Source organism: Lycorma delicatula, chromosome 13, assembly GCF_047948215.1.
Source record: "Lycorma delicatula isolate Av1 chromosome 13, ASM4794821v1, whole genome shotgun sequence".
Taxonomy (NCBI): domain Eukaryota; kingdom Metazoa; phylum Arthropoda; class Insecta; order Hemiptera; family Fulgoridae; genus Lycorma; species Lycorma delicatula.
The window spans coordinates 4741102-4866121 of record NC_134467.1 but is presented as its reverse complement, the minus strand read 5'-3'; the positions used below and the strand labels follow the sequence as shown (position 1 = coordinate 4866121).

Genomic DNA, 125020 nt, shown 5'->3' with positions numbered 1-125020 from the left:
CTGGTGAAAGAAGAGTGGATTAAAGAAAAGTGTTCAGAAGTGGAAAGAGAAATGAACATTGGTAAAATAGACGGAGCATACAGGAAAGTTAAGGAAAATTTTGGGGTACATAAATTAAAATCTAATAATGTGTTAAACAAAGATGGTACACCAATATATAATACGAAAGGTAAAGTCGATAGATGGGTGGAATATATTGAAGAGTTATACGGAGGAAATGAATTAGAAAATGGTGTTATAGAGGAAGAAGAGGAAGTTGAGGAGGATGAAATGGGAGAAACAATACTGAGATCTGAATTTAAGAGAGCATTAAAAGATTTAAATGGCAGAAAGGCTCCTGGAATAGACGGAATACCTGTAGAATTACTGCGCAGTGCAGGTGAGGAAGCGATTGATAGATTATACAAACTGGTGTGTAATATTTATGAAAATGGGGAATTTCCATCAGACTTCAAAAAAAGTGTTATAGTTATGATACCAAAGAAAGCAGGGGCAGATAAATGTGAAGAATACAGAACAATTAGTTTAACTAGTCATGCATCAAAAATCTTAACTAGAATTTTATACAGAAGAATTGAGAGGAGAGTGGAAGAAGTGTTAGAAGAAGACCAATTTGGTTTCAGGAAAAGTATAACAAGGGACAAAGGAAAGCAATTTTAGGCCTCAGATTAATAGTAGAAGGAAGATTAAAGAAAAACAAACCAACATACTTGGCGTTTATAGACCTAGTAAAGGCTTTCGATAACGTAGACTGGAATAAAATGTTCAGCATTTTAAAAAAATTAGGGTTCAAATACAGAGATAGAAGAACAATTGCTAACATGTACAGGAACCAAACAGCAACAATAACAATTGAAGAACATAAGAAAGAAGCCCTAATAAGAAAGGGAGTCCGACAAGGATGTTCCCTATCTCCGTTATTTTTTAATCTTTACATGGAACTAGCAGTTAATGATGTTAAAGAACAATTTAGATTCGGAGTAACAGTACAAGGTGAAAAGATAAAGATGCTACGATTTGCTGATGATATAGTAATTCTAGCCGAGAGTAAAAAGGATTTAGAAGAAACAATGAACGGCATAGATGAAGTCCTACGCAAGAACTATCGCATGAAAATAAACAAGAACAAAACAAAAGTAATGAAATGTAGTAGAAATAACAAAGATGGACCGCTGAATGTGAAAATAGGAGGAGAAAAGATTATGGAGGTAGAAGAATTTTGTTATTTGGGAAGTAAAATTACTAATGATGGACGAAGCAGGAGCGATATAAAATGCCAAATAGCTAAACGAGCCTTCAGTAAGAAATATAATTTGTTTACATCAAAAATTAATTTTAATGTCAGGAAAAGATTTTTGAAAGTGTATGTTTGGAGTGTCGCTTTATATGGAAGTGAAACTTGGACAATCGGAGTATCTGAGAAGAAAAGATTAGAAGCTTTTGAAATGTGGTGCTATAGGAGAATGTTAAAAATCAGATGGGTGGATAAAGTGACAAATGAAGAGGTATTGCGGCAAATAGATGAAGAAAGAAGCATTTGGAAAAATATAGTTAAAAGAAGAGACAGACTTATAGGCCACATACTAAGGCATCCTGGAATAGTCGCTTTAATATTGGAAGGACAGGTAGAAGGGAAAAATTGTGTAGGCAGGCCACGTTTGGAGTATGTAAAACAAATTGTTGGGGATGTAGGATGTAGAGGGTATACTGAAATGAAACGACTAGCATTAGATAGGGAATCTTGGAGAGCTGCATCAAACCAGTCAAATGACTGAAGACAAAAAAAAAAAAAAAACTACTGTTCATTGTCATTTCAAATTATTTTCCCAGTTGTACAACAACCTCCATGTAATGAACTGTAGTTCTTTTTCAGACATGATCAATATAAGTAGATCAAATATATTATATCTTTATGTATAATTCACCCAAAAAAGTGTTTTTGTCTTTTTTAAGGAATTTTCCATTAGTTTTCTTCAGTATAAAAACATTTTTTTTGCATTAAAAACTAATCCATTAATATTAAAAATCCCAGTCTGACCTTTCTTCCAATCCTCATCTCTTCTGTTTCATTTTCTTACTTTAATTACTACTATTTCAACTTCACTGAACATACCTCAACTACAAATCTCTTGAACACTGGTCAGTTATGGGTGCAATGGACAGATTATGTAATATATAGCTAATTAGTGTCTATTGCACTCTAGCATGCAACATGTACTTACCACCATTGTTCTCATCTACATTATTGTATTAGATAGATAAAGGCTGCATAATATGGATGTAGAACAATTTGGAGCTGCGAGTAGGAAGGACAGAAGCAGTAAAAGGGAGGTGGACGTAACAGTTTATATGTGATACAAGAAAATAGGTTGGGCCAAGCATTGAATAGTAAATCATAGATAAAGAAGTATTCTTACATAAGTTTTGTTGGATCACAGTCGCTTAAGTATTAATTTTCATAAGTTTGTGCTTGCTTTGTTTCAGAATGTGTAGTCTCCAGAGATTGATAAGAATCTAGAATATGAGGTTTTGGGGGGATTATGATGAAATTTTATTGTAATATTATTACTAAAACTTTATTATTTCAACTTTTAATAATATTAAAATTAAAAAAAAAGTTTTGAAAAATTCAAAATTATCTTTATTTTTAAACTCTGGTAGGCTGTTCCACCCTCAATATTTCCACCAAAGTATTTTTTTTATGTTGCTTACACTCTACTATGCCTAGGAAGACATTAAAAAAAAAATTGGTTAAAAATATGCACTAAATAAAAAGATTTTTTTTTTATTTTGGTGAAGTAGAAATTTTGGGACAAACAAAATTAAAAAAAAAAGATGTTAAGATAAGCATGTACACATGTCTATTACAGCTTATTACAAAATGAGGTTATGTTTGCAAAATTTTGAAAAAATTGGTTCCTAAAAAACCTCTGGAGATACTGACCCCAAAATTTGACCTACAAACCGCTTTATATACATAAGTCTCTGAACAAAAGTTCATCAAAAACAGTTTAGCCAGTCAAAGGTTATTAAGGTTCAAACACACATACATACCTATGTAAAATCATTACCTTCTTTTTTTGTTTTTTGGGTTTCCTGGGTTATGAAATATTAGGAAATGAAAAACCCACACCCCATTTTTTGACTGCATCATCAGTCAGTAAAAAATTCCATAATTATATTTTTTGAGTTATATTGTTCAAGTGTTGTGGTTATTGGGTTTATGTTTTCTAAATTTGTAGTTTTTATTTATTTATTTTTTGCTTGTTATATTTTGGAATTTTTCACCGACTGATGATGCAGGATCCTGTAAAAGTCAACTTTTGGTATTACTTTTTTAGGTCGTGTTACTGTGTTGGGTGGGGTTTTTTTTTGTTATTTTAGGTTATTTAGCACAGTGATCAGTATGTTGAATTTTTTGAGTTTTCACAAGATATATACATCTATATATATATATATATAAAATACTACTAATATTTGACCAATATGGTTTCAGGAAAAGTATAGGGACAAGGGACGCAATTTTAGGCCTCAGATTAATAGTAGAAGGAAGATTAAAGAAAAACAAACCAACATACTTGGTGTTTATAGACCTAGAAAAGGCTTTCGATAACGTAGACTGGAATAAAATGTTCAGCATTTTAAAAAAATTAGGGTTTAAATACAGAGATAGAAGAACAATTGCTAACATGTACAGGAACCAAACAGCAACAATAACAATTGAAGAACATAAGAAAGAAGCCCTAATAAGAAAGGGAGTCCGACAAGGATGTTCCCTATCTCCGTTACTTTTTAATCTTTACATGGAACTAGCAGTTAATGATGTTAAAGAACAATTTAGATTCGGAGTAACAGTACAAGGTGAAAAGATAAAGATGCTACGATTTGCTGATGATATAGTAATTCTAGCCGAGAGTAAAAAGGATTTAGAAGAAACAATGAACGGCATAGATGAAGTCCTACGCAAGAACTATCGCATGAAAATAAACAAGAACAAAACAAAAGTAATGAAATGTAGTAGAAATAACAAAGATGGACCGCTGAATGTGAAAATAGGAGGAGAAAAGATTATGGAGGTAGAAGAATTTTGTTATTTGGGAAGTAAAATTACTAAAGATGGACGAAGCAGGAGCGATATAAAATGCCAAATAGCTAAACGAGCCTTCAGTAAGAAATATAATTTGTTTACATCAAAAATTAATTTTAATGACAGGAAAAGATTTTTGAAAGTGTATGTTTGGAGTGTCGCTTTATATGGAAGTGAAACTTGGACAATCGGAGTATCTGAGAAGAAAAGATTAGAAGCTTTTGAAATGTGGTGCTATAGGAGAATGTTAAAAATCAGATGGGTGGATAAAGTGACAAATGAAGAGGTATTGCGGCAAATAGATGAAGAAAGAAGCATTTGGAAAAATATAGTTAAAAGAAGAGACAGACTTATAGGCCATATACTAAGGCATCCTGGAATAGTCGCTTTAATATTGGAAGGACAGGTAGAAGGAAAAAATTGTGTAGGCAGGCCACGTTTGGAGTATGCAAAACAAATTGTTGGGGATGTAGGATGTAGAGGGTATACTGAAATGAAACGACTAGCACTAGATAGGGAATCTTGGAGAGCTGCATCAAACCAGTCAAATGACTGAAGACAAAAAAAAAAAAAACTAATATTTCCTTTTGTTTGATATTTAAACAAGCTTTTATTGTAGTATTTATCTGGAAATGAAGAACAACGGTCAAAGTTTTATTTTCAAATAAGTTAGTAGATAAGTATATGCATTATCATTATTGCGTCTAATTACCAATTATTCTATATTTCTTGGAAACAAGATCTAATTTATCATTATCTACCTTTTGCAAATGTTGGCATGAATTAATTTTATACTCCAAAATAACTGTATGAGAATTATTATGATCACTATCTTACAGAACACATATATTGTATGCAGCAAAAAATTAGAATCGAATATCAGTTGAAAACATCATTAACTTTACTTCAGCTTACTTCATACATAAGAAAGTAATAAATAAAACAGGCGGCACAATGAATCTTGATGCTTGATACCACAGCAGCAACAACCATAATTCAAAACGGTCTACTATTCTTTTAGCACAATCTTTGCTTCATTGCCTAATAGCAAATGGCGATTTGTAAGATTTATTGTAGTATTAGTATTGGATCACAGAATACAATTTTGAAATTCTTATCACCTCAATGTATAACTAATATTTTGAACATTATTACATTTCTAAATTTAATTTGATTTAATTATATATATATATATATATATATATATATAGATGAAGAAAGAAGCATTTGGAAAAATATAGTTAAAAGAAGAGACAGACTTATAGGCCACATATTAAGGCATCCTGGAATAGTCGCTTTAATATTGTAAGGACAGGTAGAAGGAAAAAATTGTGTAGGCAGGCCACATTTGGAATACCGAAATGAAACGACTAGCACTAGATAAGGAATCTTGGAGAGCTGCATCAAACCAGTCAAATGTATGAAGACAAAAAAAAAAATCAGATACAGAATGTTTGTTATTAATAAGGTGGTCAGCAACAAAAACCATGGCTCCTGTCATTGTGTATACCGAAAAATATAATAATCTGATGAAACAGTATGTACGCGTATTAGAAAATAATTTCAAAGAAATAAATGACCCCACTAAGAAATGTCTAAAAATAAGTAAAAGTTTGATAAAAAAATATTGTAATATTTTTAATTATAAAAATAACTGAAAATATTATTCTAAATTATACCCATTTGAATCAAGTTCACCAAAATTAACAGGACTCCCAAAAATACATAAACCTGGTATACCTATGTGACATAGATTTCACAACTGCTCCATCAAACAGAGTGATTCAGGAGGATAGGGCAATACTTTGACAACGCATTCTAAAGCCTTAAAATAAGAAAAAAGTTCATATAAATGTAGGTCCCAAAACGCTTCTTTAGCGAGTTATATAGAGTGAAAGATTTCGCCCGAGTTTCAGTTTACCGGGTAAATTAAAGCTTTCTGAAATTCTGGGAACGTCAATTAAGGGGCAAATTCAATTGTTCCTTATGGTTTTTGAGCTGGGAAATCGAAAAAAATAGTTCTCAGAACTGTATCTCTCATAGTTTCCAAGATATCCTATGTAAAACGCCAAAAATAGGGTAAAAAACACATTATTTTACGTTTGACGTACAATAACGTTGTTAAATTGGCAATAAATCGTACATTTTTTTAACTTAAATTGTAGAGAATTTAATTATAAGAACATTGATATAAATAAGGTCAATAGAAAACAAATAAAATTTGAAACATGTCGACTCGTATTAACAACAAAACCGACGAAAACTTAGAAGAAAATGTTAAAAAAAGAAAACAGGTGTGTCTAGTAGGTACAATAATTTTAGACCTACGGAAAACAATTATTTATATATTTTTGGGAGTGACTTTCCTGGAAGGGATCACGGCCCAGGCTTTCGCCAATGACTGTTTCCTGTGAGTTCGTGGTAATTCACGAATGCAACTAGAAGACCGAGCGCAGGCGGTTTTGTCGATCGCAGAGGGCTGGATGGATATTCAAAATTTAAGGATTTCTGTGCCCAAGACGAAGTTTATGCTTCTCAAGGGTGCAAAAAATTATCGTACAGTCGTAACCCCAGTATTAAGTATAAAGGCTGTGTAATCAGTCGAGTTCGAGTTCATAAGTACCTAGGTGTTTTGTTTGATGAGAAATTGCTGTTTAGCAACCACATTAGGCAAATAGCTGCGGACGCCGTCTCTATGATGCACAAGCTTAGGAGGATTGCTCGAAAGGATTACGGACTGTCGGACCGTCATTTGTACATGGTGTACCGAGGTGTCTTCGAAAGTATCATCTCTTTCTTACGCGGTGTCCGTTTGGGCGCACAGGTTGGATAGGAATCGAGCACTTATTAAAGATTTAAGGAGTGCCCAGCGCAGAGCCTTAATTGCATGCACTGGTATTTTAATGGTATGCACTGGTAAACAAACTCCTACGAGACTACTACTGTATTGGGAAAGGCTCTCCCAATCGATTTAGTGGTGAAAGTTGAGGCGACTATGTGGAAATTGCGAAGAGGCAGGGAGGCCGAGGTATTTGGGATGCGGTTTCGAGCCGGGCCTGTATCGGAGCGGAACGGTGATCCCAATGCACCGGTTCTAAATTTCAAACAGTTGCCCATCTCCCGCCTTCGGAGGAAGCTTTACAGCCTCGCGATGGAAGCATGGCACGCCACGACTAAGTGAAGGTCCTTGTAGATTTATACAGGATCTGGGGAGATGGTATGTCTCTCCTTCGTTTGTAACGACAACGGGAGCCCGAGTGCTCTCCAACCATGTAAATTTAAACTAATGTTTGTTTCGGTTCCAGTTGGCAGCTGATGAGCTATGTGTCTACGAGGAGGTCTAATCGAACGAACACACGATGTTCGATTGCACAACTGTTGGTGGGGGGGGGGGCAGGACTCAGGCCCCCCTGTAATTTAGAGGTCAAGGGGAAAATTGGCCACTCACAAGCGGCGAGAGCCGCATTGTCGGACCGTGCGGGAGTTCCTTGATGCGGTTGCTTTGTTCAACCGACATCAGTAGTTTACCTAAGGGAAAAGACTCCTACCGCGCTGCTGTAGGAAGCTAATCGACGGATATGGCTTACTATCAGCCAGATTAAGGCTCCAAGCACTTTAATGGTGGAGAGGTACTTGCTGGCATTCAGCGGCCTAGGTGTAGCAGCGAATTGCTGTCTTTGACAAGATAAATTAATTATTGATAGTCATATGTATTTTAGTAGTTGACGGGGTGCGCCTACACATTTTAGTGATATATGACAAGTGGGCGGTGGGACACGAAAGCGAGTGGTGTATAGTACCACGCTTATTCCGCTCACGCTTTTAGGTTAGCTCTAGGAGCTAGTTAGGACACTGGTCGCTAAACTGTTTCGTGGCTCAGTAGCCGTTTGTGGCACAGACATTCGGTCTTATGCTTTAGGGCGACCGAATAGGGTGGTGGCGAGAGAAATGCCAAGCAAACCAATTATCCAATGATTTTCTCTTATCTCTGCTATCCCATTCACAAAAAGCAAGGAATCTTTGTGTATCCTCCTTGCTGACCTGGGAGCATCGTTATTATTTTGAGATCGCCACACGTAATCGACTTATAATTGTCGTACTTCATTTTATTGAGAACGAATTCAAAATTATCGTAACCCTCTTTTAAATGAACAGAATGTCCGGCGAGTATCGACAGATACGTATTCCCATTGTGAAGTACAACTTTGAAGCTTCTTTTGGACGAATCAATGAACAGTCTCCAAACGGTACTTTCGTACGGAATGTTAAATCGAGTGAAAAGTCTGCGTGCATCAGTGCAGAAGACTAATTCTCCTTCTTCCAAAAAATATGTGAGAAAATCCTTTTCACTGTACCTGATCCATGAAAATGAGGTGCCAGCTGGTAGCAGGTTCTTCACTTTTGGCCTTGAACCAAGCAATTCTGAATTTTCTTTGGTCAGATGTAATTCTCGAACCAAATCGTTTAGTTCAGACTGTGAAAAAAGCTCTGGTGCACAGTTATCTTCATTTAATCACTTGTAGAACCATCCAGTTTTTGTTGAAATTGGCACTAATGTGTCTGGACCATGAGGAACCAGACGTAAAGCATTTGACATATTTGGGGAGACGATTCTTTTTTTATGCTTCAAATTGAAACCTTGAACAAAAGTAACAATAATCGGTATGATTTCATGGCTCTCCCACATCATTCGAATTCCAAATCTGAATGCTTCTTGTTCCCTTTGACCACCATCTAAGTCCTTCAAGACATGTGTAGCAAACTTATTGAAATGCCCAAGTTTTGTCTTTATCTGCTATTTACACTCCGAAATATGTGAGGTACACTTGGTCGAACGAAACTTGTTACTTTTCTTTTTTGCCGTTCCACTATTAACTCACCACAAATGTAACAAAAAGAATCTGAAGAATTTTTGCACCCTCTTGAAACCATTTTGAAAATGTAAAGTTTGCTTTTTGGCCTGAAAATATATTTTACACTGACAAAAATACGTTTGATCATGGAGAACGGTAAAAACTCAATTTACGCACGCTGGTGGTCAAAACAGCAATGATAGCTAGACCGCGCCTGAGTGGTGCGGAAAACATACTACATCTTGTAAAATCTTGTCACATCCTGTCAGCCAAGCTCTTTCACCATCTTGTTATCTTCAATCCATTACTTATGACGAGTTGTAATTTTTTTGAGATTTACTTTTCAGATACTGGAAATTCTAACAGAAGCACACAAAACATCAATATTATACATCTAACTACCCAAAATTTTGATTTGATAGTTTTTTTTTAAGTTTTTCCAGGCAAAATATGCTTTCACATCATCACCTGAACACAATATATTTTTGTAATAAAAAAGATAAATTACAGTATATATCTAAATTAAAATAATAAAATTACCATCTGCTTTACGGCAAAAAGCTGAAACGTACAAGATATTCAAATACTTGAATATAAACGGATGGCCCTAAGAAATCGTAAAACATAAGATAGCAACATTTCATTATCCCCAAGAAATAGTTCACTTGATAGCCCCTAGGTTAAACTTGCAATGCAATGCTGCACAACAGATGCAATCTACAAGGATGTGGCGATGCACTGTTAGTTGGCAGTTGCACAAAGGGCTGCATCATTAGATATCCATGAAAGAGGCTAGCGTGTCCTATTCCTAAATGGAAAATAATAACCTCATCTTGACAGTTATTTCTGCAGAAGGAGCTCCACGGTGTGTTTAATTGGATGAAGTTTATTGTTAACAGCAGCATCCCATTCACTTTGCAATTCATCGTGAAACAGACAGGATTGTTAGAAGCAACACGATTGGTAAAAGTAGACTGAAAACAAAACTCTTTTGCTGCACTATCTGCATGCTCATTACCTGAAATTCCTATATGGCTGGGGATCCAGTAGAAGCTCACTGTTGTATTACGTCTAGACATTTGCAAAATAACACAATCAATCTCACAAATAGGGTGTCTGGAGTATACGTCACTAATATTATCTGAGCAAACAAGTATATGTCGAAATGTTGGGCTAATTATACTAAAGGCCTTATTAATAGCAAACAGCTCTGCGACGAAAATACTGGAAATTCTGTGGAAGCCAAACACGTATGTTCTGTTGCTTACCAAAACCGACAGAATTAAAGTTTTTAGAGCCATCCGTATAAACTGTAACATCAGGATTCATGTTATTTAAAATATAAAATTTATTCGCAAAAAAACCAGACTTATATTCTTTTTATTATACTGACAAAGATCAAAGCAGTAATTAACAAGAGAAAGCCACCAAGAGGGGTAATAATATCAACCAACAGTAAGCACTGCAGGCAATTGTATATTTAGAGCTGAGCTACGACTCCTAGTTGAGCAGATCTAGGCTGTTCCTGTATTGATTAACATGCTGGTTGGCAAATACCGCATCAAAGGTCAGATCAATCAGTTGCACTTTAGTCCGAACCGTATAGAAGAATATCATTTGCTTCCGCCTATTCCAAAGAGATGGCTTGCTACTGTCCACCAGCAGACCTACCACAGGGCTATGATCTGATTGCGAGAGCATTCTGTACCAGAATAATTTGAGATATTTTTATACAATTATGAACCAAAATCAAGTGGAAACAGACTGTATTTCTAGTAAAAAAGGTAATTCAAAATGCTCTTTCTGCAGAGAAAGGGATGCTGATACTGTTATTTATGACCTGAGAAGTTCAACTCTTTGCCGTGATTTGCAAAGTCAACATATACCGCATGCATATGTCTTAACAGTATTATTTATTTGAAGTTGCTGAAAAATGGTTTAAATTCAGTTATTTGCCTAAAATGTAAATAAAGAATGGTTTCTCTTCAACAGAATAATGTTCACTAATATTACCACCAAACTGACGCAAGACAAACTCATTGAATTAGATGAATAATTTTTTTACCACAAAATCCTGATTTGGCGCCATTAAACTACCACCTATTTTATCTCTGTTAAAACTGATTTATGCGGAAGAAAATTTGAAGATAATGACGTGAAAATAACTAAGCGTAGATGTAGTTCTGAATAAACTTAAAGAATATACGGTACAATAAAGCCCATAAGGAGATAGAGTACTTACGTATTAACGCTACAGCTTTATTTAAAAACAAAGTAGTCAATCGGATTTCGGTGGAAAATGAACAGTCTCTTTATTAATTTTAATAAATGGTTGTTTATATTTATTTATTTTATAAATATAATTTAACCTACGCTCGCTAACCGTGACTAATTAACACCGTAATTTTTTGAGTATTTATTTAATAAATTCAGTAATTATTGCAAATTTATTATTTAAATAATCAAAACACTCCTGTTAATTAGTCAAGGTTAGCGAGCGAAGCGAGCGTAGGTTAAGTTTGGTTAAATTATATTTATAAAATAAATAAAGAGACTGTTTTGAATCTATGTTAAATTCTATATTGGCCCATTTTCCACTGAAATCCGATTGACTACTTTGTTTTTAAATAAAGCTGTAGCTGCAGTGGCGTTAATATGCAAGTACCGGAGATAGTATAAATACATAATGAAAATGGAAGACTATTCTGAACATCGGACATTGATCATATACACAGGAGGCATAGATACTAAAACTTTTCTGTATTTTATTATGTTTTTTAACCGGTAAATTGGAAGACAATTTTAGATGAGCACTCGTTTTATGAAAATCAAAGCAGTTATACAAATTACAGGAAAAAACAAACGAACAAACAATTTCATAAAAAATATAGTATATTTCAAACAATTCTTTTTTCAAAACAGATTTTTTTAATTAATTCATAATATTAAAAAAAAAATCAATTCACTTTTTTTTAATATATTTTGTATAATATAAATACATATAAAACGATAATCACTTTACAATATGGTATTTTTTTTTTTTTTAATTTTTGTCTTAATATAATATAGTACAATATACACAAATATAATCGTTAATTGATAATAGTTAAATCAATATTAGAATTATTTAATTAATAAAATTACAGTTTTATATTATTATATAAAAATGATTAATTAACTACACATTTCTTGTTTCCTTATTAAAATTAATTAATATTATTAAAGAGGCACCACAGTTATCATTTTGCAAGTTACTGATAAAAAAATAAAACTTATCAATTATCATTTGTTTATTTTTTTATTATTATCATTATTTATCAATAATAATAAAATTGATTTTTTTTTTACAATGAACAATCTTTAGTATAATTATAATATAGAGCAATATAAGAAGGTGTCTGATGAATAAATCACATAAGTGATGGTGGATGTTACTACGGTAACCGATATAACAATCATATTCTTCATTGAAAATTTTCATATAATAAAAACTTTTTACATTTATTTTTTCTTCGTGTTTTTTTAATAAACACAAATTACTATTATTAAAGTATAACCTTTTTTTATACGAACAATTATACATCAGCTTGGTTTATTTATGAACTTCTTTCTGTGAAGAACTTTTACTCCTTCATTTATTTATGTTTTAACAAGAAGCAAGCTTTTTGATTATTAAAAGATTAAAAAAGAACGCAAAAGACAATAGGAAATGAGGAAACAGAAAGGGTTTGATTATGTAAATAAAAATTTAATATATTATTAAAAAAAAATCTTTGTTGTACTTTGATATAAAATAATATTTTAATCGTTTTCTACTTCTCCCTTCTACCACATTATAATACACAAATCATGGTACATTAATAAAACTGGATAATTTGTTACCATAGCAACAGCTACATCCCACCAATACAATTCATTCATTTTTATGAAATCAATCAATCCAAATCATTTTTTTGCAATATATTACAATTATAACAATATTATTACTAAAAATATTAAAAATAAACATTATTCTAAAAAGCCCATATAAATAATGAACAATTTTATTTACATCATATTTAAAAAAAAAGAAAAACTTACATATAAATCTAACGGGTAATTACAATATATATAGATTATTTATACAATTTCTTTTTTTTATACATATTTACAATATTATAAAATACTAATTATTAAAAACCAAATAATTAATGTACTTAAATACATAAACCGTAAAATAAATATATACAATCATGATTTTATTACTATTATTATATTTTTCTTTTAGACTGGTAATGTTCAGTATTTTTATTTTTTAGCTGATGATTTATACAAATAATAATTTACATCTTTTAATATCTTTTCCTTTTAATTTGATACTAGACTAGGATGAGATACAGTCAGTTTTTGGATAATATTTCCAGTAATATACACATATAACAAAGATGAATATCCATAATAATTAAACGGCTTCTTAAATTAATCGATACCAAAAAGGGAAGAATAGACACAAATGAAAAATACTGGATAAACCAATTAAATTCAATTTCTTCACAAATCTCTATATATATTTTTTTTATTCCGTATTGTACTTACAAGTTTTCACATCATAAAATGGAACACGCCTTTTATGAATTAAATACATTACGGTTTTGACTCCAAATCACTGTAATCGACCATTTGCTATAGTCACTTTCAACTTATGTAACCGTTCCTTTCACTTACATCATAATAAGGTAATCGATCGATTCTTAATTTTTATATAGATACAATGAAAACTGAATCCATATAACTTACAAGCAGTAGTCTGTGGGGTAGCGAATTTCTATGCAAGTGTAAGAATTCCGTCTATGAACTAGTGAATATTGTGGAAATTTACTGCGTTCATAAATTTTAATTTCTAAAGTAACAACATTTTTAGTCGCACCGTCTCGTTAAGATAGATTCTTGTAATAGGAAAGCCTTCTAATATAACTGCCATCTTCATAAATTTCAACAAATTCCTGCATTAAATCAAAGAATCCAAACAAACTGCTTTATTTACTTGTTTTATGACAATCTAACAACTGCAAATTAAAGTTTTACCATTTGAGCGCTTATACTTAATATCATTTGGCGTCAAAATAATGTTTTTATAAATTTTTTCCTCTTTTAATTTTCGTCAATCCTACTTTATCCTTAAGAAACCATGTTTCTTTCAGTATTAATGTGGTAGATTTTATAACTTTCTGATGGTTAAAATACCTTAATATTTAAAAAAAACACATCGAATAGGATTTTTATATTTTTTTCACCAGAAGCATTAACATTTAGCTTGTAACAGATTTCAATATCTTTAAATGAATACAAGAAAATTTCCACGTAAAAAAGAAGCGATCAAAAAAATGAGACGCATGTATTGTTTCTTAAATGAATACCATTTTATCTGTTATTTCTTACAAAATTCATCCACATCTTTAATATCGGCTCATCATAACTGAATAAAATGAAATAAATAATTTAATTATTTACAAGAATATTTATCCTACACTATTTTATTTTTCCTCAAAGATTTACGATTAAAAACTAAATTCTGAAAAAAGATTAAAGCAGGATTTAAGAAATTATATTTTTAACATTATTACATGTTTTACACAAAGTTCTGTTTATATACCGTAACAATGTGCAATGTCTTTATCATACAAAAGTCCTTCAATAATAGATTCTTTTAAACATATCTGTTTAAATCTGATAATATTCAACCTGCAAAATAAAAAAATAAATTTTTTAACATCAGTTTTTCTTTAATAAAATTAACTGAAATTGTAAACAGAAATTAATCTCTGATCGTGTGTTTTTCTCTAACTTAAGAAAAAAGTGACTATAAAAATAAATTTATGATTTTAAATTATTACAATATTTTTTCAGAGGGTTGGTATAACAACTGATTTTACCAAATTTTTTAACTGTAATAAGAAAATTACAGATTTAATTACAAAAAAAAAAAAAAAAAAAAAAAAAAAAAAACTGGTAAACATTAATATGATATAAAATTTTTAAAGATAATAAAAATAAAAAACATCCTTTTGTTTATTAAAATAATGGATTAGGTTTATGATATTAAAAATTGTGTTACCTTCTAATCATGACTCAATTTTACATTTTTGATTTGTCATATAATTTTATAATAAATTTAAAAACAAATAAACCTATCCATAATCAATTTTTTTTAACAAATTAATGATATATACAGTGAACTGCTCTGCTTACTGTTGTTCGTTTAACTGGCCAATGTTTTTAATCTGCTTTACATAATTTGATAAGTATTGCTTGTCTACAAATGGAACTACTGAAATATCACTTTTCATATTAAAAAATATTGTTAGTTTGATTTCCTTAATTTGATATTAAATTTATTTACATTAAAACTGTTAAAATGTTTATAAAAATTTTAATTATATTTTATAAATCTGTTATTTATCTTACAATTAATTTTTATAATTAAAATCAAAATGAACGATATAAACTTTAAACATATCATTCTGTTACCAGAACAAAAAATTAAAGCAAATAGATGTACATAAATAAAGATGGACAAGTTCAAATTTATATTATAAATTATGCACGAGTAAATAATGTATTATTACATATAAGTTTTTTTGGGCAGCTCTACACCAGTTCATAAAGTTTTCTCTCAACAGACAATGTTCCATAATAAGAAAAAACAAAACTAGTTTCAATAACATGTATTTAAAACAATTAGTAATTCACACAAGTAAAGTGATTAATTATATATATTAATACACTGCTTCTATTCTTAAACCATCTCCTTTGAGGTGACAAACATCTTTTATAACCAATACAGGTTAAATTACCTTAGATGCTATTTTTGGTTAGCATTTCACACCAATTAATTTTAAGTTTCTAATTTTTGTCATATAATCAGTGCATGTACCCCGCTATTATTTTACCGAATGTATTTGTCTTGTTTCTTTTCTAAAACTTTAAAAAAGTTTTATGAATTATCTAACAGATATATCTAAACTTTTTTTTTATTCATTACATCATTGTCAACTTTACTAACAGGCATGCCACAGTAAAAACTTTTATTGATTTTAAACTAATTTATCACATTTAATACTTTGTTTTCAAAATAATTAGACAAATCCAGTTCAAAGTGAGCCATAAATTAGAGTCCATTGTGTATATATATATATATATATATATATAAACCTGGATTATTTTAAATGATAAGGAGAAATCCATTAACTTTCCCTACGTTTAAAATAAGTTTTTAATACAGCTAATTAAAAAAAAGAACTTTGCATGATACTTTGAGCATAAAATTATTATCTCTGAAGGTAAACTTTTATATATTTTTTTTTAATACAGATCGATTTAATCAATAAAACATTATAATCATATTCACAAAATTATAAAAAAATATCAAAACATTATTTTAACATGAGAAAATTCAATTTAAAATAAAAAAAATGTAAATTAATAATAAATAAACAATGTGAAATTAGAATTACTTTATAAATGATATTTTATCATTACAATCTGTACAATTTATTTCTCAATAAAGCTAAAATAATAAAAATAGTACTACTAATAATAAATTGTATATATTATAATCAACAAGATAAATAATTAAAAGAATGATTTTTTATATATTATCTATGAGCAAATTATTATAACTTAAAAAAAGTTATTTAACTAAACTACTTTTCATCTAAATCATAATTAATATATATATAAAAGGCTTAATTTCTTTGAAAGAATAATAACCCTTTTATATATATATATATAAATATTCTCATACATTATACAATAAACAATAATGAATATCATAAAAATTAAGTCATTTAATTTGTACTAATTTACAAAATTTATTATAATTATCAATTAAAAAAAAAATATATATCTAATTATAATCTAACTGACTTAAAAAAAATAATGGTAAAATAATTATTAAAATATATTTGTTTCTAATAATATTATAATAATAATAATAATAATAATAATAATAATAAGACAAATAATATTTTGTTTATTTGAATAAATGTTACACCCTGTATAATTAACCCTTTCCCACATTTAGTGTAGTTAAATATAGCTAAAAAAAAAAGTATGTGAAAAATAATTTCAATTAACTAATAAGAATTTTAAAATAATTGCCAAATTAAAAACAAATAATTACTAATGGATAACTGGTTAAGTTTTAATTTGGCATCGATTTCAAAAAGTTGAATTTTTTATTGCAATTTTTAAATTTGTTACACTAATAATTTTATTTTTTTAATGATACGACGTATAAAAAATTACAGTATATATTAAAAAATCTTGCAAGAAATGCAATAATATTAAAATTCCAGATAAAGGAACTTGACATGAAAAATAACTCTACTAAATCCATTATCATTCATGAAATGAGACCAGTAAACGATTTCACATCACATCTCATTAATTTGCAAGTATGTAAAACATTATTAAAGCCTGCATGATAAAACAGTCCTACTTCAAAAGTAGGCCGGATCTATTCGTTGGTGATTTCAAACGTTAAGGGGATACCTAATGGCAGAAAGAACTCTTTCTAAACATATCAACAATTGATGAACTTAAAATGCTGAAATCACAAAAGTGTTTAATTTAGATGATATAACCTTTAAAATAAAATAAAATTTCAAATATTGTTTTTTAATTTACATTTAGATCATCTAAACACTATATAACAACATTATTGTGATATTTTTTTATATTTAGAAGGTTATAATGAATAAATAGATCACAAACAACAGTGTATGAAACCAAAGAGGCAACGGTGAGTTTTACTCATACAAGGTGGACTATTTCAATAGTTTGTTAATGTTATAATTAACTTTTCTAAATTCATACAAATGTTAGAATTAAAATTGGGTAAAGGTTTTTTTAATATGAAAATCTTTAAATATATTTTTATAATCATAAAAAATCTGATAAATTATTTTTAAAGATAAAAAACGTAAATTACAGATTCAAATGATTTTACAACAGAACAAAATGGGAAAGGATTAAAAAATGCAAAACATATTCGGAATTTCTAACATATTAAAAAAAAGATCACAAAAATTTAGTTAAAATAGATAAACAAGATATTGTTTAATTTTATAAAAATAAATAATAATCAAATAATTTAATGTTTAACAAAATTTATGTAAAATAGAAATTCTACTAATTTATCTGATTAATAAAAGGGATTTTTTTTTAGTTATAATTTTAAAATATACTATAGCCACAATATTTATAATGGAGCATTTATGAAATTACAACCACATCACATTTTAAACAAAACTATTAATGATTAAGACAAATCATTTACTGAAATATTAGTGCTTAAATTAAATAAATACACATTAGACTAGTTCAGTTTAATAATTTTAACCACTGACGGAACTGAAGAAAAGTTTAAGTGGTTTACTGCATGGAAGTGATAAATCACAATACTCAGCATTTATATAATATAAACAAGAATTTTCTTAACTTCCTTCACTCTTAATCCAACTCGCTTATGAGATTGGGTAATCTGAGTGGAATACAGGTTCGGGGAACTTTGATTTATACTGTGTGTGAGAGGGGTTTTATTTTTTAAATTTAATCCTATTTAAGAAACAGAAACATTATAGGATACTAACTTTTCATCTCTGGTAATAGGAAGAGTAGCTGAATCAACAGAGACTCAAAAAGGCCTTACCTCGAAAAAATTCACTACAGCAAATAAATTATTAGAATGGGTTCAGAAAAGTATGTAGAATAAAACTGTGCCCTAATGGACATAAGAAAATAACTATTTAATTTGTTAATTAACAAATTACAGAAAAATTTTTATTTTTGACCGATCGCGATTTATTTTTAATTGCATGTAAAAATAAAAAGCACCAATGGATAGCTGAGGAAATTTCACATAAAAAATCTCTTGTAAAATTTTTTCTACAAGCAAACCTAAGGGCGCTAGTGAAGTTTACAATAAGCACCAAAATCGTGCTCTAGTATAGTAGCTTTGAAACCGGGTACCTTCTCGTATATGAGGTTAGTTCAAAAAACGATCAAACTTTTAAAATTGCATGCGAATATTGTACAGTTTGAGTTTCCGCACCGTGTTACACCTAACAGCATTCTTTGGAAACAAAACGAGGCTTACAGCATTGTTGTAGTTTGATCAGTAAGCGAATTAGAGCCAGTTAGGTAAACACGCACATATCATCCATATCATTACATATCATCCTCATTCATCCTCTGAAGAATTATCTGAACGGTAGTTACCGGAGGCTAAACAGGAAAAGAGAGAGAGAGAGGTAAACACGCACAGTCAGCGCCTTGCTAAGTAGTGAGAAAGTTAAGATGAAGGACTTAGTGGGGCGATGTTATAATATTAAATTTTGCTTTAACATCTGTAAATCTTTTCTGAGACCTGGGCATACCTTCAGTAAGCCCATAAAGGAGAACTGTAAGAGCCATACACAATGTTACATGTGGTTTACACGTTTCAAATCGGGCAGATCGATTGATGAAGATCCAAGATCGGGACGACCATCGATGTCAACAAATGATGAAAACGTTGATGCTGTTTAATCTGTGATTCATGGAAATCGTCATTTAACTGTGCAGGAAATTGCAGAAGTTGGGAGATCAGCATCGGGTCATGTCACAAAAGTTTAACTGAAAAACTTGGCATGCATCGCGTTTAAGCAAAACTGGTACCACAGCCGCTCACAGGGGAGCAAAAAGAAAACTGTGTGAACATTAGCCAAGAATTGCCTCATCATGCTAACAGTGACAAAAACTTTATGAAAACCATCATCGCAGGTGATGAAAATTGGGTTTACAGATATGATGTTGAAACGAAGGCACAATAGTCACAATGGGTTGGTCAACATTTGCCACGACTGAAGAAAGCATGCATGAGTTTTGACTAATCATTATTGTTTTCTTTGACTGTCATGGAGTTGTTCATTAAGATTTCGTGTCACAAGGTCAGACAGTTAACAAGGAGTTCTCTGTGGATTTTTAAGGCATTTATAGGAAGATGTGCAACGGAAGAGGCCTGAACTGTGGAAAACAAGACCTGAAAGTTGTACCATAACAATGAGCCAAGTCACTCATCTCTGGTCGTTGGCCAATAAAGGAATAGCCATCCTTCCCCATTCTCTTCTGTACTCTCCAGCACACTTTTTCCTATTGCTCAAACTAAAAATCACCTTGAAAGGATGTCGTCTTCAAATTATAGAAGAAATGATGGGAACACTGCATAGAAAGCAAGGGGGAGTACTTTGAAGGAGACAAATATTTGTAAAATTGAAAGTATTATAATAAAGATTTTATGATGAAAGTTCAATCTTTTTTGAACAAACCTCATATAGTAAAACTAAACGGATAAATTAATAATTTATACTGGTGGTATTTATTTTTTCATAAGATTAAAAATAAAAAAAATATTGACAGAAATCTAGATATTTTTTCAAAAAACCACATTTTCCCCACAAACAAAAAAAAAATGCGCAAAATCAATCAAATCTAAGGTTAAATATTGATAAATGATGTACTTTTACATAAATCTACAAAGTTGCCTAAAAGTATCTGTTTTCATTAATTTTTTATAATTTGTTTATAGTAATTTTCGTGTGTTTACGAAGCATACTTAACATTTAGTGCCTAAAACTCTTTGAAAGATTCAAGTTTTAAAAACCATCTAAAAGTTTTTTTACCTTAAAATAACAATTAATTTTTAAATTTCAATAAACAATTAAATAAGATATATAGATTGATATCCCTTATGGAATGCGTAGGTAGTAAGCTTACTACCTACGCATTCCATAAGGGATATCAATCTATATATTATAACAGAATGCTACACTGACTTTTAAAATTTTTGCAATTTGTTTATCGTTAAAGGGTTTTAACAACAGCTTGCAAATTTTCACAGTAGATCCAGATTAATGGGTGGTCAGAAATTAAAAATTTGACTAATTTATAGCTTTGGGTCTCATGAGTTCTTATCTTTTTGAATTTTTTAATTATCTCTCAGGAACAGAGTTATGAAAGTTTATTTATTGCGTGCCCTCAGCTATGTATGCATGTATGATAGCTAAGTGCAATTTTGGTTGCTTATAGTAAAATTTGCGACTGCCCTTAGTTTTGCTCAAAGAAAAAAGTCCCAAACGGCTTTTTCATGTGAAATTTTCTCAGTCATCTACTGGTGCTTTCTATTTTTACAAGAGATTAAAAATAAAGCCGCTAGTGGCGAAAAACAAAAGTTTTTCTTCCTTAATCTGTTAATAACAAATTAAGTTAATCGCTCATGTTGGCTAGGGCACATGTTTATTCTACATATTTTTCTGAACCCATTCCAATAATATTTTCAAGGTTAGAATCTCTATTGACTCGGCCAGAGTTAAGTTCATCATCTAGAATATGAACTATCAACACTAGAGGTGTGTAGTTTGTAAATAAGGCAGAAGAAAAACTACAGAGATAAGGGTGCTTTGTGCTACTTACTTGAGAACCTGTAAATAACTAAAGTAAAAAAAGAAACAAATCAAATGGGAGAAATTGAAAAAATCAGGGAGTCATGCAGACTAAGATTTATGGAATGCTAGAGGATTAAAGAGAGTAGATAGAAGAGTCAGATGATAGATTGTAGGAACATCAAAAATAGATAGTTGTACGCGAGATTCAGAATAGAAATTTTAGGCAACAGACTGAACAAACCTGCAGGTATTAAATAAGAAAATATAATTTTCCAAAGTAAGAAAAGTTAGGTTAAATGTATCAGATGTATAAATATATATATATATATATATATATATATATAATATATATATATATATATATATATATATATATATATAATATATATATATATTTTTTTTAAAGGAACAATACTGCTGGTTGAACTGTATAGAAAATTATTTTAATAACTGAACTGGTCAGGTAAAATTATCATATTAAGGCATTTACAATATAAAAAAAGCATAATCATAAAAAAAGTCTACCTGTGCAGGGATGGACAGGTGTATTAAAAGGAATTCAAATCTAAACAGAACAATGAATAATTCACTGGATTGAAGGGTGAATTTTAAAAAAAAGGAAGGAAAAAATTAACACGTGTACATAATCAATAACTTGAAATTCTTTTTTTACAAATCCACGTTACAATCAGGAGTTAATTAAAAAGGAAGATATTTATCAAGAATTATAGGGATAGCGGCCATTATTTTACATCAAAGAACTTGATGCAATCAACTACAGACTAGTACACTAGATAGATTGTAATGCTTACTATATGTAAACGATTAAGATCATTGACCGTTTGCCGAACAAATAAATCAATCATATATACTTTTTAAAGAGAAAAATCTAACCGGTACCTGATAATTAGATTTGGTACCTCAGCAATAATTACATAATGATTGTTACATTAAATAACACGATATAGATATTTTTCATTTTAAAATAGAACTTCTAGGAGTAATACAACAAACAACTTAAGTCAAATGATTATCTGCAGGAAAATAAAAAATATAAAAAAGGGCATAATACCATTGTTATATATTTAATTTAACCTACTCACTGCCACAAATGTGTTTGTCCATAACAAAAACGTCTCCAAAATATGACGGTCACAAAGATAAATATCAATTAAATGTAATTCAGAATTCATGAAATGATAGTAGTAACATTCATTTTTTTCATATAACATAACCAATTTTTAAAATCTCTCAGTTTAAAATATTATGAACAATAATATCTCTATTCCGTTTAAAACATTAAACAGAATAAATAAAGAGTTAAAATAGTATCTTTTAAATAAAATATCTTGTTTCTTTTATTTGTTACAAAAAAAACCAGGATTTTAAAAATTAAATCTAAAAATATTTTAATCCATTAACTACACTAATAAATATTATTTTAAACAAGTGATTTTTTAAGGTTTATAGGATCACAATACCACCAAAATTATTAAATTATAGTATGTTTGTTATTTTTTTTTGCAATAATGAATAAATTTAACTAATACAATTTGGCTGAATTAATTTAGTTTTAAAAATTTTGGTTGCACTTTAATCTGTATAAACGGTAATATGTATATATATATATAAATGTAGTATACATTACTAATAGTTAATGACAATAATTTAAATGTAAATGTAATATAAAAACATTAAGAGCAAATGGTAAATAACCGTAATTTTATATATATATATATATATACACATCCAATTAAACAAAACAATTAATTATTATAAAATAAAAATAGAAACTATTAAACACTATACAAAATTAATGAGCGTCTTTAAATTTAACTGATAACATTTTCTATTAAAGGGAAAAAATTAAAATTATGTTTTCTTTTGCAACATATAACATTCATCAATAATTAACATCTATTTATAAAAAAAGCATTTTTTTAATCTTCATAATAGTAAATTTTACAACTAGATAACATAACATGTATGTTATACAAATTATACATTTTTATTTTTTATATCAGATGTTCTTGTTTATATATATATATATATAATTGGTAACTGGTATAATATAAACTAAAAATATATATAAATATTAACATTTTTATTATTTTTTATCTTTTTTTGAAGGAGAAGGGTAGTTTCATCAATTCAAAATCAAGATAAGCTAAAATCTGATCATAAGAACATTTCAAATCTAATACAGATTTATTGATTACATTAAAAAAAAAATTTTTTTCTTAGTTGACAAATCCATCAAAATGAAAAAAAGTAATACCGTAGAAGACATCCACCTAAACGGTAAGTGTAATCATTTAATTAAGACAGACTGTTCTTTAACAGGACCTTCCAAAGCTAATTTTATACATCCTTCTTCAACAGAATTACTGATGGTCTGTTTTATTAATGCAATAAATAGTTAACTGTAAACTTTTTGACGAATTCCTTTAAAAATTCATCGTTTCGTAAAATCAAGTTTTATTTATTTTAAAAATTACCTCGGTTTTTATAAATTTATGGCACATTTTTATTACTTTCAGGCTAGTCTGAACACACTTTTTTCAATATATGTCTACTTTTATGAGTGTAATTAATTGTATTTTGAAAACATTAATGTTATATAAACTGACTTAAATATCTAGACAGAGATTTATTTACCGGACAAAAGTAAAAATGTATGAGCTCAAAATAATAGTAAACATGCTGAAAAACAACAGTAATCTTACTGGGGAAATAAAAAATAAAATTATACTTTTGCACAAGAGGTACTGGTCCTTTGACATTCTACCTATTATAAATTATAATTAATATAGTTTATACGCTTAAATATACATTTATTATTATATAAAAACTTAAAATAATCACCTTTAAAACGATAGGTAATATTAATAATTAATATTTAAAAATAAAAAACAAAGTTAATTAAAATGATTTTCTAAAAAAATTAATAAATAGTCCTCGGTATAAAATCTGTCTATAAAGAAAATCATTAGTAATAACAAATTACACCATCAGTAACTTCAAGGAAAAAGAAGTTGTAAAATTAAATTCTAAAACACTGTAACGAAAAAGAATTTTCATGTCTTTTGAAAACAAGTCATTTGTAATTTGCAATAATTTAAAGCGTTATCACATTTCATTATACCATTTAATGACTTAATTGTAATCGACACTGATAATAATTTTATAAATATATTTCTAGGTTTTATTTTATTTCTGACAAAACAGCTGACTAAAATATTTCTGTGAAAAACATTATTCAGTTATCTAATTACCATCACCAGAACCAGGAAATACGAACTACAATAAACATATTAACAAAATATTTTTGAATTAATGCAACTATTATAATATTGTTTTGAATTATCATTAGATAACTTATTACACGATATATACGCAAGCCTACTACAGCTTACATACACCGGCATCTTGTTTAAATTATTAAAAATCAGACATATAACCCGTATTATAAATACTAATAATTAAAAAAAACTGTTTGCATAGCGTAATATTCACTTCAATAAATTTAATATACCACAAAAGAATAATAATTTAATTAATAAAGTTATAAATAATCGTACAAAATATTTCTACTAATTAAATGTATAAGATAAAGAAGAGTAACATTTGAAAGTAGTACGAATTGATATTTCTTTTAATAGTATTTGGGAACATTCAACATATAAAAAAAAAAAATTCTTTTAATTTTCCCAACATAACTGAACGTAAATAAGAACATCTGTAATAAAATAATTAAGCGATATAAAAAAAGTAATAACAATATGTTAATTAACTTTTACTTTATAATAAAAAAAAAAGATTAAATAAAATATTCTTTAATATTATTTTTTTTTATATGTACATACAATTATATACGTAAGTCATTATCAAGGCATCCATAGTATTAAAACCAAAAATAAATAAATAAAAAATAAAACATTTTTCAGCTAACATTTTACAATGAATCAATTAATTAATAATTATATAACAATATACACATTAAACATAAGAATAATCATAAATTATGGTATATAAATTTAACCTTATTAACTGGTATACTTTATAACAACAACACAATAATAACTAAAAAAAAAAATAAATAAATAAAAATAATAATAAACGGTAAAATAAACTATGTCAAAGTGCATATTATATTATAACACTTGACAATGTTCTTATTTTTTTTTATATTTTATTAATTATTTTTTAATGTAATATGTATTATATATACATACTACATAATACAATAATAATAATATTTAAACATAACAATAATTAATAATAAAAAATAAAAATAATAATATTTACTAAATCAACTATTACTCGGTTTTTTGTTGGCAATAAAGTTCTTTTAATGTTTTAAGTTCATCTATAAGGGCTTTATTTTGGTTTTCTAACACAGCAACTCTATTTTCTAAACACTTAATATATTCTTTTTTCTTTCTCCTACATTCTCTCGCTGCTTCCCTGTAAAAAAAAAACCTGATAGAACAAAAATTATAATAACTACGAAAAAATAAAACAGATTTAGCTAAAAAAAATCACACAGAATTCTCATCAATGTTGATAAAATTTTATAATCGTATTTCCTTTTCATTTATTTTTTTTTTGTTTTTGTAATAATATCCCAAAAATTTCAGAATTTTTTAGTCTTTTCAAATCACCTGTAAATATCAAGATCGTTTGGAGAGTTCTTGATCTGACTCGAAGATGACACAAGTATGACAACAAATGACTATGATATTTGTCAAGTATGATCCTTTAGATGGGCATTACAAAGTTTACAATGTGTGCGTTCAGTGGCTTGTTTTTGACTATAGAGTAAATTAAGCGAGTTTTGATATTTTCTGTAAAATGTTTATAAAAAAATATTTTTTTTTAAAAAGATTTAATCCTGACAAATAAACAAAAACAGTTAGTTTCTAATTTAAAGGATCTTCCCCTTAATTTTTTATGGTAAAACGGAGGCTACTGGATTTAGACTTACTTTTGCAATCATTCAATATGATGAATGCTCAGGACATTTCAAAACCACTACATCTGACAAAATCATCAAAAGAAATTCTACAATATTGTATAAAATGATTACCGACTGAAAATATGTGACTTAATGACATCACTAACATCTCAATTGACTGTGTCCACTAGATTTTACACATTTTGGGTATGAAAAAGCTTTTCATCTGACGGGTTCACCTTTACCAAACCAAACAACAGAAGTGTTTTTAAGTAATTCAACACAATATTTCAGATTACTAGAACGGGTTTTATAACTTCCACTGCCATTTTTAATAAATTATTTAAACTTTTTTTAAGTTTTCTCACAAATTTATTTAAAATAAAATTAAAATGTTTTTCTTTTACTGAAACGCTACTAAAATCAATGAATTTTTAAATAATACTATTTAAAAGAAAAATCCTGAATTGTTTGTATCCTATTTAATGTATACATACGAGGTGCGACAATAAAGTAATGAGACTGATGTGAAAAAAAATGTTGCTTACCGTTTTAGTCATGTTTAGTGTTGTCTCCTTCAAAGTAGTTCTCCTCTGATTGCACACACTTATTCCAGCGCTTCTGCCATTGATGGTAACATTTCTGGAACTCATCTTCTGCAATATACTCCAAGACCCTTGTCACAGCTTTCTGGACATCTTGTGTTGTTTGAAAATGGTGTCCCTTGACCGCCATTTTGACTCTTGGAAATAGAAAAAAGTCGCACGGAGCGATATCTGGTGAATAAGGTGGCTGCAGTAGTACTGAAATTTGTTTTGAGGTTAAAAATTGCCGGACTGACAGAGCAGTATGGGATGGCGCAATATTGTGTTGCAGAATCCAATTACCAGCAATGTTGGCACAGACACGAAGAACTCGTTTACGAAGTCCTTCTAAAATTTCTTTGTAGAAATATTGGTTAACTGTTTGTTCAGGAGGCACCCACTCTTTAAGAACAATTCCCTTGGAATCGAAGAAGCACACAAGCGTGCATTTCACTTTTGACTTTGACATGCAAGCTTTTTTTGGTCTGGGTGATCCCTTTGAGCACTGTCGCGAACTTTGGTGTTTTGTCTCTGGATCATATTGAAAAACCAACCTTCATCACCAGTAATAACATGCTCAACAAATCTGGATTGATTTCCGTTTGCTCTAACAGATGCCACATTTTTCCGTGTTTCTCGTTGTTGTTGTGCGAGATTTTTGGGGACCATTTTTGCACAAATCTTTCTCGTACCAAGATCTTCAGTTAATATTAGATGAACCATTTCTCGATCGATGTTGAGTTCTTCTGCAATCATTTTCACGGATAATCTTCGATCAGATCGTACGATTTCACGCACCCTGGTAAAGTTGACATCTGTCCGTGAGGTTGACGGTCGTCCACTCACTGCAAGTCTTCATCTTCAACATTCGTTCTGCCTTCACTAAAAATTTTATGCCACTGAAAAACTTGAGCTCTTGACATAACCTCCTCTCCAAAAGCCTTCTGAAGCTTACTGTAAGTTGTTGTCGCGTTTTAACCTGATTTAACGCAAAAAGAAATGGCATATCGTTGCGCAATATTTTGCGGTTTCATTTCTTGCCACATCTTGCAAAGAAAAATCAGTCTCATTACTTTATTTTCGCACCGCGTAGCTCAAAATATTTTCATTAATGCTTTCTGAATTGTGAACTATTCTTTGGCTATACTTTTACATTTTTATTAACTTCATGCATTTATTTTAACATTATTTCATGTGTTCATATTTTAAATAACACTAAACACAAAATGTATATCTAACATGTTACAAAACTTTCTCACTATAATTTGGGTGCTGATTTCAAATTTGCTATTGAAATTGTGTTATCACGTAAAGGTTTTATGTAAATCGTAAATTAGTAAAAAAATTTTATAATAAACTCCTTTTGATCAACTACTGGTAACAATTAAGAACAGTTTCTGTATTTTTACTTTAAAGAATATGCATGCACATTTAATAAAGAAAAAATAAATAAATATATAAACTGTACTGTGAAAAACAGACGCGTATAAACATGTCTGAATGATGATATCATATACACATGTTGTAGCCTAACTACAGAGCTTAAATCTTGTTCAGTCAAGCTTTACTAGTCTATACTGTGTGTTATATTTTACAGAGTTATTAATGTTTTGCTATATTTTCATCGATTCTTTACAACACAAAAGTGATTTTTCTTGTTTTTATTTGCTAAAACATGGCTTCTGCAAAAGTTCGTGGATATCCAGTCAATTTTTGTTAAGTCTGTGGTAAATTTACACCTAAATCTCAAAGAAAACCTATTTCTAAATAGTGCACTCGGGGATCAAGATAAAATCTGGGCGCCTCATGTTATTTGCACATCATGCTTGGTAACTAATTGAACGGCTGAAGGGAGAATAACAAGCTATTCCATTCCATTTGCTGCACCGATGGTTTGGCATGTGCCTAAAGACCGCTTGACCGACTGCTACTTTTGTATGACAATGTTTGGATTTCCATTCAAAAATAGAAAGTTCATAAAATATGCAAATATATCCTCAGCTCTAAAGCCTCTACTGCATGGAAAGGAGTTACCTGTACCTGTACCGCCATCTAATCCTATATTGCAAGAAGAATAATCTAAAAATGAAGCCGATGATGTTGAGAATGCTGAAGAATTTTTCCCTGTAACTGATGAGAAATCTCATTTAATTCAACAAAACTTAATGATTTAGTTCACCATTTAAAGTTATCAAAGCAGCAAGCTGAACTTCTGGGATCTAGACTGCAACAGTCAAATCTTTTAGCCCAAAAAACAAAAGTTACGACATGAAATAAAACTCTTTCTACTTATTTTACTCTGAAAAATTCATTGTGCATTTTTACTGATGTCGGTAACCTGATGAAAGAGCTTGGAATTCAGCATATTCCTGAAGAATGGCGACTTTTTACTGACTCTTCTGAAGTTAGTAGTAGTAGTGTCATATGTGACAAGTTAGCCATGATCTGAAAGTTGTTGCATGATATATATTGTGTTTTCTTTATCTTTAAGATAGTTGTGATGCAAAAAGTCATTACCATGTAAAGAAATGGCCATTGCGGCAGAAAATTGAGAGTGGCAAAATCATACTGCCACCACTTCACATAAAACTTGGACTCATGAAAAATTTTGTAAAGGCACTAGACAAACATGGACCATGATTTAACCAATTAAAAATAAAAGCTCAAGGAGGGTATATTTGTCAGTCTGCATATCACGAAACTGCTTAAGGATTCAACTTTTGATGATAAACCTGAAAATGTGAACTAACTGTACAGAAGTCCTTTAAAGATGTTGTTAGTAGTTTTTTAGGTAATAGAAAAGATGAAAACTATATATATATATATTTTTTTTTAATAAACTGTTAAAAACTACAGTTATTTAGGATGTAAGATGTCAGTAAAAATTCATTCCCTACACTCCCACCTAGACTTTTTCCCAGAAATTTGGACCCTGTCAACAATGAGCAAGGAGAATGTTTCCATCATGATATTCTGACCATACAGCATTCGTACAAAGGGAGATGAGATCCTGGAATGAAGGGTGACTATTGTTGATTTTTGTTTAGAGAAATTGATCAAACATCACACAAACAAAAAATTTTGTGAACATATTTAAAAAATTAAAAGCAAGACTTAATTCCAATGATTTAAACTTTTAAAAACTGTTATTTTAAAGACTTTTCAATGATTTACACTTTTAGAAAATGTTATTTTAAAATTGTATTAATATATTTCAATTTATCTGTATTTGAAAACTTAGGTGATTTAACAAAATTTTAAATGAATATAATTTATTTTTTTTTAAATATTGATTTCACAGTGATTATGCATTTATGGGTAAATAAATCATATGGAACTAAATAAATGTGACATATTACACAAATTCTGGTAACAGTTTTGAATTCAGCACCTCAAAATTAGTTAAAATTACCATGTTTCATTGCAGATACACAATTTTTTTTTTTTTGTTGACCGTGATAATTAATATGGACTTGAATCGCATCTTCTTTTTACCATATAATTGTGTATTGACAGATGCTGCTTTGATTAGATTACGATTTACTACGGTTTCACTAGATCCATCAAGGCAAATGCTGGGCATTTCCTTTTTTTATCAGTGGACTAGCACTTCTGGATACAACATATACATTGTATTACAATCTACCAATCAAAATTAAAGATGTATTTATTTTATTTATATAATTTTTCAATACTGCCACTTGAGATGCATAAAAAAAGTCAAAGAGTAGTTTGTACTGGTTCTTATATATTTATAACACATAAAAAAAACGTATTAAAAAAGTGAACAATAAATACCTGTTCTTGAGCAATCGTAATTCTCTCTTTCTTGCTTGGTCTTCAGCAATTATTGGACCACCACTTAATGTATTACTACCTTGTGTGACGACTACAAAAATTAAAACATTTAATTATTTATTATACTATGGATGTAAAACAAAATTATAAACAAACCTCAAGTTGATAAGTGAATTGAAAAATTAACTTCACAATGAAGTTTTAATATCTTTTTATATCTTACTGCAGCTCATTTGTAGTGAAGATCACTTCCAGTAGAAGTATTAATAATAAATCTAAATCCTCAATTCATTAATCATCTCATTCTGATACATTAAAACAAAAAAGTTAAACATTCTAGTTGCAACCTTAGTTAGACAACTTGAATCCTTTTTCTGGTTCTTAATTTACATTGTTACTCCCAGCACTAGTTTCTATACAATACACATTCTAATTACCATTTCAGAATACTCATTTAATAGGTTTTTTAAAAAAAAACCTTTAACATATCTATGAAAATTACTGAAAAAAATAACCTTTGTGGTTGCATTATCTTTCAAGGTTGATTATTTACTTTCAATAAGAGTTCATTTAACCATTTTATGCAGTAAAATGGTTTCTGGTTTATATATATAAACTATTAAATAAACCACCTAGTAAAGAATATAGCTCAAACGATATCTTACCTTAATTTTTCATGAAAGTACTTTCATGGAATCCCAATGGAATTATTTCAATCATGACTGAGGATGCAGGACCCTGCTTCCTCAAAAGTACTTTCATGAAAAATTAAGTTAAGATATGTCTCATCTCAATATTCTGTACTAGATGGTTGACTTAATAGAATTTAAATATAATTTTACATTAGAGAAATAGTACGATCCTTTAATAATAATGTTTGGATTAAAAATTTAACATAGAAGAGAAATAAAGGGAGAACAGCATCAAACCAGTTAAATGATTGATGACTCAAAAAATCCCTTAATTCTTGTAGATTTTTTCCACATTAATCTTGTGAATAATACTGAAGAAAAAAGGGTTTAATATGGCAAAAATTAATGTGTTTTTTCTACCCTGTAGTTTGTTAAGATTTAATTCTTAACAAAAAAAAATTATTCTTTCATGATGATAAATATAATACAAATTCAATAATAAAAAAATAATGAATACTAAAAATCAATGTTACCTATTTCACTCGGTACAAAAAACTGTCCATCCTGCCCCTGCGTATATTGTACTATCGTTCCACCAGCCGTTGTAGCATTTGTCATCGTTAATGTATGTAAACCAGCTACCCCTTCACCTTGACTTAATTGTAGCGTACCGGCTGGTATCACTAAAAAAGAAATTATTGCTTAAAAATATAACATGAGAAAAACATGTTCATTAAGGCAATACATATTATATGAAACAATTAACACTTTCTATTAGATGATAACTGTACAATAGATGACTGAAATGTAATGTGCAGTTGGTTTTAAGTCATAAATGAAACAGATATAGTTGCTAAAAAACAAACTGCATTTATTTTTAAATATAGTTATTTAAAATTACATATTTCTCCTAGTGGTGAACTGGTTTTCTTGTGCATCAATGAAAAATATTGGTGATCTTTCCTTGATCTATAATCTCACTACATACTTCAGTTAATCATCTGCGGTGAAATGAATACCCTTTTTTAATTGAGAAAAAAGTCGAAATTACAGGGCATCTGTGATTTAGAGAGTATAGAAAGTAAGGAATAGGTTCAAATTTCAACTTCACAAAACCCTTCGCAGTGTGAATGTGTTATATGTGAGAATTATAGCAAGCAGATTTATCGGCTCTGATAATTGTCAAACACAAGATACACATTTTCTACTGTGTTTCAAAGGCCTAAGTTTTGAATAGCTTCAACCACATCATCGGTTACAGAAAATGGTTGACCACAGCAAGGTTCATCCTCAATAATTGCTTTAACAGCTTTTGATGGACAAACTTTTATATCCTACTTATCCTTACATAACGTCAATCAACAGTTTCATCACTATGGCTTTCAGACAGTAATGAATGCCATTTAGCCACTATTACAAATTTAATTATTGACCGGTGTGAACCACTGTTGTTTTAGATGCATTGATATAGCAGGCGCACAAGACTCCATAATAATGATGACTGATAGAAAATGAGATAGCGCGGGTCAATGAGGTTTAGAATGTTAGGAGCATGAAACTACAAGATGGCAGCACCTTCTGCTTTGTTGTGAAATTCTTTTCTCCTGCTACATTCCAGTGGTAATACATTTCAACCACTCCTCACAAAAAACTATCTCAAATATAACAAAAATAACTCAAATGCCATAAATAAGGAAGAATAATCACTCCACAACCAGGCTCAATAGGCAAAAGTAAAGGAGTTTATAAGTTCCCTATTGTCTTTGTCACATAGTCAAGTTTAACACTAACATTTAGTTTATGTTGAATAACAATACATTATACAAAAATCAAAATCTTCTTAGCATGTGTGTGTGTGTGTGTATATATATATATTTTTTGGACAGTACTATAATATTGGCTATCCAAGATACTTTGTACATTCTATCCTATTTTTTATTTATTTTAATTTTTTACCAATTTTGACTTCATACTTTTATAGATGTAGTTTTTAATTTCTATAATTTATGTATTTTTAAAAAAAGCTTTAATTTGTGATTTTTAGATTTTAATTCTTGAATTTCAATTTTAATTTATAAAAAAATGTTCATATTAAACAATTTTTTTATATATTATTTAACTGTATTTGAGTGCAATATGTAGTTTGATATAAACATTTAAAAAGTAAATTAAAACTAAAGTTGTGGGTTGCCACGAAAGCGCTTATAAGACATGAAAAAATTTGGTAAGTGTCATCATATTTAATTTATAATTTATGTACTTAACTTATCTGGATCAAGTTGGATATATACAGATGATTCCAAATTGTACAGCTATCTCTCAGTAGATGATTCTATAGCCAGAAATAAGAAAAAAGTTCATATAAACATAGGTCAGAAAACGATTTGTTAGCAAGTTTTGGCTTGAAAAACATTTAGCTCTGCACTCTGCCTCCTCTGTGAAATTAAACTGTATTTAAATTCCTGGGGTACAAATTCGAGGGATAAATCTGGTACTTCCAAAATCTGGTTTTTCTTTCATAAATCTGGTTTTTGATTTAAGAGATTGAATATAAGTTAGGTTTTACGAAAAATATGGTAAAACATGAAAATGTTTTGTTGGAAAGTATACTTTTTTAAGGTTTGGAATAAAATAACTTTGTTAATCTAGCAATAAACAAAAAAAAAGGTCTCTAGTTAACTTTGTAGAAAATTTAACCTTGAGAAAACTTATGTGTTTAAAATTAAACACAAATTTGAAAAGTTCAACTTTAATTAGAAACAAAACACAGAGACTAGATCAGAAAAGCGATACGATTTTATACAGAACAATTTATAAAAATTTTAATTTCAAGTTTAAAAATTATAAAAATAAATTTGAGACAGCCTTCTAAAACATTTTTATTTTTTCACAGATTGGCAATAACAGCTCATCACGTATTAATTTAGCGTCTAGTATTTTGAATATTCATTTCAGCAGTATTTGTGCTGTTATTGTTCAATTAGTCATTCAAAGTGGGGGATACCACAAATCTGTTTTCATTTGGAGATTTGACGGACATGTTGTTAATTTATAATAGGTAAATAAATATGGATTGGCTGCTGTGAGTGAATATTGTATAAAATGATTGGATCGAAGAGTACCAAATCATAAAACATTTGAGGCTTCGAAGAGGTGAGTTCGAGAAATAGGTATGCTTAAACCACAATGGATCGATACTGGTCGTGAATGTTTTGTGAGAAATGCCAACAGGTGAAGAAGCAATACTGAATGCGATACAATTACCTTCCACCTCAAGCACCAGAAGGTTATTGCATCGCTTTCATGTTTCGCAATTAAGTGTGTGGCAAACATTACCGGAGCAAAAATTATACTCATTCCGTTCACACATATACAAGAGTTATTACCACCTGATTATGTTAAACAGATGAAATTCTGTTGATGGTTAATTAGAAACATCATCCCGATTTCCTAAATAATATTATAATTACTGATGAATTTTTTTTACAAGAAATTGCATTGTAAATTATCGAAACATTTACATTTGGGCAGAAGAGAATCCCCATGAGATTGCTACTAGTCACTTCCAATGCACTTTTTTGTTTAATGTGTGGTGTGATCTTTGTGATAATCTCATAGGCCCCTTTTTTTTACTGCCAAGACTCAATGGAGAGTGGTACTGGCATTTTTTTTACAAACACCATTTTGTTACGAATTAAATTCTCTACTAGTTTTGTTTAAAACTTTGAGTTACTTTATGTCAGACAGGATTTTTATCCAATTTTTCAAAAACTACTGCAGATACGATTCTGGGACATATTTTATTCAATTTTTCGGGTCAAAAACCATCAGAAAACACTAATTCTGCCCCTAATTAACATTCTAAAAATTTCAGTACGACCTCATTTCACTGAGATAGCTGAAATTTGAAAGAAATCTTTCACTAGTCGTAACTTGCAAACGAAGCATTTTAGGACATATATTTATTTGAACTTTTTCCATTATTTTCACAAGTAGAATAGGTTATCAAAGTCCTGGGAGAACTTCAAGATACACCCTGAATTTCTTCTTCAAGTAATATACAATATTAATGTACACATAAATCTTTATCTACGTTTTGTTTTCAATAAGACTTGCATTTAATATTTGTCAAGATTTGTTCTTCTTCTTTCTCATTTCCACTGCATTTATTTTGTTGGGCATTTAATAAAAATGTATTATCAGTTAAAAGATTAACGTTACAAAAAATAACAGCAAGAGAGCTTTGTGTTGGCACACAAACATTAATTTTTTTATGGCCTGCAGAATAAAAAGTATTTATTATCTTTTACTGTTTTTTACAATTGTAATAAATCAGCAACAGATTTATCGGCAAACAATTTATAATTATAAGGAATATTATCTTTGATTACTTATTTTTTATACTATTTTTTAATGGGTAAATCTCAATTTATATCGTATAAAACATGCAAAATGTAACAAAGCGTTTCATGCAAACACATACCTCTCACATGCTCACATGCAAACACATCTCTCAGCATGCAACAAAAACAAGATTAATCATAATACAATTTTTTTATTTATTCAAACTTTATTAGCTTTTTTATACAAGGAAATGATAATAAAAGCTTTAAAATTAAACAATACAATGTTGATAATCCATATGGATTATCAAACGTAAAACTAATTTCACCTATCTCGCATTAATACAAGGGCCATTTAAAAATTAAAGAGACAATTGGCAACAGAAAAACTAATTAATAGAAATGTTCCAGTTGGCACTCTTGATAAAAAATATCAGCTCTGCTTGAAAAGTGTACAGCGACTAGATTTTTATTTTCTCAAGGTGTAAAACTAGCCAAAATTCACTTTTAGACATTAAAACAGTTTGGTAAAAAATGTATTAATCATGCAAATTTTCATAAAAGGAACTAAGTGTTTAAATCAGACAGAATAAGTGTCACTGATTTTCGTCATAGCAGAAGACCAATTTCAGAATTTTCAACTGATCCTTTACAAAATCCATTAATGATTTCATTTGCAAGGACAGACACATAAAATCCAGGAAATTGCTGAAATTCATAGCGAGATCATTGAGAGGGAGGGGAGGAGTGTGTATGTGAAAAATAACATATTTTTATTCTAACTTTTGAAGTAGGCACTTGCAACTTTTTGCCTACTTAAAAAAAACTAAAATTTAAAAATGGATAAAATGTTAATTTTAAAATTTTATTTTTCCTAAAATGTTACACATCTACAAAAAAAGTGTCTTTGTATTATTTTCAAAAAGCATGTAAAAAAAGCAAAATCTTAAAAATAAAGAATACAGAGAAATTATGCAGAAAAGAGATGACTACTTCTAAGCAGAAGCTAAGGCTCTCTGAATAAAGGAATTTACATTTTATCCTAAATTTTCCAAACAATATTCTTGAACTATTACAAAAAAAATACTCTGAATATCACAGAATGACACTAAGCAATTTATCAATATTATAAACAACAATACAGTTCCTGATAATGATGACAAAAAAAGAGAATTATCTTTGAAACACCTACGTAGACAATGCAACCTTTTGTTTAAAATAAATGTTCCATTTACAATGGGATCATTAAAAATCAATTCACTTGATGACTGGTTAAAACCTGAACACCATTTTAAAAAATACACACACATAAAAATCTGTATTTCCAGTACTGGGCGGCAGAGTTACATATATAACAGAATTCAAGATTATAAACAGTAAAAATTTTTGCCAATTTCTAAATTCTAAATTAAAAAAAAAAGAATTGATTTTAAAGTAATTATAGAATTAAATACAAACTGCAGATATGGGAAGCCGTGAAAATTGATTCTTGGTATTAATTTGGTAAGTTTAACTTATATGTTTATTGTGTTGGGTGGTTTAATTTAAATATATATATATATATATTTAGAATGTTTTTTGTTGAAATTATTAAAAAAGAGCCAGACAAGCATAAGCAGAAATTTAAGCATTTAAAATTGTTTAAAAAATGGTTAAATAACTACCAGCGATAATAATTATTTTTAACCAAGGTTATTTTTTTCTATTAGGAACTAGTACAAATAAATAAAACTGTCACTATGTAACACTTAAGATTAAAATAGCCATAAAAAATAAATTGCTGTAAAGTTAATACCAAAAATGCGTAATCAATTCCCTATTTAAAATAAAAAACTTATTTAAGATTTAAACAATTCTCATTAATTAATTCGAATATAGAAATATAATAAAACATTAAAACGATTAAATAATAATTATAAAATAAGATAAAGGTTATAATACCCCCTCCCCAAAATAAAAGTTTATATTAAAAATAACAATGTCAAAACACACATTTACCTTACAGATGCACTTAATTATAAAGAAAAAAAGTTGTAAAATAACCAACAGACAGCAATAATATATAACCATGCGAATATTAATAAAATGCATTGTAATTATTTTATATCCTTTTTATGTTTATAATTTTTAAATTTATTTTACTCCTACTCCCCGGTAAATGAAATCTACTGAAGCAACTTTAGTAATATGTTATTGATGGAGAACATTCTATTTTTCCCTAATAATAAATAGAAGCAATATTTCAACACTAGAAGCGTTGTTTCTTAATAGAAGGGTACATTAATTTATCATTTTAAACTATTTATCCTGGCTGGAATTATTATGACTGCGGTACGTATAAAGAATCTGAGGTACAAGAGGTAATAGTGAAAGTTACAGTCTCTGAAAGTAGTAATGTTCACTCTATATCAGGACATTGTGATGGACAGAACGGAAAGGAGCTATTTGTAGAGCCGAAAAAATCCTACAATTTCACAGGCTTAGCAAATCAAATTAAGTATCAAGTCCGATTTGATGAAGAAAAAAGGAAAATATTTCATTTAGTAAGCCTGCCAGACACGCTTATTATTATCATTGAGAATAACTTTGCCAGTTTCAGGAACTCAACATCAGGTTGCTTGCAGATTTTTATCGTAGCACTTATCGTCAATTATTCAACCTGCCGAGTTGAACTAGCAATAAACTCATCATCATAAATCAGCTGATTTTGAAGTTGGAGAGTTTTCAGGTTCAAATCCTCATATCGGACAGTCGATTTTATTCGGATTTGAATATTATTAGACCGTGGATACCGGTGTTCTTTGGTGGTAGGGTTTCAATTGCACATCTCAGGTATGGTCAGCCTGAGTCTGTACAAGACTACACCTCACTCACACATCGCAAACAAGGGATATGGCTGCCTACAGGCCCTGAATCCAGAAAGCTGCACGGGATAACTGGAGCCTTCTAGAATATCCATAAGACAAAATGATCATTTATTCCAACGAATAGAATTATATATTGGATAACAATCCATTTACAGACTGATTTAAGTGAGATTTTGCACAGAAACTGAAAAATGGTACAAAAAATATATATCAAAATAATCACCTGTTCTTTGTTAAAACAAATAAAATAGAGACATTAAAAAAACTTCAAATTGGCCAACAAAAACTAAAAATAATCTCTTACTATTATGGAATCGTTTATCTTGACATCTGATGAAATTATCAACGACTAAAAGTTATTTAAAAGAACTAATCATCTTGTTACACAGCATTTACTGTTGTACAGATAAATTCTTTTTTTTCTTTTCAATAACATTATGTTATGGTTCGCTGTATAAAAACAATAAAACTGTTTTTAAATATTGGAGAGTCAAATTGTTGGACTGGATAGCATATCAAACTTACACAAACATGATGGCAATGCACCATCATGATCGTGACTTTTATCATGAACATCATCAGATGTAACGGTTTGTTACAATCAGAAGGGTGTTGTTATATCTATATTTTACAACACCGGTCCAGCAACTAATACACGCATAAGGATTTTCTTTAATTGTATTAAGTTGTAACTGATGACTTAATCTAAAATTTCTCAATCTTAATTCTTGTTAATATAGAAGCCCAAAACTTTTAAATAACTGGAACCACAATTGCATAAAAATCAAATCACGACATGTATATCTACTAATCCACGTATTTTATTAATCTGATAGAATTGCCTATATTAATTCCAATCAGCAAGGCGTATTAATAATTTCATCGTACAATAGTCATTACATGGTAAAATAAATTCCTTGAACTATTATAAACTAGAGTTTTATTTATAATGGTCATCATTCTGTTTGTTGATGTTTTTTTTTAAAAAAAAGGGGGGCTGACATTTTAAGTATCTTTTATGACTTGTTTGTTCTTTGTATGAAACTTTTGACAAAGTGAACAGTAAAACAAATACCTATTGTCATTTAATTAGTGATTATTAGTACAGTAACCTATTATTGAAGTGAATCAAATTTAAATGATAATTTTGCTATTCTACGCAGCAATCAGTTCCAAGCTGGATGGAAGAGTGGGGATTAATGTTCAGGGTGTTAGAGAGGAGGAACCAGCTTGGTTAGCTCTTCCACTCTGTTCTGTAGTCAGTACAGCCATGACTGAGCAAGAGGTTCCATTGTCTGTCGCACAACATAATCATAAAGCTTTTAACTAATGAAGGTGTTAAAAACGTGGAAATTTTAACTTGTTTAAAGGTACAGTTTGGAGACACTACGCTGTTCCAGAACCAAGTGTATACACGGGCCAGGCAATTTAAGGGCAAGCGAGGTGTAGAAAATGAAAGTCGTAATCGACACCCCCGGTCAAGTCTTACAGCTGACAACATCTGTGCCGTTCGACAACTTATCGAATGTGATCACCAGTTCACTGTTGAAGAAATCGTGTCAGAAGTGGGTATGAGCTATGAGAGTGCTCAATCAATTATTACTGATCATCTTGGCTTTAGAAAAATTAGTGCTTGATGGGTTTTGAAATTGTAGAGCAAAAATCAAAAACAGGTCAGGTTGGGGATCGGTGAGAGACTTCTGAATTGATTTTGGCAAGAAGGGCACAATTTTTTTATGTGCATCGTCACATATGATGGGATATGGATCTATCATTGCACTCCAGAGTCAAAAATGGCGAGTAAGGAGTGGCGAAGGAAAGATGAGGGCTGCCTAGTAAAGACCAAAACCCATCTGTCAGCCAGAAAAGTTCTTGCAACAAATTGTTTGACCGGTGGGAAGGGGAGTTTTACTCATTGATTTTCTTCGTGACCGGTGAATGCGGCTCACTATTGCCAGCTGCTACAGCCAACAAAAGCTGACTACCAAAACAAGACGGGATATGCCCAACAAAGATGTCACCCTTCCCCATAATGCCAGGCCGCACACCGCGATTTTGACATGGGATAAACTGTAAAAAATGCACTGAAAAACCCTCGACCACCCTCCCATATAGTCCAGATTTGTCCCCCTGTGACTATTTTAAGTCTGCACCCTTGAAAGAATCGCTTGGAGGAGAATGATTTGAAAACCATGAAGACGTCGAGGAGCACATGTGCAATTAGTAGATTCAAACCTTTTATTCATATAACACATGTTCTTGTATGCATGCTTTGCACATGTCATTCCTAAGTCTCATGCAAATATGCATATTAGTGTTCTGTTATTGTCATGAGTTTCTGAAGAACAATAAGAGCAGTTGTTGCCATAATAATAATTTTAGTATGATTATTATCAGTTTTATAGTAAAAAAATTAATTTTCACAATACTGAATGTGTGTATTAAATTTCATGGAATAAATTGTATCTTACTGCACTTTATAATCAGTTTGAAAAAATTTCAAACTTTTTATAAACAAGGAATATTCAAGCTTCCAAATCATCGGCAAAAATGTGTATTTTGTGCAGGAGACTATATAGAGAAACGATAAGGTATGAATTCTGTATATTATTAATCAATAAATTTATAAAAAAATTACTGTTTATATTTGATTTACCCTCATATAATTATTCACATCTTAAAAATTATTCAGACTGAAGTTTTTATATTTAGAAGTCAATCTATGAGATCATCTGTACATTAAAAAAAGGGTTTTCATTAAAAAATCATAGTCTCTCCTTAAATGGCACTTTAATATTTGTCTTAACCATTTCCAATTCTGTGGCCATACAAAAACTGAATCTGGGGCACTTATTGAATAATATCAGACGACATTATCCCTCATTACAAACATAAATTTACTATATTCATTCATTTTATATACAGTGTAGGTGTAAAAATTTAATTCGCATCAATCATTTTTCATGTGTTTGTGTTGTGGTGCAGTTCACTCATCGTATATAATTATATAACTTAAAATAATATAAATGTAAATTTTGGACAGCTTTGTAGCAAGTATAAAGCATCACTATTATTTCAAAATTATTATAGTTTCTGCAAATATCTTATATTGATGTAAGAAAAACTACAACATTCAAGTTTTAACAAAAAATGTGTTACAGCAATTGAACCTGTTTGGATCTACTGTTTTTCAAAAAAATCTCTTGTTATACAGAGAATTTTACTTGCAGTTTTGTTCAATAAAAACAATATGAATAATAAAAATAAGACATTTCATTTCTTCTACCAAACATAACATTGTTGTTACGACACTTAATGAATAATTACATTATTAGTATACTTTCAGAACAAACAATTATCTCAATCGGATTTTAGGAAGTTTGTATAGTGCAATAAAAATCATTGAAATTTATCCCTCAACTACCCTATGTTGTAAAAATTACAATATAACACTATTTTGGGAAATGTGCCAATTATTCCCTTGGTCTCCTTTTGCATTGATATCTAAGCAACTAATAAAAAAAATGAATAAAAAAAAAATGGCATATACAGGTAGGCCTGATGAATAATTACATAATTAGCTAGTAATTAATACAGAAATTAGAATACATTTTTGTAATGCATGGACTTCCATCACCCATAAATGTAGTTTAAAAGAGGCATGCCAAACTTGAACAGGAAATATATTTATGGATGAAAACTACCATTTTACACGTTCAAAGTATTCGTACTAAGAATTTCATCCTGTTTAAAACGCTAAATGTTTGGCACGTATTTTTATTAGTTCTGTATTTAGCTTCGTACAGTAGATTCAGTTGTGTAAAAAGAAATCAAAATGAATGATACCATGAACTTATAATTAAGCAATAAAAAGAAAAGAACATTTGCTATGGCATTTTTACAGTCAGATAATGAACATCAAAAATGTGTAAACCAAAAAAAAAATTGTTAAAACAAATGAAAAAGTTATACATGCATATTAACCTAATAAAAAAATTACACGATTATAATCCTGATGATTTAAAAAAAAATGTGGTGCTATAGGAGAATGTTAAAAATCAGATGGGTGGATAAAGTGAAAAATGAAGAGGTATTGCGGAAAATAGATGAAGAAAGAAGCATTTGGAAAAATATAGTTAAAAGAAGAGACAGACTTATAGGCCACATACTAAGGCATCCTGGAATAGTCGCTTTAATATTGGAAGGACAGGTAGAAGGGAAAAATTGTGTAGGCAGGCCACGTTTGGAATACGTAAAACAAATTGTTAGGGATGTAGGATGTAGAGGGTATACTGAAATGAAACGACTAGCACTAGATAGGGAATCTTGGAATGACTGAAGACAAAAAAAAAAAGATTTAAAAAATTATGCAAGAATGGGCAGTGGTGTATTTGAAAATTAAATTTAGTTGAACCATAACCATAAAAAACCCAATGGAAAGACCCATTTTACATTGATTATTCTAGCTTCTTAAATTATTTATTTAAAACTGCTGCATATCACCTGAATATTTTCATAACAAAATTTGATCTGCTTTATAAACATTTTTTTTTTAAATTTACAAATTTTTTGTATGTTGTCATTTCTACTACTTTCGGTGTACCTTTCCATAAACGGGCAACTGTAAAGTTCTATAAGTTAATCATAGATTCTTTAATCCAGTATTGAGTATTAATAATCGAGATTATACATATATTATAAATGAATGTATTGTAAAACAAAAAATATAATCAAAATTACTTATTGAGATTATAAATATTAATAAAATCATTTAATAAAACATAAAACAACAAATAAGATATTAAGTATGAGGTTGATAAAATAATGAAATACAAAAAAACAAAAATGTTAAATAAAATAAAAGCATGTGCTTTGTTTTTAAAGCGTAATACAGACAAACAGATACAAAGTGTCTGCGAAATAACAATGAACCAAATATGTGGCATGTGAATCACATAAACAACACATATTCTTGTACGCATGCTTCACACATGCCATTCCAAAGTCACACGCAAATATGCATATTAATGGTTTGCTATTGTCATGCGTTTCTCAAGAACAAGAAGTTTAGTGCGTTTCACATCACTAAGAAGCAGCTGTTGCCACAATAATCATTTTAGTATGTTTATCATATATTATCAGTTTTATAATAAACAAATAAATTTTCATTTTACTGAATATTGTTTATTAAATTTCTTGGAATAAATTATTGTATCTTATTCCGATATATATATATTGACATTGTTTTTCCTATCGTCGGAGATTGTTAAATCCTCTAAACTCAAGACATCAGGACTATAGTGCAGCCCATTGCATTTTTGGTGTTATACGGTATTAGACTTACCTGCAGACTGAATTGAGGACTCTTCCTTTCTTTATCAGTGACTGCACACGAAGCCTAACGGTTAATCAGTTAAAACTGCATCTATTATTAAATAAATTGATTTTAATACATTTAAAAATAAAAAATAAGAACAACATACAGTCGATTCCTGTCATAGAACACATAAAATTTCTATTTTTTAACTTTTTAGACGATGATATCGTCTGAAAAAAGAAAATTCATTAAATATATATCTTCCTTTATTATATAAATAAAAAAACATTTATCACAATCACTGTCATCATGTACATTATATATTTGTGTAAAAAAAATAAATGTTACATAACTCATATATCACCATCATGCTCTGAAAAAAGAAGCATTACATTCATCGCTAGTGATGAAAAGTTTTATGCATTAGAATTTTACTATCAAAACAAATCCAAAATGATATCTAAAAATAAAGTGTTAAACAAACAAATAAAATATATATTAAAGTAACGTATGAAAATTAACAAAAATACAGAAGAAAAGAAACAAAAACCACAAAAAAAAATGAACAGATAAACAAAGGACATAAAAATAATAATAGTTAACGTAAAGGATGCTAATTAATGATCGTAATGATGACAATGAAATTAAGGGGAAAATGGAGAAATAACAATGAAATTTAAAAAAAAAAAAATTAGATAAAGAAAATGGCTGAATGATAAAGAAAAACAAAGAAAGAAAGCTGTGTTTATGTATGTGTGTATGTACGTGTATGTGAGAAAAAGAGAGACAGACAAAGAGAAGAGATAGAGAGAGACTAACCTGCCTGATAGTGCGTGGACAACGAGTGTGACGATAATTCACTGTCTAGATTCGATTCGCAATCGGAGCCCGACGTCTCTGTTTTAGTACCGACCCCTGCGACAGACAAAAAAAATAACAAAACCCCCAAGATAATAAAATAAATTTTAGTTTAATTAAATAATTTATAAATTAAATTTATTTATTTTTGTTAAATTTAATTCTTTTCAGCCATATTTCTTTTTCTCTTTTTTTTTGGATGATAGATTATTTATAATAAAAGTAATAAAAAATAAAATATTTATTAAACTTACCAAAATATTTTTATTTTTAATTAACAATATTTTGTAAAATTTTATAATTGTGCATTTTTAAAAATTATAAAATAAACTGATTTATTAAATTTTGATTAATTTTTACTTCTACTTCCTGAAAGAAATGCAAGTATAAATGTACAAAATAAGCCATATGTAGTAAAAAAAAATACTGTAATAGCTTCATTGATTATCCACGCAAATATATATTTATTGTTAAATTTAATTATCTGAATCTTGCTGTATATTGTAACATTTAATAATAATTAACACCCTTTGTAACCGGTTGGATAAACTGAAACTTTTGCAAGTAGGAAATAAATCAATAAAAATCTTATTAACCGAGATTAACTCATAAAAACACTTACCTTCTCCCTACCACTTTTAACTCCAAAAATTTGAAAAAAATGAACTTAAATGTGACAAAAATAAAATTTTAAACTGCACTAAAAAGTAATAATTTTTCTGTATTTAAAAGTTTTACGTTTTGAATTTAAATAAAAATAAAAATAACTACCAAAAACTTACTAACTAAGCCATAATACCAACATACAATACACGGCATAATTGTAGGAAAACAACTTTTCATCCAGAATTTTCCTGGGTTCAAATATTAATCGAACTTGATAGAATTATTTCATATACTATAAAATTACCAAATTATAATATTCCTATATAAGTTTCTTCCAGTTTATACAAATTAAAAGAATAAGTAAAAAAGTCTTAATTTAATGAAAAAGTATTGTTTTTGAATTTTGTTATGCATTTAAATTGGGTGTTTTTTACTTCCTTGTATGAAGTAAAGGAAGTATTTTCATCGCAAAAAATTTCAGTTTTCAGATTTCAATGGAAATATCCATTTTGACCATCCCTGAATCCATTTTGACTAATTTTGGCATGGCATCTGTACATATCTCGCATAACTCAAAAATGATTAGTCGTAGGGTGTTGAAATTTTGGATTTAGGACTGTTGTTAACTTCTAGTTGTGCACTTTCCCTTTTAATTGCAATCAACTAGATCAAAAATGTAAAAAAACCCGAAAAATTTGGATTTTGGTCTTTTTCTTAACTGCAGCAATAAGTTCTCATTGAGTGCTTTTCAACAATATACCATAAATGTATTTATTTTCATTTGTTCCAGAGTTATAGCCAAAAAAAATTTAATTAATGAAATATTCGGATCTTAAGGGGAAGGCAGATCCGTTCAGATTCGACTTCATTTCCAACTTTTTTTTTTTTTAATTTAAATATATTTATTTATTAATAAATTATTAACCTCAGATTGTAAAAAAAATTACAATAAATAATAATTCAATAATAGCAATAAAAAAAAGAAAAATCAAAAGTTATTAGTGAAATAAAATTTTTATGTACTTTTAAAAATGGGTATATGTAATTTAATACACATGCAAAGAAGTCATGTGGTGTCCACATCAGATTTGATGAAACATCTGATTATTTAATATTAATTGAAAATTACAATTTAGAATCATATTATTTTTATTTATGCATTTGTTTCAGTCTACTTGATATTAAATATCGCTATAAAATTTAGTAACCTTCTCCCGTTTCGTTTTTTTTTTAAATTTTGTTGGTGGTTACATCATAATAATTTAAAAAACATAGTATTGATAGATATATAAGACTTACATTTATTTAAACAGTAATAAAGGGACTTTCACTCTAACCTAATATTTCAGGTAAGATTGTTGAATTAATAATTGTATATATATTTGATATTAATAAAAACCAATATTTTAGCAACTGTGTAACTGTCCACTTTATTAAAGAATTGGAAGATGGTATTTCACTTTCAAATGAAATAAGTTTAAATGAAGTGCAGCAAAAAATATGTATATGTAATTTAATAGGCGTGAAAGGAAATCATGTGGTGTCCACATCAGATTTTTTAAACTTTATTTTATTCTTTTTAATGTTATATTTATTTAAAATACAGACAGGCCAACAAAAAATTATATCTGTATGAATAAAAGCTGCAACAAATGCACGAAGCATAAATAAAGATAGAAATGACAAAAAGGGACTGTTATCAAGTAAGAGCCAACTCAAAAAAATACTATAAACCACAATCGCATATTAGTTTTTACCCTAAATTATCGATTAATTTCCTTAAATTTTCATGTATAACTATTTGAATATCATATTGACACAGACACTGATGTAGAGAAAAAACTCTTCATTCAATGTCAATGAAACTTTTAGAGGGTCAAGTTGGTAATCTAGGGAACTAGCTTTTCGATCATAATTAATCTAAATAGCAACCTCTCCTGTTGATTTCAAAGTTTCCGCTTGAAATGTATATACTGGAAAAGCAACATTCAGTGATAAGAATTTTGCTATCAGAAGGTTTGAAACCGGCAGAAATTTACGCAAAAATGTTGAAACAGTATGGTGAAAAGTATTTGAACCCCACAGCAACATGTATAAGCGGGTGGAACGGTTTAATTCGAGCAGAACAAGTGTGACTGATCGCCATCAATCAGGAAAACCAGTTGAAGTTTTGACTACCACGCTGCAAAATCACATAAATGATCTTATTCGCAAAGACAGGCGAGTCAAAATTTTCCAAATTGCTGGTTTGTGTAATATTAGTATTGGAACCAGGCATTCGATCATTTATGATGTGCTGAATTATCACAAAAGATGTTCGAGATGTGTTCTAAGATAGCTGACCCGAGCCCATAAAGACACGTGAATTCGCATTTGTTCTGAGCTCAAAGAATAATTTGAAGCATTAGGTAATGGCTTTTTAGATCATATAATAACCTGTGATGAAATATAGATAAACCACTTGAACCCAAATCCAAATGGCAAAGTCTTGAGTGGAAACATCCAGATTCGCCCACCAAAAAATATTCAAAACTCACGTGCACCCGGTAAAGTGATGTCAGTCTTCTGAGACTCACAAGGCCCAATTTTTGGTGACTACTTAGAAGAACAACATACCGTGAACAGCAAGTACTATTCCAACATGTTCTGACAGAAAGAGACCCATGATAAAGTGAAAATGTCAGGGCGCTCTTCAAAAGGTGATTCTCTTGCATGACAACATTCACTTCCACATCGCTCAGAGAACAGGAGAAACGCAGAAACACTACAGAAGTTGGGTTAGGAGATGTTGACACATCCTCCTTACAACCCAGACCTCATACCATTCGATTTTCATTTGTTTGGCATGCTCAGACTTTTATATGGCCAATAAGTTTGACAACAAAACAGTCGAAAAAGTAGTACATGAATGGTTCAAACAGCAAGGTAAAGACCTCTATGATGCAGAAATCAGAAAGCTTACAGAATGGCGGGTCTAAATGTTGCTGGAGATTATGTTGAAAGGTAGTCTACATTTCATTATCATTGAATAAATAGTTTTTTCTCTTCATCAATTTCTCAGTAATTATTGAAAATCCCTCGTTCTTTCTAGATACAGTTCCCACCCACATTCAACCGTGACATCAGCTTGTGTATTCTCTCTTCAAACAACAGCGCCAACAAAGTACCCATCTATTCGTTGACTCCATCTCAAGAGTTCATCATTGTTTTTGAAATTTTGAATAGTCAAGCCAGAACTTCACTTTTGTGAAGAGATGAAAATCAGACAGTACCAAATCAGAGATTTAAGGAGGGTGATAAAAAAATCTGCAAATTAGTACCCTTAGAGCTAGCAGGGTCTATTTTAAAAGCCACTCTCCTTTGTTAGCATCTCTTGCCATTTATGTGTAGAACCCTAGTAAGGTTGGTCAATGTTTCATCACATTAAATCTCTGTAATTACTGTAATACCTGGTTACATAAATTCTGCCCTGTAAAATTCTTTTACAGTTCCAAAACATGGCAACCATCATATTTTTAATTGAAATTGGTTTGTTTGAATTATCTGAGGTTATTCAATGAATGTGTAGATCAAATATTTGGATTATTATTTTGTCACAATATTCAACAACTGAATCCAGATCTTGTCGCTAGTAACAATACTGTCAAGAAATTTACTTCCTTATTCTGGTACTACTAAAACTCAAAGTCTATCCCATTCTTTTTGTTTTGCAGGTATCCGTAAGTTATTTCAGTACCTATCATTCTTGGTACTTCCACAAACTTGATCTATCTAACAATTCTGCAAAGAGTTGTTAGATACTTCAACCTTGAAGTATGAATAAAATTTTCATCGAGTGCAGTAAATATAAAGCAACATTTATCACCAATGGCAAGTTCAATTATTTCAACAATTTCATCATTCACAACAGAATGTCACGCACAATAATTCACCAATTACTGAAATTCCTGCAACATTTTTTCACAGAATCATTACCATAAATACACACAGCTGAAGTTGTATCTCAGTTGCAGATGTTCCTTCTGCTTCCAAAAAACAAATTACTGAATTTTACAACCGGCAGGAGCTGCAACAATCGCCTACATATTTCACTATGTATTACTCGAGTGGTACAGAAAAAAATGGCAAGACTGATTGTATGTATGATAATATTTATACTCAGCTTAGGTCAGTAGACGTGAGCTATATTCTATGTTCAACATTGTAAACTAGTTTGCATGTTAATGCCTGAATGGGTATAATTTAGAAATAGCCCTTCTACAAACTTAAAAAAACACAATTAACTGAAAATCTTCTACTTTTTTGTAGTCAGTTAAATGTTTCACTTTATTTTTTAATTGTCAAGGGATAAAAGTTATAAATTATAACTACTGTTTAATTTTTAAACTAAATATTATTTGTTACCCAACTTTCAACTTGAAAAATTACCTAGTATATTATTCACATCAATTTAATTAATTTGTACAATCATTAACTTTCAATAAAAAAATAATTAAACGTGATTTTTGTCACCAAATAATATGTGCTATTTATTAATATTTAATCTGATGTTGAAGTTACAAACAAAAAACGTATTATTGAATAATCAAAGTTGCAAGAAAAATATGTGAATTCACTGTTTTGAGTTATTTTCTAATATAAAAAATTTTAAACCTCGCTTTTCTGATAATTTGAGCTTAATTAATTAAAGAAGTATTTAAAACTGAGAAGAGATACAAGTCGTAAGTAATTTCCTTGATATATATATATACATACATATGAATTTATAAAGGCCAACAGATGAAATTACCTAGCATTCTGGCTTCTGGATTGGCTGAACTTAGATTCAGGTCCTGGCAACCTCTGCCATTTTTTTGTCACATTCATCTTTTCCCTATTTAAATATATACAAAAGCACGTCCAAGATCGTAATAATAATAATTTATATATGTGTATGTAAAGGATTAATTACGTTAGTTTGATATATTGAAATTTATTAAATTCTCTCTAATAGTATTTAATCTATTTTTACCACCTGTTGCCCTTATTAATTTTTTTTTGTAAAAACAAATACTGTTTTCAAATATTTATTAAAAGTGCTAACCCACATTAACAAAAAGTTTATCAATGATTGTCTGAGAATAAAATAAATCATTCTACCAAAACAGTCGATTTTTGAACTTTTTATTTCATGAAACCTAAACAACAGATATAAAAATGCTAATTCACCATTTCAATACATTTACTAAATAAACTATCACATTTATTGGCATATGTGACTGCTTACTAACAATTATCCGGACTTCTTACAATCGCATTAGGCAGTTTTTAAAAAATTATATATTATTTTACAAAATCTAAAAAATTATTTAAATAAATAATTTCCGTCAACAGGAAATTTTATTTTTATTTATATTATAAAACACAAAACATATGTAAATTCACGCCTATATTAAACTAATTATAAAATTATCTTATGAGAAAATTAATGGAAACGCATTAACTGGTTGAGGATGAACTGTGAAGTAATGATTTGCATCTAGTTCCATCACATGAAAAGGTTTTGTCAAGCACTATGGATTGGTCGAAGCGACAAAAAAATGTGATTCAATATACAGATTATTTACTTAAAATTATTATATGTACTTGCAAATAACAATCAACATTAAAGGGAGTATAGATTAAATATTTTTTTTAAAAGGAAATATTTTTAAAGATATGTTTCAATTACTGAATGTCATTACATTTTATTCTATTAATCATATTGGAATTTTTCATTTTTAAAAAATGATAATTTTTATAACACAGTAAAAATTAAATTTTGCTTCATTATGTTTATGTAAGTTTTTGATAGATGACAATTTTTAAAAACAGTATAGTAGTAAATTTTTATTTCTTTCCGATAATCTTTGTAAATTCTTATTTTTTTATTAGTACTCATGGCATTTTTTATAACGTATTACTACATCTGTTGTTTTATAACATTGTGTATGTTTATTTTTTTAATTTTATAGAAATACAAATCTTTTTTATATTTTTGTCTTTTTATTAAATGTTCCATCCATTAAACATTAAAATTATATGTCCAATTCATACGATAAACCTTTTTTTTAATTTTCCAATTATCCATTTCTATTTATCCGGATTTGGCATTGAAAGGGTCAATTCAGATAATTATAGGCGTTTCATTGCATTATTTGTAAATATTACACCATAATTTTTAAAATGTTTATTGTTAAAACTTTAAATGATGATTTACTTCAAAATGCAATCAAATAAAAAACCTTGATTACTACTGTTTATGCTGCAGGTGGATTATTTTGATTTCATTTTTTATTGCATACAAAAATATTTATGAAACAACACGGTATGTTACATAATTTTTATTTTACTTTTAACTTTATTACATTTAGCATTTCTTCTTTGAGTTTTTTCTGGACTAGAAACATCAAATGTAAGCATAATGTCCCATTATCTGTGGTTCTAAAACCACAACATTCTAAAGATTGCATTACAGATTAAGAAAAAACAAACAGATTTCATAAAGCACAATTAAAATACTGTAATTTTCTCCTCAAAATTAGGTGTATTGTAATCCCAACAAACATTAAATAAAGATTCTTTTTACAGAAATACATATTATAGTGAACTTAACTCTAAAACCAGCAATCATCAATTTTACATTTAAATGTTGCTCAGCTGGAAAATCACAAATCAGTTCTTCTACATGGATTTGTAATAACTATTCTTTTTGTATTTTAACAGTCCAGATTGTGAATGTACAGTAGTTTAATAAAGTAGTAGGCAAGATTTCACTATTATATATAATAGTTTTTATTTTAGTTTTCCTCTTGCATTCTTAGTAAATTCTAATCCGTTTTAGTCGAGTTGTAATTTTCATTAGTCTACATACTTTGTTTACCAGATCAGTTTCTATTTTTCATTATTTTTTATTAAGTATATCTTGTTAAAGCATTAAATGAATTGTGTGTGTGTGTGTGTGTGGGGGGGGGGGGGGTTGAAAATAATTAGGAAGGATTTAATCTTGAAAGTTACTTTGAAATGATAAATCATACACTGGATTGAATGAACCTGATAATTGTGGTGCAAGCCCCATTTGCTTTTATTAGTTTTATTGAGGATGACTGATTAGAGGATACTTCTGCTACTTTTTATGCAATTGCAAATGAATGAAAATTTATCGTCCATCAGAACATTGTAAACTTAAGCAAAGTGAATTTCTAGTAGGAATAAAGACATTAGAATTAAACCGCCAAGAAATTCTTTCCTTATAAATTATTTTTAATAATGTATTTAATCAAATTGTTCAAAATAATATGCAGAAAAAGTAATACCCAATATTGCAAACACCCTTTCCACAATCTACTGAAGCGGCTAGACACATTTTGTCTTCTTCCAGATAAGAAGACATGTTTGTGGGTTAACGGGCGATGAAAAGTGGAAAAAGTAAATGTAGCTATTTATGTTGCAGATAAACTAACAGTTTGAGATTACTGGTTGTTTTCACATAAACAAAAAAATATGAAGGGGGACAGAAAGATAAAATTTTTAAGAAAAAAGAGGACTATCAAATTGCCTGATAATCAAATTCACATTCAATACAAATATTTTTATCATGTTGTTAAAAATATATAATAGTTATATAAATAAAAAGGAATTTATAATAACTTATAAATAATAAAATTTTCAAATATTGTGCAAACAATTTTGTAATAATGGAGTTTAATATGATATTATAAAGACAATTTTCAAAAATTTATGTTGCATGAGCTGTAAAAACCAATAAATAAACAAAATAAGCAATTCATTAAACATTTTTACTAAATTCTACCATGTTCAGTGATTTTATATATATACATATATAAATGATAAGATTTACTTATTAAAAACATATTTTATCATTATGCCACAAATACATGAAAAAATGCCTTGCCAGTTTAGAAAAATTACTGGTTTCAGGATATTTAAAAACACTGCTCTTATGGGCTTTAAATTTAGAAGACAGTTCTACAGTTTCTCTCTGAAAGGTTAGAAGAGATTATTTACAACATTGCACGTGTACAACAAAGAACAAGGACATTAATATCTGTGGCAAAGAAATTTATCACTGGAAGATTCGCAAAGTATCTGGACACCTCTAATTTTGCAACTAGTTAATATTGGTTACAGAGGTTTTTTTTTTGTATAAGACACAACATAATATATTCAAAAAAGAAGTAATGTTAGCTCAACTTTATAAATGGAAATAACTGATCTTTCAATAAGTCTTCAGTCTTCATTGATACACATCAACACAATCCGAGTTCATTATTAGAAAAAAAAATGCGATAAGAAAAGCTGAACTTGTTTGGGCAACCCAAACAGTTATTACCAAATTTTGTCTAATAATTAATAATAATTGGAAAATCCAATTGATCATGACTTATTGAAAAAATTACGTTTAACTTATCTTTTATGAACTACAGTTTAAAATTATTCTGTATTTTGAATTTACTTTAAATGAGAAATTGAATCAAACTTCATAGACTTACTGATTTTAAGGATATGCTTCCTATCCATTACTCAGTAAAACTTACAGTTTATTTTAAGTTTTTACAATTTGTTTTCCAACTAACTTTCATGAAGCTTTGCATGATTTTAATATTAAAATTTATTAACAATAAAATTACAACTAATTAATGATCTCTGTACAATACAAAGTTCATTCAGAAAGTTCTCAACCTGACAAAATATACAAAAGATTTTTTAGAAATTGGTTTTATTTTTCAATGTAGCCAATTAGCAAATTGATACAATTAGAACAATGACTTTCTAATTTTTAATACACTGAGTATGATATGATTTGTCCAACTCTATAAGCAGTTGTCTCAGCTTTGACCTCATCATTTAAAATTAACTTTGTCCAGCAAACCACTGCTTTAATTTGTAAAGAGTACGTAATTGCTGGGAGTCAAATCTAGCGCAGTGGAAGCTTTTCAAAGCTTAAGTTGTTCAGTTTTGCAGCAACAACTCGAGAAGTGTGTGTACGCACTTTATCATGACAAAAGATTACTTTCTTTTTGGGTAGATGTAGATGTTTACCCAAAAACACATCCTTTCATTGGTCCAGTAGTGAAACATAATATTCCTTCATGATGGTCCTGCCTTTATTCAGGTAGGCTATGAGTACTGTGTCAGAATCCCAACAAACCACAGCCGTGACTTCTCCGCAGACACAACCACATTTGTCTTCTTTGGTGTACTTATACCTGTTCCATCTACTTTCTGATCTCTGGCATATAATGATGAATCAGTTTCATCTATTACACCGATAGATAAAAAACGTTTTTTAATATTTCTCTAAGTGTGATACCATTTCTTGAATTGCTTTTTTGAGTACATTACAGATCTGTAAATACAATTTTTCTATCGCCCTTAGTTTTAAATAAATTACACTTTACAAAAAATTAAGGGAAAATATAGTTAAAATCTGTAAAATTTATAATTTTTCATGGTCATGCCCATGTTAGAATGATTTCACTGATCCTTTCCTTTTATAAATACCTTCACACACATCCCAAATTAATGTCCAACAGTAATTGGCTAGCATGTTAAAATTCCATTTCCTTAATAGCGGCTTTCCATCACCGAAATGTCTTGGTGGAAACGTTCACCGTGTTCGTCACTTACATCTCCGAGATTGTCTGGGAAAAAATCCAGATGTGAGTGGAAGAAATGTATTTTCCAAGATATATTACATCCCACAGTTACGTATGAAGTAAAAAGTTGATTAACAATATCATGGTAATTGTCGGATTTTTGTTTGCCAAGAAAAGTTTTGCAAATGTCTTTAAACGAAGCCCAAGTTGCACTTTCTACATTATTTAACATCGAGTTACATACATCATCTTCGACTGACACTCTTATTTGAGGACTAACAAATATTCCTTCTTTAATTTTTCCTTCTCTTACATTCGGAAATTTCTGCCTGATGCACAAAATCTGGAACTATCCTTCATTGCTTTTACAAAATTTTTCATTACTCCTAGCTTGATATGGTGAGGGGGTAAAAATATTTTTTTTTGGATTCAACTAAGGGCTCATGAATAATATTTTTCCCATTTGAAGTTGTCTCGTTTCTTCCGCTCTTTGGTAACATAATGTTTATCCCTAACCCGGCTGTCCCATTTGCAAAGAAAACAAATGTACTTAGTAAAGCCTAACAAAATAGCAATAACTATCAAATCACCACATATGTTCCAGCTATGTTTTTTATAATTTATTTTTTCAAGAACATCTTTCATCACATCGTATGTCTCTTTCAAATTAATACCTTAAATTATTACCTTAAATGGATATTTGTTACCATTGTGAAGAAGAACCACTTTTAAACTATACTCGGACGAATCTATCAAAAGGCGCCAATCCTCAGGTTTATGAGCTTGTTGTAAGTGCGACATAAGCTCATCAATATTTGTGCAATAAACCACATTATTTTTATCAATATCGTACTGAGAAAGTTCTTTTTGTCAGCTTTGAAAGCCCAAAATTTTTGTATTTTTTTGAAGTAAATTCCAGCCTTGCAGTCTTGATCCTAACAGTTCAACTTGATTTTTTTAGTTGTAATGATAAATTTAAATCACTAGCCGAGTCAAGTTAATTCACCTTGTGATATAAGATGTGGCTTATTGAAAGATAATTCAAAATCAAAATCATTGTGGTCTTCTTCAATACTTCCTGATTCTTCATCACTGCTTTCAAAACTTACATTCACAGGTGGCTCAGGAACTGGAATAATTTCACTGTGAGGTACAGGCCTGATTGCAGATTGCAGTGAAGATTATTTTAATGTATATTTAGATTTTTTTTTATAAATTCCAGACACAATTGTTAAAACCCACCGGGTTGGTCTAGTGGTTAACGCGTCTTCCCAAATCAGCTGATTTGGAAGTCGAGAGTTACAGCGTTCAAGTCCTAGTAAAGCCGGTTATTTTTACACGGATTTGAATACTAGATCGTGGATACCGGTATTCTTTGGTGGTTGGGTTTCAATTAACCACACATCTCAGGAACGGTCGAACTGAGAATGTACAAGACTACACTTCATTCACACTCATACATATCATCCTCTGAAGAATTTCTAAACGGTAGTTACCGGAGGCTAAACAGGAAAAAGAAAGAAAGACACAATTGTTAAACAAAAGTAACAATCGGTTTACATGATCCTTTGGTTCACGCCAAAAACAGGTACACCAAATGGCAAACCCTTCCATGTACCTTTCAGCCATTCTCTTAAATATACAGAACAATTAGTCCATTCTATATGAGAAGTCCACGTCTTATCCTGTTCACCAATTTTACACTGAAAGTACAAATGATATGCTTTTTTAATTAAAGGTGTAATGTTTTTTTTTTATTTATGGTAAACTAACCACATACATACAAAAAGGCATCCACATCATTTACACAATTTCGAGACATTATAACACTGCACTGTTAACAAACTTACGACTGATCAAAATGAATTCATTCCTAAATCCAGTGCTTAATACAAACAACACAGCTGTGTTGTCAGCTACATGTTTTGACCTGCACAAACATGATTAATCTTGTCCATGAAGGCTCACTCTTCAATATTAGATATTATTTAATTCTTTATCTAGTATTGTTTACTTATAGCTTACAAATTATTTTTACAAAGTTAAACAATAAAAAATGAGGTAACAAAATATAACATAGGAGCTTAAAATGCTAACTATACGTTGAAAAATTAAAAAAATCCTTTAATTAAATTAAATTTTTTTTCAAAAATGGTGCATGATAGAAAGATTCTGAGTTCATATTCATTTTCAGCATCAAAAAAACAGATTAAAATTATGTATCGCATGTTAGGAAACAAAAATTATGTTTATCAGCGTTATAAAAAGAAAAATTGAAAAAAAAAATTCACTTAATTAAGTCTTAAACATTCTTGAGAATTGTTCAATGTGTTTTTGGTTAACTATTAACAAACGTGGCGAGACATTAGGCAGAAAGCTTTTTCATACCCAAAACATGTAAATGTCATGGAGTTGGTGTAGCGAGATGTTTCCTACATAAACAGGCTCACATACCTTCAATTCGAGACCATTTAATATGGTATTGTGTATTTTTGAGAAGATTTCATCTGTCTTAGTGGTTTTTAGGCATTCTGACCATTCAACATGTTAAATGGCTGTACAACTATTTTAAATTCAGCAGCCCTCCTTTTTAATGTAAAAAAAAAAGGGGTGAAGAATTCCTTAACATGGGGTGTAACTCTTTACATACGCCCATTAGGGTTAAACCTTTCAAAATCAGAGTATTCTATAACAGCTCATATTTCAATTTTATTCATTTTTAATATAAGTTCAAAACTTATTTGTTTTACTCGATTGCCATAAATAATAAATGCAAGCATCTGAAACTTCGCAACACACCATCTTAAAGATCATACTTGACAAATAACATAATCATCTGGTATCATACTTGCGCCATCTCAGTGTCGGGCAAAGAATTTTTCTAACAACCTTGTATATCATTATGATAATGTAATACTAAAATATTATTAAAAGAAAAAAAATTAAAATTTTTATTAAATCATCTATATAAATGATTTTTTTTTATATTGCCCATTTGTCATAGAAGGTAACTTACAACGCGGTCACCATTAAAATCTTCCTCTACAAAATAAAAGAAAGAAGAATATTCAAAAATCACCCCATTTCAGGTAAAGAGTAAGACATGAAAGTAAATAATAATTAAGAAAACCCATGCAGATTGAATTCCACAAAAAACTTAAAACTTCAAATTTTAAGAAATAATTGAAAAATCATTTCAATAATTCCCTTTTTCAAAATAACAAGATTTTACAAAAAAAAGTCATTCTACAAACATTTAAAATCCACTGAAAAATATATTCCACAAAGGGAAAAGAATAATAAAATTAAAAGAAAGAAACGTAAAAAGAAAATTAAAAGATGATAAAAAGAAAGAAAAAATGTTAAGATGAAGAGGGCATGATGGATTAAATTATAATCAGAATAAAACAAATAAAGTAAGAAATGAATATATGAGGGTGGAGGTGAAAAATTCCAGGCCTAAATAAAAAAACATGTTTCTGGGTACATTTTGATTTATTTTAAAAAAAAGTCACCATTAAGATCTATAAATTTAGCCCAGCATTCCACAAGAGTGCTTATGCCAGTTCGGTATGTCGATATATCAAACTCCTTAAAATAACCATCTATGGCAGAAATAACTTCATTATTTCTTCCCTCCAAGCCATTTTTTTAGGTTAGGTAACAAGTGATAATCACTGGAACCTGATCAGTCTCATCAATCATCACAGAATGATGTAAAAACTCCTCTGGGATTATCCCGAAGAGCTCAAGACAATCACTTTAAACGTTTTTCGGCAATGTGTTTGGTTGGGCGTGAGCAAACATGACACCCATCTAGCACACAGCTTGTTCAAGCAGAAATTTTCATTCAAAATATTGCGCACACATTTTGTTAACATACCTACAGACTCTGCTAACTTGTTCACTATCACTCGTCGATCTGCCAAAATGACTTTATGCACTTTTTCAATCATTTCTGGCATATTCACTTCAGTAGGGCATCCACTGTGTGGTTCACCCTAGTGTGTGTTCAACTCATTTTAAACTCTGCGACCCAGCGTTTAACTGTTGTATTTGATGGAGAAGATTCTCCCAATTCGCATCAGGTGCTTCTTTAATTTCCTTTGCACTTAAACCATTCAGAAAAAAGTATTTAATCATTTACCAAAACACGCCCAATTCTCCACTTTGATAGACTGTAAGTACTATACTAAGTGATGCAGCGACTAGAAACTATTATAGCAAACTCATGAAGAATAGAATCGCGCAACACTGTCAAGAAATTAAGCATAGTGACGCCATCTCTGTGTGAAGCCCGGAACTTTCATCCCACTCCCGTATTATAGAATTAAATTAATTAAAATTAAAAACAAATAATTTAATTAAGCAAATATTAAAAACTGAATTTTCAAAAATTATTTTAAATAGAAACTAATGAGTCTTTTTAAATATCCAGAAGATATTATTTTTATAAAATTAATTTTAATAAACAATTTTTTATGTCCACGCACATATATTCTACCAATCATTTGTTATAATTAATAATTTATTTAAGTTTGTAATTATAGGCTGACATCCAATAAAAATAATAATAAAACCAAAAATACAAACCAACTACGTACAACTAAAATCAAAATTTGAATTAACACAGAAAATGAGAAAATAAAAGTAATTTTCAAGAAAATAGACAATTGGATAAAAAATCCAAGAAAAATATGTATTACTCCAGGTTGGATATGAAAAATAAATGATACTAACAACAGAGGAAATTCTACAAATCAAGATCAACATTTGAACCAAGTAACAAATTAAGAGGAGGGGAAAACTGCAACAATTGCTTTTATATGTAACATAAACACTAACATCATGTACACAAGAAATATATGGTAATAGATGCAAACTAATTTAATCATAGAGTGATGGTTTACGTATACTAATGCTATCTTTAAAGAAGGAGTACAACAAACATACATAAAACATATTAACATTCAATAAGCAGCTTATTAATTACAAAATATCTAATTAATGAAACAATTTTAACTTTAAATGACGTTACTTTATTGAATCAGAGTGTAACATAACTTTTATTAACTTCTCTAAATTTAAAGTTTAACAACTTAGCAAAATTAAAGTATCTAAAGTTAGCGTTAAGTATCTGTATATTTGTAATGTACTAAAAGTATATGATTTTTCTTGTGATTTTGACCCATAGACGCTGCAGAGAAAGCTGCACAATTATCACAGAGGCAATGGTGTGAAGACTTGAAGAATTTATGTTTATTTTATTTGTATTTCATGTTTCTTATTGTTTAGACTAACCACATTACTGACAATGGCGTTTAGGTTGTGCTCAATACGATGAAGCTGATGATGTAATTGTTTACATTATTAAATAAAATTCATTACTTCATTATTTCAATTACCAGTATTGCTTTATTCTGAACCTAAATGTGTGTGTGTGTGTGTGTGTGTGTGTGTGTGTGTGTGTGTGTGTGTGTGTGTGTGTGTGTGTGTGTATATGTTAATCTGCAACCAGTTTTGCAGCTTCTGCCAGGTCTGGATGTGTGTGTATAGGCAAATGCAATTACTACCGCTACTGGCTTGCCAGGCCTGACATAACTGTAATGCAAGTGTAAATGTACCAGTAAACATGTAGCCTGGAACAGACTCAATTCAACCACTCCTATGACATGTGGTTAATTGAAACCCAACCACCAAAGAACACCGGTATTCACAGTCTAGCATTCAAATTCATATAAAAGCTACCGCCCTTTTAAAGACTCAAACATTAGAACACTCAACTTTGAAAATCAGCTGATTTTGTGATTGTGAGTTTTTTTATAAATATTCATATACCTAAAATAACTGAAAATCAATTATTAGAAATTAATATGTTAAGTTTAACTTATGTAATTACTATGTTCTGCTGGTTTATATTTCATATTATATATATATATATTTATTTTAAGCATTTTATATATTTACATATATACCGGGTGATTCAAAAAGGCTTCACAACAGTAAAAGTATATAAAGATTCATTTAGATAACTTACAGATGCAGTCAAGTTCTCATTTCGTAGTAAAAAACATCAAGTCTTGACTCATGTAGTTCATTAGTAACGAATTTGGCCATCAGTGTTGTTAAAAATATATACATTTACTGGTGCAGAACATGCTTTCTGTGCGTTTTGGTTTCACAATTTGCAGTCAACAACTGCAGTTCAACATAATTTTCATGGAGTATGGTAGGGAACCTTCTAGTACGTATACTATTTACTCTTGGCACCAAACCTTTGTCGAGGTAGGTTGTTTCGTTCAACATATAAAATCACCATGACATCTGTGCACTCCTAAGGCTGCTGTGGAACAACTAAGAGAAAGCTTTGTACGTAGTCTGATGTAATAAACTCTATGTGCACCACATGAGACTGGCATTCCAAAAATGAATTTGGTGCGTATTACATAAACGATTACACTTAAAGCCGTATAAACTAGCCTTGGTTCAACAAATTACATCTGACAACAAATTGCTTGGCTGCAGTTTTATGTGGAAATGATAAATAGAATTACAGACGATGATACCTTTTTAAACAATGTAATTTTTAGTGACAATTAGTCAATGTTTCAAACAGCGCTAAAGTGAAATCCCATAACTGCCAAATATGGGGTAGCGAAAAATCTCATGAAATTTTGCAGCACATTTGTGATAGCACTAGGGTCAATGTATTTTGTGCCCTAAGCAAAAAAGATTGTACGGCCTGTTCTTCTTCCAGGAGACAACTGTATATGGTATCATTTATCTGGATGTACTTCAAAATTTTCTAATTCTTCAGTTGGACAATGATGACCAAGATGGATGCCATTACGATCAGCAAGACAGTGCACCACCTGACTATCCCTAGAAATAGAAGATTTTCTTGATAATCAATTCACAGGTCGGTGGATTTGTTGTGAAGGTCCAATCGCACGGCCACCTCGCCCCTCAAGTTTGACCCCACTAGATTTTTCTTGTGGGGTTTCATTAAAGATTGGATTTACCTTTGTCTGCTGATTTTGTTGAGCTTGACTTCGAATTAATGCTGCAGCTACAGAGGTAATATCAAACATTTTGGCTACAGTCTGGAATGAAATCAACTTAAGGTGGGATGTACATCGCATTACATGGAAGTCAAATCAAACCAAAGTGTAAATTGGGTGACAAACTTGATGTATTTTCCTATGAAATGAGACCTCGACCAAATCTGTAAATTATCTCAATAATTTTTTTTTAATAAAAACCGTCATTAATAAAATTTGATAGCAGGTGGCAGCTTAAGTAAACAATCCATGTATAGTTCTAAGAATAATGTTATTCAGTGCCTTGAACACTGTGGCAAGTAGCAGTAGAGTTTTCATTTTGTCGTCAAAGTAAATTGTTACAGTTTCATGTTCTGTTTGTTATGAGCTAAATACAGTATATATGTGCCTTTATTTTCAGTTTAATCTAACGCTTTAATAACTGTAACTTATTTTAGTTTTAGTTTTGTGCATTTTTCTTCTTTTAAAATTTTGCTCATAATTATGCAGAGAAAAAATACTTTACATTTAAAGGACAAAATAGAAGCTACTAATTTAATTTCTAAAACTAACATTAAAGAACTCAGTGAAAAGTATAATTGTGGAGACCCAAATTTACGACAGTTTAAAAAATAAAGATAAAATCAAGGAAGAATGGTTGAAAGGTGAAAGGTGAAAGGAATGCTAATTGTAGGCAGTAGACTAAAAGCAAAAATGAGGAAATAAATTCACTTTTATTTAAATGGTTCACACATGCAAGATCAAAAAATCTTCCTATTCGGGGCCTATCCTGTAACAACAGACAAAAGAAATTGCAGTTAAGTTAGGAGTTACTACATTTCTAATGGGTGGCTAGACAAATTTTGTGTGAAGCATTCTATTTCTTAAAATCAAATTTCAGGTGGGACTAAAGATGTAAACACAATAAATAGTTATCATCTGGAAAAATAAAATTAAAGAAATTACCGCAGGTTACAAACCAAAAGATATAACGGTAATTGTGATGAAACCCGTTTATTTTTTCAAGCTTTACCGAACAAAACATGTGTTTCAAAAACAAAAAGTGTATTGGAGGTAAACAATCCAAAGAAAGACTGACTGTTCTGGTGTCCAGTTTTCCGGATGGCATGTTACTTAAACCAATAGCGATAGGTAAATCTTGGAAGCCTCACTGTTTCAAAAATGTCATTCAGTTACCACTGGAATGGTATATAGATAAAAAGTCTTGGATGATATCTAACATAATGGAAAAGAAAAATGGCTACATAATTTAAATTAAAAAACGGTTAGTGAAAATATAAATATTTTACTGTTTTTAGACAATGCGTCGTATCACCCTCATGGAAATTATTCTAAATAAAACTTGTGTTCTTTCCTCTAAACACGACTAGTGTAACTCAACAGATGGATCAAGTGATTATTAAAAACATAAAAATTCATTATCGAAAAGACATTCTGCAGTCGCTAGTCGCCAGTATGGACTCATGTTCATCTGTTCAAGAATTGACATAAAATTATTATTCTGGATGCACTAAGGTGGCTCTATTCATCGTACAAACAAATTACAAATAACTGTGCTAAAAATGCGTTTAAAGAAGCTGGTTTCATGGAAACAGATAATGATTATGTTCCCGATGCATGTACTTTGTGCAATACAACAATATTGTGTGAAGTTGAATTTCTGTTCCAAGAAAGTGGTCAAACAACGGTCCATGCTGAAGACTACGTGGGTATCGATAGTGATTTGGTGTAACCGAAGAAGGATTTCAGACTGTAGATGAAATTATTTTATCCGAAACTAGTAAGAAAGTAGAAACTAGTATGAAAGTTCAGAAGAAAGACAAGGAGAAGACCCAAAGGTTCAAATCCGAGTAAAGGCAGTTAGTTACTTTTATACAGATTTGAATACCAGACTGTGAATTCTGGTGTTCACTGGTGGTTCAGTTTCAATTAACCAAACATCTCAGGAATGGTCAACCTGAGACTGTACAAGGACTAACTACACTTCATACATATCATCCTCACTGATCCTCTGCAGTAATACCTTACGGTGGTTCCGGAGGCCAAACAGAAAAAGAGAGAGAAGGAGAGGGCACAGAAAAAAAATTAAGTTTCAGAGAAGCATTGGATATGGTTGTAAAGCTGGAAGAATTCAAGATTCTTATAAGCAGCGATGATTTGTGACAGAATATGTTAACTGCTACAAATATTATTGAAAACAAAAGTTCTAAGAGTACATTATTGAAACAGAAAACTGCACTTGATTGTTTTATAAAATGATTTTATTTTAGAATTAGTGTTAGATCATACTGTAAAACATTTGTAAACACAAAAAACCATTGGTAAAACACTTGTAAAAGTGTTTAAACCACAGTTACATCAATTATTGAACGTCCCTTGTATCTTATTATCTCTTTATTTCAAATTTTATCAGCCCATCTAATTTTCAACAATCTTTAGTAATAGGTAATTTAACGACAATATCTTTCCATTTTGTTTTTCCCATAATCTACAATTTATTACCACCCATTAAGTGCTGCCAACACCATACATATATTTTAAAGATATTTTTTTGAATTTTTGGAATTCGATACTGGCAGACTTCTTTGTAACATAAAAACTCTCTTAGCTTACGCCAATCTGCTTTTGTTCCCAACCTTATTTTGTCCATCTTTCCTATGTAATTTTACTACCTAAATAATTAGATTCTAAAAATTGCCAAAAAAATGCATCTTCTGGCATTTAATCTAATTTCGTATTATCTTTGCATTTCATACAAAGACACTTCCTCAGACGACAGATTACTTTCATTTGCAGAGACTGTCTTTATTTTTTCCCTTTCCCAGCAAACAGAACTAGAATACTAAAAGAAAGGAGAAGTATGGAGATCATGTTAGAAATGGGATATTGGACTTTTTGGAAAATCTTAACATTTAGAGTCAAACTAGTTAACTATTTCATCTAGACCAAAAATATATATATTTGTTTGTATGCGTATGTGTGTATATATATATATATACCACATTACTTTTGGCCTTTTATTTCAGGCTTAACCAAACTGATTTTCTTAAAATTTGGCTCAAATATTTTTATATATAGGATAAAGATCACATTAGTTCTTCCAAAATTCATTAAGAGAGTGGGGAATATCACAAAAAAAATTCAATTTTCTTCATAGGCACTTTAGAAAAACTTGTTAAAAAATTTGTTACTACAGTGTATATATAAATAATCAAAAAACATTTTTAAAAAATCAACCCCCACCTCTTAAAATTGAAATATATGTTTTTGTTCTTTTCTTCTATCTTCCTTCGGTTTAAACATTTTTCAAAGTATATACTTCATATTTAGAGCTATAAAAATACATCTACAATTCTTTAAAATTATAAACCCTGGCCCCAAAAAGCAGAAAAATTGGTTTGAAAATTTTCTTTTTCTTATTTTACTAAGTGTTAAGATTTAGGGAAAATGTTATTTAAGCAAACTTTTAAGCTTATCCTATATATGAAAATTTTTCTTAAAATTTACCACCAAAAAATACATATTCTGTTTTTAGCTCTATTTTTCATTTTCATAATTAAAAAAAAATGTTTATGTTTTTCTTTATCACTTAAGACGGTTATTAAAATCAGAGTAGCTCTGGGAACTAAATTATATTCCAGACGCAAAATGAGAAGCAATTTTTTTCATTACCTTCATAAAAGTTATACTTTACTTTTTTCAATAATTTAAAAAATTCGCTTTTAAATTATTTTTTTTTGTTAATGTTCACTTCTTTATAAATAAATTTTTCCCCCAGAGTAAGGAAGCCCCTAAAATAAAAATAAAAAATTTATAATTTGGGAATTTTATGCTTAAATCTAATTTTGGTAATCATGAATTGACCGGTGTAGCCGGTAAAGTCACGCGATAGTTTGCCAGCTTTTTTTTCTGTTTAAATGTGATAACATATGAATTGCATAATTTGAACTACTCAAATATGCAAAATTAACTTATTTTAACAACCCTCTTGAGAAAAAAAAATATATTTACTATTTATTTACTAAGAATACAGTTATTAAAAAACACTCCACTAGATAAAATATTTTTTTATTTTAAAAGTTCAGGATGCATAATAGATTATATAAAGCAAAATTTCATCAGACAAAAATAAAATTTGAAATATCCTACTATCCTACAAAATTTTTGTCATATTCAAACAGGTGCAATCCATTTTCTAACTGAATTAACTGTTTTAAAAATGGTTTACTCATCGATACAAATCTAAAGTGAAAATAAATTGTATATATGAAAACTTTATTGAAAAAAAGGGTTCCTTAACCCAGCTTAAAATTCAGTATTTTCTCATTTACTTAATATTAAAAAAAAAATGCAGAAGGATAAAAATTAAAACAAATAAGAAAGTCTGAAACATGGAACCAGCATCAGGTAGTCTGAATGTTGTTATTTATTTATTTCAAAGATAGCGAAGAACCGAAGTTTATGGTTTATGGAACCTGACAGAACACAAAAGTCAAAACTGTAAACAACATGAACAATCCACCGAGTTGGATACAATTATAAAATATTACATTAAAAACAAACTCTGCCTATTCCGTGGTGAATGGTAGCTCTAAGCCTTTCATCCGAATATCTCAGGTTCAAATCCTGATCAGGTATGACATCCTCATACGCTACAAATTTCCATATTCATCTTCCCAAACTTCTGTGGTGAATTAATTCATCAATAAAAAAAATGTACTACCTCTCCCCCCCCCCAAAGAAACTGTTGTGCAACTAACAAAAAAAAAATTTAGTCAATACTAAATAAAAACATTACAACCAACTTATTAATAAAAAATGGAACCTATCTTTTATAAAACAATAAGAAAAATTAAATATATATATAAATCAATATTACACAAACAATGACCCTTACACAATTAGTCTCTTGTAAAAACGGAAAAATAACGAAAACCACTAACTACACCGCATTGCACACACACTATAAGGCAACTTAGGCTCGTACAATGGAATAAAAATAAAGTAAACAAAAAATTAAACTAATGATAAAAATATAAATAAGAAGTATGTATAACCAAACTACCACATGCAAATGATTTCAAAAATAACTAATTTCATTAAATACAACTGTTATAAATAAAACATGCACGTATAAAAGCGCTATTTGTAAAAAGTTTTTTGTAAAAATCCTTGATTTGTGCATTCGCTAATGAAGAAAAGAAAATATGATTTACCAATTCATAAATTTGATCCGTACGCAAATAATTCTATCTGCTGCACATATTACGAAAATGAGTGATGGAAGGGGGGTTAATACATTAAATATTATTGTTTACCTCATCTTACTGACAAAGAATTGTACTCCTCTACACTAACAGTTCACATAAACCATTAATAAACAGTAAAATATCCTACTATCTTCTCGTATTTAATCAATATTTTTTTACAAAATTTAATCACTACTTTACTGTTACATAACATAAAAACAGATTTATTATTCCAGCAGTATTTAATGTTCATGAATATATATTAAAAAAAAAAAAAAATACTGCTGGTAAATTTTTCTTTAAAAAAGTCCACAATTTTTAATCCAAAAAACTATTCTGAGAATAATTGTTCTCGTAATTTATTACACGGTCGTAAATTTTATTTTTAGATTTAAATATTGACAAACACAGTTCAGTAATAAAGATTATCAGTGATGATAAGAATTTTGTAAAGTTTCAAGATTATTTTCAGTACAACTGTTTTAAATAATACCTTTATGACATAGCATTCAAAAAATGAAACCACTTCAATACAGGCAAAAACCACATTGTCGATGGGCAGGATTCTTACCTGTATTCTTTTGTTATTATAGAGGAGTTCTCTACGATCTAAAAACAACAAATGCTGCAAACTGTTGGAGGAAGTTAAAGCATCTTATCGGTCGAAAAATGTGATGTCCCTAAAGCTTATACTGCTGCCAAAACCCAAGAAAAAATGCAGCATCTCCACTGGACCCTTGTTCAATATCCTTCTTACAATTTCAATTTGTCACCAAATATTATAATTTAATCGGATTGCTAAATGAAGCTTTTGGGGAACAATGTTTTTATGATAAAAAAAGAGGTAGAAAAGTGTGCACAATTAGCTCCAGACAGCTCTAATACTTTTTATGAAAATTTTATCACGAAACAATTCATAAGGAAAAATGTACAGATGTAATTTAAACTAAATTGATGTAAGAGTATCTTTAAATAAATAAAGAATTTCTTTTTTAAATTCCAGTTTATATTTGGCAAGCCTTCCAGGCTGGTCTAGTGGTAAAACTCACTGTCACAAATTACTTGTTTAACGGTTGATTTTTGAAGTCAAAGGTTCTTAGGTTCAAATCCTAGTAAAAGTCGGTTTCTTTTATATGGATTTGAATACCAGACAGCAGATGCCGGTGTACTTTGATGGTTGGGGTTTAATTAACCATACATCTCAGTAATGGTGAGTACAAAATAAACGCTATTGTACTTGATACACATATTGGAGCTAGACAGCCAATACTGAAGAAGAAAAGCCTATTTATGCTTATCATTCATTCTTTGTATTTTTTGAACTAACATATTATAACCGTAAAACATATTTTCAGGTAATTTAATTTACTCTTTTGTGTTGAAAGACATCTTTTCATCACAATAAACTGAAAATGCAATATTTTAAATAAAAATGTAAAATATACAAAATGTAAACAAAACAAACGTATCAGTTTAACCATCTCTTGTTTTGCTCATAATAAATATACAATCTTAGTAAATCAGGATTCTGGAATACAATTTTACTAATTATCTATTAATTGATATTAACGATGACTGATTATCATAACATGAACGGGAAAGAAAGTTAAATTTCAAGTCAACTGGATAACGAAAAATGATGAAAGATTGATCGCATCATATATAAGATTTAAACCACAAGAATAAAAAACAAGTTTTATTTAATTTACTAAATTTGAACTGTTAAATCTGCTTATAAATATTGCTCGGTTAATATAGTTTTTTTATCGTAACATTTTAACATCTATAAGTTCAATCCACATCAGCCAATTTTTTAATTTTCAGAAAACAAAAAGGCGTAGCATGGAAGAACAGCGAGATATATATTTCAACTGGATCCAACATTTTGAAATAAACAAAAGCAGTTATAAAAATCAAAATTCTTTTAAAACAGCTGATAATTTTCTATGTCGGAGGTGTCAACCTGAACTTCAGGATAGTTTGTTTACTCTATTAAGAAGTTTATTCACTGCTGCCATTTCTCTCCTTAATTATTGTATGACCTTCAAAAATAAATTTTTTGGAAAAAAGTTGTTTAAATTAAACAAGAATTTATTATTATGAAAAAATTGTTATGTTATTTAGACAGTAAACACAATTTTTAATATGTTGCTATTTTTTTAATTAAGATTATGTAGTCACTGCATTGTAGTCCTTTTTAAATTGTTATCATTCTACAGATTACAAAGGATGACATCAGTAAATCGAACAAAAATCTTAATCTTTAAATATGCTGTAAGGAACTGTCCAACATGTTTATATGAAAAGGCAGTGATTGCAGCAATTCTCATTGATTACATGGGAGAAATCTGATACGGGAAGAAATACTTGTTAATTAACAATAATGCTATCAAGGATTTTTACAAAGTCATATACTTAATTATTAATTGAAAGATGGTCATTAACAATTCCTAAAATTTATTGTGTTTCCTAATCGAGTACTGTAAACCAGGATATATTTAACTTCAAATGAAAAGTGAAATTTTCAAAATATATCCAAACTAAAAGCGGACTACTGAGAAAATGTTTGTTTTTTATGAAATCCAATATTACCATCAGCTGCTATGCAAAACCTTTGCAACAATAGTAGTGACAATTAAGGAGTAACGCTCAGATCCTCTGAGTACATACAATAATACTAACTCATACTACAAAATTAATATATCTTCACAACATGAAACAACCTAAAAATTATTAATAAAAGAATAAATAATATAAACATAAACACAGAGATCGATGAAAAATTACTCATGAAAAAAACCAAATTAGTTAGGTAAAATATCCATGAGAATTCAAAGGATAAAATGCAAGAATAATTTCATAAATAAATATTTTATAATTATACAAGCCTCAATAAGTTCCTGGAATGCACTTGTATTTTGTAAAAACTGTGTGTATGAGAAGTGTTTTTAAAGTAAGGGCCAGCTATATATGCGATATATATAGATGGCGAGCTCAGTTACTTCAATCAACAGTCAGCTGATACTAGCAGTAATTTATTCATTTTTATATAAATTGTTTATATTCATCCATTTATAATGAGTGCTAAAATTCATGATTCTACCGAATGTGTAGTAAAAAGAGTAAACAGATTTATGATAAAAAAAAGATAGCTGAAATTCAGAGGGAAATGTATGATGTATGAGTGGTCAAATTATATAAGTGATGCTAAATTAAGATGGTGGTGCCATTTATTTTGAAAAAGATGAACGAACATTCATAATCAAAAACGTAGTGGCCAACCATCAGTAAAACAGTTGATTCGATTGAAAAAAATTAAAAACCCGGCGCTTCACCATGTCAAAAACATTTTTGATATTTTTTAATTTTTCATGATCTAAGTTTTGACTGAAAAATTGAATTATAAAATATTATGCGCCAGATGAACACATACACAAGGAAAACAGTCCTGCTGTAACACATTTTGGTGTTAAGAAAGTGAAGATGATGAATTGTTTGATCGCATAGTTACTAGAGAAGAAACCTGGATCTTTTATTCAAACACAGAGGACTATCCAGCAGTCGATGCGATGGTAGCATTATTCATTTCCTATACCGAAGAATTTCATACAAATACATTAATTAAACAAGTTTATGGCTATTATTATTGGAGATAAAAAAGGTGTCTTGCTTGTCAAATTTAGTGATCAAAGAACTACTGTTAACGCCAATACATATTCTTAAACGATAAAAAAACTTGGAAGAGCCATAAATACAATGCGAGATGCTATTCCATGGGATTTTGTTTTTACATGACAATGTTCGACCAAACACGATAAATCAGACAATGACGCGATTAAAAGATTTTGTTGATATATCTTTAATCAACCACCCTATAGCCAACTTAGCTCCCAACAATTATTTTCTTTTTCTTCACCTTGACTAGATGCTTGCATCGCAAACGTTTGATGATGAGAAATGAAACATTTGAACTGAAAAATGGCATTACTGTGTAGTTTAAGTCACTGGCAGCAAAAATTCTTGAAAAAAGGATGAAGAAGTTAGTGTAATGCTACGAAAAATGTGTTGAAGTTGAAAGCAGCTAAGTACAAAAGTAGTAAATAAATGAAGTTTTTATGCATAAGTAATAAAGTTTATTCTTTTTACACAGTATCTTCTTTGTCAACTACCCTTACACCTATTTATTATTTTTAAAGGTTTAGAAAAAATCCTGCATCCCATTTTTAGAAACTTTCTAAACCTACATTAACACATACGATGTCTTTCATCCGGGAGTCTCAGGATCGAATCCTGGTCAGGTACTTTTTTGCTAAACTTCATATCCCATGCACAAAGTTCAAGTTTATGTGACAAAAAATCACACAAAAGGAAATATTTATATCATTCTAAAAATTCTTTATCATCACTTAATGTCCTATCGATGCAATTTGTGTTTCTTCCTAACTTAGCAACAACATTGTTTAGAACAATGTGCTAATAAACAACATATTTTCAGACTGTTGTGGAAAATATTTTTTAAACACTTGCCAACATCCTAAATGTTGAAAAGACTTCTTTAACACATTTCCTTCTATTCCTTTAATTATATTAATCTTTAAAATTTTTTTTCTTGTAATAGTTGACTAATAACATGACTCACACTGGAACATTAACGCCACTTTTAAAGTATATATATTTTTTAATTCCTATTGTGTTTCTTTTTACCGTATATTATTTTAAACAACACTGATATCTGTGATGGTAATTTATAACCCAAAATCAGACATATACACAGAAACATACAACTGTTATTTATATTGTCGACTTACCAAATAATAAATAATTTCTTAACATGATTAAAATTTAAAACAGAAATTACTAATTCCAGGAACTTTTTGAAGCAATCTAGGCAACTGCACTATTATACAGACTATTTTATAGATTACATTTTGTTCAAAAACATTTAAAATTAAAAAAAAAATACAAGACCTCTCATTGCCCTATAAATTATTAAATTACAAATCATAAATATAATGTATTTGTTGATTTATACAAACAATAAATTTTGGTTCAATTAAAAATAATATAGTAGATCTTAAATGTTGTGCACGCATGTGTGTGTGTGTGTACTGAAATTAATATTTTTATGATTATTAATACAATTATACTGTAAAGTTATAGACATATATTACCTTAATTTTTTATTAAAGTACTTTTGCGCATCCTCTGTCATGACTGAAATAAATTTGGTTATTGCATAATAAAAATATAAAAACTAAAATACTAAATAATGTTAATTGTACATTAATTTACATGAGTGCTGGTATCTGTTGAAGTTTTTATAAGAAAGTCTCCTTTAAACACTGTCTGATAGGTTTATCAAATTGAAATTTTGTTTGTATTTATATACGTAATAGTTTCCTAATACATTTAATTTTATGTCATGTTTAACAATTTATAATATTTCTAAATGTGTGTTAATATCAGAAATAGAATGTTTATTGTTTATTAAATGGTCTGCCAAATTAGATGAACTAATTTATTATTTCTGTAATTTCTGTAATGTTCAAGAAATCTAACTTTAAAGGATATATTTGTTTTTCCTATATAAATACCATCACAACCATTACATTTAATTTTATAAATTCCATACAGACTATTTTATTAGTATTATTTTTGTTGTTTTAATATTTTATTATTGTGTTTTGATAGTTGTTTTTTTATAAATATTATTTTATGATGTTTATTTCATCATTTAACTTTTCTTTATTATTATGCGTGTATTTGATTGCTTTTATTAATCAATTACCAAATTAGGTTAATCTAATATGGCAGACCTTTTAATAAAAAAATAAAAAATAAATATTCTATTTCTGGTATTAACACAAATTTAGAAATATTATAAATTAATAAAATAATTTCATAAAATTAAATATATTAGAAAAAATGTTATATATATAACATATTTATATTATTATTATTATGCTTTTACGGCCAACATGGGACCACAAGTCAATTTTAGTTGGATATTTTCTGAGAAAAGCGTGTTATTTTACTCTTTCGAGCTGCCCAGTATTTCTTCATCCGTTCAGATCTTGCTTTCTTTTCTTCATCCGTAAACACCCTCTTCGTTGTATTTTGTCGTTTGTCTGTCTTTTGTTTAAATCTAATGCTTTTATCTTTTAGCTTTGTAATTTTTCCAGTTTTATTCTGTAGGTCAGTCAGGGAAATTCCCAATTCTTTCATATCTTCTCTAATTTCTTTGATCCATCCTACTTCTAGCTTTTGGAACCAGAGCTTTTCAATGATATTTCTTGACGGTCTTGTTTGCGGTGTCCTTATGAGATGACCGAAGAAAGAGATTCTTTTTTTCCGCATAGTATCAGTAACAGGCTCTATTTCTCGATACACCACCTCATTTGGCACAATCCACCATCGGCCTTCTTTTTGGTGTTTTTTATTGATACACGTTCTGACAATTCTCCTCTCTATTTTCAGAATTTTTTCAATTCGGTTTTTCTGAGTGATTTTGAAAAGAGTCTCGCTTCCGTAGGTGACTTCTGGCTGTACTACAGTTTTATAATGTTTAAGTTTTGTTTTAGCAGAAAGGCATTTTTTGTTATATGTTGACCGAGTTAATTTTTGGGATTTAATCATTTTATTTGTCCTGTTTTGCCATGTCACTTTTTCATTTAAATTATAAGTTATTATTTCCCCTAGATATTTAAATTGTTTTACTATTTTAATTTTCTGATTGTTTACCGTAATGTGCTCTATTACCAGAGGATCTATGGCCATTAGTTCAGTTTTTTCGAAAGAGATATGAAGCCCTATCTTTTGTGCTAGGTTTTGAAGGCTCATGATTTGTGTTTTGGCTTCTTGAATATTATTTGCTAAAAGAGCGAGGTCATCTGCAAATCCTAGGCAATTTAGTGTGATGGAGTTTTTCTTAGTACCCATTTTTATATTTTTGGGATTTATTTCATACCATTTTCTCATGACAAATTCAAGGGCGCAGTTAAAAAGGAGTGGTGAGAGGCCGTCTCCTTGCCTCAATCCAGTTTTTATGTAGAAGGGTTGAGAGAGTTCACCTCTGAATTTCACTCTGGACTGGGTATTGGTTAAATACATATATATGGTTAAATACATATTTATATATATATATATATATATATATATATATATATATATATATATATAAATACAAACAAAATTTTAATTTGATAAACTATCAGACAGTGTTTGAAGGAAGACATTCTTATAAAATCTACAACAGGTAGCACTCTCCTATAAATTAATATGCATTTAACATTATTCAAGTATTTTTATTTTACAATAAAGGAATTATATCAATCATGACTGAGAATACGGGATCCTGCAACAGTACTTTCATGAAAAATTAAGTAAGACATGTCTTATTTCAATATTCTGTTCTAGGTGATTTATTTAATACAATTAAAATATAAATATATAAAAAAGAAATATATAGAACCTTTGTTCAGTTTACAGTACAACATAAAACTACCAATACAATAAACTATATGTTTGAAAGCAATCGTGAATTTATAAGGAAGATGTATTGATTGAAGAAAAGTAATCCATGTTCAAGATCTCACTAACCATTTATTAAGTTATTTATATAAAACTAAGTTCAAAATTCAGGGATCTAACATTAACTTTATAACTCTTCGATTAACTTTGTAAAACATTTATAAAAGTAATTAATGTGACAACAATCATTCCACATGAAGTTTAGTAGAAGGTTAGTAAAATATAAAAGATTAATGCAGATAAAAAATGCATTATAATCATGCAATAGAAGCCAAAAAAAAAATAATAATGTAATTATAAATGCACTAACATAAATTTTGTGTTATCATTTTCTTTTACAACAATAAAAATAAATAATTAAAACAAATATATCGTTCAAAATTACCTGCAATTTCACCACCACCGAGATCGTTTAATATTTTTCTATATGAAGGCCTTCTAGATAATATATCTCTTCTTTTTCTAGTTGAATCTTCATCATTTGATAAGCTATCATCGCTGCCTGCTTCTACAACCTATAAATTAATAAAAAAAAAAAAAAAGAAAAAAGAAAAAACCACTAAAATTACCTTATACTACGTATTTTATATAAACCCTTGCAATTTAATTCTGCTAGCAAGTAGAATTTTAAACCATAGCTAGCACCAAATTCAGTTATATATTACAATCCAACATTAAAAAAATTATTTATAATAATAGTTATAAATATATATATTATAATATTCTATATATATATATATATATATATATATATATAAAATAATATATATATTATATATATTAAGCAACATTTTAGTTGCTTACACCATTTTATAGCTCTTTTGGGAGTTATTACTAACTTTTTTCGTAATTTAATCTTTGATAACCGAGCTAGATTCGACTGAATCAATCAATGTAAAATGATCGGAGCCCTGGTTCCATTTATGACACTTTTCATAACTGGCAGGAGAGCTGCTTTTTTATTAAATGTTAGTGACACAGTAACCTACATACCTGTACAGCAATCTAATATCTTTTATATTATATTCAAGAATAGCAGGAAAAGCCAAACTACCACATAAAACTAAGCTTCCTATTCCTGTATCTATGAACTTCTAGAGGAGACCTATAACTAAACGGTGAAGATTTCATGGGAAAAATAATAAACACAGAAAAAACTACAATCAAAGATAAAACGAAACCTATGATCCTTTCAAAAGGATTTTCTGTGGAAGATCACACTCTATCTTCTTCTCAATCAAGAAAATCATGTTTCCTGACATGATGTACTTCTGATATGATAAGGATAAAATACCAATGATAGAGTCTTTATTTAATCCTAGGACTAGCAGCTATTGGTTTTCTGTAATTTAATTAAACGAAGCTATTTGAGAAACCAAAAATTACTAGTCATTTGTATACAATATTTGGACCAAAAATTTTAATATGCCTCGGTTTTTATATAAATAGAAAGCTTCAACTCTGTTCTTTCTTTTACCTTATTTTAACAATTTTTAATTTTATAATTATCAAACAGGCTAGAAGTCGGCTGAATGTTCAAGTAATGGCAATGAAGTACTTACTGGGCAGTTGTTTATTATTGTTCACTTTATTTCTTTTAGAGACAACTATTACAATAACGCATTTACTAAAGCATCATTAAAAAATTCCTTTTTAATATATTTCAGTTTTGAAAGAACAGAAATGTATGTCTATCATTACAAAATCTACCAAAAATTTTACCCAATTAAGATATCTATATTTCAAAATTTATCAACCCACCTGATTTTCAAGAATCTCTTACAACACCGCATTTCAAAGACGGTTCTATTCCTTACTAACCTTCTTATCATCTATGCTTAACTACATCAAGTATTACACTCCACACACAAACATTTTCAAGAATTCTTCTGACCTGTGCCGGTTTAGATTTCCTTAAAATTTTTTCATTGTAAATAAAAAAAATCCCCCATTTCTCGTTTAAGTTACCTTAACTCCTATCATCATCCTTTCTCTGAATAACTTTTATTTCATTTCAAATGATGATTAATAAAATGAAGGAAATAACAATTACGAAAAGGAATTAAGGACAAAGAAACAGAAAAATAAAATAAATGTACATAGTAAAGAGAGATATCGGAAGCTCATATATTGTATTAAATGGAAGTAAGATTAAAATAATTTATTTATTTGGGAACCAAAACTACCAGTGATGGCCAAAACAAAAAAACACATAATTTATAGGAAAAATCAGACAAAAGAATACTACCTGTGAAAAATCATTTAATAACTAAAAATATCATTGAAAACTTGAAAGAAATTATTTTTATTAAAAAAAAAAAAGGAGATAAAAGCTTTTCTTTTTACTAAATGTAGCAAAAAATAAGGAAATTGGCCAGGTTTAAAGAAAATTGTTTAGCATTCCCATTAAGTTAAAAATAATTCATTATTGAAAAACCTTTTTTTGGAAAAAGTTTCTTCTTCATTTTGGGGCTCCCATACTCAAGTAGATGTATTCGGGTAAAATTAATTTTTAAGAAAATAATCCCTACGTGGTGATAAAAGAGATTAAACATTTTTTCTGTTGTTTAAAAAATACACAGATAGGGCAATAATTCTAAATAAACAAAGTTGTAATTTTCTAGAAAGGGGTTGAAAATTTTTGAGTAATTTTTTTTTTCAAGTAATATTATACAGAAAAACGTTAACAAAAAGAATTACGATTTTTATATTTCAAATGCAATCGGTAACCCGCAAGAAGGATTTCAATTTAAGATAAATTTTTTAAAATTCTTTTAAAAAATTTTTTTGCTACTACACACCATTGGAATGGGATGCGCAAAAAAATTTATAGCGGTGTGAAGGCCTATCGATGTGTAGAAAATATAGATGGAAAAAACTCCCTTTTCCTTTTCTAAAGCAACATATAAAAAATAAAAATATATAGTCATATTATAGACAGGGACTGAATGTTAAATAAAAATTTTTGGTCATTCGTAATATAAAAAACTTCAACTTTTGAAGGAAAATATTTTTATTTAGTGCCAGTAAAGATTTGAAATTTTATTTTGGCCAAAACACCCGTTTTTCTAATTTTTGCAAAAATGTAATACGTTGTTTTTCTCCAAAGGTACCAGTCTACCGAATTTAATGAAAAATGGTCAGTAGAGTCCAGTTATAAGATCAAATTACATACATACAAATGTACGTACGACTAAAATAAATCTTTTGGACTTACGAGCACTGGAATAAATTTTTTTTCAGATTATGTATAATTTATTTAATTCTGTTATTTTTTTGTTAAAATTTTTTTTAAAGTCTCCTTAAGGCACAAAACTTAAAAAAAAAATGGTTTTATTCTTTTTACAGATCTACGTACTTTCCTGTTATAGCTATAGCAACATATATTATTATTACGGCTGGGAAATTAATAAATATGTCTGGAGTATGTATTTAAATGAGAAATGAATAATAAGGAAAAATGGTTAAAGAAGACTTGAAATCTTGAAAACAGAATGGTCTAGATAGGCACTCAAGACAAAAAGGTATAACTTATGATTAAATGACTTAGATAAATGCCTTATGGATACTGAATACTAAACTACAGGGATATATTTTACAAATGATTATCAATAATTTGCTTAAAAAAAATAAATAAAAAGAAATGTCTTTTTTCTGTTCAAATGATTTACATAACATTACTTGGGTAAGATCTATTACTTTGGATATATTTATCCAAGATCCTGATGGCCTTGGATAAATAAATCAAAACCTTTAATTTATTAAATTAATATATATAGAGTTTTCTGAAATAGTGGGCTGGCAGTACTTTTTCACATTCTACTTGTAAGACTAAACAAAAAATATCCTTACAGAAAATGGTAATTTCTTCTTCATTCTCCCCCTGTCTGACATTTTGTTATTTTTATATAAAAATTTATATCTCAAGTTCGAATAGAGGAATCACATTAATATTTGGTAAGCGTCTTGCTAATGATGTTTTAAAATTAGCAAAAATTCAGGACTACAACAATTAACGTAAGATTATCACAGGTAATTGTTTTATTTTTATAATTATTAGGTCTATTATTGTGAGAAAATTATTACTTAATTTGATACTAATTTACGATACTAGAATTAACAATAAATAAAAACAATTAATATTTAATCAAATTGAACATAAAGTGGAGGTCATGAAAACAGACATAAAATTATGTCAAATTTCTGCCATAACTGGGCTATTTGTTAACCGATCTAAAAATCTTAAAAATAAAATCGATCTTAAAAATTAAATGTCTTTTTTTTCAAAATAAAAGGCTTGATATTTTAGCAAAATAAATACATTTTGATAAAACTAATATTTATGGAGATATAACGGATTGAAAAATAAATATGGCCACCATTTTGTAATTTACAATTTTTTGCTAATTTTAAAACATCATTACCAAGATGCTTAACAAATATTAATGTGATTCATCGACCAGAACTTGAGATATAAATTTTTATACTAAAATAACAAAATGGTTGACAAGTGGAGAACGAAGGAGAAACTGCTATTTTTCCTAAAAATATTTTTTGTTTAGTTTTACAAGTAGAAACCGAAAAAGTATAGCCAGCCCACAATTTTAGAAATACCCTGGCTATATATGTTTATATATATATATAAATAAAATCTGACAAAATACTACCACCTGTAGCGTCTGCAGACTGCCTTGTGTCGTCTGTATAACAGAATTTGGTTTACTAACTAATATAACATTCCCTTTTGTTAATACGGGTTGAACATTACCAGTTGCTGTTTGTATAACTGACTGTTGATTTGATTGGTTTTGATTTGCTTGTATAACTGACTGTACCTGTAACAAACAATAAAATACATTAATGATAACTTACATCTTTATATATATACTACAAATACTTATAAGATATTTTTATAACACTTATAATAAAAAAATAATATAAAATTTAAAAAAAGACATATTTTACAAATGATTATCAATAAATGGTTCAAAAGATAGAAATGAAAAGAATCACTTTTTTTCTGTTCCAATGATTCACATAACACTACTTGGGTAAATCAATTATTTTTTTATCTAAGGTCCTAATGGCCTTCGATAAATAAATCAAAACTTAAAAATTACTAATTTAAAAACAGAACAAGATTTAATAATAATTTTACAGATTGTTAAACTTTTAATCCACTACAGTTTAATTTCAGCAATTGAAAAAATTCTTGCGCAGTTCTGCTCAAGAAAACCAACTTTTCATTATTTTATTTTGTATAATTATTGTACATAAATTTTTGCCCAAGAAATAAACAATACATTAATTACATGAGAAAACCAAAGGAGAAACAATTTCTTTTAATATATTTTTTGTTTACAAGAAAATAATTATAATCATAATTTGATGAAATAATTAAAAATAACGAGTAGACTCTACACACAAGCATCAAGTTTAAACTCTCTCACCACTACGACTTGATGCATACAAGCGTATATGAAAAATACAGAAATATAAAGTCAATATAACTATAAACTGATGTTATATTGTCGGTTGTCAACCTTAAACCGAGTGTAACTCAAGAACGAATTAACTAATTAATCTCCATCAAATTTTTACATGCAAACTTCAGATACACTACTACAGCATATCTAAATCTGAATCAAATTGATTAAGTAGTTTTGGAGATTTTCGAGCACAAATTTTATACATAGGCCTCTATATATATATATATATATATATATATATATATACAGCATTCCCATCCCGGCTTCAGCTGCACTATATGATTATCTGCATTTCCTGTCGTGGTCAAAAATATTTAGCTGGTCATGGCTCACCTCGCTTGCCCTTCCCACCTAGCCAGAGGGCTCTGCCCCCTTTGACACTGCTGTTATTAAACTCATGCTTGTGAAAATAAAAATTAAAGCGTGTTCGATTAATAAAAAATACCAGTGTATTGTAATTTACTCAGAGCAACAGTTTGGTCATTACACATCATGAAACTTTGAGCGGTCTAAGAATGTGGTTATCAAAACCAATCCAGTCCACCAGTCCATCTTAAAAATATTAGTTACAATTGGTTACCTGCATGAAGTAAAGGTAAAAATGTATTCTGCCCGGTTCTTAGCATTACCCAATAAATACCACTAGGAGGTGATTATACTTCATTTTTAATTTTTTAATTACTTTTATTTTATGTTTTTTAGTCAAGTAACTGGAAGGAAGGTGCAGTCAGTCACTTCACACATACAGTAACTGTGGCTGTGTTGATTGAGCCACCGCGTTGTACACTGTTGCACCCCTTAAGAAATATCAGAATTAAAAAATAACTGAAAATGATTTTTAGATATTTATCTGAAGAGTACTTGTAAACCCCAATCTAGTGAATATCTTGTTTAGTATAGTTAGAAACAGGGAAAATTTCCAACCACTGTTCAAATTTTTTTTTACCTTTCTTCACCTCTTTCAAAGTCAAATTTCAAAAAATCTAAAAATTGATTTTTTAGATATTTACATGAACTTTACAAATACCATAGGTCAAGTTGATATCTTTATTTGTTACAGACAAATTAAAAAAATTGTAAATTTCATTATCACACCATTTTAACCATCTTAATTCAGAATTTCAAAAACATTCTTACACCGTAAAAAGAACATTTGAAGCATATTCATAAAATAAGGGCCGTTTGGTTATTAAAAAACAATTAACTCATGAGAAAAGGTTTTTACTTACAGTTTTAGTTTACTTCATATTTACTTCATTTTTCCACATAATCGCCATTCAGTTCTAAGCACTTTTCATAACACTGCACCAGTTTCTTTAACCCCTATGCAGAAGTTTGCCGCCTGGAAATTGAACCAGCTGACAACAGCAGTCTTGAGTTCCTTGTTGTTTTCAAACCACTGTCCACAAAGTCACGTTTTCAACACAAGAAATAGAAGTAGTCTAGGTGTAAGGTCGGGATTATATGGAGGGTGGTCAAAAAGTTCCAACAAAAATCTTGAATCTTCTTGGTTAAGACAGCAGTGTGAGGACCCACATTGTCAATTACACTGGATGACAGTTTCCTGCATCATCGATTTTGGATCGCACATCTCAGTTTAGTGAGCATTATGCACTACACATCAGCTATAATTGTTGATCTACATTCTACGACATCAACCAATACTATGCACTTTTCTTCCAAAAAAAAAAAACAAGCGGTAGCCAACATTTTTCGACTCGAATACAGAGACTGCCTAAACTTTTTCGGTTTTGGAGAAGTTGAATAGCACCATGCATTGACCGTTGTTTTGATTCTGTCTTGGAGTAGGATATCTGCATCCCATTGCCCATAACAATGTGGAGAAAACAAATAATCTCCATCTTGTAGATACCAGTTCAAAAGCACTTGTCCACTGCATATTCTTTGCTCTTTGTGTTGGTCAGTGAGCATTTTTGGTACCCATCTTGCACATAATTTGTGATATCCAAGCTTTTCTGTGACAATTGTGTACAGGTGCATCCAACAAGCAGAAATTTATCAGCCAGAGCACTAATCGTCAATTGCCGATCACATCACAGTTTTCGGTTCACTTATTCAACGACTTTACCAGTGTGAATACTGGGCCACTCCGCTCTTCGTCAAGCACATTTGTACGGCCATTTTTAAATCTCAACACCTTTATCTAACCTTTCCTTCGCTCATTACTGTAGGTCCATACACTAGGCACAACTCCCGATGAATTTCAGCAGCTGAAGATCCTTTTGTACACAAAAATTGTATCACAGCGTACACTTCACAACAGGCGGGAGAAACGATTGTCGTGAACATTGCAATTTGCATTCACTGGCAGGCAAACGACTACCGAATCAAAACAACAACTGCAGTGACTTCATAAATAGCTGATAGAAGGCCCTGCATGCATGAAACTGTTTTCATACCTGCTAATATTTAAATATAAACCGACGACCCTTACTTTATAAATATGCCTTGTACATACAAATTTTCATCAATTTATCTGTGTTTGGGCTGGGCATTGATGAATCAGTTATTCATTCAGGACAAGTTGCTTTATAGGTGCAAATATAATTTCTTTATATATATATAAAAAAGGAAAACACATTTTAAGTGTATGGTAATTTTGTACTCCTCATACATCAAGACATAAAGAAAATTCAATTTCATCCCCCAATTCTACCAAACGATCAAAAATAATACCATACTTTTCTTTGAAAAGTTGGTAAAAATATTTATCTAGCAAGTTTTTTTTTGTATTAATAGGAAGCAAGTACAATGGATGAAGTTAAGATATTTTTACCTTTTTAGACAACTTGTTCCTTCTGATGTTCTTTCTTAATACTAGTTTTCAGTCTTACAACAAACACTATCATAAAGGCTATTCAATAAGTTATCTGACTAAGGGCTGGAGGAAAAATAATCCACTTTATTTACTTGGTTAAACTGCACGTCGGGGTAAAAAAACTTTTAAATCTGAACGGACAGGGATATTCATTTTCATGTTTCTTGGCCAAAATTTTCATAAATTTATCAATTAAGTTAAATTTGCTTAAATGCTGATGTTAATAGAAAATTTTAAACTAAAAAATTCTTTACAATAATTTTAAAGACTGATAATGTCATAAGATCAAAAGAATATAATCTTTATAAAAAAAAAATCTGAAAATGGTTTATATCAGTACACACACATTGAATTCTAAATAATTTTTTCTTCATTTTAATAACAAAAATACTTATTTACATGATATTCAAGGACAAATAAATTCCAAATAATTGAGTTAGTACACTTAAAACGAAAATAATTAACCTGATACTTTTTCAAGTAGGGAAAAAACAGCACTACAAACCACATCAAACAATATAATTACATTAAGTGAAATATATTAAATATTAAGCTTAATAATAATTTTTATTATTATTATAATTAAGTTTTTTCATAAATATTAATTTTAATAACAAGAATTAAATAAAGAAAAAAAGACAATAAAAACGTAATTAAAATAACATTTAAACACTGTATAATAAAATAAAAAATAAAATGGTCCCTCAATATATAAAAGCTTTATTGCTCTAAGGTTATTATATAATATCGTTTAATGAAATTTTGGAGGTTGCTCAATAATCTATATTTGTATATATAACATCAAGCATAAACGATTTCATAAATAAATACTCTATTTATAAAGTAGATAATTATACATCAAATACAGTATGTCAGAAACAGACAGATGCACTTCTATAGATTAAAAAACAAAGTGCTTCATCATCGTCAGAAAGAATCAAGAACATACATAAGAAAACAATATTATAACAATTTAAAATCAGAATCCACATCACTACAAGAAACATAACAACAGTGTAAAGAGACCAGAAGAAGAATAACAACAGTTTAGAGAGAAAAATAACAACAGCGGAAAAACTATTTAATACAATAAACTGCACTGGCATTTAAATTCACACTTCTGACACAGAAATTATAAGCTGTTTGAAAAATGTTTTCCGTTATTATAATCCCTTCTGTTTATATTAAAACAACAGCTCTGCTTGAAAATTGCACAGAGGAAGAACAGCTGCTATAAGATTTTTCCATATTTTCTGAAGTAAGACCAGCTGAAATTCACTCGATGTTAAGACAGAACAATAGTGTATTAACTGAACAAATTTTTATTAAATCATTCAGAACAAGCATCACCAATTTTTATCATAGCAGAAGAGACTGATGGAAGTTTTGACTTGACATTTTGCAAAACTGCATTTTTTTTGCAATTATTTAGAAGAACAAATCACTACCAGCAGAGAGTACTATTATGACATGCTAGAAGATAAATTGAAACCTGTAACAAGACGGAAATGTTCTGGTTATCTCTCAGAAAGCATTAATTCTTTTGCACGATAACGTCCACCACCATACCACCCCAAAAGACACAGGTAGCTATTCAGGATCAGGACTTGTTCCCAAATCTGACATACTGTCCTGATCTTGCAAAAGGTATTCTTTTGTTCAATCCTCTCAAAGAATTTTTACGTGGTACTGAGTTCAGCAACAATGAGCAGATCAAGAAAGCTCAAAGAAAGATGGACAAATGCTTAAAATGGAATTACAATTATGTTGAAAAGTGGCATTAGTTTCACTGTCTTTGATTAAATTACAATTTTTCTAGCCAGCTGTCTCTTTAATTATTGAACGTATATAAGAAAAGTAATTATTCAGAATAACAGTGTGATGTAAGTACAAGAGCAGTCTACAAGAGCTAACTACAAGACGCAAGTCTACTTTGAAAAACTTAGGCGAGCCATCCAGAACAAACAACGCAGTATTATGCTGTGATCCAGTGTTGTTGCATAACAATGTTCGTCCTCAAAGTGCTCCAAGAACTCAAGAATTTCTGAATCAATTCCAACAAGATATTTTTGATAATCCTCCTTACAGCCTAGACTTGACACCAAGTGATTTTCATCTCTTACTCTTCAGGTGAGTAAATTAAAAAATATATTTTTTTAATTTTAAGAGGTGGGGGGCATTATTTGTATATGCATTGTACGTAAAAAATTTGCAAGTCTTCTATAAAATGCCTCTGAAGAAAATCAAAATTGGTTTTTAAAGAGAAATTGGTACTTACATATTAACGCCACAACAGCTACAGCTTTAGGTTATGTTGACTTCATGTACTGACAAATCGTACGTATATCAAAATAACCTAACTAAATATAACCTACGCTCGCTAACCTCTTATAATTAACATTAAATATGCATAATATATACAACTTATTAATAATATAACCTTAATGTTATAGCACCGAAATCCGATTGACTACTTTGTTTTTAAATAAAGCTGTAGCTGTAGCTGCGGTGGCGTTAATACGAAAGTACCGAGGTTAGCAAGCGTAGGTTATATTTAGTTAGGTTATTTTGATATACGTACGATTTGTCAGCACATGAAGTCAACATAACCTAAAGCTGTAGCTGTAGTGGCGTTAATACATAAGTACCGAAAAATTAATATGATTAATGGCCTATATACAGAAATATTTGGGCCAAATTTGAAGGAAATTGGTTCAGTCTGCACATGTATCGGCACATAGATGTATGTTTTTTTTGGTCTAGATGAACTAGTTGGGAGAACATAGATTTGCAAAAAAACCTGATATCCCATTTTTGACATGATTAACCTATACTTTCCCCTTTAATTCAGCTACATTCACCAGGAAGGTAATTGTAATTATACAAAAAAATAATGGAAAAATATTATTGTAGATAAAAAAAAGGTAGCATTACTCTCAAAATTTATATAAGATTATATATTTATAATGCGACAATAAAGGCAATAAAAACTTTTTTTTTTAAGTATTCATTTAAGATGAACTCAAGCAACCAGTTACATTAAACGAAATAATCAGCACCTACTCAATCCTGTGATAATAGAAATTAACACTATCTATCTTATAGTACTGCTAAAAAAAAAATTATTAAGAAATGTGATTAGGTGAGCCCTTAAGCGTAATGTGCAGCCAATGAACAGAAAACAAGAGTCCCCCCAGTTTGTCCACTGTATTTCATTAATTCAAACGAACAAGAAAATTGCTGAACAATTACGGTTCACTTTACTGAGGGACATTTGACCAAAGAAAAAAAAAATTTTTTTGACTATTTTTACTTAAGTAACCCAAAACTCGAATAATAAAAACAGTTTTATGACAAGTAAAGAAAAATAATGGAATTGTATTTATCTTTTTTTACAAAATAAAAATAATATAATTTTTGTAATTATAAAACTGTAAATAGAGCATCCCCATTGATTAAATGGCTCCTCGATCAGGTGATCCATCAGTCAAGTACCCTGAAATATCTGAACCAGTGGTAAATTATCACATTTTTTATTAAACAGAACCTTATGTGTTAAACCGTGCATGCGCACGCACATACATTCACATGCACGCACACAATTTTAAGAAATAACAAAACACAAAAACTAGTATGATAACTTACAGATGTTATAGCGATTGGATGGGGATGTGCTGTTGACCCAGGTGAATGAGCCAATGGGTCACCGCTGCTTGCAGATGTACCGTTCTCTTCTACCATCCCGTCCATAACAAGGGGATACCCCGGTCAAATCCTGTTATCAGAAAACAACATTTTTAATCGATTAATATACTTAATAAAAAAAAAAAAATTAATCCAAATCAAACCGTTTAAATCACATACAAACAAACTCACGCATTCATGTATGCACACAATAACTCCTATTTTCATAAAATATAATAATGAATAATTTATATCTCATTAATATTTTATATACAGAAATGGATTTTCAACAAAAAATATTTTTATATAATATGCCAACATACAGATAAGAATTTGGTTAATACAATAAAAAAATTTTTGAAAATTTTAATAGTACAGATTTCTAAGCTGTTTCGCAAGTATTGTTTAGTTACTAGTGACGAGCAGATCACAAGAGGAAAAAAATTATAAATAGTTTTAATTGAAAAACTGCTAATAAATTTTCTTACTTCATGATGTTTTATTAAAACATTGTCACCTTCTTTTCAAGGCTGTTGTTCTGATATGATAGCATCCGATGAATTATTTCTTGGAAGCAATATAACAAAAGAAAGAAAATTAAACAGTTCATATATCATATACTAACTGTATTTTTCCCTCGGAGAAAATTTTATACGTCTGTGACATTATTTAATCTTCAAAGATATATCTTAGCAACGCTGATTTATAATACTTTAAACCCTCAATCAAAGTACATCATGTCATATTATTCAAAATGGCAGAAAATCAAATCATGTTGAGTTATTTACAAATATTTAGAACAGAAGTGTTATTCATGTAATTCATATAAATTAAGCTAGATGGGTTTTTTTGATGTAGAAGTTTTTTTCACAACACCAAGCAAAAACATGCAAGAGAAAATTTACTGTGTTAATATTTTAGAAACCAAAGAATTCTTGACAAATAATTTGGTGCGATTAGATGAAGAAAACATAGAACAAAAATACTTAAAAGAAAATATTTTAACTTTTTAAAACAACATATTTTCCAATTTTTACAGCCAAAAAATACTCAAATTTTTATCCCACCGAAAAAATTCATTACCTACTCAACAATTTCTAACAGATAATGAGTTTTTGCCATGACAATACTTAAGTTAATTAATCTAATAGATAAACCTGTAATCTTATCACAAATCCTAATTAGTACATGAAACATGACCTGTTGTACAAAAAATATCAAATCAGGCTCTAAAATATCATTGTTGAGAATCTTACTTCATTAAAATTCAAACTGACAGAAATTTTCAGGATAATCCATCCAAGGAAATTGAAATAGATCTCATTTTGTGTGTTTCTACTGATTTTTTTTTGTTTCATAATTTCCCTTTGATTTTGTACAATTTTCAGCTTTCAGTGTTATAGTTTTTGTTCACAAATCAGTCATACACATTGAAACATTTCTTTATACACTAATGTTTTTTTGTAAATGTTTCTGAAATGGAAGCAAATGAAAAAAACGACTATATAACTATACTCGTGATCTAGCATTGATTTACCTGGAATATAAACCTCAATTGTAATGTTAAGGAACTACTGAATCGGGGAAGGATTAGATGTATACAATTTAGAAAGGATATTAAGAAAGTATTGGCCGTTATCAATTCAAGGAACATAATCTTAAGAAAACTACAGATAAGTTTAAAAAAAAAAGAAAAGATGTTTCTAGTTTTCTAGGTTGATGAATAGATTAAAAAGGATTCCAATTGGATAGCTTCAAAAGTTCCAGAATTAGGAGGGTTTTACTGGTTAATTTTCTGAGAAAACAAGTTAGTTTTTAAAAATGTATTAAAAAAGCATATTCAGAAATTTTTATGATTTCACAAAAATCGATCTGGGGATATTCCAATTTAATTCCACAAATGATCAGTGCATCGCTATTTTTGATTTTGATGATATTTGGTATATGATAACTACCAAAACTTTTTCTTGCATAATAAGATATAACTCACCAACAGGCAAAAACAACCATTTTCATCACTCTTCTCATGAGCTTAGCATTCTTATTGACATCGTACAGAGGGTCAAAATAGCTTTTTGAAAGAGTAAAGATGGAACTTCACCTTAGTGTACTCAAAATTCATTTTGTTACATAATGAAATCTTGTAATGTTTACTGAAGACATAAGTTTTTTTTTTAAATTTTGGGCCAACATAAATAAAGAAGGGCTCAGGGTAACAGGCCTGTTATTTACCTTTTAATTCTTGGGTACAAGCAGTACTTTAAAAAAAAAAATATTGGACTATTACCTAGTGTCCTTCATTAAAAAAAAGGCCACCAAATCTTAAGATTTTGAAAATGTCTCATTTTTGGGGCCCAGAAACAACATGTGGGACAAGTGGCAAAAATCTGAAATTTGTACGCCTTAATGGCTTAAGTACTTTTCATTTACTTTAAAACCATATTAAATTTTTTGAATTTGAGTAGTTAGTTCACAAAAAAAAAGAGAGAGAGAATAATTAAACTCAAAAATACCGTACACTGACACATAAATTCAGATTTTGGAACCAAAAATACAATTTTTCTTATCATAATTATTAATAAAAAATAATTCACCCTCATTATTTGATGGATATTCTAATTCAGTCAGTACGGTCTACTAAATGACAAAAGCACATTTTAAACAAGATTTTTTTAGATAAACAATATTTTCATTCGCATAATACTTAGGATTTAATTTCTCGTTGTTAGTATTTTTTTTTCAATTTAAAAAAAATCAAAAAATCATATTTCATACTTTTCATGACATTTTTTGTTTAAATGATAAAGGCACAAAACTTGATATTAAACAAATAAATATAATTAATATTGCATAGGCTTACAAAGCTGGATAAAGGCAAATCAATTCTAGATAAACGAGATTGAATAAACATAAACTGAGTAAAGTCAGCCTTGAAAATACTATTTGGAATGAACAACAATATAAATAAATGTTCGTTCATGTTTATCGTCTTGAGAAAACAAACTTTAATAATTACACATGCTCTCAGACATAAATACTGTGAACTTGTAGTGGTAGATTTAACTTGCTGTTATAACAGTGCACCGAAGAAAATAATTAATATATTTTTCAATAAAATTCTAAGCATAATTTAAAACTAGATATATTATCTATTTAATCCTAATAAAATAACCTTCAAAATGAAATTTCTCACATAAAAATACACTAACTTAAATATATGTGTACAGCATGGTGGACATACATAGCACATAAATATTACACTACAAAAAACATTTCCTAGGAAAAATTAAAAAAATCTGTACATGGACATCTCTCCATGTCGTAACAAAATATTTTTCACGATCATTATTTAATTTTTTTTATTCATTACAGATCATTTTTCAAAAGATTCTAGCGGGGAAAAATAAAGTAAAAAGATGTCTGAACAACTTACATCACAAACTATTTTAAATCTTGAACGGGTAGAATCAAGCACCAATATTTATTTGACGATTTATTTGTTACAGGTATAATTTATAAATTCTTTGCTAGATAACATAATTTTAAGAAGTCACAACCAAAAATGGTATATAATCACTCTCAAAAACAATAAGCATCCGTGCCAAGGTACTAAGCAACGAAAGTGAGTGAAGTTTGTTTCCAGTGACTTCTTTATTGAACCATATATATGACGGTTATTTTTTGTTTGAAGGTCCGATCGGTCACGAAATTAAAACCACAGTGAAAATAAAAAATTTTTTATTTGTAACAAGTACTTGCATAGTTATGCTATTTCTCTACATAGTCACCACAGCGATTTAGACATTTGTCATAGCGTGGTACCAACTTTCCAATACCCTCTTCATAGAACAGAACCACCTGAGTTTTCGGCCATGTTTCTACGCTGGTCTCCATCTCGCACACAGTTTGTGGTACTGAAGTCTCTCATTCACAATGGTGCAGAGAACTGACCTTGAAATTTCAGGAAACAAATCACTCAATACAGAAATTGTGAACCGACGATTTTCTCGAATCACCTTATCCTCTCGCTCAATGAGATCATCAGTTGATACTTGCTTCCTTCCCTGACCGCCTGCATCATGAACATCTGTACGTTCTGCTTTAAAGTTCCTGCACCATTTTCGCACTTTGCTGTCACTCATTAAAGTTTCACCGTACACATTACTTATTCATCTATGAATTTCGGCCGCATTACACCCCTCAGCATGAAGAAATCGAATTACCGCACGCACTTCACACTTGGCGGGAAATGCTATTGTTGTAGACATGTTTACATGCTAGCTGCTTGTTCAGAACTAAATGAAGTGATGTGGCGTGATTGAAGGCCATACTAGAGACACTGTGCAACACATATGTGCAAAGGTTCATCTGATTTTTGCGCGGGTTTTTATTTCGCGACCGATCGAACCTTGAAAAAAGGATAACCCTCATATGTACTGTTATACATTAGATAACCAGATCTACTGAAACAATAATTGGTCATAGAGAAATGATATCTTTATTGTTTTCACAAAAGGTAGTGTGCTACATAGCCAGAATTTCTTTTGAGACGGCTTCCACTAACCACGATTAACAATAATTATACAAATTTAATATATAACTAATAAGTTTGAGAATATAAAATAAATACAATTTTACATTTAAAATTTTCATACATTACATACTAAATGTTATCGACCTAAAATTTGGTAAAAACCAAGATATTTTCCTAACCTAACAGCAACATTACAGTGTCGCTGTAATTTTTAATTTTTTTTTCATATATCTGATATTATTCCTCTCTTTGTAAATTATCAAGAAATAAAATAATAAAAAGAAATTTGTTATTTAATGGAAGAAGGTAGGGACACCGTCTGTAGATTTTAAAAGTAATACAAAGTTACCTTCAGAAGATTTTAATTTCTTTTACATCAGATACAATTGAAAGCAAGTGTTTCAGAATTTCGCACAATAAAGCTATAAGCTGTAACCGTAGAATACATGTGAGATGGTTATTTGAACCAAGTATGAAGCAATATATATTTTATTATGGTGTTAGGTTTTATACTGTACCTGCAACTTAAGATCTGCTTTTTAACCAACAAACTAGCACTGATCATCATACTAACAATGGTAGGCAGTCAGCTTACATTACTTACTGATGCTCTTTTGCTAGGTGGCACGCGGGTCCTTACTTTAAATCTAAAATGGCAGCTTCCAACTCGGCCAGTAAAAATTACATTGATATTAAGTATAAATTACATAACATTTTATTGATAAGAAAAAGTTCATCATATTTATCCATCGGTGTGATTGTTTTAGCAACGTTTTCATTAACTCACAACATCGACAGTTTAAAATATTTAAAATTATTTCTAATTTCTAATTTGTTTGTGGTCTTACTATTTTTAATCAATATTTCACCTCTAATATGTCCCAGCTAATTATAGCTTTCCTACTTTGAATTAATCTAATTAAGCTTCTATTCTTGAACACTCTCTTCAAGTTTCCTATTTTCATTTTTCTCCATTTAATTCACTCTAATCACACACATTACAGTTACAACGAGCAACAACCAACAATAATAAGTTCTTTATTTCATTTACCACCGCCTTACTTAAGAGCATAAAACAGAACTGAAAGAAGATAAAGATGGTATGTTTTTTAACAGAGCATAATCTCAGAATAATTAAGATATTACCTTATAATTAAGCATATTTTTTAAAAGAATAAAATTCATAAGATAGAATACGGTCAACATGTGCTTTCCATTTCTTCTATTATAAAAAGGTTACTACTGTAAGTAACGTTTTGCATTATTATGCTTGTAATATAACAATAGTATTTGTTACAACTTACGCCATAACATTTTTATACAACAAATATTATTAAATTTTCTGTACCATTAAGTAAACCAATAATAATTGCATAATACATATAATAACCAAATATCACCAAAAATATTGGAGCATTGTTTACTTTAATTGTAACATTTTTTGTAAGGTCTATCTAATAAATAATTATTAAAGTATTTTTTTTTATGTTTCATCATTTTTATAAAGATATTTTTTTTAAATATTGATAATGATTATATGTAATTTTCAAAATTATATTTAATAGCTTTTTAGTTGTACATTTATTATTATTTTTTTTAAATACATGAAACTAGATGATACATGATTTTAAATCTACTGTAGACATACTTTACCAATTAAAAAATAAATTCAAAATGTTTAAATATAATTTTATTAATTTTTACTGTGGAGAAATGCAAACTTTTATTTTGAAAAAAAAAACAATATTCTATCGTTTTCCAAGTACACTGTAAATATTTAAATGTGTATATGTTTGGTATATAAATGCAGTTTATTGGATTTTATTTAAAAAACACAACTGAAAGATAAATAATAAGTCTAAAAATATAATACATATATATATTTTAGTAAAACATTGTAATTAACAATAAAAACTCGTTAATTACTAAACAAAAATAATAACACAAGCATTTTTGCTAGAAAAATATTATCTACAATATACGTTAAAATGCCTTGTAACCATCATTAAAAATAAAATTTCTAATTATCGATCGTACTATCAATGACCTTATCACGTTAAGTCACATTTAAACACTTAAAATAATTAACAGCGAGAAAAAAATTAAATAACCACAAATCTAACATATAATTATTCCAGCTATAAAAAATATTATAGATGGAAATGAATTAAACAAGGTTGCCAAATATGTAGATAACTTAAAAACCGACTGCGAATGACAATTCACTAGAATACTATCGAATAATGTACTGCTTAATAATAACATACAGGTTACAATAAATGTAATTTTCTTATATTAATAACTAACATAATTTAGGGCATATTATATATACTAATAAACCTTGTACAGCTAAAAACTACTCAATTAAGCATATGTTCCCTTCATTATACATTCCCACATCTTCCTCAGGTGTTACAAATCGGTTCCCATAGAAACACTGCATGTAGACAAAAGACATCAGCTATATTTAAATATCATCACGTATACAGTCAGTTGCCATTTTATACTGTACCACTGAACACAAGTAGTACATAGTGAAATATGGAGGTGAATGTCACCAGTTCCAAGGTACGCAAAATCATTAGTTTTTTGCAAGCAGAAGAAACATCTGTAAGATCCATTATCAGCTGTGAGTAATTTACAGTAATAATATAATGAGCAATGGTTCTATGAGGAATGACAATGAAGGGAAGGGTAAAGTAATGTACACAAGTTAATAAAAGAGAAACATTCCATTACGAGTGATAAACTTAATGAAAAAATTGAACATGTCTTACTTGATAAATGTCACTTCATAATTCTTGAACTTGTGAAAATTTTTCTCTTTTTTCAGGTCTACTTTTTACAAAATTGTAACAGACAGATTGGATTTTCTTAAGAACTCACCATGATTGATACTTAAAATACAGATGCCCACAAAATGAAAAGAATAGAAGCGGCACTGACTTTTCTTTAACATTATCGAGGAGAATTTTTTAAAACCACTGTTATTGAGGACGAGATATAAATTCAGTTCATCAATATCGAGATGAAAAAAAGTCCAAAAATAAATACAAACACACTCACCGGAAAAGCCCAAAAAATTACGGCTACCTTGTTTTGGAACTGTAAAGGTTTTTCTTTTTTTGCAGAATTCATGAAGCTGGGAATAACAATAATCGCAGACAATTATTGTGAAACACTGACAAAGCTTAGAAGAGCATAGAATAAACAGCAAGGGATGCTAATGAATTAGATCATTTACCCATGGAATGCACGGCCTCACACCATTGTTGGCACTAAAGGTGTACTAAGCAAGTTTAAGGGGAAAACTTTTCACCATTCCCCCTTACGGCTCTGATTTGACATAATTTTATTTGCATTCATTTGCAAAATTGAAGAATTACCTGGCTACTCAAGACTTCAAAAGCGATGATGAATTCATGAATGGATGACAAATGGATCGATACTTTGGCAGCACCGTTCTTTGAAAAGGGAATAGACAAGCTGGTGTTACAAGTGCTTGAGTTTGGGAGGGTATTATGTCTAAAGTAATATAGTTACAGTCGCTGCCAAGTAATGGTGAGCTTGAAGCGGAGACAATTACTACCCAACGTATCACGTATCATGTTTATGCTACTAAGAGATGAATAATCATGGGGTACCAATGTTTCAGAGAACAATAGTACAGCACTGACGTGCGGGCTGATCATCCAAGCTTCCACAATAAGGTGGCTGGCTACTATATGTACGTACCTTTTGTTGTATACATGGTATTTTTTTTTCAACTTAATTTCTTTATCTTTATTGCTTAACCAAAGATTAATTTATAAATACCCTTGTACTTAAACAATGTTTGCCATCAAAATCTTATTATTACTTCCTTTTCTCATACTTAAAATAAATCCTTAAAATAAGATTTCATCACACAATCAACAATTCAAACCATATTGTATATTACTATAAATAAAATAAAATATGAATATTTTGTTAATAGTTTATTAGTTTTATTTATAAATACATTTTTTGGATTGCTGGTTCAACAGATTGAATAAGAATATACATTTAAATACCTTTGAATCAATCGTATCAGAAATACCTTTTATATACTTAGGTAATTCCTTCCAATTCATTTTTTTAAGGATTACCGTATTTGTGGTTGTATAAAATTACTGAAAAAAAAATATATATATATATTAAAAAAAAAGGCTATAAATTTTTTTATTTTGAACGTTTATGTTTTATTTCTTCTACCGAATACATCTCTGTTTTAAAAAAAAAATTATCTTCAACAAATATTAACTACAAAAAAGAAATGTTTAGTGTGACAGAAAATCTCAAAACTAAAGATCTACAAGAATTAATAATAAAACAATCAAATAATTTTAACTAATGAGATAGGACATCAGTTATAAAAAAAATTCAACATGAAGTCACTGATTAACAATTTTGGATACAAAAGACAAGTTAATTGAAATTTTAACAAAACATAAAAAAAGTTTTTAAACTAAATTTAGGATATAAATTAAGAAACAATAAAAAGAATTTAAAAACTATTTTCAAGCTGCAAAAAAAAAAAAAAAACATTTTTTTTTCTAAAGTCCAAAATTTTAAATATAAACTAATTAAAAACAAAATTTAACAAACTTAAGATAAGTTTTCTTTATACGTACAAATGTGTAAGCATTTTATTTTTTTAAATATAAATAATAATATCGATTATAAAACAATAACCATTAAAAAAATACTGTTAGTAGCAAATTTATTTTTAAATAACATAAATCTGTTTAATCAATACAATTTTATAAATTAAACACTCCATAGACTGTTTTTCTATAAATTTATAATCCCATCTTACATATAAATATCATTTTATCCATCTGCCTACACATCATTGTCTACATATTACCGTTTAAAATGTAATCTAATCTTTCCTGGCTCCCTAAAAAAATCGAGAGTTTCTAAAATATAAAAAATGGGCTGTCAAATCAAGTTTACAGCACAAATATGAGTTACATGAACAGATATTTAGAAAATTCAAAATTCTAACTCATCCTTGTATTTATATTTATCAGTGTTTTACCTATACTAAAAATAAGTATCTAATTGTTAAAAAAATATCCGTATGTATCAAACCAAAAAACAAAACGTTTTCATGTAACTCAACGCAATACTTCGGCTTACGAGAAAGAGTGTTATTGTGCTTCGATTACTACTTTTAATAAGTAAACCAAACCGTTTTAAAAAAATTTACTCATAAATTTACGTTAAGTAAAATTAAAAGATTTTCCTTCATCAATAATTTTTAAATCATGTAATTAAAAAAATCCTCAATTTTCTGCATCCCACCTAAGTATACGTAAATACGTGCTCAATTTTCAATAACGCCTTATATTGTAGCAAATTTTTTTTTTTATTTACTATCTTCTTATATTTACTTTAATATTATTTCAGGCGTCAATATTTTAAATATAAGCTTTAATCGCATCATCTTTTTCCTAATAATAAACTGTGAATTTTGTGATCTAGACTTTATCATGTCTTTCTTTATCCATTCAAGAGGTCTTGTAGGAGTTCCTTTTTTATCCATCAGTAGCAACTACATGTTCCTGATGTGATTTTTGCAATGTATTACGTGTTTATTAGATTAAAGCATTTATGTATAATCTCACTATTTGTAGAATTTTTAGAGAATATAACCTGCAATTAGAGAGGATTTTTTCAAATCACAGAACCATGAAAATATAGATTAGGTAAACTAATAATAATAATACAGAAGACTAAAAATAAACATAATGGATTTTTGTTTTTTTTTGTAAACAAAATCCATTATTCTTTAAAATAAAAATACATATTGTCTAAATGGTATCGCATTTCACAAGATTTTAGTTTTCTAGATCAGATGATGTTGAGTTCAATTACTCGGCACGAAAAACATTAAAGTATTTTATTCAATTTCACCTTGCTCATTAAAATATATGTGAAATTACATCTGAGATTGTAGTAAGTAGTAATAATAGCAAAATTAAAAAAATTCAATTCTCAAAGTAGGAGATTTTCTTAAAAATAAAATTAAATCAACTTCAATTAATTCTATAAGCACTACACTATCGATAATTTACACTGTTTAATCTAAAACTAGCCATTTCTCTAAGATAGTACTATTAAATTATCCCCCCTCTCAACAATTACCTATTTAAATTGATAACGATATATTTTTAAATCCAAATAAAATTAAATGTACGCTTAATATTAGATTTAAATCACAATTATGCGGCATTAAAATGACAGAAGCTGATACATGTATCCTTCTAAAAACAAAATTATCTTTTTACATAATTAATTTGATTTTTTAAAAAAAACTGCAACATAGTTATAAAAAACTATTACATTAACATAATACCGTGAACAAAAAGAAAAAACCCTGAAGAAAATTACAGTAACAAAAAAATCATTTACATTCAATAGAATTAGGTATTTATTAATATTCAATGTTAATAAATACAAAAAGTTATAAACGTAAACTCTTTAATTATAATGATTATAAACACTCAAAACTCTTTTAATTCTATTATTACACATAAAAACTAGTTGAATCAGTTCATTGCAAAACAGGTTTTTAGTATAAACATGTAATATCGCACAACTACAAGAATAACAATTATTATTACCAAACATACATAGAAAAGTTGTGTAAATAATCTGTACAAACAAACGGTTAAACAAATTCATTCTTACCAACATGACAAGAACCATAAAACAGTACTAAACAAATATTACTAATAAAATAATGATTCGCATAGAAATATAAATATTAAAATAATTTATTATAACAAAAATTTAACAGAGTTATCGCTTCTCATACGCAGCTGAACATAAATTATTTAAACTAAAAACAGATCTACATCAAATTAATTTTTTTTTTTACATCAACTATTAACATAACAGAATATTAAATGTTATAAAGCAATAAATAGATAGAATGCCTGGCTTTATCCCAAAGGCACCTGCATTTTACTAATTCAACTTTTAATATGAGGAATCGCTGAAATGAAATGCACACTGGCACATAACAATAGAATAAAATGTAGCACAAAGCGAAAAGTGCTGCCATCTTGTAGTTTCATTCCCTATAACTAACATTTCAAAACTAGTTGACCCATACCTTCACATTTTTTATTAACTGCCACTGTTATGAAGTTGAAATACACTTGCTACGTCAACGAACTGAATTTTTAACAGTGGAAAAGGTGAATGCTAGTTAAAAGCCATTTACATTGTCATCTGAACGCCATTTACAGTGATGAAAATGTCGATCAAAGTACAGCGAGTAGATGGGTGATAAAATGTTTTGCATCAGAAGATGGTAAAATGAATATCAAGGATGAACCTCACAGCGGTCAACCGGTTTCTGTAATCGATGAAACCACCAAAAGGAGCTGAATGAATAGATTCAAAATGACCATCGTGTATCACAACACTCCATTGCCACCCGGATAGGCATATCGAAAGAATGAATATGAGATAATATTACACGACTGGACTACTATAAAATTTATTTGCAGTGGGTCGACTCAAACTCACAGAAACGAAAGACAATAACGAAATGAATGTTGTGAACAGCTTCTGAAGCGAGGGAGATGACTTTATTTTTAATATTGTGACTGAAGATAGAACTTGGGTGCATCAATAAGACCCAGAAGAAAAATGGAATACAGACTGTAAAATGGACCCAGAGCATGGAATACAGGCATGCGGTTCACTACAATAAAAAATTCAAAACCCAACAATCCTCAGAAAAAAATATTCTCTTGATAGTGTTCTGGGATTCCAAACATGTGTACATGAATGATTACCTAAAGTCAGGTCGGTTGTAAATTCTGTGCGTTACAAAGAGAAGAAGATAAAATACCTTAGCAAATGTATTCAACAACCAACAGAGCCATGGAGCATAATACTACTGCAACACAATAATGCTTGGCCACATACATCGCGTTCAACTACACAGTCTCTTGTGAATTTGTAATTATAACCTATTCCAAACCCTCTGTAATCACCAGATTTGGCACCCAGCATCTTTCTGTAATTTGAGGGATATTAAGGACGTGGAATATAATTTAATATCCCTCTTTAATAAACACAACAAAACCAACACAATGGTATGTGGTCAGGCACATAGAAGTGCACAGATTAAACTGAATGGTGAGACTCTCCAACAGACTAACAAATTTAAATACCTAGGCAGTATAATTATGCCAGAGTGGAGAAGTTCCAAAGAAATAAAAATGAGAATTTCGCAAGCAAGAATTGCCTTTAACAGGAAAAAACAAATGTTTTGTACTACCAATATAAATTTGGATATAAGGAAACTGCTTCTAAAAACGTACATATGGAATGTAGTACTGTACAATAGCGAAAACTAGACGATGGGAATTGCAGATAGAAGGAAGCTGGAGGCCTTTGAAATGTGGTGCTACAAGTGAATGCTTAGGATCAGGTGGATGCACATAGCAACAAATAATGCAGTACTTAGCCGGATGAATGAAGATCGGAATTCATGAATACTCTCATAAAGAGAAGAGACGCACTAATCGGTCACATACTACGAAACAATAGGCAGCTCCAAATTACTGCTGAGGGAATGATTGAAAGGAAGAATCATCGGGGGAGAGGAAGGCTGGAGTATGAGGGATATGAATTATGAAACTTACGTCGAGCTGGGTCAGGATAGAGGTCTTTGGAGACTTGCTGCCAACCAATCATAGAATTGAATACCAAAGAGAGAGATTAAGGGTGTTCATTTCACCACCATGATGAACTGAAGGATGCAGTGAGGTCATTAGTCAAGATAAAACCTCCAGCATTCTTCATTAACAGAATGAGAAAAACCAGTTAACCATTGGTAGAAATACGTAGTCGTAAATGGTAACTAGCGGAAAAACAAATTATGTTTAATAACAAAATGTATTTTTATTTCATACTTGCTTTGTTTGACTATTTCTTTTTATTTGCGAGTTACGAGCGATTATGCATTACATTTTAGCCACCCTTCTATAACCCCAAACCCCAAAAACAAAAAACAGAACCTAGAATAGTTTTATAGGTACAGACCGAATATCACTAACCATTAATTTCAATTAAAAAATACAAATGTCTTTATTTATATCACATACAATCAAATTCGTAAATACTTACAACGATATTAAATTATATAAATAAAAAAACTTTTAACTGAAACAATTTTTATGATAAAACATAATTAAGTGTGTACGTCTAGCTTATGATTTTATTGAATAGTATCCCTAAACTTTATAATATTTTTGAATTTGAAAAGTGTAAAATAAAGTTTATTATTACAATAGAAACCAAAAATTTAAAAAAAGATTCCAAAATGTCATAATTTCTAACAAATGTATGATTATTTGAAATAATTAACGTTTTTTGAACAATATTTCAATACTAAAAGATCTCTAACTTTAGAAAAAACGTTAAATTAACTTAAAAAACTAAAACCAAAACAAAAAATATTACCAATATACTCAAATAAACTGCTCACAATAAACACAACAGTAAAAAAATATGATTCTCATTAAAAATAAGAAAAGCAGTGCTGAGAAACAAACAAGCAGTGGCTGATATAAAAAAAAGTACTAAGATTTCCTGAAGAAATATGCCCTATATTTTTACCTTATAGTTTTCCAAATAATTTCCTAAAACCTTCACAAAAAATACTTGAAATGCCATAGTGACAATAATCAAGCTACATTAATAACATAATGCCGTAAAAAGGATACTCCTAAATAATAATGTCAAGAAAAAACTCATCTGTATAGAAAATGCAATTTTTTGTTATAAAGTTCTTAATCTGAATTATACAAACAAAACCCTTACAAGAAAATCAACTACTTACAAAGAAAAAATGAGTCATTTATATCAAACATTTAGTAAAGAGGAAAATGTTTGTAATAATTGAAATTGGGAACGTTTTTTAATTAAAAACAATATTAGGTAAAATTCAAATTACATAACAAAGCGATATATAATAATGAAAAAAGAAATTAATTTTTTATAACAGTAATATTTATAATTTTAAGTGTTGAATGATGCCTTGCATAGATGAAAAAACTTTCATATCTACAACAGTGTCAATAATAACGTACATTGTATCCAACTAAAGTCATTTATTTTGTGAAAAAAGCGGGGATGGTTACCACCATAGGTTCAGACAGTTTTTTATATATCAACTAATAAGATTTTCAATATTGAAGTATAATTTTTTAGAACTTAAACATTTTTTTTTTTCATTTAGTATGTTCTGAAATATTTACTTATTATTTATTTGAATTACTAATTTCAAAAAAGAGGTAGATGGCTCTCTTCTTTTTTTCAGGCATAACTTTTCACAGAATGCATAAATTTGGATGAATTTTATTTTTAAACAATTCAAGTGATCCCATGTTGGTCTCACACTATTGCCAAATGGTACTGGATCATTAAAATGGCAAGTATTGAGCAAAAAATTACAATCCAAGTGGTAAAAGATATATTGCTTTTTAAAAAACTTTTGCTTTGAATATGTGCCTTGGATTACTTGATACTTAACCCACCGGGTTGGTCTAGTGGTTAACGCGTCTTCCCAAATCAGCTAATTTAGAAGTCGAGAGTTACAGCGTTCAAGTCCTAGTAAAGCCGGTTATTTTTACACGGATTTGAATACTAGATCGTGGATACTGGTGTTCTTTGGTGGTTGGGTTTCAATTAACCACACATCTCAGGAATGGTCGAACTGAGAATGTACAAGACTACACTTCATTTACACTCATACATATCATCCTCATTCATCCTCTGAAGAATTATCTAAACGGTAGTTACCGGAGGCTAAATAGGAAAAAGAAGGGATTACTTGATATTTGACACATTCTCTATAAACGAGTATCTCTTTCATCGGCTCTTTCTTTTCCCTAATTTTTTACGACGATGCTCTCTTACAAAAAGTAATTAATAATTTATAAATTGACCAAAATAGGAAGATTTTTTTTAAAGTTTTATTTGATAGGTGCTTACAGATAAAATCATGACACATTACCTTTCAGACTGCATTTCTTTTGACAAATTGCATTCATTTATTCCTGCATTTTAGGCAACTTATAATAATGTTAAATATCCGACTCTTGATTGAACGCTAGGCATCCTTCCCCTTAATCATTAAGAATCTTCTTTTTTTTCTCACCCTATGAAAGCTATACATTAAGAATTTTTAAATAATTTTCAACAAAACTGTTTAAAAAAATCATTCTATTCTCTTACAAGCAGTCTCTTTTGTGGGCCTCTCACATTACTATTTTGAAGAATTACAAAGCTAAAAAGAACAAAAGTTTTGAAAAAATCTCCAAAAAAAAATATTTTACTGAAAACCAAAAAGAACTTTTCCATTACACCCACTCATACAATCATTGAAAACTATTCAGTCCAGGAATCTATTTATTATTATTCTTTCTTTAGAGTGAAGTCATCGTTAACTTATAATAGCCTACAATTAAGTTAGATTGATATGGTTTCAAAAAAATATGTTCTTCAGGACTTGCAAATCATTACAATGCTCTTTATTACTGTTTCAATTAAATTGTCAATATAATCTCGATTTTAAATCGCAACGTTGGAAAACATTAACAACAGTGATATTATGATACAACTATAGCTTAAGCAATAATACTGCAATTGCAACATTAGGTGTAATTCAAATTAATCTGTTTTTCTATTTAATATTTGTGTTTTTAGCAACAATATATATAAAATACAATATACAGCACATTTTCATTAATTTTCTAAATCTCAATTTGTTTTATTTAAAACAAAAAAATAATCCCTTTCAAAAAATAATGAATAAATTCACGTTATGGTTAATTCCCTATGATGTAATGTAAATATTTCAATATTACGTCAAATTTCATGAGGTGTAATTTTGAAGGTACTTATGTATTAACACCATCGCAGCTACAGCTTTATTTAAAAACAAAGTAATCAATCGGATTTTGGTGGAAAATGGGCCAATATAGAGTTTAACATAGATTCAAAACAGTCTCTTTATTAATTTTAATAAATGGTTATTTATATTTATTTATTTTATAAATATAATTTAACCAAACTTAACCTACGCTCGCTAACCTTGACTAATTAACAGGAGTGTTTTGATTATTTAAATAATCAAAAATTGATTATTATTTATTTAAATAATAAATAATTGCAATAATTACGAATTTATTAAATAAATACTCAAAAAATTACGGTGTTAATTAGGTTAGCGAGCGTAGGTTAAGTTTGGTTAAATTATATTTATAAAATAAATAAATATAAATAACCATTTATTAAAATTAATAAAGAGACAGTTCATTTTCCACCAAAATCCGATTGACTACTTTGTTTTTAAATAAAGCTGTAGCTGCGGTGGCGTTAATATGTAAGTATCATTTTGAATTTTTATATATTAATTAATCTTACTACTGAATTGATAATAATGCCCCATACAACAATCCCCTTAATTTTGTTTGTGTAAATTATACATTTTTTTTATTTTACTTTAAGCTAAAATAATAAAAAAATATAAACAAATTACTAGTTTTACAAAAGATTAAGTGCAAACCATAAAGAACATGTTTTCTAGTTTTGTTTTTTCTTTTTGCTCTATCTCCCTTTGATTTAAATATTTTCAAACATTTTTTGAAACTTATATATACTTCATATAAACACATATCAAGAAAAAACTATATTTTTAAAAAATTATACACTCCTGACCAAAAATACAGAAAGTTTTATGAAAAATGTCTTTTTCTTGTGTAAAAATACCCCTTAATGAAAAAAAAAAAAATTTAATACGATCAATCCCGATATACAGAAACATTTGACCAAAATTTGAAGAAATCAGTCAATCCCGAGATATAAAACCTAAAGCGGTGTGATGACACACGTACACGTACATACATATATATATTTTTTGGCCAAGATGAACTTTTTGGAGCCTAAAACATAAAAATTTGTAAAAACTCGATACCCCATTTATGACACGATCACCATACTTTATCCTTTAATATAGCTATATTTGCCCAGAAAGTAAAAATTGTTATACACAATTTTTGAGCACAATGTAGTTTTCAAATTTATTTCAATAAGCATTTACCACTATTATTTAGAGATAAATTATTAACTGATAAATACATTACAATTAGATCTGGCATTTTATATTAAACTGTTTTAGATATTAATTTTTATCACATGTTCTTTTTTTATTCCCAAACTATTATTTTAAATTGAGCACAGTTTTTCCTTTTATTATTTTTTGTAAGGCTTTTATAGGTAATATATCATATATTGGTTACATACCAAAATATATATATACATGTATCATAATACATACTTTTTTTATGAAACAGATATTTTACAAGAATAAAAAATGAATCTTTATTAAATTGTATTACTCTTTTTTTTACTGAAGAATGATTTTTATTCAAACAACAAGCGTTAAATTGCAAAGTAAAATTATCACAAGAAATATTTAATAAAAAGATAGCATTATTCTCTTAAAATGAAAATTTTAACAACTACAAGTGTTAGCTCTAAATGAAATTATTATTTTACTTTTTTATTTGAAAATATACTTAGCATTACTTTAATTTCCTTAGGGTACTTTACATGCATGATAATTCAAAAGCAAATACAGTACTTCGCAGCTAAATTGTTTTAAAAATAACGCAGATAGAATGATGTCCCCAAAATAAGATTAAAAAAAAAAATCAGATATAAAAAAAACATTTCTACTTTTTATTAGATATATAAAAACTCATTTTAACTTCACATATATATTTAGTAATAAATTGAACAGAATAAATAAATATGCTAATACATTTACCTCTACGAAATTACAGGCAGTTGTACTGGTATAAATAGGAAGACAAAAACATAAAAATAACATAAAATAACAATAAATATAAAATAATGATAACAAAAATTTATGCAGGTTAATTTTTAAACTTATCTTCAGATATGTTGTTCAATGTACTAATGTGTTCTAATAAAATAGCAATGTATACTACCTTACACTATTTTGAATTCAAATCGGTTACTACAGTACACGTACTTTCAATTAGGATATAAGGGAAAGTGCTTTAAAGACAGTACAATTATGTAGTTTACAGTTTAAAAAACTAATGTAAAAATGAAATTCACTGATGAAAGGTCCTGTATGATACATACTCTACTTAATTTTCTACATTTTATTTTACCCTACAACATTCTCATTTTTAGGTGTAACATTCGTTATTAATATTTTAATTGCATTACAATAATAAATCATCTGGCTTTTTTTTTGTTTATCTTCAGAATAGCATCATTAGCCTATAACGCAGATATAACAGTTTTTTCCATACGGTCGTGTTATAATGTCATACTACACAAAAATTTTATTTTATATAAAGGTAAAACAAACACCAATTTCTAGATTTCATATGATTTACAGATCCAGATTTTAATATGTAAATGTATAAAACTAGTTATCCCAACGATCATAGTTCAAATGTAGAAAAAACACAACAGGAAAGAAATTATTCTTATACATCAACAAAATCATAATACAAAATATTACAAATTAGTTTCAAAACGGTTTCGATTATTATAACGATGACGTAAATGTATATTTCAAAAATATAAAAACAACAAGCAGGATAAAAAACATTATCACTCTATTGGATTAACAAAACTGAAATAAATGAACACAGAGTAGACTACTGTTAGAAAAATACATAACAAGAAGATCTATTAATAAATAGATTAACCTAGGATTAACCTACTGTTTAAAAACATAGACACTGTAAAAATTGAAAAAGTTGGTATTTCAAAATAAAAGTGTGAATAACTGTTGACAATACTGAAGGATTTACTTATGAACCTTATAATACAAAGGTACAGTTTGTCTTACAGTGATGCAACAGTTCTACAAAATTCACCTCTTAAATAGTACTTTAAAAGTAAAACCAAAAAATTATAAACAATCAGAAAACAAGTATACAAAAATATTTTTAAGTATTATAAACATTGAATAACGAAATAAGAAGCTTTAAAAGAATAACTATTCAGTAAACTAAAATACTGCCTATAAATACAAGAGACCAGTACATATACAAACATTTGATATACTGACATTTTATATAACACTTGATGTGTTAAATAGTGTATAAATTCCCAACCTTATGCTTAAGTTTTGATTTTAACATCAAATTGTATAAAAAAAATACAATTCATTTATGAAATGTACATAACATTTAATTACTGATGTTTGTCACATGATTTTACATAGCTTATTTGCCTTTCTTTTTGTTGTTTGTTTAATATTTAGTGGTTTTTTTAAAAATATATTTTATGAAAAAGATAATGTTTTATCACTACTTCAAAAACAACTGATATTAACGATGATGATGATATTAACAAAACTGTAAATAATTCATATAGATATCTATATGAATTATTTACAATTTAGGGTGCAAAAACCATTGACCTTGGAGCTATCACAAATGTGTTGCAAAGTTTCACGAGGGTTTTTGTAACCCATATTTGGCAGATACAGGTGTTCACCTTGCCACTGATGTGAAATGTTGACTCATCACTAAAAATTTATCGTTGTCTGTAATAATATCCATAATTTCTACACAAGATTACAGCTGAGCAACTTTGTCGTCATTTGTAATGCTTTGAACCATGGTTATTTGTGCAATAGTTTATGTAACATGTGCCAAACAGTCATTTGTGAAATGTCAGTCCTATGTGATACACATTGAGTCGATTTGTTTGAACTATGTGAAAAGTTTTCCAGAGTTGTTGCACAGCAGCTTCAGGGACACATGGATATCCTGGTGATTTTGTATGTTTAACGTAACAACCTGTCTCGACAAAGGTTTGGTGCCAAGAGTAAATTGTACACCTACTTGGAGGCTTCCTACCATACTTGACACAAATCGTGAAATCAAAACACATAGCGAGTATGTTCCACACCAGTAAATATAACCATTTTTAACCACACTGGTGGCCAAATTCTGTGGTGATGAACTACATTAGTGAGAACTTGATGTGTTTTGCTATGAAATGAGACCTCAACCGAATCTAAGTTATCTAAATAAATTTTTATATGCTTTTAAAATTGTGAAGTCCTTTTTAAATCACCCGGTATGTTCTTTTATCATTCAACTAGTAAAAAAATTAAACAACATAAACGATTAAGCAGGATTTATAATGTTTATCAAGCTATTTATAAGACAATCAGCAATAAATTGGTTAAGATTTCTGAGTATAAAACAGGTGACTCTTGCAAGTGATAATCTCACAGGGCAGACAATGATAAAATATACTTAGAAATAAACGAAAGACACAAAAGCTTTGTCATTCACGAAAAAAAAGAAATTTTAACACCAATGTCTAAGATAAAAATATGAGACCATCAATCACCAAAAATGATTAATTTTTATAACGCCTTAACATAATATGATGGAAGTAACATCAAGATTAAATTTATCTTTTATATATAAAATATTTAAATATCTTTTATATTTTTTTTTTTTTTTAACCAGTAAGGCATAACGATAATACTGATGGCCAGAATTTTAATATGTATACAGATAAAAAAAATTCCAATAACTTGCTTAATAAATTAAAATATACAGAAAATTCATAAATTTTATATCAAAACTTTGCTTTTTTTATGAAGAAACAGTATATCAATAAATTTTCTTTTTCAATATTAAATCATACCCTAGGAAATAAATACTTTTCACAAAAATTGATGTAAATAAAACTACATTAAATATTATATAACCATATTATTTTCTACTTATCATCTACAAAAATAAGTTTCATTAAATAAAACATTCATGAATTTATTTAGTTAATCTAGACTACACTTTAATAAGTTACAGAATTCTTTCAAAACAAAACTTAGAAATAACACACAGAATTTGTATGAGTAAATACTACTACTATATACACATTAAAACTGGCTTGAACAAATTACTATAGTAGAACAACATTAACAAACCATTAAAAAACATATTTTGAAGTTATTCATCAGTGTAAGTAGAAATGGAAGGGTCAATCAACCAAAAATAACTAAGTGGAAAACTATATTCAAGTACACTCAAAGATAAAAAAAAAGTTAGTAAAAGATTGTCAGTAAAGCATCTGCATAATAAAGTACTCAATTTATCAAGCTACCAAATATAAGATAAATAACCAAATGAGAGTGAAGAAAAAAATACTTTAAATATATTTTTAATAATTACAATGACCACAATAAAACTGTTTTAATCCAATCAAAATATAAAGCCACTAATACTATCTTCTAACCATTACAAACCAAACAGGTTCAATGTAATAAACAGTATGGTGAATGATGATATTACAATCTGTAAATGATCAATTGTTCAGTCTTTCTGACAAATTAAAAAAAAAAAAAAAATGCAAGTCGTAAACCAATATTTATTGTACAAATAAACAAACTCTGTGCAAATGAAAATTTGTTACATCAAAAAGATAAAACAAGTAACAAAATAAACTTAAGTTTTACAAAATTATTGTAGCTTAGTGGTCTAACGTGAAGTAATATTCAATAAATAATACTATATTAATTTACTATTACCCTTATTTTGAGAATAATACATATGAAATACCTCTCTTTGAAAATAGAAACATAAAAGTATTTTTCCATCCACACAACATAACCTAACTCAATATAATAACAAAATAAGAATCTTAAACATAAATATCATAACAGACTGATATCATAAATTCTTACACCCATAATATCACTTTTAAATGAACCGTTTACACACAAATACCCCGGAGAAAAAATTGTCATTAAAAAATCAGTGTATAAATCAATATAACTTCTGTTTAAATGCAATAAATGAATTTATTAATACTGAACTATATTAAAAAATAATGATCTAGGACGAGAGATTTAGTGATAATATACAATCAAAACAAACAATACTATTTCTCTTTTAAAAAAAATTAACCCCCCATAAACTAATCTCAATATTTAAATCAGCAAAATAATTATTAATAAAAAAACACGAAATTGAAACTAACGAACTATTAAAATATAACACACAAAATCCAATAAAATTAATCGCAACAAAAACTGTAAGAAACGCGTTAATTTTATGAAGGTTAGGTTTTAGTACATTCTTATCATGTTATTTCTATTCACAGTTAGTATTTGCTTCAAAACATTTTAAATTAAGAAAATTACATATTTAATTTCATAATGTTTACAATTTCCATAATGTAAATAATTCCAATCTATCCAAAGATACGTAGTCGCAAGGTCAAAATAACCATGTGCAAAACGACAAATGTACTTAACCCTACAAATTGCGTCATAAATTACGTAATTAACACGTATCAGGTGAACAAATGAAATAAAAATAGATGATGCAAAAGGGTTAAAAGAAAAATGTAACAAATAAATTACGATACGTTTCAAAATCCAATATATCCTTGAAAACTATCCTAGCTTATTTCTAAATTTATACACAGACCGCCATGATTATTTTACCTTTATATGTATTCCAACGAAATGACATCCAAACATGTCTAAAAATTTGAAAAAATCACTATTTGTTTGTTAAACTTTATATGACAACGGACTTACACATCAGAGGTACATCATTTGTTATTATTATTCTTCGACCGAATACTTACCAGCTACGTTTTCTTCGTCACAAGTTTTCCTGCAACCGGAGTGGGCAAACAGGCATGTACGTAGCAGCCACGTCAAAGCTGCAGGGCTCGTCACTGAGTGGGAAAAAACACTGATCAACGACTATCTAAAATTCTCTTTCAATAAAAATACACGTATGGTATACGTTATTTAACACAATTTACTTAAAATTGTTTATTTATTTATTTACCCAATAATGAAAATTGTATACTTAATAAATGTAACGAAAGGAAATAAAACAATCCCCACATCCAATTTATCGCGTAATTTTATCTACATCGGCTTCCTCTAACGGCTTTTTTTATCTTAACACATTTTACAAAAAGAATAAAAAAATCCCTCTTACTTAAAAAAAATACAAAGCTATAACGTAAAACCAGCTAAAACGAATGCTTACACTGAAACATATTTATGCTATCTAATAAAAAGCGATAAGGAAATGCGATCTATATATTATCTCTAACGTTAAAAGACCATGAATTTGTACGATTCTTTTTAATAAGAGGTGCAATAAATGATATCGTTTTTACAACACATTTAGCAATAAATTGAAATTATCAGTTTTAGTTTTATTTTAGATAAAATCTTAACTAAGCTATGAAAATAAATTTCTAACGTTCCACTATGACGATGTTTTTCAAAGTTATCGAATAAGATAAAATTTATAATACTATTACAATAAATTGCGCCTCGTTTTATTTATTTTTAGTCGCTTATTTATACAAGTTAACACTGCTATTTAATAGTATGCGATTGAATTATCACACACACGTTCCCGGGTTTGACTACCGAAGATGGTTTCCCTCATGGATTTCAATTTTTTTAATACTTTTCATGTAAACATACATTTAAAACCTTTTAGGCATAAATGACAAAAGTTGCCCCGTAGAATGCCACAATAAAAGGGTTGCAGCAGTAAATACTACTCAACAAAAAAATTTATTAGTACTTTTTAAGTTTCTCACGGGACACTTTTCTGAATTCTTTTGTTATTACTTTTTTTTTAATTTGGACCTTTTTCTGCAAAGAAATCTATTTTTATCCAAGATTTCTCCTAATTTTCTCAATTATTTTTTAAGACCATAATTTCTATTTTTGTTTTGTTTAAGACTCAACCGCAATATATACTTTAGTTTTTTTTTTCTAAATAAAATAAAACATTTTCTTGTGAATTCTATTATTCATCCGTTGTTTTAATTAGTAAAAAATCATAAAAATAATAATTGTATGAAATAATAATAAATAAAATGAAAATTTTGTATAGAAAGATAAACAATTTAAAAGATTTAATCCGTTAAATATTTAAATCAACGAAAAAACAGTTCCAAAAATTTATATATATATCAGCATATTTTTTAATCATTCATACACCGAATTTTTCTATAAAAATATTAATTCCTTTTATTTAATTTAAATTTAAATCAACTGACCGAAATTTTCGTATAAATAGTTAAGTAATTTATAAAAAAAAATGACCAAAAGTAAAACTGCCTTAAAAAAATTCAACTGAAATATTAAATGGTAGTATAATTTCTCGTTATTTACATTTCTATATTTATTTTATTATATATTTACGATTATTTATTTATACGCTTGCAATTTCGATTTATATTAGCTAAATTTTATAAAAAATTATCCATTTAATTTTTAAATTCAACTTTGAATATAAAAAAAAATCCTTTTTTACGTAACTTAATTTCATTTAAAATTTAAAAATTGACCGAACCGACTTCTTTAAAATTTGTTTTAAATATTTCTGTATATGGAGCATTAATCATTTTTTTTTCAAAATTCCTTCAGGGACGGCATACATCCCGAGTAACACAATTTCGATTTTCTTCAAAGGCATTTTAAAGAAAATTTAAAAAAATCAAATTTGTTACTTACAATGCATACATAAATAATCCAAAAGAAAATCAAAAAATCAAACACCATCTCTTAAATTGAAAAATATGGTTTTTTGTTCTTTGGTCTATTTCCCTGTGGATTAAACATTTTTTAATTTTTTAAATATTATATTTCATATATAGAGCTATCAAGAATGCATTAATTTTTTTTTAATTGTCAACGCTGAACCTAAAATGTAGAAAGGTTTTTTAAAAAATTTCTTTTCCTTATTTTAGCCTTTATCGAAGGGGGTTTTAAAGTTAGACTTAAGCAAATTTGTTAAGGTTAACCAATAAATTTTTATAAAAACATTTATATAAACATTTTTATAAAAAATGTCGTAAAATTTATTTCCTCACCTCTAAAAAAAATGTATATTCTGTCTTTTGGCTCTAATCGTAATAATTTTTATTATTAATAGCCGGACAAAACACGCAATATTTTGCCAGCTTCTTTTTTTCCAAAGCAGCCTAATAAAGACCGTTATAATTTTTTTTTCTAAATTTCTTTCATTTTCTCGGAGTACTTTTCCCGTTTTTCTATTTCTATCCATTTTCTTTTGGTTTTTCTTTTTTCCATTATCCACAAGAACCATTAAATTAAAAATTATTTTCTTTCAATTTTAATCCATTCTTACAGTTCTTCTCTTTTAACCGTAGATCGTGAAATTCCTCTTCCATCTTATTTAAGTATTCTGCTTGGCTTTTTAATCTCCAATATTTTTCAAAAATTAGTTTGTTTAGACTTTTTGAATTCATTCAAATCATATGTCCGTGGGATTTTTAAAATCTATTTTTATGTGACTGCGGTTTTCAAATCTTCTTGGATTTTATAAATTTCTTTATTTGATTTTAATTTTTTCCCTTTTTCTGTTTTTCTGGGACTATAAATTTCGTTTAGGATTCCTTTCAATTTTGAGAAATTTTTCCAGGCCAGTCACGATTTGCTATTTCAATTCCGTATAAGATCACTGCTCTGGTTATACAGAGTGAATAACATAAAACCGAACTCATAATGAACGGAACGCAAGAATGGCGGGAGTTTCAATATTTCTCCCAACAGTTCGCAGAGCCTGGACCATGTCCCTTGCTGCTGTATCTTTCTATTATCGGGCGGATTTCATCGGTTATTTAGTGGCGGTTATAAATTTTAACTTTTATTTATGAACGGATTTGGTGATTTGCGTTCCTATCCGTATGGACCGGCGTGAAATTTATTTACTGGGTGTGACCGTGGGAGACTAAACTTTTGAGTCTACTGCTGCCGGCGTGATACCCCTTCAGTCCGTCCGCTGAAGTCCTTTCGGTACTAGCACCTTATGGGATGGGATAGCAGGAATACGCCTAACGGAGCCCTAGTTATTTGGAGGGAGCAATGCGTTCCCTTCTCCGGAGGGAGTCGAATGTGCCGAGTATCATAATGAAACCGCTACCTAACACTATTTATACAAAACTCTCATACAACTAGCGCGAGTAGTGGATGTATATGTTACCAGTGACGAAACTAAGACGTAAAATTTGATGTTTATCTAGCTTACAAGTTTTTGAAAGCGTTCAGGCTAGCGTGTGAGCTTTCCAGAAAGGGTACAGGCTATCAATTTCCTAACGGGTCTGCTAACGCTAAGCAATAGTTTGCAATAAAATACCCCTCAAAAGCGCATCGTTAACGCAACAAGGAATCCGCACTCTGAATTATTATCATTAAGTGAAAAAAGCGCTTCGTTAACACCGCTCCGTATTCACACTCAACTTGATGAAAGATGTCTTGATGATGTTCACTCTTGCAGTAACTCGCTTACTTTCCAAGCGAAGAAAATATGCTGTAACCAGCAACCTCTTCCTATTTATACCCAAATATTAGCTCCCCTAACGCAATATTCCCTCACCCTTACCTCTTGACCTGATCCTTGACCTTTGGCAAGCCAAAAAAGGTCTTGAACTTTGGTAAGCCAAAAAAGGTCCAAAAGTAAACTTTAAGATCTTTGATCTTTAATTTGGTCCCTGACCCTTGTCCTTTGGCCTGATAATTGACCATTAACCTAACCCTTGGCCTTTGGCATGACCTTTGGCCTTTGATATTGACATAAACTTGATCTGATATCTAAACTTTGGCCTGTGTTACGGGTTGCCTAGTTGTTTATTATGCAATAACATAATATATATTAACAAAATTATCGATAGAGAAATTTTATTTCATCTGCAAATTTCTTTAATATATTATCCTTTAGCAGGTCACATTTGCATAAATTTGGATTCAGTTTGTTCATATAATATATATTTTTAAAAATAAATACTCTTTTACATTTATTTTTGTTCAAGTGTATTGATACCGTGTTTTTTAAATGCTAAATTATTATTATAGGTTTCCGATCATGCCGACTGGTGGTCGCCGGCGTCACACCCATTCCTCTTTTGGCAAGGGAGCCTACAGGAAGCGACGGGCAGGCGAAGACTGGGAGAATATCGCCAAGGAGGAACGGACTCTCACGTGGCAAAAGATCTGGGACCACGACACCAAAGGACGACGGACCGCAAGGCTAATCCCTCTGGTCAGACCGTGGACAGAGCGGAGGCATTGAGAGGTGAAGTACTACGTGACCAAATTTTTAACGGGTCACGGGTACTTCAGCGCTTATCTCAATCTCATAGGGAAAGTGCCGTCCCCCGACTGCCCCCTGTACGGAGCGACGGCGAATACACCTTTTTTAATGTGCGGGCGGCAGATCGAGGGACACTAGAGGCCGGATCTCGGAGCACGGAGCCCCCACAACGTGGTTGGGATGATGCTACGTGACCTGAGCAGCTGAGGAGTGTGGCCCGATTCGTCGGCAGCATTCTCAGGATTTAATTTTCAAGACTATCCAGAGTGGCTTGGACGGTCGTAAAAATTAACCTTCTCAGGCTAGGATAGGACTCGGCCTGAAACAATGTGTAAAACGGTTCCGGGTCGAGTCCTGGTAGAAAGAGGGGTGATTTTAGCCGGTATTCTGTAGTCACCGAGGGCCCGGCAATCCGTACATAAATACATTTTCATCTCCCTCCTCCAAAAAGAAAAAATATTATTATTAAAACGGAAGCGGACCAAATTCGCCAAATCACTTCAGACAGCAATCAGATTTATGCAAGTCGAAGAATCTAACCTAAACTGTTAAAACTTATAGAATTTTTCTATCAGAATAAAATTTTTACATATCCTAAAAGACAAATTCCAAACATGTATAAAATGTTATCTGTTATATAACTTTTTTTTTTGTTTTCAGTCATTTGACTGGTTTGATACAGCTCTCCAAGATTCCCTATCTAGTGTTAGTCGTTTCATTTCGGTATACCCCCTACATCCTACATCCCTAACAATTTGTTCTACATATTCCTGCCTACACAGTTTTTTCCTTCTACCTGTCCCAACAATATTAAAGCGACTATTCCAGGATGCATTAATATGTGGCCTATAAGGATGTCTCTTCTTTTAACTATATTTTTCCAAATGCTTCTTTCTTCATCTATTTGCCGCAATACCTCTTCATTTGTCCCTTTATCCACCCGTCTGATTTTTAACATTCTCCTATAGCACCGCATTTCAAAAGCGTCTAATCTTTTCTTATCAGATACTCCGATCGTCCAAGCTTTACTTCCATATAAAGCGACTCTCCAAACATATACTTTCAAAAATTTTTCCTTGACATTTAAATTAATTTTTGATGTAAACAAATTATATTTCTGACTGAAGGCTCGTTTCGCCTGTGCCATTCGGCATTTTATATCGCTTGCTTCGTCCATCTTTAGTAATTCTACTTCCCAAATAACAAAATTCTTCTACCTCCGTAATCTTTTCTCCTTCTATTTTCACATTCAGCAAAAACAAAACTTTCGTTTTGTTTGTTTATTTTCATGCGATAATTGTTGCGTAGGAATTCATCCATGCCGTTCATTGTTTCTTCTAAATCCTTTTTACTGTCGGCTAGAATTACTATATCATCAGCAAATCGTAGCATCTTTATCTTTTCACCTTGTACTGTTACTCCGAATCTAAATTGTTCTTTAACATCATTAACTGCTAGTTCCATGTAAAGATTAAAAAGTAACGGAGACAGGGAACACCCTTGTCGGACTCCCTTTCTTATTACGGCTTCTTTCTTATGTTCTTCAATTATTACTGTTGCTGTTTGGTTCCTGTACATGTTAGCAATTGTTCTTCTATATCTGTATTTGAACCCTAATTTTTTTTAAATGCTGAACATTTTATTCCAGTCTACGTTATCAAATGCCTTTTCTAGGTCTATAAATGCCAAGTATTAATTAAATAAATAAAACTTTAATATTCAAATCGGTAAGAGAAGCATCATAAAATGTACAGTTAATTATAAAATAAAACACGGATGCGATTAAAATCGATATTCTTATTTTTTTATGTTTAATACGTTTAATAAAGTTAAAGTAAATATTGATGATACTAATTAAAAAATAAATTTCAATTCCGAAGGCGTTAATAAAAATTATTTGACATAATGTTTTACGTACACCTTAAACGGGATGAAAAAATTGACTTTTTTAAAAATTATTATTATATAAAAATGTATCGCTAGAGTAATATTGTTTCTAAGAAATATAATCGTTAAATCTTCAACTGTTTAAAATAAAATTTGAAAGAAAATTTTGTAAACGGTTAGATAATTTATTAAAAATTATAAAGTAAACGGTACTAAGGTATTATAACTTCAGAGTATTACCATACTTTCCTATACAATTTGATTGATTACCATACTTTTACTTGAAAGTATGATAATTAATGAAAAAATGAGATGACTTTTTTTTTTCTTGACGTTTCATGACTCAGGGACCCAAAAAACAAAAAAACCAAAAGCGGGGAAGTAACATTCGTACGTATGAATGTACGTGTATTATTTGAATGTTAATAAATTTTGACAGGATAAACCAATTTTGATGAAATTTTGTACACAGTCTCATATATGTCGGTGCATGCTTTATGCGTGAATGCTTATCTTATAACTTACAAAACAAATTTGTTCCAAAATTCTCCATTCCCCAAAATCAAAAAAAGCTCTTTTTTTATCATTTTGAAAACTTTTTTTTTTTTTGTTTATTTTCATATATTATTATTTTTCTACTGTACTATTTATGAATAAATAATCGATGCCAGAAAAGTTTAATAACTTTGTTTTCAGCTTTTTTTAAAGAATAAGTGACAATTCTTTTTAGAAAAGATTGTACATTCCTAAATATAAACATAAGAATAAGTTAAAATTTTGATTTTCTAAATGTCGGTCTTGATTCGTACCTACGCGTATAGTCGGCACTGAATAGTGATTTGATGGCCCGCCCGTCTTTCTACGTTCCTGATATTTTGAAGGAATTCTTAAGACGGGAATTATACGTAAATATAATATACAGAGCGAACATAAATTATCTGGGAATTTTAGGGATTAATAAGAATCTGATGTGGACACCATATGACTTCCTTGTACGTCTATTAAATTACAAATACAAATTTTTAAAAGTACATAAAATTTTATTTCACTAATAACTTCTCTTTTTTTTTATTGTTATTATTGAATTATTATTTATTGTAATTTTTTTTACAATCAGAGGGTAGTAATTATTAATAAATCAATTTAAAAAAAAAAAAAGTTAAAAAAGGAGATGAAATCGAATTCGGACCGATGTGCCTTGCCCTGGTAAGATCCAAATATTTCATTAATTAAAATTCTATTTGGCTATAACCTGGGAACCGATGAAAATAAGTACCAGTTATCGTTGAAAATCTAACGATGAGAACTTATTACTGCGGTTAAGAAAAAGTCCAAAATCTACGTGTTTTTGGATTTTGGGCTTTTTTGAACATTTTTGGTCAAGTCGATTGCAATAAAAAGGGGAGGTGCACAACTAGAATGTAACAACAGTTCTAAATACAAAATTTCAAGATCCATATAGCTAATCGTTTTTGAGTTATGCGAAATATATACGTACGTACGTACGTACAGAGATTACGCCGGAACTATTCAAAAAGGACGTTTCCGTTGAAATTTAAAAACCGTCATTTTTTCCCTTTACTTAGTACAAGGAAGTAAAAACTGAACAAAGTTGAACAGTAGTTGAGATACTAGAGTTACCGATGACCTTGAACAACACGTAGGCGCGATGTAACATCAGGGGGATTCGTTAATCGTGCAATTGCTACCGTGCAGGAGAAAGCTATGTGCATACTAAGTCCAGAACACAAAAAAGGTGTTAGCACACCCACCCGTCTCCAAGGAAGTTGTGGATCGAGTAACAGAAAATTTTCAAAGAAGCGCAAGTAAATAGATTCGTCGTGCGAGTTTAGAACTGGGAATACCGCGATCGATTATTGGGGAAATTCTACACAAACGTTTTTGTACGCGCCTAAAATTTCCCGAATACAAAATTCAATCGGTGCATGCGACTAGATATGACGGTAAACCACGCCGTGGACATTCTTGATAAAGTGAACGAAGATAATGCGTTTTTATAAAAAGTAATCTTCTCTGACGAAGATACCTTCCACGTTTCAGGTCGTATTAACCGTCATAATTGTCGGATTTCGGGTAGCGAGATCCCTCACAAACATAACATGATAACCAAATAATTAACGTTTGGTTTGCGTTGACTGCTTGTGGAGTCAGCGGCGGCTTGTAGCTAAGATTAATAGGGGTGCTGCTCCAGAAAAGTTTCTCTTGGCCTTTTCTAGACTGCGGTTAAAGTTTTCTGTAAAATAAAAGAACCGAAAAAAATGAATCAAATAGAATAACTGGAAGCAGGATAATAATCTAATTCTATACTTTATCGCATTCAAGAATACGGTACACTGTTTTTAAGCACGTTGTACTTAAAACCCATATTCGGTTTAACCGAATAAATAATAAAATGTCAATACAGATAATATTCTTTAATAACTCAATAAAATATCCGCTTAAAAACAATATACTCGAACGGTACTTAATTTAAATCTCTATGTATACAGAAACAAATACGTGATTATTTTTTACTAATTACCTTCTCTTTTGCCCTTCCAGCGTGTTTTTTGAACAGATTTGGTCTTGCTTTCTGCCATCTTCTGATCGCTACTGAAAAAACAACTAAACCGCTTTCATATTTAAACTAGAAAAGTGAACGAACAAGGAACGTTCCGTATACACGCGGAGTAAAAAAAAACCACCTTCCACCAACACGCCAGGGTCGGTACTGCGGAAGCGACAGTATTCTCTTTCCCTCGCAGCCTCTTGTGCAGCTTCCTATGTACGAACGCGCACAACAGTCAAATACCACGGCACTTGAACTGTGAAACGCACAGTTCCGTACAAAGATTTTTGTATCTTTTTTATAAACCGGGGGACGGCTACTGACATTAAGCTTAAGGATTATATACTGTACAAGTACAAAGAAAAAAGGACTCGTTATATTAAATGTTATCGAGTCGAAATTGGGGGTGCTGCAGTTTCACAGTGACTACACGCGAGCCGCCACTGGTTTTTGGACTACATTCATATAATTTTACTCAGAATAAAATTCTCTACAAGTTTTGTTTAATCTTTTTCATAAACTGGGGGATGGCTACTGGCATTAAGCTTAAAGATTATAGATGTACGAGTATAAAGAAATAATTAATGAAAAATATCGTGGAAAAATAATTATACATGATAAAAATTAAATAATTTTTTTTTTATAGCGGGGGTAATTTTCGATGTTGTTTTATTGTAAAAATTATCATTATATGTTTAAATAAACAAAAAATGTTTTAAAAAATCAAAAAGTTCGTATTTTTTCTTTTTCCCCAGCTCCAAAATCACATTCCATCAATTTTTTTTTACCTTTTACGTTAAACAGAAGAAACTAAAAAATGTACAACCAATAAAAAGTTACCTAAGATTTCTTCTATTTTAGGGATGGGGGTAAGTATGTTGAGTATGTATGTAAGGTATGTAGGTATGTAAGTAGGGATGTTGAAATTTTATTATAATATTATTTTAAAAGTTTAAATAAACCAAAAAAAGTTTGTAAAATTCAAAAAATAATAATTTTAAACTTCGATTTACTCCCCCATCCGCAATAATGCACCCAAGTATTTTTCTTCTCCCAATTGTACGGCTGTTATTCCTAGGAAGAGACAAATAAAATCAGTTAAAAATGTACAAAAAATAAATTTTTTTATTTTTTTTACTTTTGGAAAAGGGGGAATTTCGGGGTAAATTTTTTTTTTTAAATGGTAAGACAAGCATCAACACAAGTACTGAGCTTAATATAAAGTGGAATTATGTTTACTAAATTTTGAGAAAATTGACCCCAAACTTTCTTCATCTATTTGCCGCAAATAGATGAAGAAAGAAGCGTTTGGAAAAATATAGTTAAAGGAAGAGACAGACTTATAGGCCACATACTAAGGCATCCTGGTATAGTCGCTTTAATATTGGAAGGACAGGTAGAAGGGAAAAATTGTGTAGGCAGGCCACGTTTGGAATACGTAAAACAAATTGTTAGGGATGTAGGATGTAGAGGGTATACTGAAATGAAACGACTAGCACTAGATAGGGAATCTTGGAGAGCTGCATCAAACCAGTCAAATGACTGAAGACAAAAAAAAGACCCCCAAAAAAACTATCTACCACACTCTTTCCAGATAGTGACTCCAAAATTTTTACCAACAAAATAATCCCATATATACGAGTAGTTGTACAAAATTTCACTAAAATCGGTTCATCCAGTGAAAATTGATTAAGCTTCAAACATGCTAACACACGTACATATTCGTACACATACATAAATTACCCCGACACCTTTTTTTTTCTTGAAAAAATCTCTATCCCGTTTAACGAGTGATTTTCCTTCTCGAAGCATAGCTTTAGAGGTAACGATGTCAGGAAATTAAAAATCCAAAAGGAAAACGATAAAAAAATCCTAACTAGAAAGAATTTCTACAACAGTGTAGACGGTTCGACCAACAGAAAATATTATGCTCTAATGATCAAAATTATGATAATTCTACTAAAATTAAATTTTTAATCACACGTCTCAGGAATGATCGGCCTGAATCAGTATAAGACTACATTTCGTTTATATGTCATCCTCATCATGTTTCTATGGAGGGTGAGTGGGGAGGTGCTTATTGTTCACCGGTTGATTAGATTACAATATAAATATCTGGAAATAAATAAATAAAAATTATAAAATATTTATTAAAATATATAAAAATTAAATTTTACTTCCTTGTTCGAAGTAAAGGAAGTATTGTGATCGTGAAAAATTTCGGTTTTCAGTTTTCAACGGAAATAACCATTTTGACCACCACTGAATCCATTTTGACTAGTTTCGACGTGACGTCTGTACGTACGTACGTGTATATATCTCGCATAACTCAAAAACGATTAGTCGTAGGATGTTGAAATTTTGGATTTAGGACCGTTGTAACATCTAGTTTGCATCTCCCTTTTTTATTGCAATCGACCGAACCAAAAGTGTCAAAAAAAACACTGAAAATCCAAACAAATCATAAGTGGTATATATTTTCATCGGTTCCAGAGTTATAGCCAAATGAAATTTTAATTAATGAATATTTAGATCTTACAAGGGGAAGGCACATCGGTTCGAATCACACTTCATCTCCTTTTCTTAAACTTTTTACAAGGAAGTAATGTGGTGCCCACATCATTTTTTTTTTTTTAAATAAAATTTTAAAAAAAATATGAGTAATGAAATAAACAATATTAAGTATTTCAGAACAGTGTTACACATAGTAAATATTTACTTAAAATAATATTTGTAAAGAATGATTTCGAAATTTATTCTTTAAAGCAAATTTTTAGAATATTTCAATATTCTAAAAATTAGCTTTTTTACTTCTTTGTACGAAGTAAAAGAAGTATTGTGATCGCGAAACATCTTGGTTTTCAAATCCATTTGAAAATTGGTTTTGAAATCCATTTTGATTAGTTCGGCGTGACGTCTGTACGGACGTACGTATGAATCTCGCATAATTCAAAAATGATTAGCCGTAGGATGTTGAAATTCAGGATTTAGGACTGTTGTAACGTCTAGTTGTGCGCCTCCCTTTTTAATTGCAATCGACTGAACCAAAATTGTCCAAAAAAGTCCAAAATCCAAAAACACATGAATGTTGAATTTTTACGCTTAACTGACCTCGTCGAGAGATATTCAACGATAAATTACAGGGTGTCCCATATAAAACGCAACCCAACCTTATATCGGTAGGTATTGAAATAATAAAAAGGCACGTGTAAATGTAAATGTAATTTTTATTATTACCATCCATTACCTTACATTTGGAGTAAATGTTGGAAGTGTCCGCCATCTTCTTGAATACAAGCTTCGATTCTTTTTACAGCGTTTCTTGCAACTTTTTTCATTGTTTGCGGCCGGATATTTAATACAGCTTGTTCAATATTGACTTTCAATCGTTCAAGTGTTCGTGGTTTGTCGCTGTAGGCTTTTCCTTTGAGATAACCCCTTAAAAAAAAAATCCGCCGCAGTCAAATCTGGAGATCTTGGTGACCACAAGCCTCGACCGATAACACGATTACCGAAGAATTCCTCGACGAAATCGGAAGTTGAACCTGCGTAGTGCGATGTCGCACCGTCATATTGTAGCCAGCAGCGTCTGTCTTCCTCTTCCGAGAATGCGATGAACCGAAATAAAATATCCTGATATCGTTCTGCATTAACGGTGTACTCGAAAAAAATAGGACCGATTATTTTCTTCCGTGATATCCCGCACCATACGCCCGACTTCTGCGGCTGTAATTGTTTTTCGTGATAAACGTGGGGATTTTCAGCGCTCCAAATTCTACTGTTTTGGATGTTTACGTAGCCATCCGAATGAAACCGTACTTCATCTGTGAAAATTAACGAATCCGTAACATTAATTATCTCGCGCAGAAATCGACAGAACCGTTGACAATATTGTAGCCGTTTTTCTTTGTCGGGCTCATGAAGTCGATGAACCGTTTGAATGCGATAAGGTCGTAATTGTAATCGTTTGGTCGCCCGATGAACGGTCGATTTAGACAAATTAATTTCAGCAGACAAACGTCTGATCGATTTATTTGGCGAGGCGAGTAATCGGTCTTTGATTTCAGTGACTGTATCTGTATTCAACACCGACGCAGATCTTTTGTGTTCCTTGTTATAAACAGAACAGGTCTCTCTAAATTTAGCGACTAACCTTTAATACTGATGTTTTGTTAGGAGCCGGGTTATCCGGGTACTTATGGCGAAACAGATCTTGCACTGCGACCGCTGATTTCGTACTGAAGTACGACTCGGCAATGAAAACACGTTCATCTAGCAAAAACACCATCTTGTCTCTACCAATACACTGAACGTTATGATTGCATTGTTGTTACTATCGGTAGTGTTCTACTGCGTCGCTGCGATGTTCAGATGTAGGACGAGTCCATTTCAGTAACGAGTAGGGGAGTAAGCTTGACTTTTGAAATTTCATGGAGGAGTGATTGATGGGTTGCGTTTTATATGGGACACCCTGTATAAGTGGTAGTTAGTTTCATCGGATCCAAAGTTATAGCCCAATAAAATTTTAATTAATGAAATATTTGGATCTTACAAGGAAAGGCACATCGGTTCAAATTCGACATCATTTCCTTTTTTTAAATTTAAATATATTGATTTAATAATAATTATTAACCTCTGATGATAAAAAAAAAATTTACAATAAATAATTCAATAATAACGTTAAAAAAATAAAAATGAACAAATATCAGAAGTTATTACCGAAATAAAATTTTATGTACTTTTAAAAATCTGTATATGTAATTTAACAGGCGTACAAGGAAGTCACGTGGTGTCCACGTCAGATTTTTTTATAATAAAATATGGAAAATCAATTTTAATCGAGAGTCATGAGACAAAAAATATAATAATAACAAAAATTATTTATTTATAATAAAGGAACTCCTCTTTCATGCGGAAGTCCCGGGTTCGAATGCCTTTCTTTTTTCCTGTTTAGCCTCCGGTAATTACCGTTCAGATAATTCTTCAGAAGATGAATGAGGATGATATGTATGAGTGTAGATGAAGTGTAGTCTTGTACATTCTCAGGTCGACCGTTACTGAGATGTGTGGTTAATTGAAACCCGACCACCAAAGAACACCGGTATCCACGATCTAGTATTCAAATCCGTGTAAAAATAACCGACTTTACTAGAACTTCAACGCTGGAACTCTCGACTTCCAAATCAGCTGATTTGGGAAGACGCGTTAACCACTAGACCAACCCGGTGGACCATGGGTTCGTATCCCGGTCAGTCATGAAAGTGTTCATTCGTTAAAAAATCCCATTTCCAAATTTTCACATACATCTTTCAAAAGTTTCTTTGTTGTATCCACTCATCAAGTAAAAAAACCTAATTTTTGTAATTCTAAAAAATATATATATTTATTTTTTGTTTTTCTAATGTGTACGTTGCAATTTGTTCAACTAGCGAACAATTCAGCCCCCCACGGCCCAATGAGATGAAGACGACATGTACAATATATAAATGAGTTGCAGTCTTGTATAGATACAAGCCGACCATTCCTGAGACGTATAGTTAATTGAATCCCAACCACCGGTATCCATTGTCTACTATTCAAATCCGTATAAATGCAACTAAATTTTATAAATATGTACGCTTTAAATTTTGTTACATCAATATTTTAATTAAAATTTCTAAAAAAAAAAAACGTAAAATTGTAGCAGATAATTTTTTTTAAATGAAGATATACATCAAATTAAAATAGAGATAATGCCGCCAAAAATACTTTAAAATTTTATATACATTATTTATTTTAATAATTAAACTTTCTAAAGGTGAAAATTTCATTAAAATCGGTTCAGTAGTTGAATAATTATATAAACCTTATTTCTAAACGATAAAATTATTTTAAAGAGTCTTAAAATAAAAAAAAAATTAAAAAACTGGAAACGACGTCGCTGAATTTTCAAAAAATTCAGACTGAATT

At 29.4% G+C, this 125020-nt stretch overlaps 1 protein-coding gene across 3 annotated transcripts; it reads right to left on the bottom strand.

Moving 5' to 3' along the window:
- Positions 1-25544: 25544 nt before the first annotated feature.
- CrebB (Cyclic-AMP response element binding protein B) lies at positions 25545-110208 on the bottom strand. Of its 3 annotated transcripts, none has more exons than XM_075381070.1 (8): positions 110111-110208; positions 86818-86947; positions 79512-79679; positions 75230-75359; positions 44722-44817; positions 31909-32058; positions 30744-30834; positions 25545-25871 (listed from the first exon to the last, which is right to left on the bottom strand). In XM_075381070.1, exons 2-8 carry the CDS (start codon positions 86920-86922, stop codon positions 25724-25726), a joined length of 888 nt encoding a protein of 295 aa, XP_075237185.1. In that variant the 5' UTR covers positions 86923-86947; positions 110111-110208; the 3' UTR covers positions 25545-25723. The 3 variants fall into 3 exon arrangements, with proteins under 3 accessions (XP_075237185.1, XP_075237184.1, XP_075237186.1); XM_075381069.1 differs by lacking the exon at positions 110111-110208 and adding an exon at positions 109965-110104 and having other exon boundaries at positions 25546-25871; XM_075381071.1 differs by lacking the exons at positions 44722-44817; positions 110111-110208 and adding an exon at positions 109965-110104 and having other exon boundaries at positions 25548-25871.
- Between the last annotated feature and the right edge of the window lie 14812 nt (positions 110209-125020).

Excerpts from the sequence above, each read along its gene's own strand:
- CrebB (XM_075381070.1), bottom strand. The coding sequence starts at position 86,922 with ATGGACGGGATGGTAGAAGAGAACGGTACATCTGCAAGCAGCGGTGAC. Across the intron at positions 30,835-31,908 it reads TTTTGTACCGAGTGAAATAG|TCGTCACACAAGGTAGTAAT; the intron begins GTAACATTGATT and ends TAATTTTTGTAG. Across the intron at positions 25,872-30,743 it reads TTACGATTGCTCAAGAACAG|GGAAGCAGCGAGAGAATGTA; the intron begins GTATTTATTGTT and ends TTTTTTTTACAG.